Source organism: Spinacia oleracea, chromosome 2, assembly GCF_020520425.1.
Source record: "Spinacia oleracea cultivar Varoflay chromosome 2, BTI_SOV_V1, whole genome shotgun sequence".
NCBI classification, from domain to species: Eukaryota; Viridiplantae; Streptophyta; class Magnoliopsida; order Caryophyllales; family Amaranthaceae; genus Spinacia; species Spinacia oleracea.
In genome coordinates, this window is record NC_079488.1 from 72,482,940 (window position 1) to 72,627,118 (window position 144,179).

The 144,179-nt window shown below is 37.7% G+C and overlaps 2 protein-coding genes across 3 annotated transcripts; both read left to right on the plus strand.

Moving 5' to 3' along the window:
- Positions 1 to 44,131: 44,131 nt before the first annotated feature.
- Positions 44,132 to 49,122, plus strand: LOC110801295 (uncharacterized). Its single transcript, XM_022006641.2, has 3 exons — positions 44,132 to 44,360; positions 47,622 to 47,946; positions 48,197 to 49,122. Exons 1-3 carry the CDS (start codon positions 44,195 to 44,197, stop codon positions 48,789 to 48,791), a joined length of 1,086 nt encoding a protein of 361 aa, XP_021862333.2. The 5' UTR covers positions 44,132 to 44,194; the 3' UTR covers positions 48,792 to 49,122.
- A 4,368-nt stretch (positions 49,123 to 53,490) lies between these two features.
- LOC110801282 (uncharacterized protein At5g08430) lies at positions 53,491 to 111,915 on the plus strand. Of its 2 annotated transcripts, XM_056836999.1 has the most exons (14): positions 53,492 to 53,919; positions 67,575 to 67,765; positions 67,854 to 68,157; positions 75,919 to 75,998; positions 81,982 to 82,169; positions 83,744 to 84,641; positions 86,279 to 86,388; positions 87,445 to 87,504; positions 88,890 to 88,940; positions 103,721 to 103,791; positions 109,686 to 109,870; positions 110,661 to 110,810; positions 110,925 to 111,050; positions 111,170 to 111,915. In XM_056836999.1, the coding sequence occupies exons 6-14, from the start codon at positions 83,789 to 83,791 to the stop codon at positions 111,637 to 111,639; spliced, it is 2,076 nt and encodes a 691-aa protein (XP_056692977.1). In that variant the 5' UTR covers positions 53,492 to 53,919; positions 67,575 to 67,765; positions 67,854 to 68,157; positions 75,919 to 75,998; positions 81,982 to 82,169; positions 83,744 to 83,788; the 3' UTR covers positions 111,640 to 111,915. The 2 variants fall into 2 exon arrangements, with proteins under 2 accessions (XP_021862322.1, XP_056692977.1); XM_022006630.2 differs by lacking the exons at positions 67,575 to 67,765; positions 67,854 to 68,157 and having other exon boundaries at positions 53,491 to 53,919.
- The last annotated feature ends 32,264 nt before the right edge of the window (positions 111,916 to 144,179 follow it).

Consider the following 144,179-nt stretch of genomic DNA (forward strand, 5'->3'; position numbering starts at 1 on the left):
CCTCTGGAACTTCTCGAACCATGTTCCCATCAGGAACTTATTTATGCCTGCTTGATCAGTTTCTCTGATTGTCCAAGTCTACATGCTTTGGCCTTCTCTTGTTCCTGCTCTGGAACTCCTGGTTTTCTTAGCATAGAAACTTAAACATTTATTAGTTAAGTTTGCCTGTCATCATCAAAACCCTGTGGGTCAACAATGATGACGCTGATGGGATGATGATGATTAAAGATGATGGTGATGCGTAGAGGATGGTGAAGGGGGGCGAAGTAGAGGAGGAGTTCCAATGAGATGAGAGCAGCGACGAAGAAAACAAAATGGGGTTGATTTAAGGGTCTGACACTCTGACTCCTCTTGATTTTTGGGGGGAAATTTTGTTTGTTTTATTTTCCTTTTTATTATCTTGTTTTAATTAGTTTTTAAGTTTTAGATTTTTTCCTTCTCTTTTTTTTCTTTTTCTTTTTCTTTTCTTTTGTTTCAACTTCCTTTATTTATTTTCTTTTCTCTTTATTTATATCTTTTTTAGGCTTTAGTATAAATACAAAATTTTGGGTTATGAGTAGAAAAAATGTAAATAATTAGTTTAGTTCTTCTTTCACTTAGGGTTTAGGGTTTAGGGTTTAAGGTTAGTTTTAGGAGAGAGATAAAAGTGAGAATTTATGAATGAAAATGGAGGATTTTGGTTAAACTTCAAGTATGACAATTTGTATGGGAGACTTCCACCATTAATCAATGAGAAATTTCTATCTCTCTCCTCATTTATTTCTTCATTTATTGTTTTATTTATCATTTTAATTAGTTTTATTGTTTTTGTTTAGCTTAATGATTCATGTTTAGATTAGTTGTTATTATTGTTTAGAACCATGTTTTTAGTTGTTAATTTCTATAAATTTTGTGTTTTTATGTTGATTGAGTAGTTTATTGGTTAGGGTTTGGTGAAAACTCAACATTGATTGTTTTGGGTGTTTGTGATTGGAAATTAGAGATTTTCATGATTAAATTATTACATGTTTAGGCATTTCCAATATATGTTGCATTTAACTTGATCAATTAAGTGTTCCATGATTGCTTGGAGTAGTCTAGTTGGGTTGGAAAGGGATTAAAGACCTAAACTTGATTATGAAGTTGAATTAGGACTTTGATTTACCCCGGGTATGATAGGGTAGAACGGGAGTTCATCCTTGATTCTTAGGGAAATTGCTCGCATGTCGGGAGATGGTTGGATCTATTTGTGAATTCAACGCTTATCATGTAGTGCTTGTGAATCTTCCCCATTTTAAAGTCTCTTAGGTTCAATCCATGACTTGTTGTTGTTTGACCCATTCCCTAATCTCGTTTACTTTTGATTTCTTAGTTTAGTTGATTTAGTTTTAGTTGGTTAGTTGACTTTCCAACTCGTTTCGACCTAGCTTGTTGTTCGATTAGCATAAATTAGCGCACCTTAGTCCTTGTGAATTCCGACCCTTGCTTACCGCTTTACTTGTGTTTAGTGGTTAGTTTAGGTAATTTGTTTGATTAGGAGAAACTAGTAACGACCTAGTTTTCCCCTTGATCATTGGCCTAGTGAGATGCATAGCAGGCTGCCATGAAGCGACGAGGCACGACGATAGATGTAGCGAGCCAACGAGGGATCTTGCGAGCCAACGAGAGATCTTGCGAGCCAACGAGGGATCTTGCGAGGCTATGCACAAGCGATACATCGAGCTAATCATCCCCGGAAAGCTCAATTCTCCGATCAAACACTTCGTCTCCGACTCAAACCATCCGGTGATCATTCGATCCACCTCCAAACACTCCGAAAGCACCCAAATGATTGTAAAATCACCTGAAATATCAAAGAAAACACAAACGGAGCGTAATAGAGTACAATAACGACGACTTATGCAATTATGACTCTAAATGCAACTAAAATGAGACAAATGCCTAGAAATGCAACCTAAATGAGCCTAGAATACCCTATATAAATATGATTCATCATGAATCCGACGACCCGATATGAACCCGAACCCGTTATAGTCCGGCTAAACCCGTTAACAATCCGTCATGTTCCACTCCGATCCGATCCAACCCAACCCGATTACAACCCGACCCACTTAAGGACCGATCCGATATGAAACCATGCATAAAAAATCCAACCCAATCCGTCCTTTTCAAACCGAATCCGACAAATCTGACCCAAACCCGATCCGTTTCAAATCCGCAAATCCGACACAAACCCGATCCGTTGATCCGATTTCACACTATTTGCATGCTATTAGGATCTCTATTATATAAGCCAAGAGGGGAGGGACATTTTGGTAACACCACTTTTGGTGTCCCTCTAGGAATAGACGATAATATCCCCATCCCTAATTTAAACCCCATCCTTCATTCCAAACCCTCAAAATTGTTAAACGTATTTTTCTTTCGTTAGTAGATCACAAAACTGACAAGAAAAAAACTAAAGGGGCAAGAAGAACGCCGCATCGAAGGTGATTTCCCAACCTTCAATTAGACCAACACAGTCGTTGTCTATGTCGCCGCCTCCACCGTCGGAGTTACGCGTCGCCGCCTCACGCAACCGGTGGTCCAGTTTATTAGATCGGCCCTTTCTCTCTCTATCATGAGTCATGATCTCATCCTCTTCCTTTTATCTCTTCCATTTTTGTCAGTAAATCTTTCCCTCTTCTCTAGGTTTTCCCAAAAATTCTCCAACAAAATAAAAGGAGGAAGATTCAATAATTTATTCCCAGATAGTAGGATCAAAAAAATAAAAAGAAGCAATGGCTTCTTCATCAGGTATGTAACATTGAATATTCCATTCTTTGAAGATCGTGATGCTCTTGGTCGTCATTCTTTGATGACTTTGAACTCTTTTCAAACTGTTCTTTCTATGCTCAAAGCCTCTGGTTTTGATCAGGATGAAAATTTCATGATCAACAATAATAAGCGTAAGGTTGATGTTCTTGAATGTTTTGATCAGTGTAAGTCTGAGGAAACTGGTGGAGGATCATGTCTTTCTAAAGAAAAGAGGATGTAATCCCCCGTAATTTTATATATTTTGTTTATATATTCTAACGTATATTAATACATTTAAATATAATTTACGGATTTCATAAATGAATATGTAATTAAAATATAATTATTTTATTTCATTTTGAATAATTTTAATGATTTATGAAAGCAAAATGTATTTTTGAATTTTACGTTAAAACGAATTCGAATTTCGAAATCACGTTCGATTGAAATTAGCAAGCAATCCTAACCATTTTGGATTCAATAACCTAAATCCTACTCCTAGCCCAATTGGGTAAAGCCCAAACCAATAAAACCCAAAACAAATACTCCTTCCCCTTTTCTAATGCACGTGAAACCAAAGAGGAAAAAAAAAAGAGAAAAAGCAAACCCTCCTTCTTCAAACTCACGTACGGTACAAACACCAAACACTCATCCTCTCTTCTCGCCGTTTATCCCTCCCGCCTCCTTCTGTTGCTGCAGCTTCCCTCGCCGTCGGACCACCGCCAGCCGTCGCCACTGGCAAGGTTTCGACCTCCTTCTCCTTCGTTCTTCTTCTCCTTCGTTCCTTGCCTCTAATTCTTGCGTCCCTTCCCTCTTGATTTGGTTTCCGTTCGACTCCAAACAGCAGCCCCTTGCTGTAACCACCGTCCGGCAACCGCTCCTCGTGCCGCCGTCCACCTTGCACGGTAGCCTCCTCTTTCCTCCTCCCTTTTTCTTTATAATTTTTGTTTCTTTCATTGTCTTCTCTCTTCTTTAATCATGGCTTTGAACTCGAACAGTACCTTGGTTGCGCCCAGCCGTCTCCAACCTCCGCAAGCCACCACCTTGCCGCCGTCATGCCCTGTCCGTCGGCCTGCCCTCCTTTCTCCCCCTTGAATTGGTTCTTTCTTAAACCCTAAGTAACTAATTATTTTAATTAATTATAGTTGTTATTTTAAATTATGTTCTTTATATTAAATTTATAATTTTTATGGTTTGAACATGATTTTCAGATTTGGGTTGAGATTAAAAACGAATTAATTTTCAGTTTTGATTAATTAAAAATAAGTTAGGGCTTAATCATGTTTTATTAATTCGAATTATGTTTTCGTGAATTTAAGTTATGGTTTTTGTGATTAAATTATAAATTTCAGATTATGCAAATTATAAAATAAAGTTATTAATTTTCAGATTATCAAATTACTTTGAAATATTAATTTTTATTGTTTAAAGTATGAAATTTAAGGTTTTTATGATTATTAATCATGGTAGGTTGAGTATGGAGTATTGAATTTGTTGTTTTGAGATACTAGGGACTTAGATTGACCTTGGTGAAGCTTTTAAATGAATTTATATTGCTGAAAATTTATAGTACGATGTTTGCAAAAGTTTTCAACGAATTTCAATCACTAGTTCAATAATTATGATGCTAGGAAATCAAATGTTTAAGTTTTGATATTGGGGAAGGGTCTAAATATGCTTAGGATGCATTTAGAATGCTTTATTATGGTTGTCAATGATTAGAAATTGATTGAGATTATTTATTGGTTGTTTTAGGCGGAGAATTCTCTTTAGGCGACTTTTGAAAGTGTTAAAGTGGCCTATCAGTTTGTTTACACAAGGTACGTACATACCTGCGTGCTTGGAATGTGTGCTAATTGTTGAAATCATGTTGAATTTGTTGTTGAACTTGGTGATGTTGATATTATGGACGAACTTGGTTATATGGAATGTGCATGTTTAATACTGTTGGACAAACTCATTGAACTTATTTTGCACTATGAGAACTGTAACATGTTAGTATGGATGATTGATACAAACATGTTGGTTGGGAACACTAGATTATTCTATATGATTGGTTTGGATCGATTTATTGTTGTTCCCTTTCTATCTTTTCACTACTTTATGAGGGCGGTGGACCTTGTTTAGTAAGTTGAAACTTTATGCCCATATACAGGGTTGCTCATGGTTAAAGGAAAGGTTGGATAAATTGGAGTGAGTCTTGATTGATGCTTTTATGATCACTTACTTAATTCCAAGATAAAAACAGTTGTGAACAAATGTGAATTGTATGTCTTATGTGATTGTTGAGTCATAACGAAATCTCAATTGTAAATCATGTAAAGTGAAACTGAGTAGCAATAGCTTTAGACTGTGCACGTCTAAAGTGACGGACAAACAGGAGTTGGGGTTCATGGTGGTAGCCCATGGCCTTTTCTGGGACCGGATTGATCACCGTGTTCTATTTTTATTTAAACGTTCCTCGATATCGCAGGTCACTGAGGTTACGTAGTCGCGCCCGTACCTCGTCTTCCTTAGTGAAGACTTCTGGATGGGCAACTCGGTCCATTGTCTATTTCAACCAAAAATCATATTATTGTCATAAGTCTAGCCTAGTCTAGTCAAGTATGGTCGTCAAATTATCATGTTTTGTCTGCCCTTACTTATGTTTAATAGTATCATGTTAGGGTTCATTTAATAGTATCATGTTAGGATTATTATTGTTTTAGTATGTAGTACTCAGCTTTGCTGATTACGTGCTTTGTTTGTGTGTGTTAATCATGGCTATGCCTTATTGATCCTGTGATGACCCATCTTTGGTGAGCAGTCTCTAAGGATCAATAAGCGTTGCCCATCTACAGGTTTGAAGATGATGCATCATTGGGGATTGGGATTAGAGAGCTTGTAGTTATATTTGCTTTATTATGTGATTTGGTTTGTTAACTTAAATTTGAAATTTGTCGTACTATTCGTATTTCCTTATTTCAGTTAATTGGTTTTGGACCTAATATGTAATAGGATTAATTATGAACCTACAAGTTAGTTTTATGTTTTCCGCTGCAAAATTCTGAATAAACTGTTACGTTTTCACACGGGCGATAATACTTTGATAATTCCCTACAGTTATGTTTAGAAAGGGGTATTTTAGAAAATGGGAATTGTCGGGGTGTTACAAAGTGGTATTTTTGAGCTAAAGGTTTTACTGACATTTCATGTCTACCTTTTAAATTTTAGGCGCCTAACTAACTAATTAGTTACGTAAAAAGAATTTCGTTGAAGTAAACTACAACTAGTGAATAAATTGAAAGTTATTAGTTAGAAATGTTTGAATTTATTTTAAAATTAACTCTTGAATTACGTGCTTTGAAATACGTTCTTGTTTATGTGACTTAATGTATTTCGTTTCTTTTTTTGAAATTTAAATTAATATTTTCGTAATTATTATAAAAAAAAAAAATTTACTGCTGCTACAGTACCGTAAAAAAAAAAAAAAAAAAAAAAAAAAATTGTATTTATTTATTAATTATTTGTCGGTTAAATAATTATTCGTTTAAACAAATTAATTCTTATAAATCATTCTCGTTTTATTCTTTTATGCTTCAATGTTTGATATACCATGTTTATTTTGAGAGATGGGTAGCATAGGAAAGGGCATATAGAATAGAAGCATTGTGTCTGCATTATGTCAACATGATTGTACTTTCTCTGCCTGCTAACTGTCGTGTATTTCCTATGCTTTGCCATTGATACATATTCTTACTTGTTGTGTATTGTGGGATCATACGGTAAGCGAGAGTACTAATTACTAACATAGAAACTATGTTTAATTGTTATAGATCATTAATCATGTCTGGCATACAAGGAAAAAAAATAGGGAGCAATTCTAACCCTATTGTTCTAAGCGATGATGAAAATGAAATGGATTACGAGTCTGACATTAACAGTTACACCAGCCATGAACTTGTTCTGCGTCAAGTTTTAAGAGCAGGAGAACCTGATAGTGATGATGAAGCCCTTCGTGAATTTGATCGTGCTAGAGGGCAAACTAGGGTCGATATTTATCAAGCTGTTTTGAGACCTGAAAGCGATTCGGAGCCTGAGTTTGAGCATGAATTTGGGTATGAGTTCGAACATGAATTTGAATTTGAGTTCGAGCATGAATTGGAGGTTGAGCCTGAGTTTGAGTTTGAGCCTGAACTCGAGCCTGAACATGAACCTGAACCTGAGCCTGAGCCAGAGGAAGCTAATCATCAACTTCAAGGTCTACGAAGATCCTCTAGGCCAAGAAAGGAAGCTTATTATTTTGATATGGATGATGATGATGAACTTAAATATGAGTTATTCACCCTAGAAGGTTATAGCGAATCAAAGGACAAGTCTGATGATGTTTCCCTTTAGCTTTGCTTACATATTTAGTTGTGTGTGAGAAAAAAATGTTGGACAATCCGCCCAACCATAGTTTATGTTTATATCGTAGAACCTTTTTACTTTATTTTGAGAACAGGTGTGTGTTAATATTTAGGATTGTTATTGACATCCTTCTGAGGAATAAAAGCTAGATTATTGACTATCTAAAAGATCAAGGTTTATTACGGGCACGCAAGGGGGAATGTTTTATTCTTTTATTCTACCTTATTATTCGTGATGTTTGAAGTTATTCGTTGTCTCTCGGTTGAATGTTCTGCATGATTGTTCATTTTGTGTGAATTTTGAATGTTGATGTGATATTGCATTACTAGAGGATAATATAAGTAAAGTTTGAACCTGAATTAGAGTATATGAATTTCAGGTCGCGCTCTAGGATGGCCAATAATAGTGACCTGGCTGCTGCTATTCACCTCTTGGCGGAAAAACTAACCCAGGAAAGAACTGAGCGCCCCGATTCTGCAGGGGACATGTTTGAAAGGCTTGCGAAAGTTAAGCTACCATACTTTAAGGGGCAAGCAGACCCCACCTTCCTTGAAAACTGGATCAGGGAATTTGAGAAACTATTTGGGGCGGTAAACTGTCCTGAGCATATGAAAGTAGGCCAAGCTGTCCTCTACCTGAAAGATGAGGCCGACCTTTGGTGGAGGGAAAATGGGACTAGACTAAGTGCTGCTGAGGGATTCAATTGGGATTCTTTTATTGTTGCCTTGAGGGGGAAGTTTTATCCTCCTTTTATGAGGAAGCAGAAAGCACAGGAGTTTATCAACCTTAGGATGGGGAATATGACCATTGCTGAATACTACAGTAAGTTTATAGCTTTGTCGAGGTTTGCACCTGAGGTAGTAGCTAATGAGGAACTAAAGGCTCAGAGGTTTGAGCAAGGGTTAACCGATGAGATCCAACTGGGATTAGGCGGGGAAACCTTTACGTTCTTAGACATTGTGTATGGGAGAGCTGCTCATATTTATGGCCTGCAGACCAGGAGAGACAAGAAGAATGTTATTGTTGGGGATAAAAGGAAAGAGTTTAATGCTGGGGGAAGTCAGGGGAACTTCAAAAGGAATAGAAATGGGAATGGTAATGGTAATGGTAATGGTAATGGTAATGGCAATTTCCAGGGAAGAAACAACCAGGGGAATAACTATAACAACAGAAACCAAACTGACAGAGTGTACCACTGCAGGAGGTGCAACAACAACCACCCTGGGAAGGATTGTAAGGGGGAATTGGTAATTTGCAACTATTGTCATAGGAAGGGACATAGGGAGTTTGAGTGCTTCACAAAGCAGAAGAAAGAGCAAAATAGTAGTGGGAGTAGTAACCAAGGGAAACCAGGGTTTAACCATTCGGGGAACCAAAGTTCGAAGCCTGCTGGGGCACCAATTAACCAGGGAAACCAAAACAAACCTTCCAATGGAAACAACAATAACAACAAGGCTCCTGGAAAGCTGTTCGTAATGAGTAGAAATGAAGCTGAACGTTCTGCAGATGTAGTTTCGGGTACTTTCTCTGTTCACTCCTTACCTGTTAAAATGTTGTTTGATTCAGGGGCAACTTATTCTTTTATTTCATCCTCTATTGTTAAACGTTTGAAGCTAGTAGATTTTGAGGCAATTGATTTACCTGTTAGTATGCCTACTGGTGCAACCATAAGGTGTACAAAATTATTTAAGAACTTGCCCTTGAAGATAAAAGATTGCACTCTTCCATCTAATTTGATAGAATTTAGTTTGGGGGACCTAGATGTGATTCTGGGGATGGATTGGCTAAGCTTATACAAGGCCAGGATAGATTGCGAGATTCAGAAAGTAAGCCTAAAGAACTCTACTGGGAAATCAATATCATATAGACGTTTTGGGAAGTCTAGGAACTTTGGGGTGATCTCCGCATTGCAAGTGAGGAAATTGGTCAATAAAGGGTGTGAACTATTTTTCTGTAGTGTCCAAGATGTGAGTAAGGAAGTTGGGGTAAAGATAGAGGATGTCCCAATAGTAAGAGAATTCGTAGATGTATTTCCGGATGAGATCCCGGGTATGCCACCGGCTAGAGCCCTCGAGTTTACCATAGAGTTAAATCCCGGAACCGCACCTATATCCAAAGCACCTTATAGGATGGCACCCCCAGAAATGAGTGAGTTAAAGACACAATTGCAGGACTTGTTCGACAAGGGGTACATTAGGCCTAGTGCCTCACCATGGGGAGCTCCAGTATTGTTTGTCAAAAAGAAAGATGGGAGTATGCGGCTATGTATTGATTATAGGGAGTTGAACAACGTAACAATCAAAAACAAATATCCCTTGCCTATGATAGATGACCTGTTTGACCAGTTGAACGGGGCAAGTGTATTCTCAAAGATTGATTTGCGTTCGGGATATCACCAATTGAGGGTAGCTGAAAAAGACATTCCTAAGGCTGCATTTAGGACTCGTTATGGCCATTATGAGTTTACAGTAATGCCTTTTGGGTTAACCAATGCACCCGCCATATTTATGGATCTGATGAATAGGATTTTCCATGAGTTCCTAGATAAGTTTGTGGTGGTATTCATTGATGATATTCTCATCTATTCGAGGAATGAAAAGGAACATGATGAGCATTTGAGGGTTATCTTGGAGACGCTTAGGAAGAACCAGTTGTATGCAAAGTTCGCTAAGTGTGAGTTTCGTCTGGAAAAGGTAGCATTTTTGGGACATTATGTGTCAAAGGAAGGAGTCTCTGTGGATCCTGCCAAGATTCAAGCTGTGAGTGAGTGGCCTACTCCGAAGAATGTGTCTGATATTCGGAGTTTCTTAGGTCTAGCTGGGTATTATAGGAGATTTGTGAGAGATTTCTCAAAGATAGCAAGACCCATGACCAACTTGATGAAGAAAGAATCAAAATTTGAGTGGAGCGAAAAATGTGAGGAAGCCTTCCAAATTCTCAAAGAGCGTTTAACCTCAGCACCTGTTTTAACCTTGCATGATGGGAATGAAGGGTTTGAGGTATATAGTGATGCGTCGAAAAATGGGTTGGGGTGTGTATTACAGCAAAATGGGAAGGTGATTGCGTATGCGTCGCGTCAATTGAAACCATATGAGGCTAATTACCCTACCCACGATCTAGAGCTAACTGCGATTGTTTTCGCTTTGAAAATTTGGAGACATTACCTCTATGGGGCAACATGTAAGATCTTCACAGACCACAAAAGCCTAAAATACATTTTCACCCAGAAAGATTTCAACATGAGACAAAGAAGATGGTTAGAGTTGATCAAGGACTATGATTTGAACATTCAGTATCATGAGGGGAAAGCAAATGTAGTTGCCGATGCATTGAGTAGGAAATCTAGCCATAGTATGAATGTCTTGGTAGTGCCTGAAGAGTTGTGTCGAGACATGCAGAGACTTAGCCTGGAAATAGTAAATCCTGGGGAAACCAAAGAAAAACTGAGTGCATTATCGTTGGGGTTGTCTATATTCGAGGAGATTAGAGAAAGTCAAGCTGGGGATGAGTACTTAGAGAAAATCAAAGAAAAGATGGGTCAAGGGAAAGAAGTAGATTTCAAGATTCATGAAGATGGTAGTTTGAGGTTCAAAGGGAGATGGTGTGTACCACAGAAGTGTGAAGAACTCAAGAGACGTCTTATGGATGAGGGGCATAATACTCCATATTCTGTGCACCCTGGGGGTGACAAGTTGTACAAAGACCTGAAGCAAATCTATTGGTGGCCTAATATGAAACGGGAAGTTGCCGAGTTTGTGTCTAGATGCCTAACCTGTCAGAAAGTCAAAATAGACCACAAAAGACCCATGGGGAAAGTTCAACCTTTAGAAGTGCCTGGATGGAAGTGGGATTCCATTTCTATGGATTTTGTTACTGCCTTGCCTAGATCAAAGAACGGAAATGATACCATTTGGGTTATTGTGGACCGCCTAACAAAATCAGCCGTGTTTATTCCGATTAAAGAGACATGGAAAAAGAAACAGCTTGCAAAGACTTACATTAAGCATGTAGTGAGGTTGCATGGGGTCCCAACCGATATTATCTCAGACCGTGATTCAAGATTCCTCTCGAAATTTTGGCAGAAGGTCCAGTTGAACCTTGGGACAACTTTGAAAATGAGCACTGCTTTCCACCCTGCAACCGATGGTCAGACTGAGAGAACTAACCAAACTATGGAAGATATGTTGAGAGCTTGTGCAATTGACTTTAAGGGTAGTTGGGAAGACCATCTAGACTTGATCGAATTTTCATACAATAATAGTTACCATGCGAGCATTAAGATGGCACCTTTTGAGGCACTATATGGGAGAAAGTGTAGACGTCCCACCTGCTGGAATGATTTCAGTGAAAATATAGTTTTGGGAACAGAATTCATTGAGGAGACTGTCAGGAATGTAAAAATGATTCAGGCTAGAATTCAAGCTGCCCAGGATAGGCAAAAGAGTTATGCTGATTTGAAAAAAAGAGATGACGAATTTGCAGTAGGTGATAAAGTGTTCTTGAAAGTATCACCAACCAAGGGTGTGATGAGATTTGGGAAGAAGGGCAAGCTAAGTGCCAAATATGTAGGCCCATATGAGATTCTGCAACGAATAGGGAAAGTAGCATACAAGTTAGCCTTGCCAATGGAGTACGAAAAGATGCACGACGTGTTTCACATTTCCCAACTAAAGCGCTATATCCCTGATGAGCGTCATATCTTAGAGCCTGAGAGAATCCAGATCGATAGTAGCCTCACGTACGAAGAAAGGCCTGTGAAAATCCTTGATAGGAAAGTGCGTAGTACGCGCAATAAGGACGTCAACATAGTGAAAGTGCGTTGGTCAAACCACGAGTACGAAGAGGCAACGTGGGAGGCCGAAGCTGAAATGAAGATCAAGTATCCAGAGTTATTTTCTGAGGTGAGTTACGAGGGCGTAACTCGTTTTCTTTAAGAGGGGTAGAATGCGATAGAAATTCGCGTTTTTTTTAACCTATTTTTATGGTATTTTTATGCATTTTATGCTTATTTTTAGCAACTTTTACATGTTGATGCAAGTAAATAGATTCTCCGCATAAGAAAATGTGTTCTTGAATATTACAAGTAACTCTTAGTTGGCAAAAGAGTGCACAAGAGTGGCACAAAGTACTTCTACAATAAGAATAAGTTGAAAAGTTTGGAAAGATATGTGAATTTTCGTGTCAAATTTCGGGAAGAAACTTCTTTTAAGAGGGGTAGATTGTAATCCCCCGTAATTTTATATATTTTGTTTATATATTCTAACGTATATTAATACATTTAAATATAATTTACGGATTTCATAAATGAATATGTAATTAAAATATAATTATTTTATTTCATTTTGAATAATTTTAATGATTTATGAAAGCAAAATGTATTTTTGAATTTTACGTTAAAACGAATTCGAATTTCGAAATCACGTTCGATTGAAATTAGCAAGCAATCCTAACCATTTTGGATTCAATAACCTAAATCCTACTCCTAGCCCAATTGGGTAAAGCCCAAACCAATAAAACCCAAAACAAATACTCCTTCCCCTTTTCTAATGCACGTGAAACCAAAGAGGAAAAAAAAAAAAAAAAAAGCAAACCCTCCTTCAAACTCACGTACGGTACAAACACCAAACACTCATCCTCTCTTCTCACCGTTTATCCCTCCCGCCTCCTTCTGTTGCTGCAGCTTCCCTCGCCGTCGGACCACCGCCAGCCGTCGCCACTGGCAAGGTTTCGACCTCCTTCTCCTTCGTTCTTCTTCTCCTTCGTTCCTTGCCTCTAATTCTTGCGTCACTTCCCTCTTGATTTGGTTTCCGTTCGACTCCAAACAGCAGCCCCTTGCTGTAACCACCGTCTGGCAACCGCTCCTCGTGCCGCCGTCCACCTTGCACGGTAGCCTCCTCTTTCCTCCTCCCTTTTTCTTTATAATTTTTGTTTCTTTCATTGTCTTCTCTCTTCTTTAATCATGGCTTTGAACTCGAACAGTACCTTGGTTGCGCCCAGCCGTCTCCAACCTCCGCAAGCCACCACCTTGCCGCCGTCGTGCCCTGTCCGTCGGCCTGCCCTCCTTTCTCCCCCTTGAATTGGTTCTTTCTTAAACCCTAAGTAACTAATTATTTTAATTAATTATAGTTGTTATTTTAAATTATGTTCTTTATATTAAATTTATAATTTTTATGGTTTGAACATGATTTTCAGATTTGGGTTGAGATTAAAAACGAATTAATTTTCAGTTTTGATTAATTAAAAATAAGTTAGGGCTTAATCATGTTTTATTAATTCGAATTATGTTTTCGTGAATTTAAGTTATGGTTTTTGTGATTAAATTATAAATTTCAGATTATGCAAATTATAAAATAAAGTTATTAATTTTCAGATTATCAAATTACTTTGAAATATTAATTTTGATTGTTTAAAGTATGAAATTTAAGGTTTTTATGATTATTAATCATGGTAGGTTGAGTATGGAGTATTGAATTTGTTGTTTTGAGATACTAGAGACTTAGATTGACCTTGGTGAAGCTTTTAAATGAATTTATATTGCTGAAAATTTATAGTACGATGTTTGCAAAAGTTTTCAACGAATTTCAATCACTAGTTCAATAATTATGATGCTAGGAAATCAAATGTTTAAGTTTTGATATTGGGGAAGGGTCTAAATATGCTTAGGATGCATTTAGAATGCTTTATTATGGTTGTCAATGATTAGAAATTGATTGAGATTATTTATTGGTTGTTTTAGGCGAAGAATTCTCTTTAGGCGACTTTTGAAAGTGTTAAAGTGGCCTATCAGTTTGTTTACACAAGGTACGTACATACTGTTAGGTTATGATACATATGACATTACATAGATCATGCGGAAACAACCATTAACCCAGGACAACATATTATTTACACATAATCATATAGCATAATTTAGATGCATACTCTTTGTTGCGTGCCCTCCCTAGCTGCGCCCGAACCGAACAAGAACAAGTCTTTTAGGACTCCAAGTGTCGTCCCTCCGTAGATAGTCCACAGCACGTCCGGATCCGCCTTAAGATTGACCAACTAGAATCGCCCTTAAGGTACTAGAAAATTTCGGCACTTTATGAGCAAGATGTGTGTTTTAATTTTCTCTCAAAAACTCACTTTTGAATACTTTGAAACTTGTGTATAAATTATGACCCCTAGGCCTTTATTTATAGAGTTATGGAAAAGGAATCGTAATCCTAGTAGGATGCGAATTAATTGGAATTAGAATCCTACATGAATTCTATTTAATTAATTTATCCAATTAGGAATAGAAATTTAATCATACACTGACTCTTGTAGATTCAGGAATCACGCATGAGCACAAACTCACACACACACGGCAGCCACAAGGGCTGCCCATGCGCGTGCGAGCAGCAGCCCACGCAGCGCGGCCCACGCAGCCGTGGCCCTTGGCGCGCGCTGGGCCTGCCTTGCGGTAGGCCTGGGCGCTGCCTTGGCTGGGCTTGTGGCGCGCATGCTTGCTGGGCGATTGGCCCCGGCTTCGTGCTGGGCCTTCGTCCGGCAAGCCTCGTCCGATGCTAATTCGTACGATACGCTTCCGATTAAATTTCCATTTCCGGAATCTATTTCCGATACGAACAATATTTAATATTTCCGATTCCGGAATTAATTTCCGTTTCGAACAAATATTTAATATTTCCGTTTCCGGAATTATTTTCCGATTCCGGCAATATTTCCGATTCTGACAATATTTCCGTTTCCGGCAATATTTCCGATTCTGGTAATATTTCCATTTCCAATAATATTTTCCGACACGTACCATGTTTCCGTTTCCGGCAACATCTACGACTTGGATAATATTCATATTTCCGATACGATCCATATTTCCATTTCTGGCAATATCATCGTTTCCGGAGTATTCATTTCTTGCCTGTGACGATCTTAGCTCCCACTGAAACCAAGATCCGTCGGTTCCGAATATTCATAGATGGAGTATTTAATGCCATTAAATACTTGATCCGTTTACGTACTATTTGTGTGACCCTACGGGTTCAGTCAAGAGTAAGCTGTGGATTAATATCATTAATTCCACTTGAACTGAAGCGGCCTCTAGCTAGGCATTCAGCTCACTTGATCTCACTGAATTATTAACTTGTTAATTAATACTGAAACGCATTTATTAGACTTAACATAGAATGCATACTTGGACCAAGGGCATTATTTCCTTCAGTCTCCCACTTGTCCTTAGGGACAAGTGTGCATTTCCTAATTCCTTTGTCGCTCGATGCTTGCTCTTGAACATAAGGTAAGAGTTGTCATCCTTATTATGTCCAGAGGTGTTCCTCGGTTTCAGAGTTCAACTGATCAAATAAACAGATAATCATAGCCTATGATTCATCCGAGCACGGCCATGCATTTCACAGTTTCTAGCTCTCCGAGTGGCCTTGTACAACTTTTAAGCATCTCATCCCGATTTATGGGAGGACAATCCCAATCTTGCGATCTTGAGATTAGACTTCGTTTGATAGGTGATTACCTGAGCGTTGCCTTTATAGCCTCCTTTTACGGTGCGACGGTTGGTCAACGTCAAAGCAACCAGTTCTCAAACAAGTAATCTCAAATCACTCAGGTATTGAGGATTTAGTGTCTAATAATTTAATGAAATTTACTTATGACAGACTTTCATCTCTTACAGTAAAGTTTCATAGGTCTTGTCCGATACTAGTCTTCCCAAAGTAAGTATCTATGCAAATGATTATGACATTGCCATGTCCACATAGTTCAAGAAACAGAACTACTAGTCATCTTGCACTCTAATCGTCTAACGTTTTCTATGCGTCCAATTTTATAGAAAACTCCAATTAGGGACCATTTTCAACCTTTGACATTCAAGTTCACTTGATAGACATTTCTTAGTCACAGGACTGGTCCTGACAGTCTATCTTGAATATATCGTCAAATTGAAGGGACTCATCATTTAATAAACCACAAATTAAATGGAAAAATGAATTTCTTTCATTTATTGTGAATGATTAACCAATAATGTTTTACAAAGATTTAAACTCTAAAACTTTAAAACATTAAACAGAGACATCAAAGCCATTCTCCAATATGCTTGATTCCCATAGCTGCAGTGTGCGAGTTGTGCTTCGCTTGCGGCAGAGGTTTAGTTAATGGATCTGATATGTTGTCATCAGTTCCAATTTTGCTTATCTCGACTTCTTTTCTTTCAACGAACTCTCGTAGAAGGTGAAATCTACGAAGTACATGCTTGACTCTCTGGTGGTGTCTAGGCTCTTTTGCCTGTGCAATAGCTCCGTTATTATCACAATACAGGGCTATTGGTCCTTTAATGGAGGGGACTACACCAAGTTCTCCTATGAACTTCCTTAGCCATATAGCTTCCTTTGCTGCTTCATGTGCAGCAATGTACTCCGCTTCAGTTGTAGAATCCGCAATGGTGCTTTGCTTAGCACTTTTCCAGCTTACTGCTCCTCCGTTGAGGCAGAAGACAAACCCAGACTGTGATCTGAAATCATCTTTGTCGGTTTGGAAACTTGCGTCCGTATAGCCTTTAACAATTAATTCATCATCTCCACCATAGACCAGGAAGTCATCTTTGTGCCTTTTCAGGTACTTCAGAATGTTCTTGGCAGCAGTCCAATGCGCCTCTCCTGGGTCTGATTGGTATCTGCTCGTAGCACTGAGTGCGTACGCAACATCCGGGCGTGTACATATCATAGCATACATTATTGAACCAATCAATGATGCATATGGAATCCCATTCATTCGTCTACGCTCATCAAGTGTTTTTGGGCACTGAGTCTTGCTTAGAGTCATTCCATGAGACATGGGTAGGTAGCCTCGCTTGGAGTCCGCCATCTTGAACCTATCAAGCACCTTATTGATATAAGTGCTTTGACTAAGTCCAATCATCTTTTTAGATCTATCTCTGTAAATCTTGATGCCCAATATGTACTGTGCTTCTCCTAGATCCTTCATCGAAAAACATTTCCCAAGCCAAATCTTGACAGAGTTCAACATAGGAATGTCATTTCCGATAAGCAATATGTCGTCGACATATAATACTAGGAAAGCAATTTTGCTCCCACTGACCTTCTTGTATACACAAGATTCGTCCGCGTTCTTGATGAAACCAAAGTCACTGACTGCTTCATCAAAACGTATATTCCAGCTCCTGGATGCCTGCTTCAATCCGTAGATTGACTTCTTTAGCTTGCATACCTTTTTAGCATTCTTTGGATCCTCAAAACCTTCAGGCTGTGTCATAAACACAGTTTCTGTTAAAACGCCGTTTAAGAAAGCAGTTTTGACATCCATCTGCCATATTTCGTAATCGTAATATGCAGCGATTGCTAACATTATTCGAATAGACTTTAGCATTGCAACTGGTGAAAAGGTTTCATCGTAATCCACACCGTGGACTTGCCTGTAACCTTTTGCAACCAATCTAGCTTTGAAAACTTCAAGTTTCCCATCCTTGTCCTTTTTCAGTTTGAAAACCCATTTGCTTCCAATGGCTTGGTAGCCATCTGGCAAATCGACCAAATCCCATACTTGGTTTTCAGACATGGAGTCTAATTCAGATTGCATGGCTTCTTGCCACTGCTTGGAGCTAGGGCTCGTCATAGCTTGCTTGTAAGTCGCAGGTTCATCACTTTCAAGTAATAGAACGTCATAGCTCTCGTTCGTCAAAATACCTAAGTACCTTTCCGGTTGAGATCTATATCTTTGCGATCTACGCGGGGTAACATTTCTAGATTGACCATGATTGTCACCAGATTCTTCTAAAGATCTCTGAGTTTCATCCTGAATGTCATCTTGAGCATTCTCTAGAGTTTGTTGTTCGACTCGAATTTCTTCGAGGTCTACTTTTCTCCCACTTGTCATTTTGGAAATGTGATCCTTCTCCAAAAAGACACCATCTCGAGCAACAAACACTTTGTTCTCAGATGTATTGTAGAAGTAATACCCCTTTGTTTCCTTTGGATAGCCCACAAGGATACATTTGTCAGATTTTGGATGAAGTTTGTCTGAAATTAATCGTTTGACGTATACTTCACATCCCCAAATCTTAAGAAAAGACACATTTGGAGGCTTTCCAAACCATAATTCGTATGGAGTCTTTTCGACAGCTTTAGACGGAGCTCTATTTATAGTGAGTGCAGCTGTATTTAGTGCATGTCCCCAAAATTCTAATGGAAGTTCGGCCTGACCCATCATTGACCTGACCATGTTTAGCAAGGTTCTGTTCCTCCGTTCTGACACACCGTTCCATTGTGGTGTTCCAGGAGGAGTCAATTCTGATAGAATTCCACATTCTTTCAGATGGTCATCAAATTCATAGCTCAGATATTCACCGCCTCTATCAGACCGCAGTGCCTTAATCTTCTTGCCTAATTGATTCTCTACTTCACTCTGAAATTCCTTGAATTTGTCAAAGGATTCAGACTTATGCTTCATTAGGTAGACATAACCATACCTACTGAAGTCATCAGTGAAAGTGATAAAGTAGCTGAAACCACCTCTAGCATTTGTACTCATTGGTCCACATACATCTGTATGGATTAAACCCAATAGTTCATTTGCTCTTTCTCCAACTTTAGAGAAAGGTTGCTTTGTCATTTTGCCAAGTAAACATGATTCGCATTTACCATAATCCTCTAAGTCAAATGGTTCTAGAATTCCTTCTCTTTGAAGTCTTTCTAAGCGTTTCAAGTTTATATGGCCTAATCGACAATGCCACAGATAGGTGAGATCTGAATCATCCTTTTTGGCCTTTTTGGTATTTATGTTATATACTTGTTTGTCGTGATCTAATAAATAAAGTCCATTGACTAATCTAGCAGATCCATAAAACATCTCTTTAAAATAAAACGAACAACTATTGTCTTTTATTATAAAGGAAAATCCCTTAGCATCTAAGCAAGAAACTGAAATGATGTTTTTAGTAAGACTTGGAACATGGAAACATTCTTCCAGTTCCAAAACTAGCCCGGAGGGCAACGACAAATAGTAAGTTCCTACGGCTAATGCAGCAATCCGTGCTCCATTTCCCACTCGTAGGTCGACTTCTCCCTTGCTTAACTTTCTACTTCTTCTTAGTCCCTGTGGATTGGAACATAAGTGTGAGCCACAACCTGTATCTAATACCCAAGAAGTTGAATTAGCAAGTATACAGTCTATAACGAAAATACCTGAAGATGGAACGACTGTTCCGTTCTTCTGATCTTCCTTTAGCTTCAAGCAATCTCTCTTCCAATGCCCCTTCTTCTTGCAGTAGAAGCATTCGGATTCAGAAGTGGGTTGACTGACCTTCCTCTTTGCAGATTTGGCGCCAGTTTGCTTAGTTGGGCTGGCCTTGTTGCCACCTTTCTTAGCATTCCTCTTCTTTTCAGATTTCTTGAACTTGCCCCCACGCACCATAAGCACATCCTGCTTATCACTTTTGAGCGTCTTTTCAGCGGTCTTCAGCATACCGTGAAGCTCAGTGAGCGTTTTGTCCAGACTATTCATACTGTAGTTCAGTTTGAACTGATCATACCCGCTATGAAGAGAATGGAGGATGGTGTCTATAGCCATTTCCTGAGAAAATTGCTGATCCAGCCGACTCATATTCTCAATGAGTCCAATCATTTTGAGAACATGTGGACTTACGGGCTCGCCTTTCTTAAGCTTGGTCTCAAGAATTTGCCTATGAGTCTCGAATCTTTCGACTCGAGCCAGATCTTGGAACATGTTCTTCAACTCACTGATGATTGTGAAAGCATCTGAGTTGATGAACGTTTTCTGCAGATCCGCACTCATGGTGGCGAGCATTAGACATTTCACATCCTTGTTGGCATCAATCCAACGATTGAGGGCAGCCTGAGTGACCCCGTCGCCAGGAGCTTCGGGCATCGCCTCATCTAGGACATACTCCTTTTCTTCCTGCATAAGAACTATTTGCAAGTTCCTTTGCCAGTCAAGGAAGTTTTTCCCGTTCAACTTCTCCTTTTCGAGAATTGATCGAATGTTGAATGAATTGTTGTTTGCCATATTAAAAACTACAATTGAAAAGAATAAACAAATAAATAACCATTCACAGTTTCTCTTAATAAACTTAAATTCTAGCATACATGCATAATTCAATGTTTATTAAGCATTTTATTCAAGTTATGTGTTCCGGCAGGTGTGAATAAAATGATTCCAAGATCCTAAAATCATTGAAGAACTAAGCACAGTTTGTCGACTTAATCCTAGAACATCTTAGGTAAGCAAAAGCCTTTTGCTAATAGTCTAGAAACTATTCTTGGTTGATAGGTACGTCTAAGAACTTATTAGGTAAACCTATCGAATTTGCCACGACATAAAAGGACTCCTTACTTATATCGTTGAGTTTCACCAAAACTAACATGTACTCACAATTATTTGTGTACCTTGCCCCTTTAGGACCAATAAGTAACACCTCGCTGAGCGAAAACTATTACTAGATTGATGTAAAGGATATCCAAGCAAGTGTATATTTTGGCATGGCACCTTTTAACTCAATTTTTAAGTTTGGAACTTAAGGCTCTTACTATGTTGGTTAGATTTTAAGTGAACTAAAATCCTTAATCATGCAACATAATCAAGCTTATGATCTCATGCATTTTAAGACATATTTAAAACAATAAATAACTTAAAACATGCATAAGATATTTGTGATCTAGTATGGCCCGACTTCATCTTGAAGCTTTGACTTCAAAGTCCGTCTTGAAAATCTCCGTGGGAGGCACCATTTTCTTCAAATAGGATAAGCTATAACTAATTACAACTATTTGATGGTTCGCAGACCATATTTGAATTGAAAAATAACTTTGGTACTTTAGACCAATTACATTCAAATTAATGGTACGCAGACCATATTTTCTATCCTATTTGGGCCATACTAGTCACTTCATAACCTGCAAAACAGTACATATACAATATATACCATTCACCCATTCATTATCATGAATGGCCCACATAGCTGGTTAGTAAAACACATTATGCATCACGTAAACATTTGCAGCAATTAATCAAGGGCACCAATAATCTACCAATTATTTAGTCCTTATTAATTCTAATCGAGTTGTTTTAACCTTAAGGATTTGTAGACCTAATCAAGAGTTTATGACTAAAAAGCGCTCCTACTCAAACCAATAAATTCATATGCTTTACTAATTTTAAACATAAAATTGTATTTCTAGTCTAACCGGAAACATACAAATTTAATTAAAATTTAAAGCTCATATAAATTTATAATTGAATCCAAAAATTTAATTTAATTTCAGTCGCATTTAAATTAATTCATGATTTTAATTTTAGTAAAATAATTAGAATAAATTCCATTTATTATAATTATAATATTCAAAATTAAAATCCAAGAAATTAATTCAAATTATTAATTTTAAAATTAATTAAAATTACGTGAACTGAAATTTTCAAATTAAACATTCAAAACGATCTAATCGTAACGCAAACACCCTACGCGTTGCACGCCCATGGGCCGTACGCACACAGCCATTGCTGGCCATGTGCGCGCAGCCCATGCGCTCGTCGCATAGCTGCTGCTGTCCTATCGCAAGCCTCCGCACAGCGCCCCATCGCACGCGAGCTATCGCTCGCAGTGCGCGCGCGCGAGATCGCTCGCTGGGCGCGCTGGCTCGCTCGCTGTGCGCGCGAGCCATCGCTCGCTGGGGCGCGACATCGCTCGCTGGGCGAGCGACATCGCGCGCTGCGCGCGCGAGCAGTGCTGGGCGCAGCGCTCGTGGCACGCGAGCTTGCGCTCGCTGCGCGCGAGGCTGCGCGCACTTGTGCGAGGCAGCGCGCGTTGTGGCGCAGCTCGCTTGCTGCCCACACGCGACTGCCTTGGCTCGCCCTTCGCCCACGCCCATTCGTTCATTGCTCGTGGCACACGACACAAGGCAGGGCTGCTGCCTTGTGCTCGTGCACTACGCCCTTGCTTATTGCATTCGTGCCGCACGGGCGACGAGCTCCCTTGCTCGTCGTCGCATGCCCGCATTATACAACACCCCTTAATGGTAACACGAAGCGTCCATTGCTTCGTGCGTGCAAGTTATTTGAACGAATCGCATAAAATTTTAAAATTTATATTTAAAATTAATGACAAATTAATAAATATTATTAATTTCATAATTTTAGGGCGAAAAATCGAAAATTTATTATCCAATTGATTTCCGATTGATATGGATTCAAGTCAAGGTCATAAAAATTTAAAATTTATCGTAAATTTACAACTTTTATGGTGGTTTTTAATCATAGGTTTCTAATTAAATTACAATTAATTATGAAAATCAAATTAATTCTAAATTATTCTAATTTTCAACAAATTAATCATAATTACAAATTAGATTGCATAATTAACAAGACTAGGCATTCAAACTTGTTAAACATATGCAGTAGGTCAATCAAAAATTCAAGATTTATCAACAGGAATAGCAAATATTTAATTTAACATCTTAAATTTACGAAATTTTGCATTCGAAAAACTAAAACCTTCGAAAAGTCATAGTTAGGCTTCGAATTTGAGAATTCTGGGTTCGGCAGAAAAATACTATTTTTGTCAAAATTTTAGAATGCCTTTTACATGCGGAATTGACACAAAAATCACTCAATTCGGATGAGTAATGAAGAAACTGCCGAAAAACTGCGTACATATAATTAAATAAACGCAATTTGCAATTAATTAACAATTACGAAAATTAATCACCCCTTTTAATTCTTGCAAATTTGTAATATTTAACCATGTTCATGCAATTTAGATTATGAAAATAATAAGGGGCTCGTGATACCACTGTTAGGTTATGATACATATGACATTACATAGATCATGCGGAAACAACCATTAACCCAGGACAACATATTATTTACACATAATCATATAGCATAATTTAGATGCATACTCTTTGTTGCGTGCCCTCCCTAGCTGCGCCCGAACCGAACAAGAACAAGTCTTTTAGGACTCCAAGTGTCGTCCCTCCGTAGATAGTCCACAGCACGTCCGGATCCGCCTTAAGATTGACCAACTAGAATCGCCCTTAAGGTACTAGAAAATTTCGGCACTTTATGAGCAAGATGTGTGTTTTAATTTTCTCTCAAAAACTCACTTTTGAATACTTTGAAACTTGTGTATAAATTATGACCCCTAGGCCTTTATTTATAGAGTTATGGAAAAGGAATCGTAATCCTAGTAGGATGCGAATTAATTGGAATTAGAATCCTACATGAATTCTATTTAATTAATTTATCCAATTAGGAATAGAAATTTAATCATACACTGACTCTTGTAGATTCAGGAATCACGCATGAGCACAAACTCACACACACACGGCAGCCACAAGGGCTGCCCATGCGCGTGCGAGCAGCAGCCCACGCAGCGCGGCCCACGCAGCCGTGGCCCTTGGCGCGCGCTGGGCCTGCCTTGCGGTAGGCCTGGGCGCTGCCTTGGCTGGGCTTGTGGCGCGCATGCTTGCTGGGCGATTGGCCCCGGCTTCGTGCTGGGCCTTCGTCCGGCAAGCCTCGTCCGATGCTAATTCGTACGATACGCTTCCGATTAAATTTCCATTTCCGGAATCTATTTCCGATACGAACAATATTTAATATTTCCGATTCCGGAATTAATTTCCGTTTCGAACAAATATTTAATATTTCCGTTTCCGGAATTATTTTCCGATTCCGGCAATATTTCCGATTCTGACAATATTTCCGTTTCCGGCAATATTTCCGATTCTGGTAATATTTCCATTTCCAATAATATTTTCCGACACGTACCATGTTTCCGTTTCCGGCAACATCTACGACTTGGATAATATTCATATTTTCGATACGATCCATATTTCCATTTCTGGCAATATCATCGTTTCCGGAGTATTCATTTCTTGCCTGTGACGATCTTAGCTCCCACTGAAACCAAGATCCGTCGGTTCCGAATATTCATAGATGGAGTATTTAATGCCATTAAATACTTGATCCGTTTACGTACTATTTGTGTGACCCTACGGGTTCAGTCAAGAGTAAGCTGTGGATTAATATCATTAATTCCACTTGAACTGAAGCGGCCTCTAGCTAGGCATTCAGCTCACTTGATCTCACTGAATTATTAACTTGTTAATTAATACTGAAACGCATTTATTAGACTTAACATAGAATGCATACTTGGACCAAGGGCATTATTTCCTTCACATACCTGCGTGCTTGGAATGTGTGCTAATTGTTGAAATCATGTTGAATTTGTTGTTGAACTTGGTGATGTTGATATTATGGAAGAACTTGGTTATATGGAATGTGCATGTTTAATACTGTTGGACAAACTCATTGAACTTATTTTGCACTATGAGAATTGTAACATGTTAGTATGGATGATTGATACAAACATGTTGGTTGGGAACACTAGATTATTCTATATGATTGGCTTGGATCGATTTGTTGTTGTTCCCTTTCTATCTTTTCACTACTTTATGAGGGCGGTGGACCTTGTTTAGTAAGTTGAAACTTTATGCCCATATACAGGGTTGCTCCTGGTTAAAGGAAAGGTTGGATAAATTGGAGTGAGTCTTGATTGATGCTTTTATGATCACTTACTTAATTCCAAGATAAAAACAGTTGTGAACAAATGTGAATTGTATGTCTTATGTGATTGTTGAGTCATAACGAAATCTCAATTGTAAATCATGTAAAGTGAAACTGAGTAGCAATAGCTTTAGACTGTGCACGTCTAAAGTGACGGACAAACAGGAGTTGGGGTTCATGGTGGTAGCCCATGGCCTTTTCTGGGACCGGATTGATCACCGTGTTCGATCTATTTTTATTTAAACTTTCCTCGATATCGCAGGTCACTGAGGTTACGGAGTCGCGCCCGTACCTCGTCTTCCTTAGTGAAGACTTCTGGATGGACAACTCGGTCCATTGTCTATTTCAACCAAAAATCATATTATTGTCATAAGTCTGGCCTAGTCTAGTCAAGTATGGTCGTCAAATTATCATGTTTTGTCTGCCCTTACTTATGTTTAATAGTATCATGTTAGGGTTCATTTAATAGTATCATGTTAGGATTATTATTGTTTTAGTATGTAGTACTCAGCTTTGCTGATTACGTGCTTTGTTTGTGTGTGTTGATCATGGCTATGCCTTATTGATCCTGTGATGACCCATCTTTGGTGAGCAGTCTCTAAGGATCAATAAGCGTTGCCCATCTACAGGTTTGAAGATGATGCATCATTGGGGATCGGGATTAGAGAGCTTGTAGTTATATTTGCTTTATTAAGTGATTTGGTTTGTTAACTTAAATTTGAAATTTGTCGTACTATTCGTATTTCCTTATTTCAGTTAATTGGTTTTGGACCTAATATGTAATAGGATTAATTATGAACCTACAAGTTAGTTTTATGTTTTCCGCTGCAAAATTCTGAATAAACCGTTACGTTTTCACACGGGCGATAATACTTTGATAATTCCCTACAGTTATGTTTAGAAAGGGGTATTTTAGAAAATGGGAATTGTCGGGGTGTTACAGAGGATGCTACAGGAGAAGGTAAATTCACAATCGTCTCCTACTTCATCAGGCTTCTTCCCATTTTTTAATTGAATATCCTTGCTAATTTCATTGACAAATACAATCTTTTGTCAATCAATTGAAAAAAAAACATTCTTATTTCTAATTCTTCATTCATTCGGTCAATTTGAATCATTTTCACATTTTGGTTTCTCTTAAAAAAATCCAATTACTTTGAGTTTATGATTTTTTAGTCGATCACTGTGAAATTTGGATATACAATTTGTAAAATTAATGGGATTTTGTGTATTCCAGACTTAAATTCCCAATTATGGCGGAGTTAGAGGGCCAGATCCAGTACTTTGATACGTACTTTGATGATACTTACGAATACATGTATGAATTTTGGATTTGAATAATAAAATATTTTGGGATTTTATTTTTCTGTTTTGATAATTATTAGGATTTTAATTTAGGTGTTGATAATGTATTATCGTTTTGTGATTATTTTTTTGGTATGTAGTTGTAGACACCTACTTTTGTCCCCATTCCCGAAAGGGAAGGTTCGATGATGAAAGCATAAATCTCCACTTGACAACGCATCTCCTATAAAATAACGAATCTCGATCACCCCTTTTTCATTTCACCCGAAACCTGCTATTTATAGAAACCTGCTATTTATGAAAACCTGCTAAAAATAGTAACTGCCGTAATGGGTAGTTGTTAAAAGTGGCAAGTCATAAAAGATAGAAACCTGTCAGAATTAGGTGTTGCATTCCAACATAAATCCTAAATGAGATAGAGATTATGAGAGAATCCTATTCCTAATATGATTCGAAAATGAGAGTCACGTATTAATTAAAATCCTAACGAGCCTAGAGTTCTAACGGGCCCAGACGCATCCCGTCACAAGGTTAATACGCACTAAAAGACTCAATTAAATCTCAAATACTCCGGATTCTAGGAATCCGAATCTGACTAAGAAAAACAGCCCAGATCCTATTTTCAACGCCTGGCTCTGGGCGCCGAAATCTTCGGCGCCCAGGCCTGGGCGCTGAAAATACCTGGTACGTGTTTTTTCCTAATTCCTCGTGGATTAGAGTTCTACAATTCTATCTTTCCACGAACTCTTTTCTATAAATAGGGCCTTAAGTTCGACGTGAAAAGAACAACACACAAAACAACAACACACAAAACAACAACACACAAAACAACAACACACAAAACACAACACACAATTATTATTCTGAGTATTGACTCCAACCCCTAAGCCTAAGCCTCACGCTGTGAAATTGATCACGCGTTCTGTCGCAATCGATCCATAAATCGAACAGAACGTATCCTGTCCCATAACTTGAGATTCGTTAAATAAAAGGAGAAATAGCAAAGTCAAAGTGGTTAGTTTTCTGAGAACCGTGACGTACCTCTCAAGGGTGCGTCGTAATGTGTCCCTTTTCTATGATTTAATTGCTTTCCTCGCCCTTTTATGAACTGTTAAACTAATTAAATCTGATTGTTCTATCACGCCTAATAAATATTGTTGTTCCTAAGTTTTGGTTGATGACACACACATATTGCAAACTTCCTGATTATGGTTGCTAAATGACTTTGAACAGGCATATGCCCAAGTTTCTATTAGGATAGGAACTTGAATAAACTGGTGAAGTTCCTGAGGTACACTTGGAACAGTCAATGGAGTTTCAGAGCTGGAAGTTGTATCTGTTCCAGTTTGAAGTCACAAGAGGAGCAACACAGTTACATATCAAGAGTTCCGAATATCCACAAGAACTATTACAGACTCATAGCCAAGAGTTCCTGTGTTAGCAAGAGAGGAACTCATCAATGTTCCTTAGCTGGAACGTCTGAAGCTTCTGAGTTGCAAGTTCCAGACAAAGGGAAGACATAAAGTCTAGGTAGTCCACTGTACTTAGAATTTTATGTAAATATTAATTATGCTAATGGTATATAGAGTACTCAAGGAACTTATGATTTAATTAGGCCATTTATTTTATTGGAAGCGATTTTTATGGAAAACATTTTCATAAATAAAAACAAGTTTTGCATATTTAATATAAAATAGATTTACGTTTTATTTTATTTAAACAAAACTTATTTTCCTAAAAATTCTCCTAAGTTTTTGTAGATAAATAAAATCTGTTTTAAAGAAATATTTTAGGGTTTGATTGAGTCAAACCACTAACTGCTTTATGGCTGAACGTGGGAAGTGGTCTTCCCCTTGTTCCTCAAGTCAAGGGACGTGGAGACCAAAGTGCTGGCAGTTAGCAGTTGAGGTTTTGAAGGGAACTAACCCTAAGGATAAACACTATAAAAGGGAAATCGTTTTTGGTTTAAAGTACACAAACATTCTGAGAGTTCTTGCTTTCCTAAAAACGTTTTGTCTAAGATTTTCTAAAACAGTTTGTGTCCTAGTTAATTCAAAGTTCCTAAGTTCCTTATATCCACACAAAAGCATTATTAATATCTAGAGTTATCCAAACACGAATTATATTTTGTATTAGTAAGGATAGAGTTATCCTGTTTAGACTTAGAGTTTAAGTCTGAGAGAGAGAAGTTAAGGAGTTGTAATCGAAGTAGATTACTGTGAGGAACACGAGTTTGAGAGGAACTTGTGTTGGAGAGATTATTGTAATCGAGGCATTACCATAATAAAAGAATTCTCTTCTTGATTAGTATCAAGAAGTTTTCACAATTGTTGTTATTGTCTTCTCTATTCTCAGTTTCTTGATTGTTTCTTAAGTTCCGCAAGAAACTTTATCAAAGTTCTAATTACAATTCACCCCCCCCCTCTTGTGCGTGTTCCTACTGGAATAACAGTTGGTATCAGAGCCAGTACTCACTAAAACACAGGAAACCCTGTTTGAGTCAAGTTCCTGAAAGTATGAACTCACAAGAGAAACTGGAAGAAGGTTACTCGACACAAAGGCCACCTATGTTCAATGGCAAGTTCTACTCATACTGGAAGAATAGAATGGAGATATTCATCAAAGCTGAAAATTACCAAGTTTGGCGTGTAATTGAAGTTGGAGACTTCGAGGTAACAAAGACCAATGCTGAAAACGAGGTAGTTCCTAAACCAATGTCTGAATTTTCTAAAGAAGACTTTGATAAATATGAGATGAATGCCATGGCTGTCAAAATCTTGCATTGCGGGCTTGGACCTCATGAACACAACAGAGTCATGGGGTGCAAGAACGCAAAACAGATTTGGGAACTACTTCAAGTAACCCACGAAGGAACTAATGAAGTTAAGCGTTCCAAAATTGACCTTTTGATGTCTAAATATGAAAGATTTGAGATGCTTCCAAAAGAAACTATTCAAGAAATGTTCACTAGATTTACTAACATAACCAATGAATTAGTTTCTCTTGGTAGAATCATTCCCACAGATGAACAGGTAAGAAAAATACTAAGAAGCATGCCACAAGATGATCGCTGGAGAACAAAGGTCACTGCACTGTTTGAGACCAAGGACTTCACCAAGTTCAACATTGAACAACTTGCTGGTTCCTTGATGACACACGAACTGCATCTTGGAGCTGCTGTTCCCGAGAGCTCAAGAAGTCGAGGACTTGCTCTAAAGGCTGAGGAACTCGATGAATCTGAACCAGATGAAGAAGAGGCTGCCATGCTGGTCAGAAGAATGAGAAAGCTCTATAGGAACTTCAAACCAGGAAACCAGAAAGGAAGGAACTTTGCCAAGAAAATCACTAGTTCCAAAACTGAGCAAGGTTGCTTCAAATGTGGAGAAACTGATCATCAAATTCGTGAATGCCCTCTGTGGGAGAACGACAAGACCAGAGGAAAAGGGAAGGAACAGGTCAAAGATCGCTTTAACAAGTCTACCTTCAACAGACCAAACTTCAAGAAGGCCATGATAGCTGCATGGGGCGAAGCAACAGACTCAGAAGACGATGAGGAACAACCAAATGAAGAAACTGCAAATCTCTGCCTTATGGCTAGAACAGAAGGAACTGATCAAGTTCCATCAGAAGAAGTAAGTTCCTCCACTCTTCAGTGTCTCTCAAAGTCAAAACTAATTGAACTGTTGCTAGAAACTCTAGATGATTACAAAAAGCTAAGTATATTAAAAGCACAAAGTGATAGAGCCTTGGAACTCAGTAAAGACCACATAAATTATCTGAACAATATTAGATCTGATGTCCAAGGCAGGTTCTTTGAATTACTAGATAGAAATACCTCTATTAATGAGTCATTCGAAAAAATTAGAAATGAAAACATCCTTCTACAAGTTCAACTCAGTCAATATAAGATGTTTAATTTAAGTTTAGATCCTACAAAATCCTTGGAAATCAACATGGGAATTTTTAACATCGACTTAGAAAATTTAAACAAAGATCTGATCACCACAAAGGAACAAAAAGAGAAACTGGAAAGGGAACTATCCATGGCCAGGGCACAGAGACAACCACCTAAAGTTCCTCCCAAATGGATTGAGAATGCTCAATCTAAGAGAACAGAAGGATTGGGCTTTAACCATAAAAATAGTCATAAGAAGAAGTATGTGGATCTTCCTAGTGTAAAAGTCTGCTTCTCATGTGGAAGTGGAAGTCACATAAGTACTGAGTGTTCCAAGATGAAGGAACAGGATCAAAGAAACATAAATTATGTAAAGCAAAAATGGGTTAAGAAGTCTGAAGTTATAGTTGAAAAGGAACTCGAGGAAACCCGAGTTCCTGTAACTAACCTTTGATCTCTTTACAGATTCTAGTGAAGGGGAACAGCTCGTGGTATCTCGACAGCGGGTGTTCCAAACACATGACAGGAGACAAATCTAAATTCCTCTCACTAGAAGCCTACAATGGAGGAACTGTGACCTTTGGAGACAACATGAAAGGAGAAATTATTGGAATTGGAAAAGTTGGAAGGTCAAGTTCCTACGCCATTGAAAATGTATTTTTAGTCGAGGGTTTGATGCACAGTCTACTAAGCATCTCTCAATTCTGTGACAAAGGAAACTCTGTAAGTTTTACTTCTGAAAACTGTCAAATCATAAACAATAACACTGGGAAGGTTATTTTGGAAGGAACTCGTAAAGGGAACACATATTCTGTGGATCTCTATACAGTTCCCAGGAACAATCTAACCTGCCTCAGTGCCCTTGAAGAAAATTCCCTACTATGGCACAGGAGGTTTGGACATGCTAGTTTCTCGCTGCTTGACAAACTAAGATCAAAGGAACTGGTTCGAGGACTCCCCTCAATCAAGTTCCTAACTGATAAAGTGTGTGATGCATGTGCAAAAGGCAAGCATGTCCGAAGTTCCTTTAAATCTAAGAAATTGGTAAGCACCACAAAACCATTGGAACTCATCCATATGGACTTATGTGGACCAATGAGAATTCAAAGCAGAAGTGGGAAAAAATATGTATTAGTTATTGTTGATGATTACTCTCGCTTTACTTGGGTCATATTTCTAACAAGCAAGGATGAAACGTTTGATGAGTTTGTTACATTTTCAAAGAAAATCCAGAAAACCACAGGTCACCAACTGATCCATATAAGATCAGATCATGGAACAGAATTTGAAAACTACAAATTCGATGAATACTGCAAGGAACAAGGTATGGACCACAATTTCTCAGCTCCCAGAACTCCACAACAAAATGGAGTTGTTGAGAGGAAAAATAGAACCCTAGAGGACATGGCAAGAACCATGCTAATAGCCAGTTCCTTGCCTAGGAACTTCTGGGCTGAAGCAGTCAATACTGCTTGTTACATTATAAATAGAGTTATGATTCGAGCAATCCTAAACAAAACCCCCTATGAGCTACTAAAAGGTATAAAACCCAACATCTCTTACTTTAGAGCCTTTGGGAGCAAATGTTTTGTCCACAACAATGGAAAAAGGAACTTGGGGAAGTTTGATGAAAGAAGCGACGAGGCAGTGTTCCTAGGATATGCCTTAAATAGCAAGGCTTATAGAGTTTATAACAAAAGATCTATGTGTGTTGAGGAAAGTGTACATATAATATTTGATGAATCTAACAAAACTGACATAGTACAGGAACAAGAATTTTTCGAGATTGGTTTATCTCGTGCTGCAGAAAATGATGAGGAGTTCCAAATAAGCAAACACACAGCAAGAGGAACTGCTCAACAAAATCAAGAAGTTCCCGTACTAGAGGAACAAGCAGGAAACCAAGAAGTTCCAGAAACAACACCAGAGGAACCCCACAATGACCAACAGGGAACTCAGGTCATAGAAGGAACTGACGAAAATGCCACAACACCAGTAGCTCAATTTCAACCTAAACCTTGGAAGCATCTAAAGTCCCACCCAATGGAACTCATTGTGAGTGACATCAGAAAAGGAACTCAGACAAGGTCACAACTAAGGAACTTTTGCGCATTCCACGCGTTCCTCTCCATATTTGAGCCAAGAAATCACACTGAGGCTCTGGAAGATGCTGACTGGATCATTGCCATGCAAGAAGAATTAAATGAATTCAAAAGAAACAAGGTATGGCACTTGGAACCCAAACCAAAGCACCAGAAGGTGATAGGGCTGAAATGGGTGTTCCGGAACAAGAAAGATGAACATGCAACAATCATAAGGAACAAAGCAAGGTTAGTGGTCAAAGGTTATAATCAACAGGAAGGCATTGACTTTGAAGAAACATTTGCACCTGTTGCTAGATTAGAAGCCATTAGAATCTTAATTGCTTTTGCTGCTTTCATGGGTTTTAAACTTTATCAAATGGATGTTAAATGTGCTTTCTTAAACGGCTTCTTAGAGGAAGATGTTTATGTGGAACAGCCCCCTGGATTTGAAAATCCCGAATTTCCAAATCACATTTACAAATTAGATAAGGCTCTCTATGGACTAAAACAAGCCCCTAGATCTTGGTACGAGAGATTATCAAAGTTCCTCCTTCAAAATGATTTTAAAAGAGGTAGAATAGACAAAACCTTATTCTTAAAATCTAGAGGAACTGACTTGTTAGTAGTTCAAATTTATGTTGATGATATATTATTTGGAGCAACTAATGAAAATTTGTGCAAGGATTTTGCAAGCTTGATGAGCAGTGAATTTGAAATGAGTATGATGGGGGAACTCAACTTCTTCCTTGGTTTACAAATCAAGCAAACCGAGGAGGGAATCATGATACACCAACAAAAGTATGTGAAGGAACTCCTAAAGAAATATGAGCTAGAATCAGCCAAAGTAAATCACACTCCCATGGGAACTGCTACCAGATTAGACACTGATCCAAATGGGAAAAGTGTGAATCAAACAAAATACAGAGGTATGATTGGATCTCTATTATATTTAACAGCCAGTAGACCTGACATTTCTTTTAGTGTAGGACTATGTGCAAGATTTCAATCAAATCCAAAGGAGTCCCATCTAACTGCGGTGAAAAGAATACTAAGATATCTCAAAGGAACTGATGACCTATGCCTTTACTATCCAAGAAGTGGATCCTTCGAGCTAAGAGGATATGCAGATGCTGATTATGCAGGTGACTTAGTGAATAGAAAAAGCACATCAGGTATGGTACAGTTCCTAGGTCCATGCATGGTTTCTTGGGGTTCCAAGAAACAGAATACTGTTGCTCTATCCACAGCTGAAGCTGAGTATGTAGCTGCTGCAGCTTGTTGCTCACAAATTCTATGGATAAAACAACAGCTAAGAGATTTTGGTATTATCTATGATTGTGTTCCTATCTATTGTGATAACACTAGTGCTATTTGTATTTCAAAAGATCCGGTTCATCATTCCCGAGTCAAACACATCCACATCAGACACCATTTCCTTAAAGATAATGTTGAGAAAGGTTTGATCAAATTAGATTTTTGCCAAACTGATCACCAAATTGCTGATATTTTAACTAAGCCTTTGAACAGAGAGAAACATGAGAAAATGAGAATGGAACTCGGAATGATCAAGCTAAGGTAATTGCCAAATTGGAGTTCCTCTAAGGCAAAAGCAAAAATCATGGTACATATAGACTATTACAAACACAAAATCTTGTGTGCAAACATAGTTGAAGCTTACCATCGTGGCAAATTCACTCACACTTCAAATGAGCAAGGTAAGCAGTTCCTTTCAAACTAGTTAAGTCAGAGATACGAAATTAAGCAAGTCAAAGTCAAACACAATTTTTTTTACATTTTCCTTTTATTTTTATCTATTTATTTTTTAAATTAAAAACCGAATACCCATATTCAAAGAATGTTTGGAACGGTTCCATTGGCAATAAATAGGAGAAACTCTTCACTTTCCACAATCAATCCATGCAACCCCCTTTCTCTCTCTCACACGCCTTCTCCACTGACATCACCTCTCCTTCCACCTATAAAAACCTCCACCATGGTTCTCACAAGCAACAACACTGATCTCACATCCCTCAAACGAAAGAGAAACCCTTCATCTCCTGTTCCCATGGATACCTCACCCATTCAATCGCCAATTCCTCTTCGATCCCACAATCCAATGCTCGCAATCACTCAGGGGGAACAAACCAACACTGACATCGAAATGAAATCCCCAATCTCAAACCCTAGATCCTCCACAAGAAAATCCAAAAAACGACGAGTGGAAGCTTCTGGTGAAAACATCGAGGAAACAGAGGAGAATGCTCAAACTCAGGGGGAAGCAAAAGGGTCCAAGAAACTCACTGCAAAGGAAAACAATCTGGTCGAGGGGTTCGCAATCAACTCAACATGGTGTGAAGCCACGAAATTTAAAGAGTTGATGGAAATCCTTGAACAACAAAAGTGGGTAAGTCTGTTGAGTACCTATGCCAAATCCCCCTTAATTCCTGAAGCTATGAAAGAATTCTGCAAGAACTTTGCATGTGTTGATAATGTATGTTCAAGTAAAGTGAATGGAACTCGCATCGAATTTGATGCCTCTTATCTGGAACAGCTGTTTGGTACACCCAATAGGGGTTTTGATATGTGGCTCAAAGGTCAAATCACAGTGACCATAGATAATGTAGATGAGAAAGATATAGTTGGTTCCATTGGAGGAGATTCTAAAGTATCCACCTCCACCTCACACAACTGCTTTTCACCTCTTCAAAAATTACTGTTTAATATTGTGTGGAGAGGTGTAGTTCCTCGAACTCAGAAAAGGAACATAGCAAGTCTGTTTGATGCATGTCTCATGTATTGTCTTGAAAGGAAAATTCCCATAAACTTTCCTGCAATCATGATCAAACACTTATCCACCTGTATCCCCAAATTCAAAATTCCATACTCCTCCCTTCTTACAGAAATCTTCAAAAGCTTCTCAGTTGACCTTAGCCCATACTTTGTGATTCCCTTAAAATCCACCCAAATCCTTCAACTTGAAATGCTCCATCTATTAAATCTTAAAGTGGTTCAGGGTAAAGTCATTAGGGCTGGAAAGGAAGAGAAACAAGATGAGGAAGATCAGGAAGGAATTGCAGTTAAAGAAGAAGTGGAGGAGGAGGAGGAACTCGAACAAATAGAGGTCCCTTTACCTCGAGGGAACAGGAAGAGTGTAGGAAAAAGAAAGAGCATGAGGGTGGCAATGAAGGAGAACAAGAAAAGAGGGCCTGTCTTCATGGAAATAAATGAGGAAGGGGATGTCAAGGAGATGCCCATAGAGGAGGATGCTGTTCCACTGAATCAAGAGGAACTGCCTGAAACTGTTAGGCCAAGAAAAAGGACACCCAGATCCTCCAAAAAGTCCAAAGCTCGTCGTGTTCCATCTGAACAGGAACATGTTCAAGATCATGGGGGTGCCTGGAACACAAAGGATGATCAGATATTGGAGCTAAAGGCAACAGTTGCTCGTCTGGTGGAACTACAGGAGGGAACAGATCACAGGATTAGCTCAATGCAGGCCCACATAGGTGCATTGGTTACAAGTGTCAAGACTCTCCAAAACGATCTTCACCACTACTCAGAACAAGCCAATGCAACTCGTGCCACAATCCTCACCAAGATCAACAATCTGGAATCTTTTGAGGAGACTGTGATAGAAGAAACTGCTGGTTCTGGTTCCCCATCCCAAGCCTAAATCACCCTATCCCATGTTTCTTTTATCTTTTGCCATGGAACAATCTTTTTAATTTGCTTTCGGTTTGTATAATTTTTAAACTTGGGTATTTGTTCCATCTTATTTTGACTTGCTTGGTTACACATATCTATGCTTTCTAGTCTTGATCATTACTGCTTGCTTTCAATTTATTGTATGAGTTGGTTTAATACTTTGAGGCTAGCTTAACTTGCCAAACGTTGATCGTGGGGCACTGTGTTTGGAATGGCTATATTTCGTGCTATGCTTTTTGTTGATGTCAACAGGGGGAAGTCATGGGTGCAAACTTCCAAGGCACACTCAATCCAGTTCCTGAATCAATCTCTCTGAATCTCTCTGTAAGCCAAGGGTGCTCCTCTTTCTTCTCTCTAATCTTTCTCTTTTGTTTTTCAATTTTTATGTTCTGTTTCACAATAGTCTGTATAAGTTCTTGTTTGTTTGTACTTACTCTCTTTGTAAAAAGTTTGCAAGTGTTGTCATCACCAAAAAGGGGGAATATTGTTGTTCCTAAGTTTTGGTTGATGACACACACATATTGCAAACTTCCTGATTATGGTTGCTAAATGACTTTGAACAGGCATATGCCCAAGTTTCTATTAGGATAGGAACTTGAATAAACTGGTGAAGTTCCTGAGGTACACTTGGAACAGTCAATGGAGTTTCAGAGCTGGAAGTTGTATCTGTTCCAGTTTGAAGTCACAAGAGGAGCAACACAGTTACATATCAAGAGTTCCGAATATCCACAAGAACTATTACAGACTCATAGCCAAGAGTTCTTGTGTTAGCAAGAGAGGAACTCATCAATGTTCCTTAGCTGGAACGTCTGAAGCTTCTGAGTTGCAAGTTCCAGACAAAGGGAAGACATAAAGTCTAGGTAGTCCACTGTACTTAGAATTTTATGTAAATATTAATTATGCTAATGGTATATAGAGTACTCAAGGAACTTATGATTTAATTAGGCCATTTATTTTATTGGAAGCGATTTTTATGGAAAACATTTTCATAAATAAAAACAAGTTTTGCATATTTAATATAAAATAGATTTACGTTTTATTTTATTTAAACAAAACTTATTTTCCTAAAAATTCTCCTAAGTTTTTGTAGATAAATAAAATCTGTTTTAAAGAAATATTTTAGGGTTTGATTGAGTCAAACCACTAACTGCTTTATGGCTGAACGTGGGAAGTGGTCTTCCCCTTGTTCCTCAAGTCAAGGGACGTGGAGACCAAAGTGCTGGCAGTTAGCAGTTGAGGTTTTGAAGGGAACTAACCCTAAGGATAAACACTATAAAAGGGAAATCGTTTTTGGTTTAAAGTACACAAACATTCTGAGAGTTCTTGCTTTCCTAAAAACGTTTTGTCTAAGATTTTCTAAAACAGTTTGTGTCCTAGTTAATTCAAAGTTCCTAAGTTCCTTATATCCACACAAAAGCATTATTAATATCTAGAGTTATCCAAACACGAATTATATTTTGTATTAGTAAGGATAGAGTTATCCTGTTTAGACTTAGAGTTTAAGTCTGAGAGAGAGAAGTTAAGGAGTTGTAATCGAAGTAGATTACTGTGAGGAACACGAGTTTGAGAGGAACTTGTGTTGGAGAGATTATTGTAATCGAGGCATTACCATAATAAAAGAATTCTCTTCTTGATTAGTATCAAGAAGTTTTCACAATTGTTGTTATTGTCTTCTCTATTCTCAGTTTCTTGATTGTTTCTTAAGTTCCGCAAGAAACTTTATCAAAGTTCTAATTACAATTCACCCCCCCCCCCTCTTGTGCGTGTTCCTACTGGAATAACAAATATGATATTTTTGGGAAATTGGATTATCATGCTAGGTCCCTTAATACAATCTAAATCAGATAATCGCGCTCGATCTAGTACTATATGTTGCATATTGTTAAAAATCAACTCAGATTAGTTTAATAGTTAACGCAGGCCCCTTCAATTATTTATGCTGAGCTAGTAAGGATATCCTGCCTCTGGAGTTATCGAAGAGCGAGTACTCCTCTCGGTAGTTACAGTCCCCCGAACCCTCAATCTCTACCCTGCGGGTGTACGTTGAGCGATCCCCACCACCAGGGATCACAAGGGAACCTACGGCCGTCGTGGTCAAACATAATTGCACTCCCTTTATGTCACGATAACCGGGTTTTGTCAGTTTTTCTCATTGTCGTTAAAAACTGAATGGCGAATCCTATATTACTAGTCAATTGGGTGTAAACTCACAGGAAATGCAATTACACTTGATTTGACAAAAAGAAGCGTCACACCCACGAGGGACGAGGTCACGCAATAGCCTCGTGCTTTTTCGACCCCCTCACAGTAGTTCTTCCAGGAGAAGTTGCTAAACTTCTCCAGAAGAATCGCCTTCTGTCTGAGGTTAGTTGTTTGATCCGATTTTGGTTTTACATTTTTTTTATTTTGGATTATTGATTTTGGATTGCCATAATTGAACACTACTTGGGTTGTTCGAGATTATATCTAAATTTGATGCTGTAGAGTTAAAGGCTTCTTAAATTGGTTATGAGAATTATATAGATGATTGTATTGGGGTTTGTGAGATGCCGATGTTTGGAATTGAATTTGAATATTTTGGGTATCAGTTTTGGTACCCTTTTAGGTCTTGCCCTCTTTTGTTTAAATTGATGGTAATTTCATACGGAGTAATAATTTCAATACTCTGGAAAATGTAGTTTGTTCGGGTGTTAGTTCTATAAGTAATTTTGGAAAACCAATTCGAGTTTTGAAGATGTGAATTTGAATGCATTTAGATGGGCATTAGAGGGTATATTGATTTTGTACTCACTTTTGATTTGAATTAAGAGTTTGTATTTAGCTAATGGGTTTTATTTAGTTTGTTTTTTTCGTTCCTTTTGTTTTTCATCCTTATTGATACTGAATTTCATTGTAAATTACTAGATTACTATTTTCATTTTTGTTCATCAAAATAATTTTACTCTTGAAAACATAATTGTTAAGAAAAAAAACGTAGAGTAGGCTAAAAGAACCAAAAAAAATACCGGGCACTACTCATTACTATGTACAATTGAAAGTACTATTATATTATGCATAAACAAATTAGACTACAATATTTGAGGAAATTCTCTATATGTCTTCAATATTCTTTGCCTTTATTCAATTTATTCAATTCTTTTGGGAATTCGTTTGAATTTTGCTTTCTTCGAATTTGTTTATGTTTTTCTATAGGAAATTATAGAAATTTATTTTTTTCCCCTTTGTTTGCGTTTTGCAGATTTATTAAGAACAAAGAAGGATTGCTAGAATAACAACAATATTTTTCCATTGTCAGATACAATGGTGCAACGAGGAAACTCAACGTTACTGTGAAATTCTCCTGTTTATATGTTTACTTCTTGGACTGTTAGTAACCTTTTGAGGAGGATGTTGCTTTTCACGGGATTTGTACCAATCTTTCTGAGTAGAATTAAGCAACTTCTGTGAATTTAAGTAATGTTGATTTAAAAAAAAAAAAACACTATATTGTTGTAATATTTAGATGTTTTTAATAGAGATGGTGTTAATTTTTTCTTTAAAAGAACTTTAAAAGTAATTTCTCTTGCCTATTATTTTAGGTGATTAGATTTTTTTATTTTTTTTTGGGTGCAAATGAGCCACAAGGGCGGGGATGAGAATCGATCCCAGGATCATTTTAGGTGATTAGATATAATAACACACTTTTTAGTTTTCACACTAGTATAGAACCCGTGCAATTGCACGGTTTATATTGATTCCTTTTATCAAATAATTTGAATGAGTGATGGTATCTAATTCCTTCATTTAAAAATTTACGGATTGTATGTAATTTAAATAAGTTGTCATCTCTTTCTTTTTATTATTTTACCTTGGCACAATCTAGAACCAATATCGATAATTAACATCTTATACAGACTGGTATCCTATTTTGAATCGGTGAGGCCGAGTGTATGATCAATTGATATAATCGGCTTGTTATGGTCCTACGAATTTGGTAAAAGAAATAATTAAAATGATACTTCTTATTATAGATTGTATACTCCGTATTCATGTTTCAAGTAAAAAAAAAGAGATTAAAACTCTTAATTAATTTGCATGAAATGCAAATTTCAAATTCACCCTGGCTATCGATTTTATAGCATTTGTTTAACTTGGGTACTATACTCATGAGTCTAAGTCAACGTTTCAATTTTTTTTTTGTGTGTGTGTGTGAAAAGAGAGGTAATAAATCCCAAAGCAAAGGAAAAACTACATCAACCTAGAAAATTAGAACAAACACAACAAAGTACCAAAACAGAACAAAAGAAAAGAAACAAAACAGAACCCGAAAACTCCAGCACCTAGCTTGCGTTCAAGCTAACCTCCGTAGTTAGTTAAGCAAGTCAATATTGTATAGCATGGCTTATTAAATATTATTAACAAAATATTCAATACCTTCTTTTTTTTCAACATTTCATAGCAGAGAAGTGATGCAATTTTTTTTCAATTTTTTGTTGAGATTATTAGAGTAATGGATCTTACGGTTTGATATATCACTTAAGGGTCTTCTTCGTTGTCTTGATGATCCACATGCATCATGTGACAACCACGGTCATTTTTTTCTCAAAATTGTTAATTTGTTCACTCTTGCATTCCTCTATACAAGTTGATCCATGTTTATGTCTTTGTAGAACTGGCCAATTTCGTACAAGTAACAAAATATCTCATAAATAAGTAAATGTATTTACTGAATAAGTTTAACATGTTTTCTTTAAATATGAAAAGATGGCGTTTAGCTTATTTATTTAAATAGATATTTTTAAAACGTCAAAATAGTCAAACTTTTCATTTAAAAGAGCAGAAAATGTGTCGTAATAACTTATTTATATCAGTATAATTTATTGTGAATTATATAATGTCAATATTTGTATGCAGAATAAAAATATCACGAATCATATTACAAAGTCGAAAAGATCACGAATCTTATTATATCGTGTTATTATTTATGGAAAAAACTAATAAGGCTGGAAATATCACAGCTAATAATATTGATGCTCAAGAAAATATTACCTGCGTGGAATAAGGTCAGAATTAGATATTTTGTATTAATATAGGTTATTAACGAATCTCGTATGTCTTTCACATTTTCGGCATATACGTTACGCCATGGGTATATTAGTGTATGTGATCTTCTTTTTTTTTAAAAAAAATAAGCCTTGATCCATGTGTGGGGTTATGAAAGAACTCTTTCAGTCTTTTATACAAATTGTTTTGTGGGTAGAAGAATTGAGAGATTTGGAAATTTATAATATTAAAATATCTAGGCTTTATTGCATTTGTCCTCCTTTTCAATCTTGATCACACTTTTCCTTTTGTTGGTGGAAAGTTGTGAAGAACTTGCATCGCCTTCGGGCTCAAGAGTCGTAGCATCCTCGCGAGGTCTTCTCGTAGGAGTAATATAGTTAACAGTGAGTCCTCATTGTGTTAGGTTATGATACATATGAACAACATAAATCATGCGGAAAAACCTATATGACAGGATTCAAATTAATTGCACATAACAATTAGCATAATTTAGATGCATACACTTTGTAGCGTGCCCTCCCTTGCTGCGCCCGAACCGCACAAGAACAAGTCTTTAGGACTCCAAGTGTCGTCCCTCCGTAGATAGTCCACAGCACGTCTGGATCCGCCTTAAGATTGACTAACTAGAATCTCCCTCAAGGTACTAGAATATTCGGCTATTATGGGGCAATCATTTGACTGAATTTTTGATCTCAAAAACTCACTTTGAATACTTCAAACTTGTGTATAAATTGTGAACTAGGATCACATATTTATAGGGGTATGGAAAACAAATTGGAATCCTATTAGAATTCTAATTAGTTAATTAGAATTTTATTAAAACTCTATTTAACTAATTTATCCTATTAGGATTAGGAAATCAATCATTAATTGAATCCTACTTGACTAATTAGGATTTGTGTGGAAGCACAAACACACACACACGAGCATGGCCCGCATGCGCGCAGGCCATGCCCGCACACAGCCCTTGCAGGCGCTCAGCCCACACAAGCCTTGCGGCCCACGCGAGCCTCGCAGCCCACGCGAGCAGCTATGCTCGCAGCCCATTGCGCGCGCAGCCATGCTGGCAGCCTTGGCCTGGCCTTGCGCTAGGCCTGGCGTGGCCATGGTTGTCTTGTATGGCGCGCTGGCTTGCTGGACACGGGCCTGGCTTCGTGCCGGGCCTTCGTCTAGCAAGTCTCGTCCGATGCTAATTCGTACGACGCGCTTCCGATTAATTTCCCGATTCCGGAATTCATTTCCGATACGAACAATATTTAACATTTCCGATTCCGGAATTAATTTCCGTTTCGAACAAATATTTAATATTTCCGTTTCCGGAATTATTTTCCGATTCCAATAATATTTCCGATTCCGACAATATTTCCGTTTCCGGCAATATTTCAGATTCCGGCAATATTTCCATTTCCGATAATATTTTCCGATACGTACCATGTTTCCATTTCCGGCAACATCTACGACTTGGACAATATTTATATTTCGGATACGATCCATATTTCCGTTTCCGGTAATATCATCGTTTCCGGTGTATTTATTATTTGCCTTTGACGATCTTAGCTCCCACTGAAACCAAGATCCGTCGATTCCGAATATCCATAGATGGAGTATTTAATTCCATTAAATACTTGATCCGTTTACGTACTATTTGTGTGACCCTACGGGTTTAGTCAAGAGTAAGTTGTGGATTAATATCATTAATTCCACTTGAACTGACGCGGCCTCTAGCTAGGCATACAGTTCACTTGATCTCACTGAATTATTAACTTGTTAATTAATACTGATCGAACAGCATTTATTAGACTTACCATTAAATGCATACTTGGACCAAGGACATTATTTCCTTCACATTGTTCTCAAATATTACCGATGTCGAATCCTACAATAAAAAAATGGTTATGAGATTAAAATAGTAATTTTAAATATTGTAAAAATTGTACTTCGTCAGAACTTTGAAATATAACCTTCTCTTATGCAGTGTTAAATTTGACTGATTCACAAGAGGACATGATTTTCCCTTCATGTTCCTACAAAATAATTTTAATGATTTAAGTTTCATTTAAAAAGTAAAAAGTAGGACTGATATATGGATAATAATTTTAAATATTGTAAAATACTCCCTCCGTCCCGGAATACTCGACCCGGTTTGACCGGCACAGAGTTTAAGAGACTTGAATTGACTTATTTAATTTAATAGGTAGTAGTTGATAGTGGGTATTATTTTAATGTAGTTAGTGGGAGGTGGGTTAAGAGGTGGGTTGGGGGAGAGTAGGGGTTGAATTTTTAATTATTTTTTGTATGGAGTAAGGGGTAGGTGGGTTAATAGGGGTGGAGTGAGAAATAATATAATATTGTTAGGATATTTTCATTTTTAGAAACAGGTCAAGTATTAAGGGACGGCTCGATAAGGAAAACAGGTCAAGTATTCCGGGACGGAGGGAGTAATGATTTATAATTTCATCATTAATATTATTTCTCACAAATTTACCTTGGATAACTTATCTTTTAAATCAACTGCCGATACTTGAAGAATTTGGAAAACCTCTTAGTCAAACATGACAAATGTGGAACTTCCACTCTCATCTTATACGGTTACTTTGACCTTGCACCTATCGCTCAATTAAATAGTTTAGGTTTTAAGAAGACATTCATTTGCGAACCAGAAAAAAATAGCATGTATTAGTTATGAATAAAAAGATACCTTAGTGGTGCATATTTGACATGTAAGTCACATTTTGACCACCAAAACCTTCCTCTTCAATTTTTCAAAATATGGTAATTCAAATATTTGATTCTTCTATTGTAACTTCAAAAACATTGATTGAGATCTTCTCTTGATTTTGGATTCCAATGGAGAATAAAATTTAGTCAACCTTTACGTAATTACTATTTTAATTTTGTAAGGTTAGATTGAGTAATGAAAAGTAAAATAAAGATTTGCTATAAGTTGCCAAACATTAATATACTACAGAGTAAACGTTAGGGAAGGCAAAATCTTTTAAATTAGGTGACTTTGAAACCTTAGGTAATATTTTAGAAGATAATATACGTGTGTCAAAATAAGAATCCGAAAATATATCGTATAATTAAAAAATCCTAATTAAATTAAATCATATTTAAAAAAAAAACGTTTGAGATTAATTTTGGTAGTGATTTAATGTCTTTTTTTTTTGGTTCTACTACGAGGAGTTCCCACCGCCTTCGGCCAGGTAATCTCCCGTGGGAGTTTGCATGGGTACCTCGATGGGCAGCATCCCTCCCAGTTGAGATTTAATGTCTCTTTTAGTATAGGTATATAGATAGATACTCGTGCACAGGTGCACGCATGACGTGTCTATTAGGGTTTGTATCTGTCCACATTAACCGTTCAATTTGCAATTTAGAGAGAAAAAAAAGTCGGGGTTTAGAGGGAGAAAATATGGGGTCTCGAGATGAGTCGGCGCCACACCAACCCCTTTTAAGCAGCCTTGTCGTTCGGCCATCCGATAGCGGCGGTGGCGGTGGCGGCGGCAGCGATTACGAGCCAGGAGAAGTTCGCCGTGACGCTCCTCCTTATTCTCGCCCCGATCGTTATCCTGATGAAGGTTCGTCTTCCGTCTATCTTCCAGATCTAATTCTGTTTTTCGGCTTTCTGTTACATGTTTTCTGAATTTTTTAATTTATTGTCATGTTTAGAATGAAATCTGATTTGGATTATTGTTTCGATTTGTGTAACTTTTGGTGAATTGATTTGTTTAATTTGGTGCGCGAAGTGGTTCTTATTTTGCGAATTAGGGTTTTATTCTTTTAATTTTCGTGTTTTTTCGATTTGTGAATTTCGGAATGATTTGGTGGGAGAAGCCTTGTGATGTACCCGTAAATCCGTAATTCTTTAATTATGCGGGTGTTTATCACAATTCATGCTCATTGCTGCTCATAGAATTATGAAATTTGCATTGCCCCCTTTTATAATATTGGGGCGATTACTGTTTTATATCTGCAATTGTGATTCTTTACTATGAAGATTTTAATTGGTGGGTGTGAAATTACGAGGGATGTGTTAATTTGTTCTTTGTCTTCTCAAATTTGAAACCAGCATGTGTTTGCCAACTATTCGCTTGTTTTTATTTTGTGCTAATGGTAAAGTACAGGAGTTAATGTACGTCAATGTTATTTGTAAACCAACATCTTACTTTCCAGTGCCTAACCAGTAACGAGGATGATGTTGTTATGGTATATGAAGTGCCATCATCAACTAAATATCAACTCCTACAAATATTATTAGGATACCTTATCACCTGTATGACCTGTAAAATTTGCATGCTGAATCTCTAATTAGTTAAGATTGCAAGGTACATATAGTGGAAACGAATTGTCAGGGTTGTATAACTTGGTAGAGGCATGCATCTCTTTGAAATCGCGTCAAACAATTGCATGAATACTATACTATACGACCATCTTTTTTTGCATTTCTTCTAATTATACTCAGGGACATTGGCCTTTGTTATTAATCATTTAGATGGAAGCTAATACTTCGTAATAAACATACGTTTTTAGTCAACATGCCCCTCAAGCAAATCTCAAACAACCAACTCCAATGCCCTAGTCTGATGCATTCTTGTTTGTGATCTTCACTTAGTTGTGCCTTTATGTTGTGGTATTGACCACTGGCCAGAAAATGTCATGTCTTATTTTCACAACTTTTGGTGTTACCTTAGTTATCTGGTTCTGCATTTGTTCATAGTTAGCAACTTAGCATTGAGTAGTTGTTACCTTATAGAAGTGCTGATGTTGTTGTTTTCCACCTTTGGGCTGTCTATCTAACATGGTATGCCATATGTTTGATCTCAAAACGTGGTTTTGCTGCATGTATAATGATGAAGGTGAATAAATTTTTTTATTGCGTGTCACAGCTTCAATTATCGCCTGGTGCAAGAGTGTGGATCTTGAGGAAGGCATATATTGTGTGATACGGGTTTTGAATTGGGTTTTGGGGATTCTTTTCCTTTTTATGGTTTTCGAGGGAAATTCTGAATGGGCAAAATCCCTATAAAAGATGCATTTACATGAGTCGGAAACCTGATTCGTTTTTGGCTTGTTTGGTTACAATTATAAATCAAGGTTCCATCTTGTGGGAGTTGAGGTTAATTTTACAACGGTTTAAAGAGGTCTCCTCCGGAGGATTCACCTTGGATTTTATTGGTAGTTGGATGCTGAAAAGCTTCAAGATGGCCATACTGATTGGATTACGTAAAGATGGAACATGATTTCTGATTAATGGTTGAAGGGGTGGGAGTTTATTCGCAGCACCAGCTTTGGTTATAGGGGCTTTGCTGTGGAACCGGCTGGAAATAAAACTAAATCATGTCCATTATGATGCATACCTTTCTTGGAATGGAATTTTGACAAGATTATTTCTAGGATATTGTTTTTTGTTGCTGCCAAAATTCGTTTGGGAGGTACTATTTAGATGGTTAGCTTTGAGTTAAAGTTTATGGTCAATTTTGAGTTAAATATAGTGTTTGGATGGCAATGGAGTTGGTCAACCAGTTTGTCTTACCAATTGTGCAGAAACCTGTCAGTTTATGTCGATTGAATTTTTGGGTGAACATATTTTGGCAGTAGGTTTCTGGTATGCAACTGCAGGAGAAAGAATATGTGGTTTTTCAGGACAGCCCTGGCTACATAACTCTTTAGTCCATTGCTGAAGATTAAGTTTTATGCAAACTAGTAGAATGGAAATCCTGTTTTGTTGCATGTTTATCTCTACCTGTTAAAACCTGGATAAAGGCCATTTTAGGATAGAGTTCTTGGTTGGGGTTTCAAGATGTTTTTTGTCAAGCAACTGATGGCATATTTATTCTCGAATGAGAGGGACATCTATTTTTGGAATTGAAGATGTTCAGAGGATGATTCTTCAAGTGCTATGGCGAGGGCATCTCTTATTTGCTGTCCATGTCATGTTATGAGAGGGGCATCTGATGCGGGGGGATCAAATATGTTTTTTATCGACGTTGGGGGATGATTTTGTCAGCTCTCCTCAAAGGTCCGTCAAACAACTTTGGTTGACAAACTAAGAGAAAAATATTTCAGAGGAAGTTATTCTAGTATCGGAGAAGGTCAAGGCCAATGGTAGGGATCATTTGTATGGTTTGTTCACTGAACAGTAGTTTTCAGGTTTAAGATCTCATTCGGTCATTAAGTGGTCCCAGCCCCGATTCACTGAAATATCTTGCTTCCACGGGTTCAAGATGCTTATTCTTTAGGTCTTATACTCTTGAATTAGCCTTTTCTCATGATTTTCTTTGGAAGGTTTTTTGAACCAAGCCTTCAGGAGTTTTAGGTTTTGTGCTTTTAGCATTAGTCTCTTTAATCGTAGTTTTCACTGGTCCCGTTGTCTGGAGACAGCTTATTGTGCTAAAGTTCTCTGGTTTACCTCTTTGGTAGAAATCCTATCTTGCGTTCAAAATGATGCTTCAGTTTAGATATTTGTAATTCGCATGTATTCTTGCTTCAGAACGTTTTGGTGATATGGATCATGTTAGACCTGGAACTAATACATTTCCCTGCTGGTATGAGGTTAAAATTGACGGTTCTATTTCTGGATAATAAACATATTATTTAACTCGGGCTGCTTGTTTGAGAAGACTGGGACTGACCATGTCATCTTAGAGTCTTTTGATATACTACTACTGGTCGGAGGCCGTTGATATTACTGTCTCCAACCAAGTGATATGTGGGCTGTGAATCATGATCCATCTGCTAGTTTATATGGACTTTTTAATCTTCTTACCATGATATTAGTCGCAGTTCATTTCAACATCACTAGTGTTGTTTTCTTGTTCTCCTACATACACTTTCACCAGGGTATAGAACACGGGCGGTTTCTGGTTCTCCTGTGCGTCGTAGAGATGTGGATCGTAGATATAGTCCTGCACCCATTGATCGTTTGGATGGTCCACCTCGGCATCGTGGATTTGGGGGTGGCAGAGAGAATTTGAGGTCTCCTGGTCGCTACCGTGACTTTTCGCCCCCTCATGCTCGAGGAAGGGGTGGTCGTTCATTTGGAAGAGGATTCGATGGTCCTGGTCATGGTCCTGGAGCAGTCAGAGGTGAGGGAAATCAGGGAATGCATAAGAACAACCCTAATGTGCGTCCGAGAGAAGGGGATTGGTACTGCACAGATGCAGCGTAAGTGCTTTCAGTTTCTAGTCTTTCTATCCCCAATCCGGGTTTTGCACCTGTCATTTCCCCCCTTTCTTTCAGTTTCCTGTGTGTTGGATCATCAACCATCCATTGCATCGTTTGATGTACTTTTATTTCTTTGTTTTGTGTTATAATCATTCTATTGAGTTGGATGGTTGATATGGTTCAGATCTTATGTTGTATTTTTGAAGCAGTTCTCAGCAACTTACTTTTAATCATCTTTTTGCTGTCTCAGGTGTGGAAACTTAAACTTCGCTAGACGGGAGTACTGCAACAACTGTAAAAGGCCCCGTTATGCTCCTCCTGGAAGTCCCCGGAGGGGATATGCTGGCCCTCCACCCCCTATGGGACCCCCACGGCGCTTCCCAGGCCCACCAATGGATCGTTCACCAGGCAGGTTTGGTAATGGATACAGATCTTCGCCTCCACGCGGGTGGCCTAGAGATGGGCCGAGGGACTTTGGACCTGGTGGTCCACCTCCAAGACACGAAGGCAGGTTTCCTGACCATCACCTTCGTAGGGATCGGTTAGACTACCCTGATGAAGATTTCAGGGACCGTGGCAAGTTTGACAGGCCACCACCACCAGAATGGGGCCCACGTGACCATGCACGAGATGGCTTTTTGGACAGGAAAGGGTATGAGAGGCGACCGTTATCTCCTCTTGCACCTCCACCACCACCTCGAGGGCGATGGGCTGATCGTGATATGAGAGAGAGGAGCCGCTCCCCCATGAGGGGTGGGCCACCACCCCGTAGGGACCCTTACATGGAAAGGGGAAGGGAAGACAGACGTGGGGTTGGCCGAGACCGGATTGGCAATGTGTATTAGAATTTAGAAATAGACAAGACTTGGCGCCTTTAGCTGTATTAGCTGTTATAATAGATTCGGTTTCTGGTTTTTGAGTAGAAATTGTGAGATATGAGTCTGTTCCTGTTACCTCTGTTTTACCAGGATCTAGTGTGTGTGGTACAGTTGCAGCTTCATTTTAATAGTTGGGTTTAGTTACTACATTCATCAGCTGCTGCATTCAGATTTTGTTATTTTCATTGAGGTTAAGTTGCTGCATTTGGATGAATACCCAAGTATATTTTGATCGAAGCTGAATATTGTCTATGTGAACATACATGTGAATTACGTGAGTTTCTTAGTTTGTTGTGGACTTGTGGCCTAGCTTGTGACTTCGTGTTGAATTGTTTAAGCCATGGCTAGATCCCCTTTGGATAATCTATGAGGCTACGAGTTCCTCAATCCTAATCATACTATCGAACTTCTACTGCTCTGTCGACGATGAAATGGAGCATGTACATACATCATTATTGGTGTAAAAGATTTGGTTTTTGCCCGTGTTTTCTTTTCACCCAAGAGAGTACGAAATCTTGTACCCTTTCCGAATTCTCATGCCACCTCCGTCTACCAATCAAACATATACGGAGTTACAGCCTCTCATACCCTTCTGACGTTCCCGACATACGGTGCAAGATCAGAAATAGCCAACAGAACCGCAAGTGCCTCCGATTGAATAGGGCTAACAGAGAAAATCTTTACTGCCCCTTCCTTCACCATGCATCCCTTTGACGTGACTCTCCACCCAGCTGCAGCCGCCCACGTTTCCATGCCCCATCCGCCTCAACCAGAAGCATCTCCTCTCCCACAATGCTCCCACACCCCCACCTCAAATTCTTCGGGACAGCAGCAGGCTTACCTGCAGTCACCGAGCAATGGGACATTGATCCCCACCTTCCAACCCAAACACTACTAAGCTCAAGAATAGTTTGCGAAGCCTTCACCCCCTTGAACACACACTCGTTTCGGAGCTGTATACTCCATAAGATAGACACAAAGACATCAATACGGTTGACCTAGTTTCCATCTTCAATCATCATCAACCGAATAAAATTCGAAACCCAAACTCGAGCTACGATTCCTTGGGAAACTCTACTGTTAATACCCAACACACTCGCCTTTCAAACCCGCATCGAGATTTCACAATCCATAAACAAATGTTCCAGAGACTCATCCTTTTTTTGGCACAAAGGACAAAATCCAGGGACATCTATTTTCCGTTTTACCAAGTTAAGCCTTGTGGGGATAGCATTATGCAAGATTTTCCATATTAAAATCTTCCACTTCGGCCATAAATTACCTTCCACCACTTCTTCCAGAAGACCGACTCCGTCAGGGTCAAGGTGTTACAAATACGGAGTTGGGTTAACCACCAATGCACATCAAGGGTCAACAATTGTCCTCAAGAACCAACACAAGTTCTTCCGGCGCATTTTGTCCTCATTCATGCACACCCTGGAAAACTTCCCAAGAGGTCACCCATCCTAAGACTACTCGCAGCCAAGCACGCTTAATCGTGGAGTTTCTTAGCATATGAGCTCTCTAAAAGAAAGATGCATCTTGTTGCTATGAGTAGTATATTAAATTCCATTAAGCAATCATGAGGGGTATTACAGCGAATCCCCTCTTTAAGGGAGAATACACTTTACATAAGGCTCCTCGCTCCCATTAATGATGATGATCTTGTCGAACATCCCCCGTCCACGCTCTTCCTGAACCACTATTCATGATATTTAGCATTGAAGATTTTGCTTACCAGTAGGGTCGGTTGAGATTGGATTCTCCAGGCTTCCTTAAACAAGAGTGCGTGATTGAGGGACTCGATGTTTCGGAGCCCTAATCTGTAAGGTTATGAACAATCTAATAGACATGCGGAAAAATCCTAAATTGCCAGAATCCAAATTAATTGCCACATAATCAATTAGCATAATTTTGTATACATACTATGTGATGCGTGCCTTTCCTAGCTGCTCCCGAACCAAACAAGAACAAGTACATAGCTCCAAATGTCGCCCCTCCGTAGATAGTCCACAACACTTTCGGATCCGCCTTAGGTTCAACCAACTTGGATATCGTCTATGGTATTATGCACTCGGGAACTCACTATATGTGATAGGCAAGAGTATTGAATATTATGTATTCAAATTGTGTATTTACATTTATGACCATGGGTTATATATTTATAGGAGAATAGATAGTCGTATCCTACTAGAATTAGGATAGAAAAAACCCTTAGAATTAGGATTTAGGTTAATAAAAAACTCTTAAGACTTTAGGATAATCCCAAACAGTTTAGGTATTAGGATAGTCATAAAACACTTAAGTATGTAGGATTAGGAAAACGGACAGCTTGTGGCCCAAGTTACTTGCCGTGCAAGTAATCTTGGCGCCCAAGCTTTCTTGCTACCCACACCAAACTCGCAGCTGTTGCTGCTGCCCCACGCGTGCCTACGCTAGGCGCTGCTGCTGCCTTGTGTTCGGCTGGCTACCCGATGGCTTGCTGCTGCCCACGCGTAGCTCGCAACTCATGCGCTAGGCGCTGGGCCTAGGGGCGGGCTTCGTGGGCTGGCTCGCTTGCTAGCCTGTCGCTCGTCTTGCTTCCGATTTGTTTTCCTATTCGAACAATATTTACGTTTTCGATAATATTCCCGATTCTGATAATATTTCCGTTTCCGACAATATTTCCGATTGCGATAATATTTCTATTTCCGTTAATATTTTCGAAATGAACCACATTTTCGTTTGCGGTAATATCTACGACTTCGATAATATTTACATTTTCGTCATGAATCATATTTCCGTTCCCGCAATATCTTCGTTTCAGACACATATTCTCGTTTTTTCCTTTTGATGGTTTGTTTACTAAAACCAAAATCCATCATTTTCGAATATCCATAACTAGAGTATTTACTGAACATAATATTCGTTTAAGTACTTGATCCATTCACGTACTATTTGTGTGACCCTACGAGTTCAGTCAAGAGTAAGTTGTTGCATTAATATTATTAATTCCACTTGAACTGAAGCGGCCTATAACTAGGCATTCAGATCACTTGATTTCGCTGAATAATTAACTTGTTTAATTAATGCTGAACCACATTTATTAGACTTAACATTAAATGCATTAAATGTAACTTGGACCAATGACATTATTTCTTTCATAATCCACCAATGTTTTTATGTTCTTCAAGGAGAGTGGACTTTCTCCAATAAATGGGCCTCCTCCCCCTTCCTTAGCCCCCACCAGAATTTGATGATAATGGATCGCAACTTATTTTGAATACTCTTTGGCAGCAAGAAAATGGCAAGAATATGGCCTGCCATAGCAACTAAAATCCCATCAGGATTAATTTTTCCGCTTGTGACAGGTGAATGAACTTGCAGGAACTAAGCTTTTGAGAGACTTTCTCCACAATATATTGGAAAACACCTATTGACCTACCATCTACATCCATAGGGCATCTCAAATAGGTCCCCATCTTCTCCTTATTGTGGACACCTAGGACCTTTCGAAGCACCCTTTTGAACCTAGGGTGAGTATTACCTGAAAAAATAACTTGCCAAAGCTATTACTTCGTATATATTTGACAAATATTAAATCAAGTTCTGATTCTTATAATTGATCTGCCAACTAATAATCCTAGTAGGCTACTTGCACTAGGATTTTATCTTAACAATATTACATGCTATTGCACTACTTGTACTCCCACATACCAATGATGTCTTAACCTAGTGGTTAAGACTGAAAGCCTATGTACAATAGGTCTCAGATTCGAATCCCCACCCCATTTGTAATTTATATTACCCTTATGGCTCATTCGCACCAAAAACTTGTACGAAGTCGAACCTAAAACAAATGTATTCTAAATCTGTTACACTGTAACTTTTTTTGGTGTAATCGTTCACCAAAAGGTCCAAAACACTTATTGGTTAAAAGGAGGAGGGAGGCTACATCGCTGGTAACCAGCGACACAATTACCCCATACCCGGGGTAAAATTGTAATTTCCGCTCAAGAGTTGAAAAGTCAAACAAAGTATTACGTATGGGCAACAATGACAGTAATTAGTACAACAATGACAGTATTTTAATACAACAATGACAGTATTTATGCAAACGATGACAATACTTATATAACACTTGTATACATACTTTTGCTCATTCATTTAATATACAACACTTTTATCCATTCATTTAAGTGGTCTCTTTACTTTTTATATTTCATTACAGTTGTATACATAGTTTCCTTTTTTTTGGGTGATTGTGACAGTATTTTAATACAACAATGACAGTATATATACAACAATGACAATACTCATATTACCAATGACAGTATATACCAAGTTAGCAACAATTTTTTACACATTTATTTAAAGGTGGGCCATTTTCCATTTTTTTTTTTTTTTTTTAAAGGTGGGTATGGGTAATTATATCGCTGGTTACCAACAATGTAGCCTTCCTCTTAAAAGGAGTATCGGTAAAAAAAAAAAAATACGGAGTTATGTTATTGTTGTAATCCGAGTTTGTAGACATATGGAAAAAAGATTGCCAGTCTCTAATTAGACTGTCTCACACTAATGTTTTTTTTTTTAAGGAAATCTCACCCTAATGTTAGACCGTACCTAAAGTTGTACTCCGTACTTCGTATGTAATTATGTATGGTAAGATGAGAAGGAACAATATTTTACAAAATTTGAAAATAACAGAAAAGAAAAATAATACGGAATTACGGAGTAATAAACAAATGAGTTTCTCTCTCCTCAAACTCCAAAACGCCCGCACAGTCTTTCCTCCTCCTCCTCCTCCTCCTGTTAAATGCCTTTGTTAGCTTTGTTTTAATGTCGTTTCATGTCTAATTCGTCCATATACACCTCACAATTCCACTTGAAATTCGCATTATCTTTTCAAAATTCCACCTAAATTCTACTTGAAACTCGCATTGTCTTTTCAAAATCCAACTATTTCCACAAAAGCCCCAAAATTCAGGGGAGAGAAAATGGGGAAAAAACCGAAACAAAAAAAGTCGACCTCGAATAGAAGGAGAAAAGAAGAGGTTTCGGAAGATTGGTGTTTTGTATGCAAAGAAGGTGGAGATCTCATTCTCTGTGACCACAAGTAAGACCTTTTTCTTCTTTTTAATTGCGATTATTTGCGTAATTATTTACTCCGCATTTAATTTGTTGCTTTTAATGGGTTGCTGAAACCTAGGTTTTGAGATTAATTAATGGCTACTTTTAGAATGTTCTTTCATTGTCTATTCTGTGTGTTTGCGTAAGAGAGAGAAAACTTTTCCATCTTAGGCTGGCGACCTGGCGTCACAAGTGGTGTGATTATTATTTTTATATGGCGGGAAATAAGGTGTGATTAACTGATTAATCTTCCTGATTAATATCCCCACACGGCTACACTAGTCCCCACATGCACATATTCACATGGTTTTTTTTTTTTGAATAATTTGACGAGTTATATTTTCCATTTTTTGGTGTGTTTTTCTATTTTATACTAATTTTTATTACCATCTGTATTTTAAAAAGATATTTTTTTTAAACGGCTGTATTTTAAAAAGAGATACACTTTCATTTCTTTGACATACTTTGGTTCCACTTCCAATTATATTAATATTTCTCTTTCTTTTATAGTTCCTTCACTTGTTCCCGTCATCATTTTACTATAATAAATAATTCACCAACTACCCCACTTTCATCTTGTTTTAATAAATTCAACTCACTCTCATAAAATTATGTACCGATCAAAGTGTATCTCTTTTTAAAATACGGAGGGACGAGGGAGTACTCTTTAAATTTTGTTAGTAGTCCCATGTTGATCGCACACATATTAAGGAAGAAAAGTTGAGTTTGATAAGATAATGATGTAAGTGGGGGTAATTGTCAATAAAACAATATAGAAAAATGAAAACACAAATGGAGTATAAAAGTTACTAAAAATGAATTATTTATGATTTAAGTGGGCTCATAGAGTCATAGGAAAGTAAAAAAGTAATAAACAACTTGGGAGTGAGTGTGAAAGTTACCAAAAATGGAAGTATGTGTAACACCCCAAAATTTTGGACCTTTTACATAATCAAAAACCCCGTTTTTATTTCATAAAAACCATCGTCCAAACCTAGGGAGTGTCACTACTACATTTATTCTCCTTAGAAAATAAATGCAAAGCAACAAAACAATTTAAAACCATTAAAGTCAAACTTAACTAAGTGGTCTAAAGGTGGCCAATAAAATATTACAACCAAATCCCGTAAAATAAATAACAAATCCAACTTAGACCGAAATAGAAATTGTCTCTTGACTAGGTGGTTATTCTAAGCGTCTCCTCACTCATAGCCAAGTACCTTTACCAACCTGCAAAAATAAATAGAAAAGAGACAAGAGAGACAAACTCCCAAAATCAGATAAACTGAGTAATTCCAACTCCATCCCGTAAAATAAGTAATTTTAGTTTGAAAACGTTTTGAGTATATAAAATAAATAATTAAACAACAAGTATCAATTTAATAATCCATCATTAGTCTTATCACATAAGATCAATATTAATTAAGTGAGGGAAAGAGAACGCTAAGGGTCGCGCGTAACTCTTGAGAATGGCCAAAGTAAGATGATTGAGTACAGAATGTCCCTAGTGTGCACACCCCTCACTAATTTACTATGGGTCTCCGCGACCGCGCACCGATAGAATTAGGAGGAAGACTAAGCAGAAAGTTTAATACAGAATAATAGAAACCTACTAGAAGCCTACCGGGTCTCCACTAAAGTGCACCGATAGAACAACATCTAGAAGGGCAACCTGTTCCTAACCCTTACGGGCTTTTCCCTCTGAGATTACACTTTACGTTATTAGTATTTTGATTAGGTTCGAAACATAAAGTATACGTAGTCACAAGAGCAAACATTATGGATTAATCATCATTTTAGTCTTTCTTATCTACGCCTGTTATACCCATGAGTAATCAACCAATTATATCCAAGAGTAACCAAACAGTTCCTGCCATACAAACCATTAGCAGCCACCCAACATTATATCTAAGTTACCTAATTCACAATACACAATACACAATACTATCACTATAATCCGTAAGACATAAATCATAATCTCCATAACATAAGTACGTAGTATACAGTAGTTCAAATAATATTTCCATAGGACTACCAATATAAGAAATGCCCATGAATTCTAATCGTATAGCTTATATAAACAACACTTAGTCTCCCTAGCACATAATAGCACATAAACATGTTCAAATATTTTTCCTAACGGGATCTAAAGATGATGGACATTGAAAATTACCTTGCGTGCGCGAACTCCAAACTAGCTAGTCGTTTCGATACGTGTTCTCTAAGTACCCTTCGTCTACAAATAATCATATAAAGAAATCCTAAGTTAGCAAACGACTAATATCCGCAGTTAATTGGTCTGACTTAACAATATCACTCTCATCTTGCTATGATCTGCAAACTCTCACTTTAAAGTATTTTAGTCATTAAAACATGCTTTCTTTGGTTAGTTTTAAAAGGACCAAGAACATTAGTATAGTTTTCAAGGTATGAGGCTACTGTAATAGAAACCAAACGAAGCGGTCAAAGATTAATTATTATTAAACATAAGGGAAAGGTAAGGAATTCCATTTTTTTTTCTTTGAGAGGGCGACGGACATAACCAACAACACAATTTTATTTACAAAAGATCTAAATCTCAACAGTATTAATCCAAAATAAAATAATTGTTTCCCTTAATACCATAGAATAATTACATAGTATAAATAATGGAATGAGAGGGGAAGGCTCGTAAGATGTACAAAGAAAACAGGGGAAAGGTTGATGTAGTGACGATTTACGGTGAGTATTTGTGGCTACCACATTCATATAATCATATGAACATAACTAGTTTTTGCTAACTCGATGGTGTAGAACATTGGAAAAGGGAAGATAATCAAAGTACTATTATCATTTAGTATAATTATAGGAATCATGTTCCAGAATTAAATTGAAGGGGATGACAACCATTGACTTACCAAGGATGGAGGATGAAGACGATGACGGCAACCGAAGAGGGGTGTGAGAGGAGGGGTTTCTTTTGATATTTAACTTACACGGCCAAAATTTGTGGGTTTGTGGGTATAAGTAGCTTAGGATAAATTAGGGTTTAACTAGGGGACTAATTTCAGAAAGTTTATAAAATAAAATCTGAAAATATACTTGTAAGTTTTTTTTTTTTTGTTAAAACTCATTAAAAACTTTATTATAATTGAAAAATTAACTTAAATTACCAAAATAATTTATTATAAAATACCCGAAAATACGGGGTATTACATCTACTCCCCCTAAAAAAAACAAAGTTCGTCCTCGAACTTAAAGTTAACTCTTAAGCTAAAAGAACGATACTAGCATGTTATTATCCTATTTCACCCTCCCTAAAAAGAGTTTCGTCCTCGAAACTTAGTATACCTGCTCAAATAGTTCTGGATAACGCTTTTTCATGTCATCCTCAGCTTCCCAAGTTGCCTCTTCGGAATTTTGATTCGACTATAGCACTTTAAATAACTTAACGGCCTTGTTCCGGGTATTTCTCGTCTTGGTATCAAGAATCTTAATAGGACGTTCTTTGGAGGTTAATGACTCATTTAACTCAATAGACTCTGGTTGGATTACATGGTTAGAGTCATGGACATATTTTCTGAGTTGGGAGACATGGAAAGCATTGTGGACATTGGCTAACTCCATTGGTAAAGCTAACTGGTATGCCACCTCTCCAATTCGCTTCAATACCTCATACGGGCCAATGTACCTCGGGCTCAACTTTCCCTTCCTTCCAAATCGCATGACACCTTTGGTCGGTGACACCTTAAGTAATGCCTTTTCTCCAACTTCAAACTCCACCACCCTTCTATTCTGGTCTGCATATGACTTCTGCCGATCCTGTGCTGCCTTCATATTCTCTTGTATCAACCTAACCTGTCTTGTTGTTTCTTCTATCATTTCTGGCCCCATTGTCAACGACTCACTAATATCACTCCAACACAAAGGACTCCTGCATTTCCTCCCATATAACGCTTCATAAGGTGCCATTCCTATGCTTGCATGGTAGCTATTATTATATGATAACTCAATCATAGGCAATCGCTCATCCCACGACCCACCAAAATCCATTACACAAGCCCTTAACATATCCTCTAGAGTCTGAATCGTCCTCTCTGTCTGCCCATCGGTAGCAGGATGAAATGCTGTGCTGAACTTTAGTATAGTACCAAATGCTTTCCGAAAAGTACCCCAAAAGTTTGACAAGAATCTCGGGTCCCTATCTGAAATGATGTCCTTAGTAACTCCATGCAGTCTCACTATTTCACGAACGTATGCATCTGCTAGTTGGTTCACATTCCAAGTATCCTTCATGGCAATGAATCTTGCTGTCTTTGTCAAGCGATCAACTATGACCCAAATTGCGTTCTTGGCTGTCTTGGTAAGTGGCAATGCCATCACGAAATCCATTGAAATCGACTCCCACTTCCATCCTGGTACCTCTAAAGATTGCAACTTCCCTCCAGGTCTCATATGTTGAATCTTTACCTTCTGACATGTCAAACATCTTGCTACAAACTCAGCTACCTCACGCTTCATGTTAGACCACCAAAAATGTTGTTTAAGGTCCTTATAAAGTTTATCTCCGCCCGGATGCACCGAGTAAGGCGTATTATGAGCCTCCTCTAATATATTCCTCTTTAGCTCCTCATCTTTAGGAATGCACCATCTTCCCTTATATTTCACTGCTCCTGTATTATCAATCTCAAAATCAATAGCTGCTCCTTCTTCCTTCATTTTTCTAACCTTTCCCAACCATTCATCTGCTGCTTGCTTCTCTCGAATCTCATCGTATATGGTAGGTTCTACAGACATTGCATTCAACTGAGCATCAACTTGACCATACTCCATCACTTCTAAATTCAGCTTTTGAAACTCCTCACATAACTCCTTTGCCAACACCATTGTGTTCATCGTGTGGCTTGTCTTCCTGCTCAATGCGTCAGCTACCTTGTTTGCCTTTCCCTCATGATACAAGATCTCCAATTCATAGTCTTTTATGAGTTCTAGCCATCTTCTTTGCCTCATGTTCAACTCCTTTTGAGTGAATATGTACTTCAAGCTTTTGTGGTCTGTATAAACCTTACACCTCACACCATACAAGTAGTGTCTCCAAATCTTAAGAGCAAACACCACTGCCCCTAGCTCCAAATCATGTGTGGGGTAATTCTTCTCATACTGCTTAAGTTGCCTCGATGCATAAGCTACAACCTTCCCATGTTGCATAAGTACACACCCTAAACCGTTCTTTGATGCATCACTATACACTTCAAAGCCATCAACTCCCGAGGGTAATGTCAAAACTGGTGCAGAGGTAAGTTTTCGTTTCAACTCTTGAAAAGCTTGCTCACATTTCTCATCCCACTGAAATCTCGTTGTCTTTTTCATCAAATTTGTCATTGGTTGAGCTACCCTAGCAAAGTCTTCCACAAATCTCCTATAATAACCAGCAAGACCTAAGAAACTCCTTGCTTCTGTCACACTAGTAGGTCGAGGCCAATCAGTCACTGCTCGAATCTTAGATGGGTCAACTGCAACTCCCTCTTTCGATATCACATGGCCTAAGAATGCTACTTTCTCTAGCCAAAACTCACACTTAGAGTATTTAGCATACAACTGCCTTTCACGGAGTATCTCCAACACTCTTCTTAGATGCTCCTCATGCTCTTCCTTATCCCTCGAGTACACCAAAATATCATCTATAAACACCACAACAAATCTATCCAAATATGGCTGAAAAGTTCTATTCATAAGGTCCATAAAAGCTGCTGGCGCATTTGTGAGTCCAAAAGGCATGACAGTGAACTCATAATGGCCATATCTTGTGCGAAAGGCTGTCTTGGGTATATCTTCTGCTGCAATCCTCAACTGGTGGTATCCCGACCTCAAATCAATTTTCGAAAAGATCCCAGCACCCTTAAGTTGATCAAATAAATCCTCAATCCTAGGTAATGGATACCTATTCCTTACTGTGACATTGTTTAACTCTCGATAGTCAATGCACAATCTCATGCTCCCATCCTTCTTTCTCACAAACAAAACAGGTGCTCCCCAAGGTGAGACACTCGGTCTAATGTACCCTTTCTCAAGCAACTCCTCTAACTGCACTTTCAACTCCTTCATCTCTGCGGGTGCCATCCTATATGGTGCCTTAGAAATAGCTCCTGTCCCAGGCACTAAATCTATTTTGAAATCCAACTCCCTAGCTGGTGGCATCCCTGGGATTTCTTCTGGGAATACATCCTGAAATTCTTTTACTACTGGAATCTGTTCTATGGCTTTCTCTTCTACATTCACATCTTGCACATGGCACAAGTATATGGGGTAACCTTTCCTAATATAAGAATGAAAAGTCATGGCTGACACAATACTGAGTTCAGGCTTAGACACAACTCCTTGGTAAGAAATTCTATTCCCCTTTGGCCCCCTATGAGACACTTTCTGGGTGTGACACTCAATTCTAGCCCTGTACTTACTAAGCCAATCCATTCCCAAGATCACATCAAAATCAGTCAGGTTAAACTGGATAAGGTCTGCAGGTAACTCAGTCCCAGCTACATTAATAGGAATGTTTTGGTATAGGGATTTACAAAGCACAACTTCCCTAGATGGTATCACTATATTGACTTGACACGACGATGAAGGTTTCAATGCATTTTTACTCACAAAAGAAGTGGATACAAAAGAATGAGACGCCCCCGAATCAAAAAGTAAGTAAGCAGGCTTAGAGTTAACTAGAAAAGTACCCGTCACAACGTTGGCATTGATGCTAGCCTCATTCTGGTTCATGACATATATCCTTCCATTGCTGGTCCTCCCATTGCCATTGTTCTGGTTAGTGTTTGTTGCTCTAGCATTACCATTGTTGGTATGCCCATTGGCACTGTTGCTCGAGTTCCTTCCATAGCCGCCTCCATTGCTACCATTGTTTCCATTATGACCTTGGTGACTATTCCCCTGCCTCTTGGGACATTCACGTGCCTTATGTCCAGGTTCCTTGCATTCGTAACAAGTGATTGGGTCTCCTTGGCAAGTACGACCACGATGGCTCTTGTGACATCTCTTGCAAGGAAGGGATCCCTGCTGATTCTGATTTCCTTGGCCTTGGTTGTTGCGGTTATTGTTGTTGTAACGATCATTAGACCTATAGCCACCACCATTACCATTTCCACTTCCATTTCCATAGCCATTTCCATTTCCATAGCCATTACTATTTCCTCCATAGCGAGGTTTCTTGTCATATCCTTGCTGGTTGGAGGTTTCAGCATTATTTCTCTTCTTGTGCATATTCTTCACCTCTTCTTCACGCTTTATCACCCTTTCAGTGTTGCAAGCCCTTTCATATGCTTCCTGAAATGTTGCTGTTGCGCCAGCTGCTATCACTTTCTTCTGAATTCTGAAAATCAACCCATCTTCAAATTTCGAAGCCTTAGCTCTCTCATCAGGTACCACATTGGGACAGAACCTAGCATATTCATTAAACTTCTCAGCATATTCTTGCACACTCATGCCCCCAGTTTGGTTGAACCTACTAAACTCATTGTATTTCTTTCTCCTTATGTGTTCAGGAAAGAAACGTCCCTTGATAGCCAACTTGAAAGCATTCCAACCAAAGTTCTCTTGGTTTCTTAGTGTAGGGCCCTGTCTTTCCCACCATAAGTCAGCATTTTCGCGCAAGTAGAAAGTTGTCTGATCCACCTTTTGAGCATCAGGTGTACCAGCAGCAGTGAAGATCTTGTCAAAATCACGTACCCAGTTTTCAACCAACAACGGATCCTCCTTACCTAGGAATAGTGGGGGTTTCAATGCGGCTAGCTTCTTAGCCATGGAAGCTTGCGGGTCATTGTCAGCATGGTTGTTGTTGTTTTGCAACTGTTGCTGCAACAACAAACCCATAGTCTGGTTTATCTGTTCAAGGTTCCTTAATCTAGCAGCAAGTTGTTCTGGGTTTCAACCATTTGTTCTACTCTTCTTGTACGGGACCTAGTGTATACGTTATAGTTTTGCATACACAATCTGCACAATTTAACACTGGTGTTATCACCACACATATTTCAACGCGGCTAATGCGTTTAAACTCATAGTAGTTGTACTTGTGCCAAATGTTAACATGAACCGTCATCATAATTACACTTGTTAAGACTATTCCGTACTCCATTTAAAAGACTTGCAGTTACTACGAATTAATTATAAGCAACTATAAGCCCTTAATACGCTACTTAAGAATACATCTGACCCAAGGTATAAAAGGATACACTCCAACAAACATCATACATTATGTTGAGTGGACAATTCAGTAACGCTATAATTAAGAAACACATATCAATAATAAGGATTTCCACGGTACTCAACTCATACTAGCAACCTAAATTACAATAAGTTTTACTAGCTTATTTATGTTTGAGGGCTTGCGAATACTCGAAGTGTAGCGAGAGAGTGCAACCATTCTCATCCCACCTCAACCAAAACTTTGACTTTTATGTAAAAAAAACAATCTCACGAAAATCTTGACAAAATAATGGAAAACAAAATAGTCATTAATAGTAGGTAATTATCAAAAGTAATTGCAACCCATTAACTAATGGCTAACTGCAAAACACTTACTAATTATAACACTGGTAGTAGTATATGACGCATAAAACAAAATCTATCAATCATATTAAATAGAGAAATCCATGGCCTAATGACCTTATTAATACCCTAGTATCTACTATATAATTTAACCAATAATTTTGGCTTCCTAGTCGAAGCCCGATGAGTCACTTGTTTCTGGGGCACTATTTTGATTATCCGGCATGCGATCATAGTCCCAAGCAGTAATAGCATCAATCATCTCGCCCTCCAAGTGGACAAGATCCAAGAACCAACGTCCCATATAATTGTACCTTAGGGTATTAGGCTCCCCGTTCACAAAAATACGGCTATGTCTTCTCCTTACTTGAGCTAGTGGTCCTACTATAAGAAGGGTTCTTATTAAAGCTTCAGCTTGCCTAGCCGGAGTGTGAAAATCATTACCCTCTGGTAGGTCATTTAACCTATAGCTTTCCATGCAAGCTCTTAGTCGGTTAATAAAATGCGGGACATATTCTCCATCACGAATTCGTAGCTCATACGGGGTCGATGCTCGAACACCCGGACCTCTCCTAGCAGTTTGTTTCCTTGCAGTTACTATAGTACGAACCATCTAAGCACAAACAAAAGAAAGAAGAGAACAACATAATGTAAGTACTAAACAAGTACTTTCAAATAAGTGTAACAACCCCTTAACGTATTCCCACGCTCACGGCTTTTACTTAACATAGTACTTATTTTATCATATTTAAATTAGAACCCTTTATACAATTTTTAACCTATCTCATTAATTTCAATTTTCCTAAGAAAAAAAATAATTTTTTTTTTGAAAACAAACCTAAGCTCTGATACCAATTTGTAACACCCCCAAAATTTTGGACCTTTTACATAATCAAAAACCCCGTTTTTATTTCATAAAAACCATCGTCCAAACCTTGGGAGTGTCACTGCTACATTTATTCTCCTTAGAAATAAATGCAAAGCAACAAAACAATTTAAAACCATTAAAGTCAAACTTAACTAAGTGGTCTAAAGGTGGCCAATAAAATATTACAACCAAATCCCGTAAAATAAATAACAAATCCAACTTAGACCGAAATAGAAATTGTCTCTTGACTAGGTGGTTATTCTAAGCGTCTCCTCACTCATAGCCAAGTACCTTTACCAACCTGCAAAAATAAATAGAAAAGAGACAAGAGAGACAAACTCCCAAAATCAGATAAACTGAGTAATTCCAACTCCATCCCGTAAAATAAGTAATTTTAGTTTGAAAACGTTTTGAGTATATAAAATAAATAATTAAACAACAAGTATCAATTTAATAATCCATCATTAGTCTTATCACATAAGATCAATATTAATTAAGTGAGGGAAAGAGAACGCTAAGGGTCGCGCGTAACTCTTGAGAATGGCCAAAGTAAGATGATTGAGTACAGAATGTCCCTAGTGTGCACACCCCTCACTAATTTACTATGGGTCTCCGCGACCGCGCACCGATAGAATTAGGAGGAAGACTAAGCAGAAAGTTTAATACAGAATAATAGAAACCTACTAGAAGCCTACCGGGTCTCCACTAAAGTGCACCGATAGAACAACATCTAGAAGGGCAACCTGTTCCTAACCCTTACGGGCTTTTACCTCTGAGATTACACTTTACGTTATTAGTATTTTGATTAGGTTCGAAACATAAAGTATACGTAGTCACAAGAGCAAACATTATGGATTAATCATCATTTTAGTCTTTCTTATCTACGCCTGTTATACCCATGAGTAATCAACCAATTATATCCAAGAGTAAGCAAATAGTTCCTGCCATACAAACCATTAGCAGCCACCCAACATTATATCTAAGTTACCTAATTCACAATACACAATACACAATACTATCACTATAATCCGTAAGACATAAATCATAATCTCCATAACATAAGTACGTAGTATACATTAGTTGAAATAATATTTCCATAGGACTACCAATATAAGAAATGCCCATGAATTCTAATCGTATAGCTTATATAAACAACACTTAGTCTCCCTAGCACATAATAGCACATAAACATGTTCAAATATTTTTCCTAACGGGATCTAAAGATGATGGACATTGAAAATTACCTTGCGTGCGCGTACTCCAAACTAGCTAGTCGTTTCGATACGTGTTCTCTAAGTACCCTTCGTCTACAAATAATCATATAAAGAAATCCTAAGTTAGCAAACGACTAATATCCGCAGTTAATTGGTCTAACTTAACAATATCACTCTCATCTTGCTATGATCTGCAAACTCTCACTTTAAAGTATTTTAGTCATTAAAACATGCTTTCTTTGGTTAGTTTTAAAAGGACCAAGAACATTAGTATAGTTTTCAAGGTATGAGGCTACTGTAATAGAAACCAAACGAAGCGGTCAAAGATTAATTATTATTAAACATAAGGGAAAGGTAAGGAATTCCATTTTTTTTTCTTTGAGAGGGCGACGGACATAACCAACAACACAATTTTATTTACAAAAGGTCTAAATCTCAACAGTATTAATCCAAAATAAAATAATTGTTTCCCTTAATACCATAGAATAATTACATAGTATAAATAATGGAATGAGAGGGGAAGGCTCGTAAGATGTACAAAGAAAACAGGGGAAAGGTTGATGTAGTGACGATTTACGGTGAGTATTTGTGGCTACCACATTCATATAATCATATGAACATAACTAGTTTTTGCTAACTCGATGGTGTAGAACATTGGAAAAGGGAAGATAATCAAAGTACTATTATCATTTAGTATAATTATAGGAATCATGTTCCAAAATTAAATTGAAGGGGATGACAACCATTGACTTACCAAGGATGGAGGATGAAGACGATGACGGCAACCGAAGAGGGGTGTGAGAGGAGGGGTTTCTTTTGATATTTAACTTACACGGCCAAAATTTGTGGGTTTGTGGGTATAAGTAGCTTAGGATAAATTAGGGTTTAACTAGGGGACTAATTTCAGAAAGTTTATAAAATAAAATCTGAAAATATACTTGTAAGTTTTTTTTTTGTTAAAACTCATTAAAAACTTTATTATAATTGAAAAATTAACTTAAATTACCAAAATAATTTATTATAAAATACCCGAAAATACGGGGTATTATAGTATGACTCTCGAAAAAATACGGCTGGAAGTAGTAGTTGTGAGTCTTGTGACTCATAAAAAATATGGAGGGAGTATTTCTTACTTACCTCATTGTCTCACTCCCTATTATATTATTTTTTCTATTTCTTCCCAACACTACACACACCATTTTTTTCCCACAATAACTAATTCATCCATTATCATCTTTTTACAATAAATAATTAACATATTATCCCCACTTGTACTTGGTTTATTAAATTACTCAAACCTCCTAAAACTCTGTATCAGTCAAAGTATAACTCTTATTAAAATGCGGAGGAAGTATATTTTATTACGTTTGGCCTTTACACGTTAAACGGCCGTATCAGTCAAAGTATAACTCTTATTAAAATGATAATATTACGAAGTTAAATTTTAAGGTAAAATTTTTCTTTCACCGGGCTCCTAATAAAATCTTACCCCTTAAGTCCCAAAAAGTTTAAAATATCTACTCCCCCTGTTTCTTTTTGTTCTTTACGTTTTACTTTTTGGGTGTTTCAAAATGTTACTCCCTCTGTATTTATTTAAGAGATACACTCGCCTTTTTCGGCCGTATTTATTTAAGAGATACACTTGTCATTTTTAGTAACTTATCAACCCCACCATCCAATTAAATAATATATCTACACCCCACCCCCACCCCCACTCCCTAAAATGACATGGTCCCCACTTATTTTTCTTATTAAAATATTTACTCAACCCCACTTGTTTTATTACTTTATTTCATTCAATTCTTTTTCTTAATACTCGTGCCCGGCCAAGTGTATCTCTTAAATAAATACGGAGGGAGTATTTACACTTCATTTTATATTATCACATAAATGCTTTAGTATTCTATCAAAATTTGTGCCCAATGATTATTTTAACCAATTAAATTTATTGGGTCATTTAATTTTTCACACTTTTTCATTGGGACATTAATTTTTTCTCATTTTTTCAATATCAGAATTTTGATAAAAGTGAAAACATTATAAATAAACGTATTTTGCCTTGTTTAAACAAAAAAAAAAAGAAGAATCTCAATACACATTTTTTTTTTTTGGCAAATAAAGATATTTTATTACCAAAAGAGGAAGTTACACCTAGACAAAGCTAGGAAGTCAGCTAAACCAGACCACCAGAACACAATCAACTACAGCAAAGAGCAACACCCAACAACTAACCAACTACAACAGAGGCTAATTTAAAAGAAACATATGCTGGCTAGCAGTTGCCGTACAAGCAACTCTAAACATGATGTCTGGAACAATATCAGCAGGCCTTCTACATTTATGGTTAAACACCATTTCAATCCTTTGCAGCCAAATGCTGTAAAGACACTCAGCAAAGTACATCACAAGCAACTTGTATCTATCCCCAGTTCTCTTGGTAGCTTTCAATACCCATGTTAGTTCTTGATCAAAAGAAGTAGCTTTCCTGCTGAACTTTAAACTATGCAGAATAGTATTCCACACAGCAGCTGAATAATCACATTCAAAGAACAAGTGTGCTGCAGTTTCTTTTTTAGTGTTACACAAGGGGTAATCATCCACAGTAGTGACCTTCCAAGCCACCACTCACCAGCCTGTCCCTAGTAGGGAGCCTATTCCAGAGAGCAAGCCAAGTAATAAACAAGCTCTTAGGAGATGCCTTGTTATTGCACACAATCCTTCTCCAGAGAACTTTCACATGATCACCCAGAAGACACTGATACATCTTTTTGATAGAAAATTTCCCATTCCTGCAAACTTTATCCCATCCTCCCACATCTTCAATCATTTGAGCAGAAGATAGAATCTTCTTAAGTGGCCAAGACATAGCAGCAGGCCACTTAGTATCAAGAGATCTTCCCTTAATATAGTAGGTGTGCACCCACCTACACCACAACTTATCTTTTTTGTGTGTCAGGGACCATAAGTGCTTAACTACTGCTGCTTTGTTCCAAAGACTCATTTCTTTAATATTCCATCCCCCTGCAGTTTTAGGAAGGCACAAATTGGATCAAGCAACCAAAGATTTCCTTGAAGGATCAGTGTGACCAGTCCACAAAAAGATCATGCAAAAGTTTTGGATCTCCTTAATTACCTTCTTAGGCAAGATGAAAATTTGGCACCAAAATGATTGCATACTTAAGAGAATAGTTTGCACCAGTTGTAGCCTGCTAGCACAAGTAAGATTCCTAGCTGTCCAGGTTTTGGCTCGAGCAACTACTTTCTCAATCAAAGGCCTGCATTGATTATAAGCTAGCTTTTTTGTAGCAAGGGGCACGCCAAGATACCGGAATGGAAAAGACCCTTCAGGAATGTGAATAGCAGACAGAATTGCAGCTTTCTCAGTGGAGGAGATCCCACCAAGATAAATGTTACTTTTATCAAGATTAGCCTCAAGGCCAGAAGCAGCAGAAAACTGATAAAAGCAGAAAGCAACATCTGAACAGATTGAATGTCTGCTCTGGAGGACATGAGTAGATCATCAACAAACAAGAGATGAATGATAGCAAGTTTCTTACATTTGGGATGAAAGTTGAAAGCAGGTTGAGCTTGAAGCTGCTGAAGATGCCTGGTAAGATATTCCATGCCGATTGCAAATAAGAAAGGGGACATAGGATCCCCCTGCCTTAGCCCTTTCCTTGCACTGAAAGGCTTAGTGGGTTTGCCATTAATAAGGATGCTATAAGAGACTGTTGTAATACAGCTGAACACCCAATTCACAAATCTTTCAGGGAAGCCTAGTTCAATCATCACATCTTTGAGAAAACTCCATTCAATAGAGTCATAGGCTTTTTTTAGATCCACTTTGAGAAGACATCTAGGGGAGTTATGTGCCCTGGTGTAGCCTTTAATCAACTCAGTATCAAGCAGGATGTTATCAGAGATCTGTCTCTCAGGAATGAAGCCAGATTGGAAATCACTAACAACATCACCAATTATGTGTTGCATTCTTGTGGTGAGAATTTTAGAGACAAGCTTGTAGACTACATTGCAGCAGGCAATAGGTATAAAGTCTTTGACTTTAGTAGGATTAGCCACTTTTGGGACAAGAGTGACAGAGGTACAATTATACTGGGTCAGCAGAGTGTTAGTATTAAACATCTCCAGAACTGCCTTGAAAACATCCATCTTGATTATGTGCCAAGTCTTTTTGAAGAAAACTGCATTGAGACCATCTAGACCTGGTGCTTTATCATCACCAATTCCCTTAAGAGCTTGATCAATTTCAAGAGTAGTAACCTCCCTAGTTAGCCAATTCTTGGCATAGTTACTGAGTTTAGTGCCACTTCTTACAGTAGGAATGTGAATAGCAGGAAGGGAGTTAGCAGCAGACCCCAACAATGTTTTATAGAAACCCACAATCTCCCCCTGAATTGCATCTGGTTCCACCAGTTTATTATTATTCTCATCATAAAGCACTGAAATCCTGTTCTGCCTGTTTCTCTCCTTCATAGAAGAAAAGAAAAACTGATGGTTAGAATCCCCCACTTGTAGCCACTGAATCCTAGATTTCTGTCTCAGAGCAATCTCATCCACTCTAAGCCACTTCTTCAGATTTGCAATACAAACTTTCTCCTGTTCAAACAGATCAGCAATTGGGGAAGTTTTTAAAGCATTTTGGACAGTTTCAAGTTGGTCTCTAGCCTTGTCAACTCTCTCCTTCACACCAGCAAATTCCTCTCTATGTAAACTTTTCAGTCTTGACTTGACTATCTTCAATTTGTGCCATAGCTTGTACATGTAAGAACCCCTAACTTCAGTAGAGCTCCAGACATCATCCACCAGTGGTAAAAATTGTCTATGCTCAGTGAGATAATTCAAGAATATGAAAGGTCTACCACCTTCAGCTTTATCAGGTAAATAGTTAACCAACAGAGGAGAGTGATCAGATATAGATGGATTGAGGTATTCAGCAGGAACACCAGTGAACTTGTGTACCCATGCATCATTGCCTAAACACCAATCAATTCTGCTTGCAGTTTGCCCCTCACCAGGACTTTTGTGCCAAGAAAAATAATGGCCAACACTCTGAAGTGGACAAAGACCAATACTAACAATAAAATTATTAAAATCCTGAATCTCAGTAGTAGTGACAGGAGTACCATTGATCCTATCTTCATTAGACAGGATAGAGTTGAAATCACCAGCCACCAGCCAGCAGCCAAGGTTGTACACCCACACTAGGTAGAATATGGGCCAAAGATTGCCACAAACTCCTTCTAGTCTCCACAGTGTGCAAACCATGGATTCCAGTGAACAAAAGGGAGACATTACCAGTTCTATCTCTAATCTCACAATGAATGAATTGCTCATGATTAACCAAAATTGAGAGGTCAACCTCAAGGTGTTGCCATCCCAACCAGATCCTTCCCCTAGGGTTAGAGGTGTAGTTGTTTTCCCAATTCCAATGCCTACCAAGCTTACCAACAACACTAGGGAACTTATTAGCTTTGACTCTAGTTTCTAACAAAGCAATAATATGTACATTGTTCTTTTTAATAAGATTTTTAACTTCTACAGCTTTAAGAGGATCATTGAATCCTCTCACATTCCAGGTGCACAAGTTAACCTTCATCATGAGACAGTTGTAAGTTTCCATCTCCCTCATCCACAACTCCCTCACCAGCAATCTCCTTGAAACCAAGATCTTCTATAAGGACAGTATAGGGATTACTGGACTCATAGTTCTCATTCTGCTGGGCCCTCTTGTTCTTCTGGTGACTATTTTCCAATCCTGATCACCTGATTGGGGTATAGCAGGTGTGACATGAGGAGGTGTAAGAGTCCCTACTGGCAATTTTGTGATTGTTGTACTGTCTCCTGCTGCTTATGAGTAGCTTTAGCCACCCAAACCTTCTTAGCTGGCTTAGGGAGGGGAGCTACCTTAGTAGTTTTATCACAGTCATGACCTGCAATATTGCATTTCTTACAATATGCTGGTTTCCCATCATACTTCACTTCCTGTTTGAACATAGTACCATAAGCATCTTCAATCCACACATGGTCAGGCAATGTGGCAGTAATATCCATCTCTACTAACACCCTGGCAAAAGAAACCCTATCTTGCCTAGTGGTACACTCATCAGCACAGATAGGAACCCCCAACAGGCTGCTAATCCTGCTAAGAGAATCAGTACCCCAGCAATGAAGGGGTAGGTTGGGAAATTTAACCCATAGAGGTATCACTTTGAGCACTTCTTCATAGAAATTGAAGTCAGGTGACCAGGGCTTGATAATCACTGGTTTGCCATAAAATGTATAAGGACCACCTGCAACCACCTTGCTTTTCTCCTTAGTGCTAGAAAATCTAATCAGGAAGTATCCATCATCATGATAAAACACTTGGGGTTGAGCAACATCCCCCCATACAGCAACCATAAATCTTTTCACAGATGCTATAGTTGGGGATTCTCCTACTACATACATGACAATTGAAGCTTGCCATTTATCAGCCATAGCATCTAAATCAGACTGCTGAATTGTGCCACCTTCTTACCTTCCTTAACAATTGGAGAGACAAACCCCAATGCACCCCCCTTAGATGCAAGTTTTGCCCCAGTAAACAGATTTTTCCATGGTTCTGGAGGAGCCACATTTTGTTCAGTGTGAGTGGTAGCATCATTCAAAATCACAGGAGATTGGGTTTTCTCTTGGGTATTATCAATATCAACATTAGCAGGGTTTCCCAAAACAGGGTCCGTATTACATTGCGGAATGATCCTACCCTTCCCAGTAAGACCTAAGGACTGACTAAGAACAATAATGGCATTATGAAGTTCTCTTGAGATCATACCTACTGATGGGTGCACCATATTTGAGTGAACAAGCTCTTCATTATCGAAGTTCGCATCCGCATCCAAGTTATCTGGGTACGATTTCTCATCATCATTATGCCCTAAAAACGCTGCATTTCCAGGTTGATTCTTAGTGAAAGCATCAGTCGAAGAGTTGGTGAAGTCCCATTTGTATTTGCCTTCTTCTTTTTCGCCATCAATGGAGGTGGGCGCACGTTAGTGAGTCACCCTTAACGTACACCCTTGCTCAGCCGTGGGAGAGAAGAAAGCAATCTCAATACACATTAATTAATCGTTAATAAACGTGTAAAAATTCAAACGTAAAGAACAAAAAGAATTCTTTTCTTTAGTCGAGATTTTAGTATTGCAAACAATTCTTTTGCAAACTTTTGACAATTTTTGTAAGTTTAAAGGTTATAAAAAATTGATGATTTGATATACATATTAAAATGAATCTAAAAAGATATGATAATATTTTTTATTGCATCAGTATAAATGTGCAGCCAAATTTTGTAATGATAAAAGAACGGAAGAACCATCTATGTGTAATTTGGTCCCCTAACTCCCTAAGTACTACAGGCTCATCGATAGGATAGAGTTAGTCATCCCAAATCACATCGAATAAAATTTTGAATAAACAAACTGATTTTTTTTTTGTGTGATTGTGGTTTATTATTGTTTATTACCTTTGTCATTCTACTTTATATAGTTAGGGTCCCACATACTGTCTCATTTTAATAAAAAAATACCCCACTTTCTTTGTACCTCAATTTCTATTATGAAAATATTATTTGTTGATTACACACAAACTTATCTCATAAAATATGTGCCATAACAAGTTTGGCACCTTAACGAAGAGAGTATTTAATTGATTCCCTCTATCCCAAAATGCTCAGTTTGTGACACATAGTTTTAAAAGAATAAATTGGTGTACGATTACTAAATGTTCTCTGTTTTTTGTTCTTCCTATTTGAAATTTTGAGGAGAGACAAAAAGTAAGAAAAACAAAAGAAACACAAGGAATATTTATTTTAATATAAAAGTAGAGGGAATATGAGTGAAATTTTTTATTCATTGGACGAGAGTGTTAGGATCCTAATTTTTGAATAATGGAAAGAGAGGGTTAAAATATTAGTGCAATAATTCCTAGAATAGAAGTGTCTATTCCAGGACGGAGGGAGTACTATGGGAAAGTATGGATAACATTGCGGATGGCGTTGCCTATAACTTAGTTTAGTACTTTTACTGGTTAAAGCCGAGGGGTGAAGTTAAATCAAATTTAAAACTTTAACAAAACATTAGCTTACATAGTCTTTCTACATATGTCAACTTCTTATGAAAATTTCCCCGCCTAAACTTCCTGTGACATTACTTTTCTTCCTCCTATTCTTTTTCCTCCAAAGACGCGAGCAAATACTTCGTTAAAAAAACAATGAAATAGTGACTACCCATTTCATAAATTCAATCTAATGAGTATCCTCTTCCCAGACAAAAACAAGTGTTTATATTTTATATCGTGCAACGCACAAGGTTAACATAGTTAGTTTTGTCTGAATCATAATTCTTCATGGCTCCCTATACACACAGACACACGTAATTTTGTCTAAATAAATTATCTAACTAGGCTAACTTGTGATTTTTTTTTCATAACAGTACTTAGTCAAATGAAGAGTCCTAGTAGCATAGTTTTCCACACAGTTCATTTGCTGCGAACTGTCTTTTAATGCCATTTTTATGATTTGAGTTAACTTTAAGGTTGTAAAGTCTTATTTCAGTTTTACAAGTGTTATTTTTTTAACTATTCAGTGTCAAATTGTTGTGATTTGAGTTTTATTTTTAAAGGCTTTTATGTGAGTTCAAATGCCACCAAGCTACAACCTTCATAGCGGAGGAGGGAGGAAATATTAGCTGAAGAGTGGGGGATAAAGTGGTGATGGTGGAGAGAGAATGAAAAGTAATAGGAGAAAGAGGAACATAACATAAAATAATGAAGGGTTGATGTGTGGGGTGGGGAGAGAGGTAGTCAATTTAAAGGCAGAGGAGAAGATTGTAGAGTGGAGGGAGAAATGATGGAAGCAAAAGAGAGGTCATGGAAGGAGAAGATTTTAGAGTAGAAGTTGTAGAGTAAGGCGAAGAAGAAAGAGAGGTGATAGGTGGATAAGGTTACAGAGGGAGTGGTGTTGGAGTGGTGTTGGGGTGGGGGTGGGGGGGTTCGAGAAGATTATGTTTGGATGGAGGAGAATATTATAGAGGAGAAGATTATAACGGGTAGTATAGGGTAGGCAAGGGGGAGATAAGGGGGTGGGTAGAGAGAGAAAATGAGGGAGATGATGGGGGGAGTCTATTCAAAGGGGGAGGAGAACATTATACAAGGGTGTAAAAGGGAGGAGTAAGAGAGGTCATGGAGAGGAATAGATGATGATTGATGGCGTTTGGTGTAAAGGTGGAGGAGAAGATAATAAAGGGGTAGAAAGGAAAAAGGTGATGGATAAGTAATGGGAACAAAAAGAGGGAAATAGGAGGAGAGGGGAGTAGTTGGAGAGGGGGTGGGGGGGGGTGGGGAGGGGGGCACCGGTGGACGAATATGGTGCAAGATAGAAGATGGGGGGACATTGAGGAGAGGGAGACATAAGGTTTACAGGGTATGAAAATGGAGAAGAGGAGATGATAAGAGCTTTTAGTGAAAAAAGAGTGAGGGTCGTAGCCTTTTGGGCCAAATTTAGGGTGTAAGATGGAGGTTTTAAATGCGACTCATTCTAGATATCTAAGTTTCATGGCTAAACTTGCACCTCGTTCACTATTTACCTCGTTCACTATTTATGTAACGTTGTCTTTGCTATTCTTGACTATCACAAACAAAACTATGTATAAATTTGACCTCCCTGCACCTTTATAGACAAAATCAACAATAAATGTTGGGTTGTGAAAGAACCTTAGAGAGTGTTTTTTCAAACTTGTATTCATGTCACAAAGTAGAATTAGATGGGCTAAAATTGGCTGAGGTTGCATTCCTGAACTTGTTGAAAGGAGAATTGAACATTCAAAAATAAAAGTAGGATCATTATTTTATTATACATATAACATAATTTTGAGATAAAAGTACTACTTCCTTCGTTCTTTTTCAGATGACATAATTTTTTTATCATGTTTGCCAATGCAATATTTCAATCATTTAATGTCTTTAGTTATCAATGGGTAAAAATTATAAAAAATTGATATTATAAATATATACAGTGACTCAGTGAGACGAATATAACAAGACCCCATATGACTATATTTTTTCTTAAGTATAAATTACAATTGATAGTTAAAGTAGGTTATACGAATAGTGCTAAAAGCCAAATTGTGTCATTTAAAAAGAAAAATGGAGAAAGTATTTGTTTATTATTCTCTTGTTCCAATGGCATTATGGCTTGAACTCACATTGTTATGAGTTTGCTTTTCGAAGAAGAGGGGTCAAGGAATTTGTAATAACGTGATTAAGAAGATTTCTTATTCAGTTGGTGGGTTTCTTATCCACAAAAACTAATAATATTACTACTCGCTCCGTTTTCATTCACTTGCATCACTTCCTCTTTTGAAAGATTTTTGCATTATTTTATAATTTATCTCCCAATCTTTGGTCCCCACTTGTTAATTCTTTATACTTTCTCCAAATATATTTTGTATCACTTACCTAAAATGGGTGTTCATTCACCCTACTTGTAGTTTTTACAATAAACAATTCCCACTTACATCATTTAATGTTATTCTTGCATGGGCCACCTAAAACTGTGTGCCCATGCAAGTGATGCAAGTAAATAAAAACGGATGGAGTAAGATAAAGCATTTTGGCTTCAAATTTGGTACAAGTGGGCTACCAAAATTTATACTATGTATAATCACACATAATATAGAAAGAGCACAAAGTATCTAACATGTCGATTTTGAATGGATTGCTATATTTTCATCTAAGAACGGAGGGGAAAATAAATGCCAAAACACGGTAGAAATTTCCCTATCCCTTGTTATCCTATTTTAATCTTCCAAACATGATTTTATTTTCATCTTATCTTCATCTGTATCTCCCTCCTCTAAATGGCCATGTATATTTGGGGAATTCCAACATATATTATAGCATTATACATAGTAGAGTTTTATCTTGATAGTCTTTTGACTATTTTCCCTTTTTTCGCTTAAGGGTTTCTTGAAGTTTACATTATTAGTGAGTTCCTTGGAGTTGGATGTATTTGTAAAAAAAATTTCACAATATAACTACTCTCTCTGTTCTCGAATATTAGTCCCTTTGGAATCTTAACACTATTCACAATCGAAGAGAATCTTCTAATTTCTTTCCAATACGTACTTCAAAACATATTTATGTGAAATCTTATTTTGTTCGTCTTAATGTGTAGTTTAAGAATATCAAAATTTTATATTTTTCTAGCATAAGTGGATTTTTTATGCAAATTTATTTTCCATGTCCATTAGGTATGAAGTTTTCTTGATGATATTTGATTGAGTTAATGGCTTTGAATGATTGCATATTTTGCTTCTAGGGATTGCTTAAAATCATATCACCCTCAGTGCGTTGGAAAGGATGATTCTATTCTGGACCGCGAAGAGAATTTTAGATGTGGTAAAGAACTTCTCTTTCTTTGATCGATAAGAAGATTATATTTTTATTTATTTCTTCTCATGTATTGGAGGACATTTCGCATGTTTTAAGTTGCTTAAATTTATGTACTCCCTGCGTCCCACGTTACTCGTTACACTTACCTCTGCACAAAGTTTTAGTTGATATGTGATTGTTTGGTTATCAATTGTTATTTTATTGAAAAAGTAGATGTGATAGAAGTTAATGAGGTATTTTTTTAATTCAATGGGAGGATGTGGGAACCAAACATTTTTTAGTGGGAAGAAAGAGACAATATAATAATTGTAGGGTCATTCCTAATTTATAAGTGTAACAAGTAATGCGGGACGGAAGAGAAAGGAAAATTAACAAGTAATGTGAGACGGAGGGAGTAATAAAATTTATTGTTGATGGAGAAAACAAATACACACCACTTTCATTAGCTTAAAATGTTATATTTGCTACAATCTTTGACTTTTTTAGGACTATAAGGTCAAATGTGAAAACAATGCTCCTTCAATTTATTATATAAGCCTATAAGGTTAAACTTGTAATATGAATCCATTGCAATGATATATTATATTTCATAACCTTGGCCTCTTTTACCTGGACTCGGAAAATTCCGACCAATACCCGTGACTAGTGATACCCGGTTCGTGGAACGTGGCCTCAAACCGCAACCTCGGTTAGCTCGTCTTCGGTGCACGGTGGAACGTGACCCAGATTGCCGGCGGTGACAAACCCTTTTTGTTTACTATAGATCTGGATTTTCACCCAAAAATACTGGGGCTTTTGGTCTCCTTGGTGAGGCGAATCTCGTGGTTGCTATCTCCTACTTTTCGATGGTCGGAAGATGGTTGGAGAGTATAAAGTGATGACCGGAAAAAAATGTCGGGTACAGTCACAGTGAGGAGTGAGGAGAGAGATAACATGTTGGGTTGTGTGTGTGGAGTGAAGAGCCAGAGAATATTAAAAAAAAGTAATTGGGCCAAAGAAATTTAATTAAAATATTAATAGTAGAGTTATTCACGTGATTTTATCAGCTATTTTAAAAAAGCAACTTTATTTAATCCAGTTTTTTACTTTTTGTCAGCTAGTTATTTGTTTATTTTTAATTTTTTCATCTTTCACCTTCCCTAGACAAAGACTTTCACCTCCGGAGTACCATATTACTTTTTATCCAATTAAAAATGACACAATTACTTAAGTATATTTTAAAAAAATTCTATAAAATATAACAGAACGATCCGGGTTCTTTAGAAGCTGCGTTTCGCGGTTCCCGTACCGTGTCCCGCTCGAACCCACGTTCCATGTATTATTGGCCCTGATACGGGTACGAAATACGAGTTGGATCCTTCAAATTGTACTTAGACACGACTAACCCTATATCTAGAAATTGACTCATCAATCTACAACAAACAAGAATGAAATTTTAAGGCTTTTAGTCGCCATAGCAAGGAGACTTCCTCCGTGGTATTTCCATCCAGTATCGATGGTCGGAAAGTTGTCGGAGTGAGGAGAAAGAAAATGGATGGGTTAAATTTTCAGCTTTCCTTCTCTTCAGTTTTCTTCTTTATTTCTCTCTCTTTGTTGGTTTCCTTCTGTTTTGTTTTGTTTTGTTTTGTCACTTTTTAAAAAAATAATATTGTCAACTTTTGACTAGTGGGAAAGAGTATTGTTAACTTTTGACCAGTGAGAGAGGGGTAGTGGGGTGGTTATGAGGCCCCTCCCCTCTCCTCCCCTACCCTCTTCTTTCTTTTTTTAATTATGTGTTTGACAAGTGTAGGACTCAAGGCAGTGAATGAAGTAGTCACTTATTCACGTGACTACTCCCTTTCCCCCTTCTTTCTTTTCTTTTATTTTTTATTTTTTGGAAAAACGTTTTGAAAAGTAAAAAATGAAACTTTTAATAACCGTCGTGTCCCGTACCCGTGTCCTGTGATGCTCGGACTCGGCTCACCACCCCTCCGTACCGGAGTCCACACGACGCGAGTACGCGACCCGGGTGCGGACACCGAATCCAGATCGGACACGCCGGAGAGAAAGTGGGCTCAACACTCACTAACCCTAGATCTAAAATTGAATCTCAAATCCAGAAAAACAAGAGCCGAAACCTTAGAGATTTTGTTCGGCCAGAAAAGTCGACTAGATTGGAACCACAGAGTTGTCGGTTTTCTTCTCCGACGAAGGGAGGTTGTGTTCTTCGCATCTTCGACCTTTTTTGCCGGTTCTGATTTTCTATTTTAAATTTTTTAAATTTTTTATGTTGGGTTGGGTAGGTGGAAGAAAAAGGTCATGTGACTTCTTTTATTCTGCTTCTTTTTCTGTTTTATTTTTACTTTAGTTAAAATATGAGCTATAAAGTATTGTCTCCTTATCTAGTGGAGTAGTCTTTAATTTTATTTAGTAGGTATTGGGAAAGAGTTTGACTTTTCTCACCTAGTACTTAAATTTTGTGTTTAAATCATTTTATAACCAACTAACAAACAATACTTTATTTTTTTTTTTAAAAAAAAATCCTCTTTTACTAAATAAAAATTAAAATATCATTATTTTATTTTTGCATGCCGTGTCCCCAAGTCCATATACAAGTTTCAGACCCTTACAAAACAGGGCCCCAAGTCCTTGATTTTGGACTTACTCATGTCCGACACTCAGATCCCTTACCCGAGTCCGAGCATCCTGGCCCGTTTCTAAATATCAGACGAGTCCCCGTGTCCCCAATTTTTGGAATTTCTGTGGAATTCTTAGATCCGTACCCATATTTAACACTCCTAGTCGATTCCAGGTAAGATCCATATTATGAGTATTTTCATAATGTGTGTGTGTGAGTGCGTTTCTTTTTATTTCAATCACCAATCTATTGCTCAAGAAATGAATGTGAAAGTTTAACTTTAAGGAGTGATGAGTTATTATATGTTTGGATTTAGAGTTTGTTGAATTCTTTGGGAGTATGGAGAAGTAACTTTCTGGCTATCCTTTGTAATAAGCCATTTATAATGCATTAATGGTGAGATTCATTAGGAGGGACTCATGCTCGCAAGTCGCAACATAATCCCTTAGAGGTTTGTTCACGCTCCCGACATAAGCCCTTGGAGGTTTGCTCTTTGGTTTGATACAAGGTGGTAAAGAAGTGCATGTTTTTTGTAAGGAGAAACCTTTTTTGTTTGCTTTTTTTCAGCCTTTATAGGTCATTTGGCACTTTCCATACTCTTATTAACCTTTCTTGCCGTTCTTTGAAGGTAATTCACTAATTTGTGTAATTTTTCCGGAAAGAGTTGAAGCTTTGGGATTATTTGGAGTGGGTGTTTGGGGATCTTACTAGTTTGTTAGGCATCATTAAAATGTTTTTCTAAGATAAGAGATCTTCGTTGCCTGTTTTCGGTTTCTTCACTTGTCGTTCTTTTTATAGCCACACACAAAATACCTCCTAAATCATAGTCTTTCCTTATTTCTCACTTTTACTTCGAAGCTAAGGTTATAAAGCTTGGGTTTTTAGTTTGAAGAAAGTCAATGCTCTTGATACTTTATAGGTTTAGGGGCCAATAAGACGCTATCTTCTAGTTCAGGCTTATTGGGCTTGCTTGTGGGGACACAATGAGTCACTTGTTCTTACATTGTGAGAAACTTACTTTTTTCTAACGAATGCTATTTGGTTAGATATTATTAGATTGCCCGATCTTCCATTTTATGTCATATAATAAATATACGAGGCTGAGAAAAAGGTGTTTTTTTGATGGTGGACTATGTTATATGCCATTCCGTAGGTCCCTTATTAGTAAGGAATAAGATTGTTTGTGTTCCTCTTTTCGTCGAAATTGGAGTGGTCTCTTCTTTGGGAAACTCTTAGGGAAGATTAGTGTGTTATTCCTAGAGTGACTTTTATCCATTGTCTAACGACCTTTCACTTGACGTTGTCATATCAATAAAGCCATCTCTCTGCTCTATAAATAGCTTGGTACATGAAGGTTTTTTATGGGATTTTCCCCGTGGAGCTTTATGTTATGTAGGGATTGCAGTTGGGATTCGTCACCTATAGCGGGTACAAAACATAAAACCATCACCGCTCCAACAACAAAATTAAAACCATCGGTTCCTGCTCCACCACCCACTTTACTGCGTTACCTGCCCAAGATGCACACTATACACACTTTTTAGCATATTGGTTTAAATTTTTACTTTAAAACAATATTTTATTGGCTGTTAAACAATAGAGAATGGGTGGTTAGGTATGGATGTATGGGGTGAAGTGTAGGTGGGTATGTTACGGACTTACAGGTATAACCTCAAACCCAACTTGCCCCTATCACTCATGGTGGTGCAATTTCAATCCCATCTATGCCCACCCCCACTAAACCCTTACCCATCCTCAACTTACTAGGCGGATGCGGGGCGGGTATCCATCATACCCACTCCATTGACATCCCTACGTACATATCCTTTTAGGTGTAACTTCTTATTGATGTCCTCTTTTTCTCTCTTTGCTTGAGTTTGACTTATGCTCCCTTTAAAGATAACTAGATTTGAATGCATACGATGCGTGCTTTACATTTCAAAAATAATGTATGACAACTTATATGGAGCAGTAGTACATTAACATTGAAATGTCTCCGAAAAAACTTAACATTGTAAATGTTACTCGATATTATTTTAAAGATTACACTAGTGAGTAAGGAATTTTAGGTGGAAATCAAACTCCTCTTTATAATCTAGATTATTCAGTTTTCTATGTAAATGTGTGTCATGTATCTTAGTAGTCATGTTCTCTTGCACTATGAGTTGATCTTCGCTTTGTGGAATAGGTAGCTCTTCATTAAAGGATGAGTTGGGTGTGATGTGTGGTCTTTCAAGAATTCTTTCCTCGTTCAAGGGCTTTTACTTAGGATGTTATAAGCCAAATGGAAACTTGTAGCTGGCAGTATACTGGCTGGTCTTTAGGTGATGTGGAAAGGAATGACTGAATTTCCAAGATGGAACATTCGGTTGGGGGACGGTGTTTCTGGCCTCTTATTTTCTCAGGTTCTTTATAAGGGATGTTTGATAAAGGCACACTTTAATTCATCATTAGCTTGCTTTCAAGGACTCATGGATCTCTTTGTTATGTGTTTATCTTTTGTATTTCATTAGAAATAAAATAGGACACAAGATTGGTAAGTTGCACCTCTGCTGGCGAAAGTTAGAGACCCTTTCTTTGAACTTCACAATTCCTTCATTTAATGCTGTTCGACTTGTTCACATAACCCAAGGGTCTTCTGCTCCTAAGTCCTAAGACAGCAGACAGGGTCTGTTAGTGGCAGGATGAGACCAAGTCAGAGGTGGAAGGAGATAATAAAATAGTCTTAGAGAAGACCATTTTGATTTTGTTTATTTGATTAGGTTGAAGCGTACATTAGCTTCTGATTCAACCAACATCAATTAACACGCGGCCCTCTGTGATAGCTTGGTGAGAGAGGTTATCATGGTTCTGTCTGTTGAACCTTGTGGCTCACTAAAATGAACATTATAATGGACCAGTTAAGAAGTTAGCTTAGCAAAGTGGTGTTCCTAAAATCTACGTGGAAGGCTTAGACAGAGAGTTACTATATGATCTCAGTGAAAGCATTTCATGGTTATCATGGTTCTGTCTGTTGAACCTTGTGGCTCACTAAAATGAACATTATAGTGGACCAGTTAAGAAGTTAGCTTAGCAAAGTGGTGTTCCTAAAATCTACACGGAAGGCTTAGACAGAGAGTTACTATATGATCTCAGTGAAAGCATTTCAAAATGTTATCTCTTTTTTTTCCCCCTTTTTTCTGTCCTGTTTGTCTGTCATAATAGAATACATATTTTTCTAGAATGACATCGGAAATATATCAGGGAGTGAATATTGTTTTTCTGAGTCACTCATACTTCACTAACATTGAGGCTTTGGAGAGGTTTTAGTTATGTATCTGTATTTTATCATGATTCGGTAGAGATAATGTGGTGCAATAACCTGCTTTTCAGATTGGCATTTCTGCTTCAATTGCAAGAGAGCTGCGAAATTCCACTGCTTTTGCTGTCCAAATGCTGTTTGTGGACTGTGTGTGGGTGAAGCAGAATTCGTAACGGTCCGAGGGATCAAAGGATTCTGCTGCAATTGTCTAAGGCTTGCCTTGCTTTGGGAGGAAAAGAAGGATGTCGACTCAGATGGGGTATGCTTGCTTTCTGTAGCTACACGAACTGTAATTTAAAGTTAATGCAAGATTTTTGGCATTTGAACTACTCTTTTTTCTCATTACCTGTATAGAATAAGAATAAATAGCTTGATTAATTATGCTCTCTTATCCCATTACGCAACTATTATCTTGCTGCATAATCGTATGTTGTCATCTGGATAGTAAGAAGGATTATAGACTATTGTTTAATCAAGGTGTCTACGAGGGTCTACTGAGGCCATTATTTTACCAGGTACTATGTGATACTTTGTCCTGAGTAGCAAAAATAATATTACCTCTTTTTTTATTTAGTTGCAACACTTGACTTTTTCACTATTCATATAATAGCTTTTGATCATACATTTACAAATAAAGGGAAATTCTACATGGTGACCATGTCTTATGTAAAATTCTCTATGGTGGAAAAAAAGGTTTTATTTTCTAAAGTGACCATGTGTTTTGCAAAACACTCAAACATGACATTGTGAGCATTTTCCATCAAATTTACCGTTAATAAAGTTGCAATAAAATTAATTTGTGGTTTTATTTTTACAAAAAAATTTCATCCACCCAAAGTTTCCGAACGTCCTTGAGTTTTTCTTTTGCAATATATATTTTTCTTTTAAAGTCAATGGTAAATTGGATGGAGAAAACTCATAATATACGTTTGGAAAATTGGAAAAACACATGGTCACTTTAAAAGATTTATCTTTTTTTCCACCGTATAGAATTTTGCAAAACACAAGTTACCTCGTAGAATTTCCCAAAAATAGATGTTTGTATGAAAAATGTTATTAGATTAGTCTCTTAGTATCAACTTTAGACCATATATATTCAAAGTATCAACTTTTTCTATTAGTTTTACTAAGAGACAAATAAAGCTATTAATGGTCAAAGTTGACCCTTGACAAGCCTGGAAGTCAAAATGTTGTAACTAATAAGACTGGAGGATGTAGTAATAGAACGAACACAATATAAATTGTCTTTTAATTTTCATTCTCCTTTCGTATTCTTTCGTTTCACCGGGTTTTGTTTTGCCATTTCGGACAAAGAAATAGGTTGAGATGTGGTGCGGAAAGCCTTACCTTCACACACATTCTCTTTGCCACAACTTTGCAATATGGTTTTGAGCATCCTCGAAGTGGGTTTGGGAAGGGAGGGCTACTTTTGTTCCCCATATTTGAGCATGTTATGACCTCTACAGGAGACCTAAAATTCATTCGCCATGCCAATTATTTATCCTTTTCTTTGGATGCTTAAACTGTAAAGTAAATTAGTAATATGGTACTTCTAACACAATTCATTTTTTGAGAAGCCTAAGTGTTATGATTCTCCCTAGTTCCAAGGTTTGCACGAGTGAGGAAGAAGTGGAGGAGAAGGATTATGTGGAGATAGCTCTCGGTCTTATAAGCATTATCTTGTAACTACTGGCTTAGGAGGTGGCTGCCATGAGGGGGTGTACGACTGTACGGGGAGGGAGAGGGTTAAAATTCCAATATCACATTCTTGCTTCTTTTTTTGTTTTACATTTCCTTGTCTTGCAATTATCTTACTATTTGCTTATTTTGCAGGAGAAGGTAGATTTTACTGAAAGAGGGACTTGTGAATTTCTCTTTATGGATTATTGGGAAATTATCAAGAAAACTGAGGGTTTGGAACTGGAAGATCTCCAAAAGGCACACACTTTGTTGAAGAAAGGCAGAAACTACAAATACTTAGATGATAGAGATGAGTTCGCATATAGTAACCAAGATATGCTGAAATTGAGTAACTTTGAAGACTGGGAGTGGGAGACTATAGAGGATTACAGTCCTTCGAAGAAAGAGAAAAAGAAGAAAAGAAAGACATCTATGAAAAGGACAGTCTCTGTGCAGTCAAAGGAGAAGTCCAATAAAAAGGAGTTCATAGGTTGGGCTTCTAAACCACTCGTTCATTTTCTTGCATCCCTAGGTGTTGATACAAGCACGGAATTATCACAGTACGATGTAGTGGACGTTGTTATGAAGTATGTGAATGAGAAAAAACTTTTTAATCCAATGAGAAAGAAAATGATTCTCTGTGACTTGAGCCTACGATCTTTGCTGGGGAAATCTTTGGTGAGTAAACATAGAATATACGACCTTTTAGAGCCCCATTTAGCTGCAAATCAAGAAGAACCATTAGAGCATGTTTCAAGCAGCTCAAACGAAGATCTTAAGCCCTTAATAAGGTTATGTAAAAGGAAAAACAAAAGAAATAACGATGGACTTCGACATAAGGAAAAAGTGATTTCTAAGAGCACCATGGCATCAATAGTTCCAGAAAACATCAAACTTGTGTACTTGAAACGAAGCCTGGTGGAAGAGCTATTGAAGAAATCTGATACTTTTGAGAGTTTTGACACCAAAGTTACTGGAAGCTTTATAAGGGTCGAATCAGATCCAGATGATTATATGCAACAAAATAGTCATCAGCTTGTGCAAGTCACTGGTAAGCACCATATGGCTTGTTATAATACAAATTTTGTACTTTCAGATTGAGAGTATGTTCTAGAGGAGACAATAGTATTGAGTTATTGACTGTTTTTTTTAATATTTTTTGATCTTAAAATGATTCTTTTTATTCTTTTTGGCTGGTATTCAACAAAGGTACTGAAAGTTTAACAAATAATACCTTTGCAAAGAGTTTCTCCAAGTTTTAGGTTCTAACTTGAAGGTTCATGTGCTTACTTGTTCCGGGTTGATTGGGGCACTTTTCTTGTCAGAATTTATTGCATATCAAACTGATATGGCATGCCAAACTCTTCAACTTTGTGAAAGAAAATCTTCTAAATAAGTGCTACAAGTTTAAAGTGAGCTTTTCCGGTGCTCCACATAACTTTTTGTTGATAGGGCGAGGGTCATGCTCTCTCTATCTTCTTTTTCCTTCTCCCACATTTCGATATTGTGATTCCAACTGATATTTAATGCATATCATGATTTGTTTACTCAGTCTTTGACCCTTCCGCTCAACGCACTAATACTCTTTTCTTGAATTTCTTTAAAGAAAAATGAAGGGTTCTAATTTCTTCTGTAAACTCTGCATCAACCCTTGTCTTGTGGATGTGATCATTTTTAACGTTGCTTTATCACAGGATTTCACTCTGATGAATGAGATGCATATTAATTGGTTCATTTGAAAGGGGTACGTGGGGGTGGTGGGGGGGAAGGGATATCAGTCTCTTTTATCTATTAAGCACTTGTTTGTTATTGATCTTTTATCTATTAAGCACTTGTTTGTTATTGATCATCTCATACCTACTTAAGGTGCGTTCTATACAATACACCTGATTTTCACTAACTTTTTAATTTATTAGAACTTACTTTAGTTAGAACTTGTACTTGGGTAACCTTATTTTTTCTTGAACTTGTCTAAACTTATTTTTCCTGAAATAAGTGGAAATAAGGTGAACAGAACAAAACCTTAGTTACTTCACTTGGTTTTCTTCAAATAATTGTCAGAAGCAACTTTTTCATAATGCATTTCACCTCAAGGAGACTATATTACTTGTTGAATGATTACATGATGAATTCAACATTTAATGAAGCTACCTCATGGAAGTTTCTGCCCAAAGATGACTTAATATGACCATTTTGCCTTCATGATAGTAATTTTTACAAGTGGGTATTTCCTCCTTTTTCATCGATAATCTTTGATGGAGTTGCTGGAAGCAAAAACCTTAAGTAGGTTATTTCTTCATCTAAAGCTGGGTAAATATTGTTTTGGCATGCATAATTTCATTTGGTGCATTTTTGGTTCCTAAACAATTATTTTAACATCAAATAGTTATAATTTACACCAAGAAATAGAAGTGGTTCTCATTCTGTGTTCGATTGTATCCATATTGTGTTGTTGTCTCTGTATTCTTAAAACTGTCTTCATGTACCGTACCCTTCAGTAGTTTTGTCTTGTTGGAACTGTTATGATGATTGTTTGTGTGTTCGAACTGTTATCATCTTACATTACTGCTGTTCTTAAATGGGATATTATCAAATCACATTACATGCCTTCACTGTTCAAACAGATAGCCATTGGTTTCTAAGTTGTCATATGATTAAATCGCGTGTATTTCTTGTCTTTTCCTCCAGGTATCATAAATCGATCTGTTGAAGGAGAGAATATGAAAGTTATCCTCCATGTTTCGTGCATGCCATTAGATATTAGCATCCATATGTTGTCTGAGAGTGATTTCACCAAGGTATCCAATAATTTTTTTTTGAATTCTCTTCTTTAAGTAACTCTTAAGTGCATATTGTTCTAAGACATAAATTTTCAATAGTTGGCAAGGGGTTTTTGGTAATTTTCTCCATGTACAAATAAGGACGTATGATGTATCAGCTCAAAACCTATTCAAGTGGTTGAGTTTTTGTATACATGATTCCGCAATTTAAGTCCTCAAAAGATGCGTTAACTTCCACCACTCACATTTTCTCACCCATTGAATGCTAGCTCATTCTTTGAATCTAATTATGCCATAACAATCAAATAAACAGACAAATGACTGACAAAATTCTGTATGGCCGGATTTGTTTGTTGGGTTTAGGGAGGTGTACTTGTATATAGACATACAGTTGACTATCCCATACCTAGCTTTCATGGACACTTCTTGGAGGAGGTATATGACATATATCACGTATTCTACATATATCAGAGTCGACATGCCTAGGACATGTCTCACATTTTTCAGCATGTAGCCATGTATACCATATTTCTTTGACTGTATACATGTCTGCTTCCCTGCAAGATAGATCTACACTTGCAAGAGTGTTTTTTTTCTTTTTTTTTCCCAAGTATAAAGCAGGAACTTTTTGTTGGATTTTTTCCAGCCTCTTTGAAGATCTTTCTTGATTTGTGGACAATTATCAAGAAATAAGTACAGATTTGAAACGAGTGAATATATTAGTGCATTGTCCAGAGATATGATGCATCGGAGCAACTTTTGCCACTGTTTACATGTTCAGTAGTTTAAATCTTACAAAATGAATGTTGTTAAAATATCTATTGGAGTTTTGAACCCCTTGTACTGTTAGCTATATATTAAATTTCAGATAAATGAAATCATTCCAACTTTTTTGGCGAGGAAATTTCTATTTTATCTGGATTGTATTTGTATGCAATAATGCCATTCAACTCAGCGATTGATAAAATCCATCAGCATTGAGGATGAAAATTTTGATGTTAGAAAATGTTATGTTAGTAAATTGCAATTAGTGGCTAATGTTATAGTTCTGTGTCTCATTTACCGCATATGCAGGAAGAGTGTGATCAACTGCATCAACAAATGAAAGATGGACTACTTAAGAAGCTAACTGTTGTAAGTACTCAGTAATAAGAGTGTTTTCTCTCCTATTTTCCTTGTGTGTGAACAGTTTGATGTTCTATAATGGATATTGAGAATTTTTTATTTTTAGATATTTTATTTGAAAGAATGCATGAGATTACATTCTTTGGCTCGTCCAACTCCCAGAAAAAGTATATAACAGTGGTCCTTCAGTTTCAATTTTGCTTTAATAAAATTTTGCGTAGCTTTTCAAGAGGTGGACTGGAATCTTCTTTTAGACGTATCGTTTTATGTTTTTTAACACTTTCTCCTTCAGCAGTAGCAAGTGTTTCAGCTGCTTTTTGGTGTTAGAAATGTTACAACAATGGAAAAGTTCTATTTGAAAAGCAATGCCTTACGACTTTAAATGTCTTATGACTAGATCTAAATGCACGCAATGCATGCTTCAAATTTCAAAAGGATATTTATATTAACCATTTTAAAAGAGTACTTAAAAACTAAGGACATTTAGGTATTTCAACTGGACACCGAACTCTCAGGAATTAGCTTATGTAATAGCAATGTGTTTGCTACTGTAGATTGCTAAGAGATTTTTCAGCTTTGGTATCTTTTCATTGTAGACATTAGATCTATATATCTGGGTTTGCTAAAAAATTTAGGGATAACCATCTTTTCTGTTAATGCCTTGACATTTATGGTATAACCGTATCCATGGACGGACATTGAACGTGGGATGTATTTATCAAAACACCCATGAGCCTTTTCTTCAAAACCTTCTTTGGTCTGTTGTCTGACTATCTAAAAACGGAGCCAGTCTGTATAATGCTTCAATTTCATTCGGTTTTCTTAAGTACATTAGAAGCACATGTACAAGACAGTAACTAAATCATAAAGATATACAGGATTTTTATCTAGTTCTTGCAAAGGTGTGCACGTTGCTATAAACTTCTTATGTCTGTTCTGTTTGATTTTTCTTTGATAATTCTTTAATTGACAATCTTTCTCATTCTACAATCAAGTTACAAATCAGGATGTTCTATGATTAACGGGTATAAGGTCACAGTTCTGAGCAGAAGAATGTTGATGATTATAGAAAAAAAAGTCTGCAGAAGAACAAAAATACAAATTATCTGTTAAAAGAGATTGCAGAATATACAAATAAAGATATGAAAGTTTTGATTAGAAAACCTTTTAGAGAATCTATCTCCATGCAAATTATCTTTAAATTGAAACTTATTCCTTCAAAACGTAGAGAAAATTTTCTAATTGCCCACATGTTGGAATTTTATGATGGGTACTTCATCTCAAAACAGGCTTTAGAAATTAGGACACCAAAGGTTACTTGCTTTCTGGTATTTATATTTGATTTGTTAATATCTCACTTTATATGCTGAGTTACTCCTTTTTTTCTGTCTAAGGTGGAGCTTGAGCACAAGGCCAGAATGTTGCGCGAAGACATTATCAAGCATGTATGTTTTCTGAATTTTCTATATGTAGCCTTGAATTAGAAACTTTTCCAGTCATTTGATCTTATTCTGGAAGCTTGACTTTGCGCATCCACTGATGCTTGAAACTAGAAAAAGTATTTTGATCTGTTTATTTCTCTACTTGCAAATTTTGCCATGCATATTGTCTAGCAAGCTGCAAATTTGGCGGGCCAGTGCTTGATTTTTTGGTGGTGTCTTTTTAATAAATATATATTGTCTGAAAAACCTAACAAGTAATAAGAAGTACAAAGCTATCAAAAAGACATCAAGGGGTGTCACCATATACAGAAAGAAGGCTAAGGACAAGAGATCCTCATGCCTTTAAAGAAGCAATTTATCTACTCCCTCCGTTCCTGAAAGTTCTTTCCGTTTCCCGAACCGACTTTCCTTTTAGTTTTTCCTAATGTGAATCGTTTTCTATTTTGGCAATTTTGCCCCCCAAAATACCTCATTCTACAATTTAAATTTTTATTATAGCCTACCTTTATTCCATTCATCTACCAAATTATTCCATTGATTTCCCAATCCACCTTATTTAATTCATTCACCCCCCCCCCACCACACACACACACACACAATTCATTCACCCATCTTCCCCTACCCAAATATCCCCACTTACTTTCTTTCTTTATCCATTTCTCTCTCTTTTCTTTATTCATAAAGTAGAATCTTATTTTTTTAATACTTTCTCTTGTACCCAATTATTACAAGATTCCAACTTTCTTAATTTCCCCCCTGATTCCAAACAGGAAGAATAAAAGGGAATGGAGGGAGTACAACATTAACAAATGTCAAGTATTAACTATATAAAAGCCTCAAATGAAGGAACTTGAGAGTTGAAACCACGAGGAAGGGGAGACAATCCACCCTCATAATTCTTTTGATTTCTTTCTTTCCCAGTACACAACTAAATTGCCAACAGAACCATCTTCCACACTTCAGCTAGCTAATCTCTTTTCAACATTATTTTCTAAGCTACAAGAGCATCTTGACATTATCCTAATACAAGGCTAATGGTAAGGGCCATAGAGAAAGAACCCCATGTAAGAATCCTTCTCAGTTAGTATCTTCTCTTTGGAAACCGCCCAAGTGAAAATAACAAACTATAGAAGGAACTTTGTCTTCCAAATATTGGGGGAAGATCACGGACAAGGATTTTTCTTACAAAAGCCCTAGACCATCTCGTGATTCCCCTCCGTATCAAATCTTACAATCAAAAGACTTTAAAGTCTCAAGACAGATCCTTCGTTTTGAATTGGAAATAGTCCAATATTTCGTATTACTGTTTATACTTCTATAATGGGAGCCTCCTGCCAAAAACAATATTGAGCTTGTTGGAGTTAATGCCTGCACCATTTGTCATGACAAAACATAACTGTTATACCACTCTTTACCTTGAAACCAATTACGGAGTAAAACATGCAACATTTGTATAATGGATCCTAATATGCCTATTCCATGAGAATAAATGATCTTCTTGCTCTATACGAGGTTTCCTCCACAATCCACGAGCCATATTTCATCTTGTTGATTTTCTTAACAAAGCCTCATCATTTACAAACCTCTTGAACAACTCCCCTCTCCTTAAGAACTCCGGTCATCATACTGATAGGCCTAATACCAATATCTCACCTTGGGAAACTCACTTCTTCCCACTCAGGCCTTGTTCTATTCACCTGATCTGGTATGATTTTTCTAGTTTCTGGTCCGATCTTATCTGTTCTGAATGTTTTTTGTGAGTGTTTTTTTGCTTTTTCTGCCTTGTTCTGGTCTGATTTAGAATAAGGTGAAAAGAATAACGCCTCCATCCGATGAAAACCCTTTTTATCAGAAAATCATTATTAGGACAAAGGTTACCCGTTCAGTTGATAGTGGCCTGGTCATGAAGTAAATGTGTAAACTGGAACATGTGCTTCTGATCAATATTAATCTACCCTTTCTTGACAAAACCATTGATTTCCATTTGAGTTTTCAATGATAGGATCTCACATAAATTGTCCCTAAAAGAAGAAGAAGACCTTAATAGGTTGAAGGAAGAACCTGCTCACATACTCCAAATTTGAAATCCAACATTTATTTTTCCATTTTTTCTTGGTTTTCTTTGAGTTTTTGTGTGAAACTCTTAGGAGGATAAGTCAAAAGTGGCTAAGAAGACAAGAAGCAGGGATTTACCATAGGAACTATGACTGATAACAACAATAATTAGAACAAGCTTATCTGTAACAATATCGTGGCGTGACACCAATCACTCCCCTAAAGTCGAATTTGCCGCTAAGTACACGCGGACTAGTAGTAACCCACCCCAGGGATACACGACTCCAACCCTTCGGTGTACGACGAAGAATCAAATTGAGGACACCCTTAAGAAATGCCCAGAACAATGGTGGTTTTGGGTTTTCATTTTTGGAGAAGATGAAGAGATTAATTTTCTGTGTATCTTTTCTGGAAGGGAAGGTCGAGTTTTATAGCCAAAAAACGGTCAAGCCAGAAAAACGGAAACACAATAAATTATTGATTCTATAACTAAAGCAATCAAATCGTCAAAGAAATCAATTAACCGTTACGTACATGATTGCACGACCACAAATAATAACGGTTAGTAAAAAGGAACCCCACCCCCACCTGCGAATGCGCCGGCGCCACTCGCCCGACCCGACTCGGCCCGACGCGTGCGTGTGTGGTTACTAGACCCACCTCTCTAGTCTTCTAACAAATCATTAAAGGGTAATGGTATATTTTGTTGCATATTAGCACAATAAAATAATAATGTTGCTATAAGAATGTAGATAGAATAAACTTATCTGGAAAACGCGAACAATCGGATGAATATTAATGAACAATTGTTGCGCCGTGTAATACCGCTGTCCTAAAAGACGATTCCGCACTACCTCCTGGTGCAGTAGAACAAAAGCGGTCGCCTTCCAGGATTAACACACCTCCGAATTTGTGTGCTCACAAACTCGAATGGAGTCAGAATATATGCCCAAAACCAGAGCAATTTGAGAGAGGGAAGAATGTGTTTGATTTTTTCCTGGAATTGTGTACATGTATTGTGTGTATGTATTTCCGTCCCTTATGGATGAAAAGAAACTTGATTAATATAATCATGAACTCTTTCAACTCCAACGGTAAAAAATGGTTAAAGAAATTAATTGAGAATAATGCATATTAATTAAGGCCTCAATTAAGCCAAGAGAATAATGCATATTTAAGTCCTTAATTAATCGAATGGTTACAAAATCAATAGATTCTTGTAACAATGACTTAGCCAAAACGGTTGGGTACCAAAAGGAATAGGTAGGCCCATAACCCACCCGCGTATACCAAGGCCCGAGCCCAAACCGACCAGCCTACACGCACGTGTGAGTATGTCCACCAAGACTCCCTACTGATTTCTTAAAAAGAAGTATACTCATACCTCAACATATAAATACATGAGTTGATTGATATCCTACCAATGAGGGACGTTTCTCACTTTACACTTTTCACTATTTTCTTTTGTTTTCTCAACAAGAATTTCCAACATATTTAAAGAAGGTAAAAAGTGGGTTTTTTTTTTATCAATGTGGGACAAAGGAAATTTCCTTCTTTTAAAGCATCATATTGGAGGAAGAAAAGAAACTCCAACATTTACAACTCAAGCATTTTAAAGTGGATATCAAGGTTATCAAAAAATTTAGTTTTGGCTCACCAATTTGTGGTTTACAATCTACAAAGATGTGAATTCTCCCGGAATGCAATCTGGAATCCTCAAGTTGAGAAATCATTTTCCTAGGCTAGTGATGACATAGTCATAGATGGAGAATTAGAAACCATAAATAGATAACAAAACATTGCAGATAGATCCGTAAAACTCACCGGCAGTTAATGACCGTGTCTTTTGATAGGTGAATAAGAGCTTAGATGGAGAACTAGAAACAATAGGCAACAACAAATTGTACATGGAATAATAGTAAAACTAACAAGTTTTTCACCGTATATTTTAAAATCTAGGGTTGTAAACAAGAACCCTTCACCATAATAGAAGGACAAATGAATGAAATGGATGTTTGAATCCGTGGATGGTATCAGAACCAATAGGCCCAATTCAAATCTATGAAGCTACCAGTTGTCACTTATTGCTATCTTCATCTCTCTCTCTCTCTTTCCCTCTCCCCCAACTAAACTTTTTTATTTTGGTTCTTAATTTTACTTTGATAAGGTTAAGTAATGTTAATTGCTCTTTAGATCGCTTTTACATTTTGTCTAACAACAATGTCGAAAATGTAGGTAATAAATATATTTTTGTTGTTTTTTTTTCTTCTGTAATTTGTTGTCTAGCACAAGTTTTGAAATGTTGTAAAGTGTAACGATGTCATTAGCTTATGAGACCCTAAGCATAAGGTGAAAAGGGGTAGGTATAGCCCATGTAGGAGAGGGGCGAAAGGGTGGGTCTAGGAAAGGCGAGGTGCTGAATTGCTAGGCGATAGGGGGTAAGTGATATTTTAGTTCTAGGCGAAGCGCACCCACGCACATAAAGCAGACGAGGCGCACTCCAGAACAACATTTTGAATTTTATACAGTGCACTCCTTGTGCCTAGACGTGCCTTAAGAAAAAAACACTGGATGAGACACATATATGTAATAATTAAGTACTGGTTATTTATGTAAAATATAACTTTAATTTTCACTATTCAACTGAGCAAGGCTTAGTCTAATAGTTAAAACTTCATGTTTCACGACTTTGAGATCATGAGGTTAAAGCCCAATGGGGTACTTTGTGCACTTAAAGGGTGGGAACTCCCTTATTCTCCGATTCCAACTCCCAAGGGGCCTTTTTTACGGAGGCTGAGGTGGGTAGCCATAAGGGTTCATGCTCTCATGGTTAATTTATCTTACATATCCAAATGTTTTTCACAATCTAAATACTCCCTCCGTTTTCTAATACTCGCAACACTCATGTTTGCGTGTAGTTTTAGGAACATTTGCGGTTACTATGTAGCGCAAGTGGGGTTAATGGTGATATTTTAATTGTTTATGTGAGAGAAATAATAAAGAATTGGTGCAAGTGGGGTAAAAAGGGAAGAGAAACAATAAAGAATTAGTGGTCTCATGCCAAAAGAGGAAGTGTTGCAAGTATTCAGAAACGCCCGAAAAAGGCAAGTGTTGCAAGTACTCAATAGGAGTAACAAGATTTTTTTTATTGATAATAATGCATCATAATACTTAGGATTTAGGAACTAGCAAAAGGATTTATTACATTCATGACTTATTTTATTGTAATGTAAGCAATAATTTTTGTGAAGATCCAAGGTGTTAAATCAACCTTCCTTTACTTCTATTTTGCTTATCTAATGCTTTGACTTTTCTGTTAGGTCTTTAGGAGTTAGATAGAATTATTATGTTATCAATCCAGTGATCACCAATAGTTTGTAGCTTATTCAAAATAAACTTCTATGAGAGGTAAATGAGTGAATGAAATTCTTACTTCTCACTAATTGTGCCGCCACTCAATCTAAAGCACTCCAAATCGATCAAGTCTCGCAAAACAGATACATTCTTTTCGACAGCCTCGCTAGTTTCTGTTGTGCGCACAAGTGCCCCTATAGACCCTCGACCCTCACTCTTGTTACAAATAGGCAAGAGTGCTAGTTATGAATAAAAAACTTGGTTGTGCCCCTAAGAGCCTCGAGACACTCATTCGGCACAAGGGTTGCGTCTTTGCCGCCAGATAGGCAAGAGCACGTCACACGATCTGATGTTAAATCACTCGAATTGTTGGTATCAGAATCAAGTTCAAACCTAGGCACCAAGAGACCCAGTAAGCAGTCCAAGATGGAGACGTGTGTTACTTCGACATGCTACTTTTGGACTCATACCCGTGTCGACCCAATGCGACACGGATGTGGGTATGGAATCTTTGGCTGGTCAATCGGACACGGTTTGGCAGCCAATGCTTAAAGAATTTTCTCAATCTAGGTTTAGTGAACCCTATATCTGTATGATAGACTATAAAAATAGTCAATGCACATATTAGTATAATCCCTTATATTTAGCAAGTAAATATTTTATTCCTTGTTTATAGTTAATTAGCTCATCTAATTATGCCTAGAATGATGCAAAAAGTTATACTATTACATTGTATATATTATTATGGAATATCAATGAAAAGATCACGGAATACATTTTCGTACATGGTATCAGACTCTTAGGTTACCATCCTCCTCTCCTCTAGCCGTCATCTTCCTTGTTCATCTCGTGATATCTTCCCCTCCTCCAATGGCCGAGAAAACTGGTTTTTATTCCGCCCTAGCCGTAACCAACGTCAAGTCTCTCATCTCCATCACACTTGATCTTGAAACCGGCCAATATCACGAATGGGCAAAGCTACTTAAGGTGCAGGCTATGGTGCACTCGGTTCTTGATCACATCATCCCTCCAACGGATGAGAAAGAACTTGTCGTCGCCGCTAAAGTTGCAGACCTCCCTCTTTGGAAAAGGCTAGACGCCGTGGTCCTACAATGGATTTACACCACTGTATCTCCGGACATCCTCTCCTCCATCCTCGTGGTTGATGACCTTGCTGAACATGCTTGGAAAAGAGTCCATCAAATCTTCTTGGATAACCAAAATTATCGTGTTGTATTCCTGGAAATCGAGTTAACCAATACAAAGATGGTGGATTCTCATCGGTGATTGCCTATTGCAACCGACTTAAGTCTCTTGCGGACCAATTGGCGAATGTCGTATCTCCTGTAGCCGACCAAAGACTCTTGCTTCGCACCCTTGCAGGCATGCCTGAGGCTTACTCCTATTTTGTCACCAACATCCAGCAAAAGAAAACCCTACCTTCCTTCACTCAACTCTGCTCACGTTTGAAGCTGCAAGATACAACTGCCAAAGAAAGGGCTCGCGACACCGCGTCCAATACGACACTGCTCATGGAAGACGACTCATCCTCACAGCCATCCAATCATAATCATGGGGGTAATTCTCATTCCAATGGTCGTAGTTCTAATAATAACAATAACAATAACAACCGTGGCAGGAAAAATTATTATCGTGGCAAAGGAAACAATAACAACAACAATTGCGGTCGAAACTCCGGCCGAGGCGGTGGTCAGACAGGACACAACCACCTTTCGGTGGCCCAGCCACGCATCACCGCCGCAGCATGGCCATAGGGTTCTGCCCCCCTGCCCTTATTCCGGCCGAGGAGGTGGTCAGACAGGACACAACCACGTTTCGGTGGCCCAGCCACGCATCACCGCCGCAGCATGGCCATAGGGTTCTGCCCCCCTGCCCTTATCCCACCTCACTGCCGCAAGGGATGCAAAGGCCTCAACGGCCCAACATTGGTTCAGGTGTGCTAGGCCTACCTTTTAGGCCTCATCAAGCTTATGCAATGCAAGCTCCCTCTTCTGGTTATGCACCGATCGATATTGAAGCCGCAATGCATACTTTTTCTCTTCACCAAACGGATGATAATTGGTATATGGATACCGGAGCTACCTCCCACATGACCGCCAATTCAGGTACTCTCACGTCTTATTTTAATTTGAGCAAAAATACTGGAATTGTTGTTGGTAATGGTAGCACTATTCCAATTTGTGGCTGTGGTCATACTTCCCTCACACCGCCTAACCCTCCTTTGCATCTCAACAATGTATTACATGCACCCAAACTAATCAAAAATCTTATTTTCGTTCGCAAATTCACTTCAGATAATAATGTGTCTATTGAATTTTATCCTCTTGGATTTTCTGTGAAGGATCTACGGACGAGGAGCCACCTCTTGAGACGTGAGAGCACCCGGGAATTGTATCCACTTACTGCCTATCACAAAACCACCACTCCATCCACCTTCTTAGCTGCTTCTCCAAATTTATGGCACTCTCGCCTCAGGCATCCGGGACATGCCATTCTTAGTTCTCTACAGAACAATGATTTGATTAAATGTAACAAAGCTTGAACTTCGTTTTGTCATTCTTGTCCTTTGGGAAAACACATTAAACTGCTAATTTATGATTCAATGTCTTTTACTGCCATGCCATTTGATATTATTCACAGTGATTTGTGGACATCTCCCGTTTTAAGTTCTAATGGGCATCGTTATTATGTTTTTTTCTTGGATTATAGTAATTTTTTTGGACTTATCCTATCTCTGCCAAGTCCCAAGTTACTCAATTTTCCTATCTTTTAAGGCATTCGTACGAACCCAATTCGAGAGATTTAAAAAATATCCAATGTGATAATGGGCGAGAATTTGATAATAAATCTTTTCACTCCTTTTGCAGCACTAATGGTTTAAATTTTCGTTTCTCATGTCCACATACCTCACCGCAAAATGGTAAGGCGGAACGAAAAATAAAAACCATTAACAATATTGTGAGAACCTTACTTGTCCATGCCTCCATGCCTCCCGCATTTTGGCATCATGCACTTCAAATGGCCACCTACCTTCTAAATGTTCTTCCCACCAAACTCTTGGGCTTTAAATCTCCCACCCAAACACTATATCAAAAGACCCCTTCCTACTCTCATCTTCGGGTTTTTGGGTGTTTGTGCTATCCTCTCTTTCCGTCCACAACTATAAATAAGTTACAAGCACGTTCAACACCTTGTGTTTTTTTGGGGTATCCATCCAATCATAGGGGTTACAAATGTTATGACTTGTCAAGCAAGAAAATAATTATTTCCCGACACATCATCTTTGATGAGGAACAATTTCCATTCTCTAATATTCATAATCCAAAGCCCACGTCATATGAATTTTTGGATAATGGCTTGTCACCCTATCTCTTACACTTTTTCACTCCCTCTGATCCACCCCTGGCCCACACAGAGACAGCAGCTCAGCCCATCTCACAACCGGTCGAATCTAACATGGATTGCTCCCCTGGCCTACCTGCTAACACAACACAAAACACGCAGCATCGAGCACCATCTAGCCCGGATTATTGCTTCCCTTGCCAAACCACTACTGCCCCCTCTTCCCCAGCCCAAAACACGCTACACAACACTCCTCCAATTAGCCCATGTTCCATCAGTCCAGCCAGCGTCCCACCAACGCTCCTGGGCTTCCCTCTCCCATCACTCATCCAATGCAACAGGCATATCGTGTGACTACTAGAGCCCAGAATGGGATCTACAAGCCCAAAACCCGTTTTAATTTGAGCACCTATACCACCTCAATTTCGCCCATTTCCCGAAATCCAGTAAGTGCTCTAAATGATCAAAATTGGAAATCTTCAATGGTTGATGAATATAATGCTCTTATTTAAAATAAGACGTGGGAGTTGGTACCCCGTCCTGAAAATGTTAATCTTATTCGTTCTATGTGGATTTTTCGACATAAAAAGAAATTTGATGGTTCTTTTGAGCGGCACAAGATCTTTTCGGGAACTTCAATCGCAACCGTGTTCTTAAAGTGATTTGTGTTAAGCTGCTTTAGTCAGGTACTCTCATTCCCGATCGGATCGATATTAAAGCCCGTCTTGCAGGTGATGGCAGGTCCCAACAGGTTGGCATTGATTGTGACAAGACCTATGTTACTCCGACACGGCCCCCGGCGGTGGGTGTCGGTGTCGACACGACCCGACCCGCGACACGACACTCAACACGTGTGCGGGGAGGTGTCGACACCGGTGTCGGAAAAGAATCCAAAAATCAGGTGTCGAACTCTTTCTCTTTGTTGTAGATCTGAATTTCACCGAAAAATAATAGGCTTTTGGTCTCCTTGGTGAGGAGAATCGGCCGGAAAAATGGCTGAAATAAGGGTTCGGGAGAGAAAGAAAACAGAAAGAAGGGTTGAGGAGAGAGAAAGAAGAAAGAAAGACAGAGAGTGGGTTGTGGTCCTTGACTTTCGTGTATCATATTGCACAGTAAAAGACTAAAAGCTTTAATTACAGCTGTTGGTTCATGGACCCTTCATCTTTTATTAATCTTTTTTGACATATTTTATTTTTCTTTTATTTATTAAAGTTTAGTAGCTGTACAGCTCACTGTTTTGAGGGAATCTTTTATCTTTTTGAGGGCTTTTTTTAGTTCTTAACAACTAATCCGTATTTTATTTTTTTGTTTTTATTTATTTTACACCATACACCTTAGCCTATTAAATACATAATACCATATTATTATTATTTTTAATGTTTACTTTCAGAAATTTTTTAATTTATAAGAAGTGTCGATTTTTTTCCGACACTTTATATGGTAGCTGTGTCTAAAAATCTAGTCAAGACACTCCTTTGACTGTGTCGAAGTGTCTACAAAAATTTGGATCGGAGTGTCGGATACTCCGATACCCGTGTCTGACACGACAAAGACACCCGTATCGTGTATGAGTAACATAGGACGAGACATTTAGTCCGGTTGTCAAACCAGCTACTATCCGGAGTGTTTTGAGCTTTGCATTATCACATTCTTGGCCCATTCATCAGTTGGATGTGTAAAATGCTTTTCTTCATGGCACCCTTCTTGAAACAGTTTATATGCATCAGCCAATGGGATATCGGGATCCTGATCATCCAGATTATGTATGCCTCTTGAAAAAGTCTTTGTATGGTCTTAAGCAAGCTCCACGGGCCCGGTATCAACGATTTGCAGATTTTGTCTCCACTATTGGTTTTTCTCACAGCCGCTCCGATCATTCTCTATTCATTTATTGTGACGGCACTGATATTGCTTATATTCTGCTATATGTTGATCTAATTCTAACAGCTTCTTCAGATGCTCTCAGATTATCTTTCATGTCCATGCTCAGTGCAGAATTTGCTATGAAGGATCTGGGTCCTTTGAGCTACTTTTTGGGTGTTGCCGTTACCCGTACTCAAGGTGGTATGTTTCTGTCTCAGAAAAACTATGCAACAGACATCATTGAGCGTGCCGGCATGACTACCTGCAAACCTAGCCACACTCCAGTTGACACAAAAGCCAAAATTGGCTCCTCCGCTGGTCCACCTTGTGATGATCCTTCTCTTTATTGTTTTCTTTCAGGTGCCCTACAATATCTCACCTTCACAAGACCGGACATTTCATATGGTGTTTAACAAGTTTGTCTACACATGCACGACCCAAAACTTGAACATATGAGTGCTCTCAAGCGCATTGTGCGCTATATTCAAGGCACTATTGAATATTGATTATGGTCTTCATCTGTATAAGTCCACTATTTCGTCTCTTATCTCCTATACGGATGCGGATTGGGGTGGCTGCCAGATACTAGGAGATCTACCTCTTGTCTTTCTTAGCGATAACTTGCTTTCTTGGTCCTCCAAACGCCAACCTACTCTATTTAAATCCAGTGCAGAGGTAGAATATAGGGGCGTTGCTAATGCAGTTTCCGAATCATGATGGCTCCGAAATATTCTATTGGAACTTCGTTGTCCTATAAAGAAAGCTACATGAGTCTATTGCGACAATGTTAGTGCGACGTATCTTTCCGGGAATCCAATTTAGCATCAATGCACTAAACATATCGAAATGGACATTCATTTCGTACGTGAAAAGATTGCTCGTGGAGAAGGTCGTGTTCTTCACGTCCCGTCCCGTTACCAAATTGCAGACATTTTCTCTAAAGGTCTTCCGCGCTTACTTTTTGATGATTTCAGGGACAACCTAAGCTTACGGCAACCTCCCGCTTCGACTGCGGGGGTGTGATAGACTATGAAAATAGTCAATGCACATATTAGTATAATCCCTTATATTTAGCAAGTAAATATTTTACTCCTTGTTTATAGTTAATTAGCTCCTCTAATTATGCCTAGAATTATGCAAACGGTTATACTATTACGTTGTATATATTATTATGGAATATCAATGAAAAGATCACGGAATACATTTTCCTACACTGTAATTGGGAGTAAAATTCACTTTTTTTTTGTGTGTAAAGCATGGGGCTTTTTCTAATAATTCAAATACGAACTCGAGATGTGATTTTTGCAGTGGTCAAAACCACTTATCATCTCCGACGACGAGTGGTGAACAGTTGGGGCACATGCTCCTATTTTTCTCAAAGCTTTGTTCTTTCCTTCTTTTTTTTCTTTCTTTTAATGTAGGGGTTAGTCTAGTTGGAAGAGAAAGGGGATAAAAAGTGAGAGAAAATGGAAACCCACGTGACCTACTTTAGAGTTGTAAGTGTACTTCACCTCCCATTGTTTATTTCTCTTAGACTTTAATTTTTTTTTTAACTTTTGTTTTTAAAATTTGCTAAATACTAACCTAAAAAAGTTGTCTCTTTGCCAATTACAACCTCAAAATTTCAGATTTGTAAATTACAACCTTAAACTTTATAACTCACTTTAAATTACAACCCTGAGTCATTTTCCGTAAAAAACCATCAGAATATGATGTCATTAATATAATAATCCGATTTTTGTTTTCTAAAAAAGCACTAAACAAAAAGTAAAAAACAAATTTGTCAGAAATTATTCATTTTTTTTTATTGTTTTAGCAAATTGGTTAATTGTGTTTTAATAAGATTAAGGACATCATATTCCGATTGATTTTTCCGGAAAATGACCCGCATTTAAAGTGGAAATATAAGTTTAAGTTTGTAATTTACAAATTTGAAGACGTCGTCGTCACCTGCAAGATAAGGCCAAAAACTGGACATTCTTCGAACTTGATGCACAAATAGATAGAATAGGAAGCAGAAGCCCTTTTAAAAGAAGCTATTCAAGAACTTGTGATATATATGATAGACATACAAATGAATATTTTTTAATAAGGAGTACTCAGTTTAGTGATTCGGCTAAGTCCTAACCACTCTTTGAAAGTAAGCCCACATTCGTTTTTGAGGTTGTAATGGGAAAAGAGGGAACTTTATTGGATAGCATTTAACAAATTTTCCAACGAATTTTAATTCATTCCCCTTTTTTTTTTTTTCTTGTAATTTATCTCGTGTCCCTGTATTCGTGTCTAAAATTAAGACAACATGAGATGACTGCGAGAAAGAGATGCGCTTCGTGAGCAACTTAGTTGATAATAGACTCTGGTAGAGGAGGTGCGTTGAAGATCAAACCTCTAAAGCCTCAATGATGCAAGGGACTCGAAAGGAGTTGATAATTTCTCTTCAACATGGAGCAGTACAAAGAGTGACGATCTAAAGGTGGATAATGCGACCATGCCCTTGTCAGACGGTGCGAAGCTATGGACTGTGCACCAAGCACGCTGACATCGAAGGAAGAAAGATCAAGATAAATACAAGGAATGAGTTCGAGAAGGAACACAAAGACCAGTTCTACCCCGAGAACACTGAGTTTGTCGCACGAATGAAATGACTAGATACGCCATAAAGGCTTCATACGCAACTATGTGAAAGAATACTCGGCTTGCATGTTGGAAAACCGAGATGTAAAGGAGAAAGATTGATTGTTCAACTTCGTTGCTGAAAGAATAGGCGCATCGTGAACTTGTGAGGTTGCAGAACGACTAACGGAATACTCCCCTTGGAAAAACTATCACCCAGGAAAAAAAAAACTAGGAGGACGCCTACCACTTGGAGGGCCCGACTCCAAACTCAACCAAGAGTTTAACAAGTGACTCGAGGGTGTCGCCTAGCTCTTCCGAGAGAATCAAGCAAAAAAATGGGAAAAGCGGCTCTAATAGATTCCTATGCTTTAGATGAAATTAGAATCCAAGCTTCTTTTATATGTTGCTTATCTAATTCTTTCTAGGACTTTTCTAATAGATTCCTATGCTTTAGATGAAATTATTATGTTACTGTCAATTTGGTATACTGTCAATTTGGTGTGTTTATTGGTACTTTATAGCTTATTCAAAATAAACCTCTATGAGGGATGATGAATGAATGAAATTCTCACTTATCACCAATTGTTGCACATGCTTTATTTATTGTTGCTAGAGTTTTGTTGTAAGCTTTTAAAGATATTGTCCCGCCACTCCCTCTAAAGCACTCAAATCCAACAAATACATTCTCCTCATCGGCCTTGCTTGTGCCTGTTGTGTGCACACAAGCTCCCCGATCGACCCTCGGCGGTCACTTTCGTCACCAACAGGCACTAATGCTCGTGCTGAATCAAACACTTGCTCGAGCCCAGAGACACTCGTTCTGCACATGGTTTGCGCCCTTGCCGCCAAATAGGCAAGAGCGCGGTGCCCGGTCTGTTGTTATAATACTCGGACCTTGACACAAGCGGCTGACCTCTTGTGGGCTTAGGCATCCGCGTCTCACTAGAACTGCCTAGTTAAAGCCAGGAAAACAGCACTTGATTTGCTATGTGTCTTCGAGTCTCAGATGCAACTTTTCATTTGTTGGTTTTGCAACTTTTATTAGTGCATGGTTATTTTGATTCCATTTGGTGCCCGATCTCAACTATAATAATTTGGTTTCTAAACTAATTGATTTTCAGACTTATTATTAATATTGGAAAAGGAACTTTGTTTTTCATATATTTTGGGTGTGTCTAGGTGATCAAGTTTCTGTATCTGATAAACCTGAAGACCAGATTGATCTCATGGTCTGCATAAAACTTTTATTTCTCTTGTTTCTGCAGGCTATCAGTGTTTATCTCTGATATGTTCCTGACTGTTTTTTTTAAGAAACAAGGTGAAGTGTGTTCAATTTGTGTGTATGTGTATTTCTTTTCTGTTTTTCTGGATGAAATTGTTTGTCTGTGTATGTGCCTTTTATCTTTAATATAATTATCATGACGAGTAAAGAAAAAAGGAGCTTTGTTTTCATCTATACTTCACATCATTCTTCTTTTTGGGTGTTGTCATTTGTTCCTACCCTTGCTGAACTGAACTCTGGTTTCTTCCAGTGGATTGTGAAGGAATTTGCAGTACTGAAGAGTAAAATGGACAAGGCAAATGAGAAAGGATGGAGAAGAGAGTATCCTTTGTGGCTTTGATCATTTTTGTTTGTGTTAAAGTAATGAGCTTATAATCTATTAAGTAGAGAATAATTTAGCTATGGTGTTAGACACAGATAATAGTTAACGAGCAGTCTCTGATTTATCCTAAACATCTTTGCTTTAAATGCAGTACTACTAAAGAAGGTTAAGCTTTGCAAACAATTTTAGTGTTTACTCTGTAGTATAAGTGAGTTGTGTTAGATAAGAAATGTGTTTGGAAAATTTTGCAATTCCATCCGAACCCTTTCCTCTTCTTTTTCGTTTTCTCCTTTTTTGGTGTAGATGGGGGTTGCGCGGATCTGATCACACTCCCATCAAAATTACCTATATTTTATTTTACCTTAACAGTTGAGGTCATTCCTTCTACCTATTGCCTCTCTGATGCTTATAGGTGGGAAGGTCAGTTGAGCGGGAGTTCTGGCCAAACATACGCTGAAAAAGTATTAACTAAGATCCTTGATTTGAACATATTGACTGACTTGCTACTTCTTAACTAACTGGAGGTGAAAGAGTGTTGGATAATTAACAACCACTATTATTTTTAGGAAGCAATGTAATCCTTAGAATTTTTTCAGAATGCATGCATGCATTGTCTTAAAATTGATAGGAAAGAAATAGTTTGCTAATTTAACAACCTATATTTAGCAAACTAAAAACTATATAAACGTAGTTATTGTTTGTAATAATCATCCCAAAAAAAGAAAAAAAAAACACAAAAGCAGAGAGAGAGAGAGAGAAAAAAGCTTTAAGAGAATTTTTTAGAGAAAAATTTTTGGGTGTAATTGGAGTGCGTATGGGTTGTGAGTTACAATAAGTGTTGTGAACACTTGTGTATTATTTATCTTTTTAGTAAAAGTTTGCAGCGTATTTAAAGATCATAACACTTGTCGGATAATCAATTTATTGGTGTGTGTTATTTTAAATATTATTGTTATTCCTACTAATCTGATTCATTAGGAAAGTTGCATAATTTCCTAACAACTGGTATCAGAGCCGAGTTGGTAAATTCTGTTCGTATCCATATACGAATCGTCAAATACGATTGAAAGAAGTGAGATTTAAGTAGGAGCAATGGCTGCAGATGAAGGAAAGATAAAACTCGAGAAATTCGATTGTGCAGATTTCGGATTTTGGAAGATGCAGATCGAAGATTACCTATACCAGAAAAAGCTTTATGAACCTCTCTCGGAAACTAAGCCAGATGGAATGAAAGATGAAGATTGGAATCTTCTCGACAGGCAAGCCCTCGGAGTTATCCGATTAACGTTATCACGCAATGTTGCTTTTAATATAGCAAAGGAAAAGACCACGACATGTCTTATGAAAGCTCTCTCAAATATGTATGAGAAGCCATCAGCCTCTAATAAAGTTCATTTAATGAGGCGATTATTCAATTTGCGGATGACGGAAGGTGCATTGGTAGCTCAACATCTCTACGAACTTAATTCAGTCACAACTCAATTAAGTTCAGTCGAAATAGATTTTGAAGATGAAGTTCGAGCATTGATACTTTTATCTTCTTTACCACGTAGCTGGAGTGCTACAGTCACAGCTGTGAGTAGCTCGTCAGGAAGCAATAAGTTGAAATTTGACGACGTTCGTGATCTGGTTCTCAGTGAAAAGATCCGACGGAGAGAGTCGGGTGAATCATCAACCTCTTCAGTATTGCATACACAGTCAAGAGGAAGAAATTCAACCAAAAGGAATGAACGTGGAAGATCAAGCTATCAAGGTAAATCTAGAAATTGGAGATCGAAATCAAGGACTCCCTATAATTCAACAAGCTCGAAGACTATCGAGTGTTGGAATTGTGGGACGATCGGCACTAAAAAAATCAGTGCAATAGTGCACAGAAAAATCAAGAAGCGAAGGCAGAAGCGAATATCACTTCTACCTTGGAAGGAGATGATGCGTTGATATGCTCTCTGGAGAGCAAGGAAGAGTCCAGGGTGTTAGACTCTGGAGCATCATTCCACGCTACTTCGAAGAAATATTTCTTCGAGAGGTATGTCCCTGGAAACCTTGGAAAAGTATATCTTGGTGATGATCAACCTTGTCATATTGTTGGTAAAGGTGTAGTGAAGATTAAGTTAAACGGGTCAGTCTGGCAGCTGAAAGATGTCAGGCATATTCCCGACCTAAGAAAGAACTTGATCTCAGTCGGGCAGTTGGCTAGCGAAGGCTACACTACAAATTTCCAAGGTGATAATTGGAAGATTTCGAAAGGTGCAATGACAGTTGCGCATGGTAAAAAGAGTGGTACCCTTTACATGACAGTAGGGGCGTGTTTTTCAATTGCAGTTGCACCGGGAAATGAAAATTTCAAATTGTGGCACCAAAGACTTGGCCACATGAGTGATAAAGGGATGAAGCTTATGCAATCAAAACGAAAAATTCCAGAGTTACAGTCTGTTGAAATAGACATGTGCGAGGAGTGCATACTTGGAAAGCAGAAGAGGGTAAGCTTTCAGACTAGTGGTAGAACCCCAAAGAAGGAAAAGTTGGAGCTTGTTTACTCCAATGTTTGGGGACCAACAACTACTTCATCCGTTGGTGGAAAACACTATTTTGTAATTTTTATTGATGATCGTTCTCGTAAGGTATGGGTTTACTTTCTAAAACATAAATCTGAAGTGTTTGAAGCTTTCAAGAGATGGAAATCTATGGTTGAAAATGAGACAGGTCTGAAAATCAAAAAGTTCAGAAGTGACAATGGTGGTGAATATGAAGACTCCACGTTTAAGAAGTTTTGCTATGATCATGGAATAAGGATGGAGAGAACCGTACCTGGTACACCTCAACATAATGGTGTAGCTGAGCGTATGAACCGAACGTTGACAGAAAGAGCCAGAAGCATTCGTATACAGTCAGGTTTACCGAAGCAGTTCTGGGCAGAAGCAGTCAACACAACACCTTACTTGATTAACCGAGGACCTTCAACTCCGTTAGAATACAAAATACCAGAAGACGTATGGAGTGGGAATGAGATAAGTTTATCTCACTTAAAGGTATTCGGTTGTGTAGCATATGTGCATATTAGTGATCAAGGCAGGAATAAGCTTGATTCTAAATCTAAGAAATGTACTTTGATTCTAAATCTAAGAAATGTACTTTCATTGGCTATGGTGAGGATGAATTTGGACACCGCATCTGGGATGATGAAAACAAAAAGGTGATCCGTACTAGAGATGTGATTTTCAATGAAAGAGTTATGTACAAGGACAAACACAAAACTGACGCCAGCGAATCAGTACAAAGTGGGCCGATGTTTGTTGATGAAGATTATGTTCCAGATAGTACAATGACAGAGTCAATTGTAAGGGAACCTCAACAAGATGAATCCACTGGACAAATCACTATGCCACAGTCCAACATGCCACATCCTTCTAGTCCAGTACCAACATTGAGGAGGACTACTCGTCCACATGTGCCAAACAGAAAATATATGAATTATCTATTATTGACTGATGAGGGAGAACCTGAATGCTATAATGAAGCATGTCAGACCATTGATGCTAGCAAGTGGGAGCTTGCAATGAAAGATGAGATGCAATCTTTGATCTCAAACTAGACATGGGAACTTGTTGAGTTACCCATAGTTAAGAAAGCCCTTCACAATAAATGGGTATATCGAGTGAAAAAGGAGCCTGATGGTTCTAAGAGATACAAAGCTTGATTAGTAGTCAAAGGGTTCCAACAGAAAGAAGGAGTTGACTATAATGAGATTTTCGCACCTGTTGTGAAACTCAATACCATCAGAACAGTGTTGAATATTGTTGCCATTGAAGATCTTCATCTTGAGCAATTAGATGTGAATGTTGCATTTCTTCATGGAGATCTAGATGAAGAGATATATATGCATCAACCAGAAGGTTTCTTAGAAAGTAGGAAAAAAAATATGGTGTGCAAACTTAAGAAAAGTTTGTATGGCCTAAAACAATCCCCGATACAATGGTATAAAAAGTTTGATAGCTTTATGCACAAGGAAGATTTCCAGAAGTGCAAAGCTGACTGTTGCTACATTAAAAGATATCAGTCCAGTTATATCATCTTACTACTTTATGTCGATGATATGTTAGTAGCAGGTCCAAATATGGATGATATTAAAAGGTTGAAGCAGCAATTGTCAAAGGAGTTTGACATGAAGGACTTAGGTCCAGCAAAGAAGATTCTTGGAATGCAAATTACAAGAGATAAGCATAACGGTACTTTGCAATTATCTCAATAAGAGTACATGAAACGTGTTTTACAGAGATTCAATATGAGTGACTCCAAGCCAGTTAGTACACCCTTGGCAAGTCACTTTCGGTTATCCAAGGATCAGTGCCCTCAGACGGAGGAAGATAAAGATTATATGGCTAAAGTTCCTTATGCCTCAGCCATTGGGAGTTTAATGTACGCAATGGTTTATACAAGACCAGATATTGGACATGCAGTGGGAGTTGTTAGCAGCTTTATGTCAAATCCAGGAAAAGTTCATTGGGAAGCAGTGAAATGGATTTGAGGTATCTACGAGGTACCACAAAGAAATGTTTGTACTTTGGTAAAGGTGAATTAAAAGTACAAGGATATGTCGATGCAGACTTTGGAGGTGAAGTCGACCATAGAAAGAGCACCACCGACTATATATTCCTAGTTGGAAATACAACGGTTAGTTGGATGTCGCAGTTATAGAAGATTGTTGCTTTATCCACTACATAGGCTGAATATGTAGCAGTAACTCAGTAAAGAGATGATATGGCTTCAAGGTTTGTTAACCGAGTTGGGATTCAAGCAGGAGAATAATGTTCTATATAGTGATAGTCAGAGTGCGATACACTTGCAAAGAATTCAGCATTTCATTCTCGAACAAAGCATATTGGGCTTCGATATTATTTTATCCGATCTTTACTAGAGGATGAAGTGCTAAAATTGGAAAAAGTTCAAGGAACTAAGAATCCGGAAGATATGTTAACAAAGGCGGTGACTATTGACAAACTAAAGTTGTGTTCCACTTTAGTTGGCATGCATGAGTAACATACGAGAAAGCTGTACTCCATGGAGTAAGGTGTGGAGACAGATTAAAATCAGTCTTCAAGTGGGAGATTGTTGGATAATTAACAACCACTATTATTTTTAGGAAGCAATGTAATCCTTAGAATTCTTTTAGAATGCATGCATGCAAATTGATAGGAAAGAAATAGTTTGCTAATTTAACAACCTATATTTAGCAAACTAAAAACTATATAAACATAGGTTATTGTTTGTAATAATCATCCCAAAACATTATTGGGTGTAATTGGGGTGCGTAAGGGTTGTGAGTTACAATAAGTATTGTGAACACTTGTGTATTATTTATTTTTTCAGTAAAAGTTTTGCAGCGTATTTAGAGATTATAACACTTGTCGGATAATCAATTTATTTGTGTGTGTTATTTTAAATATTATTGTTATTCCTACTAATCTGATTCATTAGGAAAGTTGCATAATTTCCTAACAAAGAGATATATCCAGATGGTACAATAAATGATTTTAAAAGACCAGATATTCCTTGAATGATAAGCACTTGAAATGATCAACTATTGACACCTAGTCACCTATTCCTTACTTGTGGTGTCATCTTACTCCTGTTACCTTTCTGGGTCTTTTTATACAAATTTTGTATCAGGTTATTTCAAAATGACAGCCACATAGAGAAGTTTCAATGTTACCTTCCAAAAGTGGATGTCAAAGGTGGCTGATTGACAGTTTAAAGGCGTAGGATAACAAAGTTAGCTGACATGATAATAAATAAAAAGTCGGTCTTGGCTCTGTTAGTTTCCCAAACCTTGGGTAAGATCTGTTTAATTCCCATATTTCTTCTCTCTGTCGTAGTTTCCTTAACAGCGCATTAGACTTGTGGAATATACTGAAAGAAGAAAACTACTTGAATCTCCATCGGAGCAATTGCGCCTGATACAGCAGATTCCTGAAGTAATAGCTGATGATGTAAAGCAGGAAACTAGTTCCGTGGGAGCTAATGAAAGCTGGGAAAGATCTTTTTGTTCTGAAAATAATCTGAACAAAGTAAAAGCTGCAGGTTGGATCTCATCACTATTTTTCTTTTCCTCTCTTACTAACAGTTGAGCATTCTTCTGTCTATTCTGTAAATTTTGGGAGGAAATATAGTGCGACTTATATTAAATGGAAAAAAAGCTGGTTTTAAAAGTATTCCTTTTAGGTTTCATCATTTCTGCCTTCTCTAGGTCCATTGCATAAAAGAATTGTATGGTTTGGCCTAATTACCAAGGACAATCATATAACCAGTAAAATGAAATTTGATCAGCTGTTTTGGATCTATCTGTAATACTTTTCTTTAAAGTTGAGAGCTACTAGCTGTTTCTCAAATTGCATATGCTATGAGTTTGATGTTGATAGATCATTCAGCTATTATAAACAGCAAATCTTATGGTATGTTTCCCTTGAATTCTAGTTCTTACCTGTTAAGGGTGAAAAGTCAAAGTCAATATTTGACTTCTGTTGACTTTTGGCGCCAACATTTAAATTCTGTTATGCTTGTAACAGAATTCTGTTAGCAGTTGTTAAGCTGTAACAGAATTTAAATGTTGGCGCCAAAAGTCAACAGAAGTCAAATATTGACTTTGACTTTTCACCCTTAACATACACGACATGGTAAATATTTTTTCAGGTGTTAGATGTATAGATAAACTATTTTCGAGCCTTTATGCGTGTGGGACAATATCAGGCTCACTTTGTGTCGAGTTTTTAAGATAACTAGTTTCTACCATATTTCTGATTGCATTGCCTAGCACAATATCAGAACATAGTTTGAAATTATTTGTTTGGCTTTTTTATTGGGACACTTGCAGCAAGTAAACTGGAGGATCCCATCGTGTCACCTGCCAAAGTAGAAGAGCTCCATTCTGCATCTGCTCATAATGAAGATGTTCCTGATACAGAAAAGGGAAATCAAGGATCGGATCATTTTGGATTTCAGAATGACGTGAAAATAAAAACTGGTGACGATGACTAAATTCTATTAGATATCTCATTGCACCCCAGTTGCCTAGCAAAATGTCAGAGCATAGTTTAAAGTTCTTTGTTTCCTTTTTTATTTCTTGTGTGACCTGCAGCAAGTAAACAGGAGAATCCAGAGCTTCATTGCGCAGCAGCTCAAAGTGAAGATGATCCTGTAACAGAAACGGGATATCAAGAATCAGATCACCTTGAATTTCAGAATGACGTGGAACTAAAAACTGGTGATGATGACTATATTCTATTAGATATGTCATTGCACCCCAGTTGCCTAGCACATTGTCAGAAGCATAGTTTGAAGTTCTTTGTTTGGTTTTTTTTCTTTTTCTTGTGTGACTTGCAGAAAGTAAACAGGAGAATCACACCGTGTCACCTGCCAAAGGAGAAGAGCTCCATTCTGCAGCAGCTCAAACTGAAAATGATCCTGATACAGAAAAGGAAAATCAAGGATCGGGTCACTTTGAATATCAAAATGATGTGAAACTAAAAACTGGGATGCAGACCACTGATTTAGGTGATGATCATGAGAGGGAGAAGAAGAAAATCGGTGTGCATATCATTGATTTAAGTGATAATGAGAGAGTGAAGAAGACAATGAGAAGGTATGCACCTGCAGAAACAGAGCAAAATGAATGGTATTGCATGGGCCCACTTGGAGACGTCAGGGGACCCTATAAAATGTCAATGCTCAAGCAATGGAATGAATTAGCTGCTCCATTTGCTAACAAGTTCAAAGTTTGGAAGATAGGCCAGTGTGAAAAAGATAGAGTGCCGTTGCCAGATGCTTGTCGCTTAGTCTCCACAAGTAAGTAACCATATCTTGCCAATCTGCACAGAGGAAGTAGATAATTATTCTTGCTGGTTTAACTACTTGATGCAAGTTTTTGCTCTAACTCTAATCTGTTGACCATTCAAAAGTCAGAACATTACAACGTAGGTAAGAAGAAGTCACCATTCGTTAGTAAATACCTAATGTAGCTTCTGCCAGCAAACTCTGATTAACTAATCTAATGTAGCTCACTGCTCACATAAGGGTTATTTTGGATTCTACTATTTATTCCAAGATTGTTTTGTGTGTTCCTTTGGTTACTTCCGTGCGATCAAGTCATGTAAAATCTCTTCAATCAAGTGAAAACAGGTCTCCTAGAGCCTAGAGGAGATCTCAAATGAAGTGTTTCCAGTGGCTTTGGTGTAAACTTTGAGACCGAGAATATTGGTTACACTTTGTGATTTGTGTGTTCCTTATTTGGTTACTGCTCTGCGATTAAGTCATGTAAATTCTTTTTGAGGGAAAAGTCATGTAAATTCTGCTGTTTAACGACTTTTCTTGACATCCCAAATATCATACTCCTGATTAACAAAACTCAAAAGTTTGGATCTTAAATTAGTTTTGATTTTGGAAAGTTCAATCCTATTAAGCTATTATTATGTTTAATACTTCGTACGGCATTTAATAAATCGCGTAGCTAATACTGTACTTTATCATGTTATTGTTTTTGTCCCAAGTTATATACTTCTTCCATTCTTATATACAATCATTTAGTCACGTTTGTCAATGCATGTTTTTTTATCATTAAAAGAAATTATAAAAATTTGATATTCTGAAAATATTTATTAAGACGATTATAACAAGATCTCACATGCCTATATTTACCTTACACATAATAACAAAATCCGGTTAGAGGAGAGTGTACGAATAGTGCTAAATTCAAATTGCGTCGTCTAAATAAGAACCGAGGAAGTATACTATGAATCCACAAACTCTTTTACTTAATTAATGCACGTTGCCTTTGTTTACCAAAAAAAAATGTACTATGAATCTCCCTTACGTATATCGATGAGTTTAAATTCGCATCTATATCATTACTTTTTTGTCAATCTATCTCTTGTGTGCAGTGTGAAACTCTAAAATAATTTTCTCAATCTCTTCTCTCTTGAATAAAACCCTACTCAACTATTTTTCTCAATGCCAATGCTTTCAATGGAAATACTCCTCAATGGAAAGTACAACATTCTCCATAGACTACGTACAGGATCCCTCATACGGTTCAAGTGCGTAATCAAACAATTTCCATCCTATTTCGTCTCATAAATTCATCGATCTTCACCTCCGCTAAAGTCTCCAACCAATCCCTTTACTCCTTGGACTTGAATTAGCCGGTATCCCCCACTTTTGATATCTCTTCTGTGACAAGAACGCCTCCATATACGTGGTGGGAAGTTGCAATGGTTTAATCTGCCTTGGATTCCCGTGGTCTAACGCTCCTGATAGCGCATGGTGAAGGTGGGGGGAGTGCTCTATGTTTCTGAATCCACTGACAAGAATGTTTAGGTCAGATGATAAACTCACCGGACTTGACACTTTCTCGGATAAGAGGAGAATTTGACCACTAATAATTTTGGTAATTTTGCAAGTATATAGGGAGGGCCTAGTGAATTGAAATGCAGATGGGGAGGATTTGAAGATTTATTTGTAGCAAAAAGTCCAAACAAAATTGATTACCCCAGGTAAGGAAATTTTAACCTCATGTTGAAAGTCCAGATAAGGCGCAACTCGGAAGTTGTGACCTTACCCAAATTGCCAGGAACAGTTAGGCTCACATGGATCATTCTACTATTGTCATCATAAAAATGACCATTTCTTAGAATTAATATGGGCCACACAAAATTCTTTTGTTTTATCTTTAAATTTAATAAAAATATACTCCCTCTGTCCCTTAATACTCGCACCGGTTTGACCGGTGCGGAGTTTAAGACATTTGAATTGACTTATTAATTTAATGGGTGTTAGTTGATAGTGGAGTGTTTTTTTTAATATAGTTAGTGGGAAATGTGTAAGGGGTGGGGAGTGGTGAGTGGGGGTGTGAATTTTTAAATGATTTTTTGTATGGAGGAGGGGTGTAGGTGAGTTAGTAGGTAAGTGTGAGAAATAATATAATATTGGTAAAAGTTTTCATTTATAGAAGCGGTGCAAGTATTAAGGGATGACCCGGAAAGGAGGTGCGAGTATTAAGGGACGGAGGAAGTATATTTTAATGAATTTAATTATTTTATATTTAAATTTAATTACACAATTTCTTTTATGAAAATAGCTTTTGTAATTTCTGAATTTCCCAAAGTTAATTATATGTATTATTTGAAATTAATAAATAAGTAATTAGGAAACTTAATTAACAATTAACTTTATTTCTCTCTCCTCTTGCTTAAGCTAATCCAATGTTATCAATAATTCTCGCTGGAGTTCCGATGACCGGAAAATCGACCTCGTCATTCTTCGTTCTTCGTCCTTCATCGTTCATTGGTGTCGCCGGAGTTCTTTAATCATCATAATGGTTTCGTCCTTGTTCCTTACCACGAAATTCTGGGTTTTTGGTTTTGGGGATGTTAGATCTGGAAATCAATGGGATGAAGAAGAGGGAGGTGCTGTGAAGCAAAGAGAAATGAATATCGGTGCTTGTTCCATAGAATTTGCAACGATTATTGGCTGCCATGGCCGTAGAAACGAGAAACGACAGACTTTGGTAGCTGCCGGTAAAAACAGAGTCACGACGAAAGTTTGGAAATTCGTCGGGAGTATTAAATCTGTTGAAGAATAATAATGTTTTAGTGTTAAATTTGGATTTTCCGTCGATTGAATGGTTGTCATGGCTGGAATTTGTTTGGCAAAAGTTGCTGGTTTGTCGCTTCCATGGGAGAAGGAAGGATCTGAGGTTTTTACTGAATATCTTCGTGTTCTTATAGACATTATCAACATCATGTATGGATAGTATCCAAACACTTTGGTGGTCGTTACCATCCTTATGTCTTTATGAAATCACTAACATCTGCAAGGTAGTACCCTTAAACATTGTTGGTATCTACCTTCCTTAAGTTATTATTGATACTACCAACGTCATTCATGGATAGTATCCAAACACAATAAAAATGATGATTTAGTGCAACGTGTCCGTAATTTCCCCTTTTTTTCTCCCAACAGTGAAACCCTTCTACTCTGTTTCCCGCTTTCTCCCCTCCACTTTCTTGTTTAACCAACTCCCATAATTGTACATTCAAACCCTAAGTTCTCTTCTCCTAAAACCTAATTCCGCTCTCTTCAACCCACTCCCAGAATTGTACATTAAAACCCTAAATTCTATTATTCTACAACCTAATTTCACTCTCTTTAATTTCAATTTAAGCCCCTTCTCAGGTGAATTGAGCACTAAACCCTAAATGAATTGTGTATTGACAGGCTAAAGTCGTATTACCTAATCAAAGATAAACCTAATTCCACCAACCAGGTAGTAAGGGAAGTCAGGATCGAATCCACAGGGGTACATGTGTTCTTTCTACTATTAAAACTAAGGTCTAGACTATGGGGAACAGAAAATTGGTTTGGTTTGAGTAATTAAACTAACGACAATAATTAGATAGGGATAAAACAGTTAATAAAAGACCTAGGGCATAGGTCCAACAATGAACTATAATCCGGGATGATAAACATGAAGGAAATAATGCCCTCGGTCCAAGTTTGCATTTAATTCTAAGCCTAATAAATGTGGTTCAGTATTAATTAAGCAAGTTAATTATTCAGTGAGATCAAGTGATCTGAATGCCTAGCTAGAGGTCGCTTCAGTTCAAGTGGAATTAATGTAATTAATGCCATAACTTACTCTTGACTGAACCCGTAGGGTCACACAAATAGTACGTGAACAGATCGAGTATTTGGTTGAATATTATATTCAATGAATACTCTAATTGTGGGTATTCGGAAATGACGGATGTTAGTTTCAGTGGGAGCAAAACAAACCGCCAAAAGGCAAAGAAAAAATATTTGCTGGAAATAAAGATATTGCCGGAAACGGAAATATGGTTCATAAACGGAAATATAAATATTATCGAAATCGAAGATATTGCCGCAAACGAAAATATGGTTCGTATCGGAATTATTATCAGAAATAGAAATATTGTCGGAATCGAAAATATTACCGGAAATGGAAATATTATCGGAATCGGAAATATTGTCGAAATCAGAAATATTTTCGGAATCGGAAATATTATCGTAAATGTAAATATTGTTCGAATCGGAAATAAATTTCGGAATCGGAAAAACAAATCGGAAGCACGATACTAGCGACGGGCCATTGCTTCGTCCATTGCACGAAGCAATGGCCCATCGCTCATGGGCCATATACTACAGCCTTGTGCCTTGGGCCAGCAAGCAAGCCAGCGCCAAAGCACAAGGCCAGCGTTGCTGCGCCTAGCACGCGGGCCAGCAGTGTTGCGCCTGCTGCCTTGGGCCAGCGCGCGTGGCTGCGTGCAAAGCAAGTTGGTCGGCTTGCTTGCTATGCAAGAAAAGCAGCCGACCAACCCTAGAGGTTTTAGGGTTTGGGTTTTTGGTATATTCCTAAAACTTTCCTAAAACGTTCTAGGGTTTTTCCTATTTCCTATAAATACAATACACATCAATTGAAACACAATTCAATCGATCTCTTTGCCCATCACATAGTAGTGAGATCCTGAAATCATAAACCTTAAATTATATCCTAGTTGGTACGATCTAATGCGGATCTGAAGGTGTTGTGGACTTTCTACGGAGGGACGACGTTTGGCGTTCTAACTTGTTTGGTTCGGGAGGAGCTAAGGAAGGCACGCATCACAAAGTGTGTTCACTAAATTATGCTAAATGATTATGTGCATTTAATTTTGATTCTGGCATTTATGATTTTTCCGCATGACATTAGATTGTTCATAACCTAACAGTGGTATCAAGAGCCTCTAACTAATTTCATAATCATTTAAGTTAATATGGATTAATATTATAAATTTGCAAAGAATTAAAGGGGTGAATTAATTTGGTATAATTAATTGCAAATTCATGCGATTATTAATTAATATGTTCGTAGGATTTTCGGCAGTTTTGTCAATAATGATCGGAATCTTATGTTTTATAGTGAATTCCGCATGTAAACGGCGTTTTATAGTGAATTCCGCATGTAAACGGCATGTAAACGAACCCATAATTCCCAAATTCGAAGCCTAACTATGACTTTTTGGAGGTTTTAGTTTTTCGGATGCATAATTATAATTTTAATGATATTAAAAATTAATATTTGCTAATCTTTTTTGTAAATCTTGAATCTATGATTGACCTACTGCATATGTTAATTTTAAGGCTTAAACTTGTTAATTATGCAACCTAATTTGTAATTATATAACACTACAAAAAATTGTACCATTAACGATGGGAAATCCCATCGCTAAAGGTCAATAATCGTTGATTAATGACGGGATTTCCTGTCCAAACCCGTCATAAAAGGGGGTCGCCGTTAATGGAAAATCCCGTCGTTAACTTGTCGTAAAAGACATTTACGACGGTTATTCCCGTCTTAGTTTGGATGTTAGCCCCGTCGCAAAAGGCTTTTGCGACGGGATTTTTGACATGTCGTAATTAGGTTATCGTTAAAGATACAATTTCTTGTAGTGATGATTAATTTGTTGAATTTCAAATAATTTAGATTTTTTTTATTTTCGTAATTAATGCTCCTGGAATAGCTGCCGATGTCCTTCGGGTTGCTACTTTTATCGTTTATGAAAAAGGTGAGTTTATTGATAATTTAATTGGGATCCTATGGTTTTAAACCACCATAAAATTTGTTAAAGGTTTAGAAATTTTAAATTTTATGACCTAGATTTTAATCCCTAATAAATCATATAATCGGAAATTGATTTGATTAATAAATTTTCGATTTTCTCGCCTAAATTTACGAAATTAATGAGTTATTAACTTGTCGTTAAATTTAATTATAAAAGGTTTCGATTTTTATATGTTACGTTCACAAAATTGCACGCACAAAGCAACGGATAGCTAAGTGTTACCCTTAAGGGGTGTTGCAATGGTGCGGGCATGCAATGACAAGCAAGGGAGCTCGTTGCCCATGCAGTGCTAGGCAACGAGCAAGCACAAGCACGCACGCCAAGGTTCGGGTCTGTGCGGTGTGTGTTGTGTGCACGTGGACGAGGGCGAGACGAAGCACGCAACGCAAGGCAACAGGCTATGCGGTGTGTGCTGCGTGCTTGCTACGGCTTGCGGTACGACCAACGCACAAAGCAACAGGCCATGGGCGCTGCACTTGTGCACGCGGCCCATGGGCGCTTGGGCTTGCGAGGCTTCAGTAAGGCATGGGCTTGTGCCTATGGCCTTGCCTTAGCCCGTTGGTTCATTTTAATTTTTCGTTGAGTAACGATTTTAATTAATTTTAATTTCGTACTTATAATTTTTCTCGGAATTTAATTTTCTTAAGTTAATTATTATATTTAATTTTATACTAATTATTTAACAAAATTAAAACCTTGATAAAATTATAATTAGTTAATTTTAATCAACTAAAAATTATTTAAGGGATTTAAAATTATTTTATATGAGCTTTAAATTTTAATTAAATTTGTAAGTTTTCCGATTGGACTAGGAAATACAATTTTATGTTTAAAATAGTAAAGCATATAATTCTTGGTTTTAGTGGGAGCTTTTAATCATTAAACTCTTGATTAGGTCTTTATTCCTGTTAGGTTAAAACAACTCTATTAGAACTAAAAAGGTTGAATAATTTGTAGATTGTTGGAATCTTGATTAGTTGTTGCAAATATTTATGTGATGCATATTTTTCTACTAACTTGCTTTTATTTTTATTTTTTATAAGCAAGTATTGTATATATTATGCACAACATTTACAAATCAAGAGTTAAGTGGAACAAGCTCCACTGAAACAGCCAAAAAACAGGCACTAAGCCAAACAAACCTACCCTTCTAAGAGGGTGATGAACCAACTGTGATCCCTTGAGCTAATTGCTCGAGATAAAACTGAATGCACCCTGCTGCTAGCAGTGTGCTTGACTAGGCTACAGATATTATCAATACATCTAATATGATTATTCCACAGTGCATTGTTTCTTTCTTTCCAAATATGGTACACTAAGCACCAGGCAAAGGTAAATAACACCCCTTTCCTGAACTTAGTGAACTTTCTCCTATGAATCCATTTAATCAGTTGAGGCAAGCTTCTGATACTTGTATTGATTTGTAGGAAATTTCTACTAACTTGCTAAGTGGGCCATTTATTGATAAATGAATGGGTGAATGGTATATTGTAAATATATTATTTTGCAGCTTGCGGAAAGTGACTAGTATGGCCCAAATAGGATAGAAAAAATGATTTGCGTACCATTAAATTTGAATAGAAAATATGGTCAAAAGTACCATGGTTTTTATTTAAATATGGTATGCGTACCATCAATTTGTTGTAATTAGATTAATTATTGCAAATCCTATTTGGTGAAAATGATGCCTCCTATGGTGAAATTCAAGAACCAAGTTCCAATCCATTTTCAAGACGGAGTTTGAAGTTGAAGCTTCAAGATGAAGTCGGGTCATACTAGATCACACTTAATCTTATGCATGCTTTAAAATATTTATTGTTGTAAATATGTCTTGATATTATGCGTGAAATTGTGGGTTGATTATGTTGCATAATTAAGGAATTTAGTTCACTTAAAATCTAACCAAGATAGTAAAAGCCTTAAGTTCAAAACATCAAAATTGAGTTAAAAGGTGCCATTCCAAAATAACACTTACTTTATAGAAACCTTTATGTCAAGTTAGTGATAGTTTTCCCCCAAAGCGAGGTGTCACTTCTTGACTTTATTGGGGTAAGGTACACCATTCAATCTTGAGTACATTTTTAGGTCGATTAGTGATAGTTTTCCGCCAAAGCGAGGTGTCACTTCTTGATGCTAAAAAGTTGAGGTACACAATTAATGGTGAGTACAAGTTGATTTTGGTTGAACTCAACGATATATGTAAGGAATCCTTTTATACCGTGGCAAATGGAATAGGTTTTCCTAATAAGTTCTTAGACATACATATCAACCAAGAGTAGTTTCTAGACTATTAGCAACGGGTTTTTGCTTACCTTAAATATTTTAGAATTAAGACAAGCCAAAGCATGCTTAGTTCTTTAATGATTTTGAGGATCTTGGATTCATTTTATTCACACCTGCCGGAACAATAATTTCGAATAAAATGCCAATGACTTGTTTAAATTGCATGATTGCTTTAATTTTCAAGTTATTACTAATGATAAATGTTTAGACTTTGCATGCTTCAATCTATATTTTAATTATTGTTTATAATTAAATATCTTCCACTGCAATAAGTCCTTCTAGAAGGTAACAGTAAGTTTCCTCGATTGGTAGTGAATCCAAGAACGATTCACGGAAATGAGAGAACATGAGCACTTTAAATATACGTTTCTTATATAGACTTTTATGGTTGTTTTCGACTAACAAAGTCGAATGGCAAACAAGTGGTGCTTAGCTTGTGGATTAAAAATACAATGTAGTTTTGAGATCATAAATCATTGACTCAACTTTACCAATGGTTAACAACTTAATATCTTTGTCCATTTAATTCTCGAATGAGTCTAGTTCCTAGACATTCGAATAGATTGATGCTTAGAGAACTTTAGAAGCTTCTGGTAAGATCATCTAGTTGAAGCAAAATATTCAACATAAATTAAATGGTAAGAACCTTGTTGGAGTGACATTGGACATGTCTAACAAAGTATAAAAGTCACCACTAAAGAAGTCAATTCTTAAGACTATAAGAAAGGGTATAAGAAATAGGAAAACAAGGAACAAGTGAAAGGAATTTACAATTCCGTTTCTAACTAAAAGTTAATATTTAAAGAGAAGTGACCTAGCAATCAAACTTCTTTGGTATCATATACCGCTTGAGGTTCTTCTTTCAATTTTAACTCAAATCATGGAAACTAGGCTACACTAATGACCTACAAGTGGGAAATGAAGCATGGAAATGCTATATAAATTATAGGGTCATCTATTTTGTTTAAAGTCCCTTCAAGGCTGGAACTTAATGACTATTTTGTTCCATAATTAGCATAGCTAAATTTCTGCTTCAAACAAAGAAAGACTCACATTCAAAGAAAACAAAAACAATGTTTGTTTGTTTGATTGAATGAATGAAAATGGTCATTTCAGGTTGAGTCATGTATGCTTGATTAAAACAAACAACTCTTTAAACAATAAAACTTTACTAGGTACAAATCAATCCCTTGATTTGAGCTCCACTAAACTTTGGCATTGTTCCTTAGACCATATCAACAAAGTAACATTCAAAAGATTTATTTTGATGGACTTTTGAAAGTCGATTTATTTCTAGATCATTCAAGACAAGCTAGTCTTACTTGTTGAAAGTAACAAAAGAATGAACTATTGTTAGAACTCTTATACAATAGAGTTCAAAGCCAAAGAAAGGTTTTATGACTTAATTATTTCACATAGTTTGAGTGAATAAAGGCTTTATTTACTCAAAGTGATATAAGTTTGAATCCGTTGAATTGTTCAAAGATTCATAGAGAAGTATAAAAATCACTTGGCAAGAAATCATAAATATCTAGGATAGATCATGTTGATGATTGCTTAGACCAAGAATGATCATCAATGATTGTGTGTTGTAATTTCACGATCGAGCTCCATAAGATATAGTATATCCAAATTGGAATGATCGAAGTCAAATGGTACTTGATTCGATCAATGATGAATCATAAAGATTTTTCCTATAATTTCTAAACAAAATTCTCAACTACCACCAAACTAAACCAAATTCGTCAAATCTATTGAAAAGTAATTTCAGAATATCTTTTCAATAATATATATCTAAGAGTTCCTAAACTCAATGGGAGCTTACTATTTTTTTCTCAACAAACTAAGACCCAAGTATAGATATATGTTTCATTATGATTTATTCAAATGAGACACAAAGGTATTATTTCTACCACGATTTTTGAGAACATAATGTTTATTTGCTAGAAATAGTGTCCTTTTGGAGATTCGTTTTCCAATTCCAAAATGACAAGTGGGAGAAAATAGATCTCGAAAGTCTTTGAGGCGAACAACAAACATAAACGGACATTTCGGAGGTTTTTAGAAGTTCTTCAGAAAATCTGAACACTTAAAGGATTTTAGAAATGGCTTTAAAGAATATATCTCTTAAAAGGCTTTACAAGTGCATCAAGGAGAATAGAATATTCAAAGGACTTTCAAAGTGGCTATTGATATTCTATTGTTTGATGTTCTATACCCATGTAGGCATAGAGTACAGGTACCGGGACTATGAAATTCTTCTAGCAAAGAAACCTACAACTTGAAGTCAAACTATTATCATGATCATTAATGAGTTTGTGACTTGTAAGAAAGCTATGAGGAAAACCAAAATTCCCTAAAATGGTTAGAGGCCATATATAGATTGAATGATGACAAAATTAATTTTTTTGTTGATTTGCAAGAATGGTTTACACCTATTGGTTGCAAATTGGTTTTAAGATAAATAACCATCAAAACATAGAATTGTGTTGTCACACAAAGCTAGATTAGTTGCTAAAGGTTACAAGGAAATTCACTTCATGGATTGTGTTGAAACCTTATGCATAATCGTAATGCTCGAGTCTATAAATCAAGCAATGATTACATATTGGTACATATGGAAATTGGATGACAAATCGTATTCCTCAATTAAATGATGGAAGAAACTATGTACATGAAAAGTCATAGGATTTTGGATCCAAATAATGCTTGAAATGAATGCTAGCTTATGTAATCTAAGTATGGATTTAGGCAAGCAATTGGGAATTGAAATTGTATTTTAGCGAAGCTAATAATTATTTTAGTTTCATAAAATATACATGTATCTTATACGGAGTATAAGTATAAGAAGTTTCGTGGGAGTACGTAAAACTCAATCGGTCCTATGTGTATCACACATATCTCACCATTGTGAAATAACATTCAAATGCTAATGACTTAGATTTGAAATTATTTATCAATGTTGGACCAAGGCGAAACTTAGTACATAATGGGTATTAAGATCTATTTATAAAGATCTTAGAATATTGTTTTGGATTAAGTAATGACATTTACTAAATCAAACACGAAAGACTCTACTAGAGATATTCGACCCATGTGAATAAATCTAAGTAATGAATGTTTGAACTATGTATAAGCATTTACTGAGTTAAACATCAAAGAATCCTAATGAGATTCTTCATCTATATTACATATCAAATTTACATGGATAGAAATCAATTGAGAATTATTCTGCAAAAGAATTTATCATGTATGATATAATATAAGGATCGCCAAAAATATATCGTACGTCTTTAGACATGACAAACATATACCAATCTCTGTTGATCTAAGTAAAGATCAACTGGATTGAGATCAAGAGAAACCTATGGTACTTGAAAAGGTATAGGAATAGTTCTTGACTGGCAACATGGATTGAAGAGCATGAGTTGTTGCGTGGGAAATTAAATATTTCTATGTTCTAAGATACAGCTGGAAAGTCTTCCACATATATGTGAACTGCTTGGATAAGAAAAATCAAACATAGCATCACTAGCAACTTACGCAGTTGAAGTAAAGTACTTATTGCCTAAGAAGCAATAAAACAGAGTTGTTTATGTTAAAGAGTTCTTCACTAAACTTATCTGAATTACATGTCTACTGATTTGATGGTTCTTCATTGAAAAATGTGTAGAACCACTATTGAAACAAGAAAGACTATATCACAAAATAAACATACTCAAAAGATCTTATCATTCTATCTCGAAAGACATTTGATGAAAAGGATATTAAGATTGGCAGAGCATGATAACTAAACCCATGCAACAAGTGAGATACAACACTCACATTGTGGCATTGGAAGTCAAACATAGTTTTGAATTCCATTAATTGTTTTAAAGATGGGTTAGAAGCCCATAGTTATAAAACACTCGGGTTGAAAATTTATAATATATGAAATGAATTTTCATATTTCATTTAAATCTTGGTTTAGTATTAAACTAGTATAATACCCGTGCGATGCACGATTTATAATCTAAACATAAATATATATGAAATATGGTAGACAATTATCATCAAAATAGAGTTTATAGCTATCCTCCAAATTATAATTAGTGATGGATAGATTTGTTATTCCCATTCGGTGTCATATTTATTAAAACAAATAAGGGTACTTAAATAAATACATTTTCTTTCTCATTCACCTCTTGTGTCAAGAATAAACTTAATAATCTCATCCACCCTTCACTTCGATAGTAGTACCCAGTTAATACTCGCACAGTCGCCCCATTAACTTCATTACCCGACCATTTAACATATAACTACACCATTTAATTTATTCAGTTAGAGATGACTTTGAGGCGAAGCCTGCACACTCATACCCGCCTACAATTCTCATCTTCATCCCCTCCATCCACGATAGGAACGACGCTCACCACTCTCAATCCCCTTTCTTGAGAGGTACATAGTAAAATTTATCCCTGCTTCATGACTCCCCCTCCGGTGTATCCAGTACTCCAGCCTACAATAACCCACCCCTAGACTCAGTTTTTTTTTGTAAGATAGTTTTGAATTTTAAAACTTATTCTAGAGTTTTTGACAATCCGTTTGTCTGATATGTAATTGAGTAAATTAATATAACATTATAATATGTAAGTTAGTAGTAATTATTTATATATATTCATAATTGATTAGATGAAGGATTAGCAACGCGCGCATGTCCAATCTAAAATTTACCCTCGTCTCCGTCACTACTTTTGTAATACCTTGTATTTTTCTATAATTATAAATATATTTTATTATATTTATAAAACATTTCGTGTATTTTTATAAATTATTTTCATTTAATGAGAATTAAATGCGCTTTTATTTTAATTAATTTAAATATTAATTATTTCGAAAACCGGATTTTATTAAATAAATTCAAGGAATTTATTTAATCGGGAATTGTTGGGTCGTATTTCAAAAACGAATTTAATAAACTTAAAGCCCGATCGTTTTGTTTTAATTAAACCCAACAAAGCTTGCAAGGGATTTAATGAATTGAGCCCGGTAATAAGCCCAACTCAAACTACAATAACCTAGGCCACATGGGAGAGAAAAACTATAAATAGACCCTCTCATTAAACCCTCACAAATTTCACACACTCTCTCTCTCCCTCTCTCTTGCGGCACACCCCACGCCCCTCTCCTCTCTCTCTTGCCCGACTTCCTTGCAGCCCAAGGCACGAGTGCCGTGCGTGTGTGTGCCCAACCCTGTGCGCCCAAGCTTGCTGCCCCTCTCTTCGTGCCTCGCCCCGCAGCGCAGCACCATTGCTGCTGTTGTGTCGCGTGTGCCGTGTCCCGCTGCCCCGCAGTCCCGCTGTCCCGCGCGCGCTGAGCCTCGTGCTCGTGTGTCGAGTGCCCCGCTGTGCGGTGTGCCTGTTGTGCCCCTTGCTCGCCTGCCCCTTCGGGCGCGCGCCCTTGTGGTGCGTTGCGTTGCTGTTGTTGCTTGTTGTTTTCGTGTGTGTTGGTCGGCACACACACACACGATTAATTAATCGTTGTGTGTGTGTGTGTGTTGATCAATGGTTTAATAAAATTATGTTTTCAAAAATATTAATTTTCAGTTTTAAATTGATTTGATTATTGTGATTAAATTTAATTATTGGATTGTTTAGATTAATTAAAACGGTTATGAACACCGTATTGGGTTAGTAGTATGTTTTAATTAAAGAAATTGGTTTTGATGATTTAGTTTATAATTTTCAGATTTAATTAGTTTATAAAGTGTTGATTTTTGAAGTCAAAACATGTTTTCGGATTAAACCATTGTTAGGGTTTTGGTTTCAAATTGATTGAGCGATTGATTCACATAATTTAATGACAATTTGTAGACACCTACTTTTGTCCCCATTCCCGAAAGGGAAGGTTCGATGATCAAAGCATAAATCTCCACTTGACAACGCATCTCCTATAAAATAACGAATCTCAATTCCCCTTTTCATTTCACCCGAAACCTGCTATTTATAGAAACCTGCTATTTATGGAAACCTGCTAAAAATAGTAACTGCCGTAATGGGTAGTTGTTAAAAGTGGCAAGTCATAAAAGATAGAAACCTGTCAGAATTAGGTGTTGCACTCCAACATAAATCCTAAATGAGATAGAAATTGCAAGAGAATCCTATTCCTAATATGAGTCGAAAGTAAGAGTTACGTATTAATTAAAATCCTAACGAGCCTAGAGTTCGTAACGGGCCCAGACGCATCCCGTCACAAGGTTAATACGCACTAAAAGACTCGATTAAATCTCAAATACTCCGGATTCTAGGAATCCGAATCTGACAAAGAAAACATCCCAAATCCTATTTCCAACGCCTGGTTCTGGGCGCCGAAATCTTCGGCGCCCAGGCCTGGGCGCTGAAAATACCTGGTACGTGTTTTTTCCTAATTCCTCGTGGATTAGAGTTCTAAAATTCTATCTTTCCACGAACTCTTTTCTATAAATAGGGCCTTAACTTCGACGTGAAAACAACAACACACAATTATTATTCTGAGTATTGACTCTGAACCCCTAAGCCTAAGCCTCACGCTGCAAAACCGATCACGCGTTCTGTCGCAATCGATCCATAAATCGAACAGAACGTATCCCGTCCCATAATTTGAGATTCGTTAAATAAAAGGAGAAATAGCAAAGTCAAAGTGGTTAGTTTTCTGAGAACCGTGACGCACCTCTCAATGGTGCGTCGTAATGTGTCCCTTTTCCATGGTTTAATTGCTTTCCTCGCCCTTTTATGAACTATTAAACTAACTAAATCTGATTGTTCGATCACGCCTAATAAATATGATATTTTTGGGAAATTGGATTATCATGCTAGGTCCCTTAAAACAATCTAAATCAGATAATCGCGCTCGATCTAGTACTATATGTTGCATATTGTTAAAATCGACTCAGATTAGTTTAATAGTTAACGCATGTCCCTTCAATTATTTATGCTGAGCTAGTAAGGATATTCTGCCTCTGGAGTTATCGAAGAGCGAGTACTCCTCTCGGTAGTTACAGTCCCCCGAACCCTCAATCTCTACCCTGCGGGTGTACGTTGAGCGATCCCCACCACCAGGGATCACAAGGGAACCTACGGCCGTCGTGGTCAAACATAATTGCACTCCCTTTATCTCACGATAACCGGGTTTTGTCAGTTTTTCTCATTGTCGTTAAAAACTGAATGGCGACTCCTATATTACTAGTCAATTGAGTGTAAACTCACAGGAAATCAAATTACACTTGATTTGACAAAAAGAAGCGTCACACCCACGAGGGACGAGGTCACGCATTAGCCTCGTGCTTTTTCGACCCCCTCACAGTGGCGACTCCACTGGGGATAGTGAAGGAAATACTCGTGCTTGTAGGTAATCAAAATAGCCGAAGGGTGAAACGATCCTACCCCGCGTTTATTTCCCCATCAAGTTGGGACGACCTGAAAATCAGCATATTAATGTGAACGGGCAGAACCGCATAACGAATCTTGGCTCCCTTGGTGTTTCATCTCGGGAGTTGGGACTAAGGATACCCATCTCCAACCGGGGGGTGCATACGCTTCGAATGTTGTCCACTCGACACTTTCGCTAGTAGTACACCCGTCCCAAAACCAATCGCTCGCCCACTAGGTCCTCTCGCCTGCATGCCCCCTTGGCTTGCACTTGCGGGTTGGCCTTCTGGGACGAAATTCGTCTGTTGAAAGCACTACCCCGACCAGGGCATGTGGTGGATCTGCGATAGAAGCGGTACCGAGCCAAGCGCAAATAACTACCCATAGAAGCCTATCATAAACTACATGACATATTATTATTGCCTCATGATGGAATGTTAGTTATGTGTAGCGAAATATATGATCGTGTGTGACAAACTATCCTAGAAAAACCAACGACCTTAAAAATTGCCCAAACATTCATAAACCAATTTGCCAAAGAGTTATACCGAAATACGTGTTCCGCAAACCCGAACGATCGCCACAAAAAAAAGCGACGCTCGGGATGGCCTGTAACGAATCCCACAAACGCTGCACAACGCGTAAAGGACGTTATTAGGCAAGCACGCAAAATCGAAGCCGCATAAACAAAAGTAGACGCAAACAGAAAACGAGAACCAGCCAGGGACGCATTTTCAACGCCCCTGGCTGGGCGCCAGAATTTCTCACACCCTACGCTGGGCGCTGAAGTTGCTGCTTGGCCTTCTGGTCAGGGGCAGCAGCCTCGGTGCCCGCGCAAAAGGAAAATACGTAGCACAAAAAAACCGTTCGTAAAAAGAATTGCTACGAGGGCGTAAGAAAAGCACTCGATTCTAAAAGCGACTCATAAAAAAGAATAACTCTTTGCGTCGTTGTTAGGCCTCCTACAACGACAATGCTCGGCACCAAAACCGAACATGCTAATAATTATGAATGTCACACGGGCAAGTGTTTCGAAAATCCAAAGAATGACCAAAAGAAAGAACTAAAAAGTGTACCAACAAAAGAAAGAGTAAAAACCAATAGAGAGAGTCAAAGTCTAGACTAAGTAATGCTTTTGGGGCCTAAACTTTAGCTTATCTTATGCATAGGACTGGTCCTGCCACTTGGTGCCGATCGGGAAATCAAAGGTTAGTAAGTCTCGAAGATACATCGCCAACACCAGGTTTAGTGACTCCAAGCTCCGTCCGTCATCCCTCATTTCAAGGATCTCCGCTTCCCCAACCTCGATTCGCACCCTCAAACATGTCCATCGAAGAATTGCGAGACCAGATGGCTCAAATGACCCAACTCATGGGCCAACGAAGCCTTAGCGGCTGCACAAGCCAAAAATGACCTCGATAACGAGAAGAGGATTGAAAAAATGGTCCTACAGCAAACCATGGGGAGCAAGTACTTCTCCCTCGATCCTGAACCTTTTCCTGGCAAACTACCAGAAAAGTTTAGTTCATCTGACTTACCAAAGTTTAAAGCCACGGACAATCCCCGTGATCATCTATTGAGCTTTGTGAATGCCATGAACTTGAAAGGCGTGGACAAGTCCATGTATTTACCTGCCTTTCCTTTGTCCTTGGAACCTATGCCGCTCAATTGGTACTATCACCAGGACCCTAAGCTCTTCCCCACTTGGGAAGACTTTGTCAATGTCTTCATCAAGCAATACTCGTCGAACATGGATTTTCAAGTCACCATGCGCGAGCTGTAAGTTCTCTTCCAAAAGAAAAATGAGGGTTTCACAACCTACTTTGCTAGATGGAGGGATCAGGCGGCCCAGCTAATCAATAGGCCTCCCGAAACAGAATTGGTCCAAAAATTCATTGACAACCTAGACCCGGCCTACAGACAACACCTTAGGTACCTGGGACTTGACACTTTCAAAAGAGTTTATGATGTGGGAATAAAGATCGAGGATGATCTCGCAAAAACAATACAAAATAAACCCGCATACAAAAGCAATACCTACAACAGGGGCAACACATCCCAAGCCCAAGAAGTCCATGCCGTAGAGGAGACTCCCGCCCGAAGAAGCCTTGGAAGATGGGTCCGAGACCGAAAGTTTGCCCCACTCGGGTCGACTTTGGTACAAGCCTTTGAAAGACTAACCAATCAAGGAAAGTTGAGACCTATAGGCCCCACCCGTGACCCTCCTGTCAAGGGCAAATATTGGGTCGAAGGTACTTACTGCAAATTCCATCAAGGAAATGGGCATGACACTGAAAACTGCTGGAATCTAAAACATACGATCCAGGACATGATAGAGGATAAAGTGATACCTCTCCCTAGCGTTGGCAAACCCAACAACAACAAAAGCCCACTCGGCTCTTGTCACGTCTCTCTCGACCAACCAGAAAATGAGAACTTCGACCCTACGGTGTATATTACACCTCAAGGTGCACCACTCGCTGTGGTCCCTATGGATCGAATCGAGAGAGAAGTGTGCGGTGTGTGGGATGATGATGCTGAAGATATCTACCTATCTCAAGTATCGGGCCAGGACCTCTTTACTGAAACTTGGCCCGGGTATGCTCTCATTGACACCACCCCTCAGGAACCCGAAGTCGACAATCTCACCCGATCCGGAAGGATATATCAATCGGATATTCGCCTACCTCCTATGGACGATATCCCAGTCAGACAAACTCCTGAGAATGGACGGCACACCACCGTCGCGGAAGTCATTGAAAATCCTCTCTTGAAGCAACTAAAAAGAACCATAGCCGAAATTACCATTTGGGATCTCATGTGTACTTCAAAGGAACATCGCGAAAAGCTTATTCGCTCACTCAACCTCATCTCAGTACCTACAGATATCACACCTGACTCATTGGTTAGCCATGTCACGAGAGATGCCGGAGAAAAGGCCATAGTTTTCACTGACAAAGACTTGCCCAAAGAGGGGGTGCTCACAATAAAGCCCTCTATCTAGTAGTTGGATGCAAAGGACAAAACATCCCCCTAGCGCTCGTAGATAACGGTTCGGCGGTTAATGTTTTCCCATTGCGAACCGCCCATTGCTTGGGGCTAGGAAACGATGACTTCCAAACCTCCACGCAAGGGGTACGAGCTTATGATAACTCCCGAAGGCTTGTATTGGGAAAAATCAACCTTACCATACAAACCGGGTCTGTGGCACGCACCACGGAGTTTTAAATAATCGACATCAAGCCCACTTTCAACCTCCTCTTGGGGCGACCTTGGCTCCATGACTTAGGAGGTGTGGCTTCTACCTTGCACCAAATGGTTAAACTTAACCATAATGGGGTAATACTAGAAATCCGCGCACCTACTACGGACCCTCGAGGAAAATTCCGGCCTAATTGGATTGGACCATATTTTGTAAAGACCATCCTACCTGGCGGAGCAGTCCAACTAGCCGACATAGATGGAGCGGAATTCGCTAACCTCACGAATTTAGACCAATTGAAAAAGTACTATATTTAATAAAATTCAGTCCGGAGTTAAGGCATCTAATAAAAAACTCATAAGCAAGCATTCTGCGCATTACTCTAAGCAAACGGCTTAAAACTCACTAAAGTAGAAAGGACGAAGGACAAAGTTTCAGCGCCCAGGACTGGGCGCCTTTATTTTTAACGCCCAGGCCTGGGCGCCGATATTTCCTACGCCCGTATTTGGGCGTCATTCTCTCTTGCCACCTATCCTCCCGCTTCTGCAAGTGTTCGTACTCTTTTTTTCGGATCATCAAAAGAACCACGAACACTTAGGGGGGTAGCAGATGTGTAATGAACGCCCCTTTCAAAAAAAATGCCTAAATCATGGCTAGAACTACGCATGACCTGATTCTGACTAGATATGTAGGCAATCCTTATCAAGGATTCGGTCCAATAAAAAGTAAAAAAAATACTAAAGTCATGGAGCACATCAAGACAAAAGAATATTACAAAGGGCACTATACCCTAACCCATGCACAGGCAAGGCCAAATAGAATGAAAACAAAGCACCCAGAATTTTCAGGAACGAGCCCAACAAAGGAGTATGGCACGAGTCGGCAAAAAAACGAAATGAAAAAATAGTGGACATGCATATGTAATACCCCAAGTAGCCGGCTAGTCTAAAAATATGTGTGCACTCTTGTATGAACTCATTATTTTTATGGAATTCTTTCTCTTTTCGAAATTCGTCGTTGGTTTAGACAGCTAGTATTGCTATAATATGTTGAGGCAAAGCCCATGGAAGGCTCAAAACATTCTTGCACCCAAAATTCGCAAAAAAATAAAATATATATACATGCGGAATACAAGAATGAATATATACAAAACAGGAGGCAAGCCTAAGACTCTTCATCGGCTTCATGTCTCCAAGCCTCGCCGGTCCATCCACTCCACTCCCCGTGGTATGAGGACCCCCAGCCAGAATCACCCCAAAAATGAGGCTGTGGCTGCAACTCGGGGCTAGGCTCTCGAGCTACCGACACGGAACGTCGCCTACGCTCCGGCTCGGACCTCTCCCCGGAAGAACTCACCCCCACATCGGAACGGCGATGCCGTAGGGGCAAGTGCCGTGCTCTCTCCCTCTCCTCACGACCGCGCCCCCCACCTGAGGGACCTGCGTCGTCGGCCCCGGCTCGTCCAGCCCCCGCCTGCAAAAACGAAAGGAGGGTGAGTAACTGAAAGCCAAACAAAAGGTACAGATCAAAAGAAAAAAAGAGGGCACATTACCCGAGTGGAGTGGGGGCTCCTGCAAGAAAGTGCAGATCGGGCCCGAACCAACGCGGACTTCAACCGGTTGATCACCCCCACCATCGCGTTGGCCGTACGGGCCGGAACCTGAAACAGGAATGTTAGTAACAAAAGACAAAAGATATAAGAAGAGTGCACAAATAAAAGGTGCATACCTCCTGTACTCCCTCAGGGAGCGGAGCATGGAAAACCCGGTCTTCCGGGACAGTCTCCACAATCTCGGATCCACTCTCTTCGGTATATGAGATCCGAGCATCGAGAAGCACCCATCCCCCTAACGAAGGGTCAGAATACTTCTGCACAAAACACAGTAAACATAAACACATAGGCACGAGCATGAAAACCCTAACAAAAAAAATCAAGTACAAAAAGAGAGAGCAACTCACAACGCCAGGCTCCGGGAGACTAAGAGAATCCTGGATAAACTGATAATAGCTAGTTCCCGCTATCATCAACTCTGTCGCCGGCACGCCAGTCCTCGAGTGGACCCTCCACGACTCGCCTATCGAACGAGTAGACAACATGGTCGCAGGCGGAGGCTTAGGCACCGAAAAAACCCCGACCGTCTGCATACGTACCCGCTCTCCCAGGTACCAAACTGGGTCGCGGCGGCCAACGAACAAGACCCACATCTGGCTCAGGGCATAACTATCCCTGGCCGAAGCATAAGTACCCCTAAAGGAGAGCCATGGGGTCCAAACCACCTGTTTCGTACAGACACGGTCAGATCTCGCACATAGAAAATAAAAGAAAAATGACGAAATACGAGATAGAGGATAAGATTCTGTACATGCTCAGGGTTCCCGTCCCGAATGAGATCCCACACGGTATCGGGCGGTGGACGCGCAGTCAGCTTCTTCTTCCAACCCCAACGACGACCGGCAGGGTACTCCAAAGGCCTCTGCCCCTTTCGAGGAGCCATCCAAGGCAAGTGCTCAAAAGCCCACAGCTATAAAAGGAAAAGACAATAATACGTCAAAAAAAAAGAGGGCCCGGTAAAAGCGAGAAAACAAAAGAAAGGCTAGGCACATACCTCGATCAAACGCGGCACTCCCGCTAATGTAATGACAAAGTGACGTCTACACGGGTCCGAGTCGCGCACTGCCAAACTCATATGGCCGACGAGCGTCGCGTAGCCCAAATCGCCCCAGCAATAGTCACCCAGCGTAGACACGTCCTCCACCATGCCTATCCACCTCGGGTCAAAGGTGTCAGTCGGGCCCGATAGAAAAGTGGAAGTAATAAAATGGAGGTAGAACAGTCGGGCCTGTCTCGAAGACGACTCCTCCACTCCATGCTCCAGGGCCCACATCAGGTCAGCAAAAGGTATCCCACGGGGCTGGTACGAAGGCAATCTCATGCCCATCCACGAGCCCAGGAGCCTGGTACCCTCAGCAACCGTCGGTGGTGGGCCATCCGACCCCAGGCGAACGGGGTTCCCTGTAAAGGTCAAGTCCGTCAAAGCCGTGTAGTCCTCAGGAGTGATCGTCATCTCACCCCAAGGAAAATGGAAAGTGTTGGTGGTATCCCACCACCACCTCATGAACGACCGCAGAAAGGACAGGGAGATGTTAAGCCGCAGTATCTCCTAGAAGGTCTCGACCACCGGAAACAGTGAGCTCGCCCTCACCAAAGCCTGGGCGTCCGAGCTCAGGAAACCAAAAATAGTCTCGCTCGTCACTGCACCGTAGCCGCGAACCGTAGTGTCCCTCCTCGCGTGAAGGCGGGTAGTCACGTGGTGCTCTAGGTCGTAGTGCAGGTCTTGATCGTCGTAGAACTTAGGACCCACCCATAGGGGTCCCGCGCCAGTAGACTGACGCGTCATGCCACGCTCCTCGTGGCCACCAGAAGGAGGTGACAACTCGTCAGACATGCTGATCAACGATACAACAAGGCATTATACCTTTAACAAAATTGGCACTCACACCAATCACTAAAAAGTGCATTCCGCTCATAAAATGGAGTCATACAATTTTCGTTCCCTAAAAACATGATACTAAGTTCATATTGAGCAAAAATTCCCTAAGTGAAAAAAAATTATTATTAACTCCAACAGAATAAAAATTCTTCCATAATTTGTCATTCATGAATTATGAGGAACGCAAGCAATATACCAAAAACACCTACATTGTAAGAAAACACTAGAGTCGTAGGAATACTTGGGGGCTAGTATAAACATGCCCAAATTCAACAAGAATCAGCATACTTGCGAAAATGAACATGCACAAACTAATGAACATGTTATGAAGAACATTTCCAACTATCTGATTGAAGGAAAGGGGCACAAAATCAAAAACCCCCAAATCAATTTCATGCACAAACAACTTGACCAAAAATACTGAAATTGACAAAAAAAAGCTCAAAATTACTGAAAATTACTTACATTGGGAAGATTAGGGAGTGACTTGGAGTAGAATTCGCAAAGAAAAGTGAAGAAACGAGCAAAAAATCATTTGAAAGAGGTGAGGAGTTTGAGCGAAAATGGCGGAAATGGGAAAGGAAGGAGACGGTCCGCGTATTTAAAGACCAGTCTCCCCTTCGCATTTTAAACGCCCAGCTCTGGGCGTTAGAAATTCTCGCGCCCAGAGCTGGGCGCTGAAAGTGTTTCCCAGACAGCGAATATTCGCTGTCGGGCACGCGCAATCCCTATTTGTGTAAAACATCCGTTATCTGGATATTTCTTTCCCAAAAACGGTATTTTTGCAATATCGTTAACGAAAAAAAATATACACATTGTGGACTCACTTGTAGGACACACCTAATCGGAAAATATTGCGACCCACCAACAGGTTGTGATCGCAAAAAGCCCTTCTACATAGGCAAAATGAAAAAGCAAGAAATACAAAATGGGCTCGCCCACCCTCAGCGGGCGGGGTCTGCGTCACCAGCCGCGCAGGTCCTCAGTTTTCGAAAAATAGAATCTTCAAAAAAACTTAATGAAAAAGGCTCGCCATCTTCAGCCGGCGGGGTCTACGGCGCAAACCACGTAGGTCCTTATTTTCAAAAAAAATGAACACAAAACAAATTTCAAAATAGATTCGTCCACTTCTATCGGACGGGGTGTCCACCCTTAGCGGACAGGTTCGCCATCTTTAGCCGGCGGGGTCTACGTCACAAACCGCGTAGGTCCTTATTTTCAAAATTTCAAAAATAGATTCGTCCACTTCTATCGGACGGGGTGTCCACCCTTAGCGGACAGGCTCGCCATCTTTAGCCGGCGGGGTCTGCGTCACTAACCGCGCAGGTCCTTATTCGCTGCAACGATAACTTTTTCTGGTTTTCCGTTTTTCCAAAAAAGAACGATGTGAGTAGCTTTCCCTTTTTTCCAAAGATTGGTTTTCCGTTTTTTCCAAAAAAAGAGCGATGTGCTGGATTTTCCTTCGTTTTACGTCCCATAAAAACAATGGGGTTTTCTCGTTTAGCTAACCCTGAAAATGAGAATCTTTAAAAACATTTTTACCTCGTGATTGGGCTTGGCCAGGCCCAATTACACTTTATAGTTTTGATTTCGAAAACATCTGTAGCTACTCCCAATGACAAAGTGAGGGAGTTTCTACGCACCTTTAGATCCTTCCAATGACAAAGTGAGGAAGTTTCTATATTATCCGTTGACAAATCCTAATGACACGTGAGGGATATGTCGACACTTCAAGTGATGACCCTTAAGTCAAATGTTATCACTCGGGGGCTCGTGTGACCCTCGCCAAAACAGGTCACCATGACTTGTGCGACGCACTCCGTCTAATACTTTGACCATCGTCTTACTCCAAGACTCAGTCAAAGTGGGGGCTAACTGTAGACACCTACTTTTGTCCCCATTCCCGAAAGGGAAGGTTCGATGATGAAAGCATAAATCTCCACTTGACAACGCATCTCCTATAAAATAACGAATCTCAATTCCCCTTTTCATTTCATCGGAAACCTGCTATTTATAGAAACCTGCTATTTATGGAAACCTGCTAAAAATAGTAACTGCCGTAATGGGTAGTTGTTAAAAGTGGCAAGTCATAAAAGATAGCAAAGTCCCATAATTTGAGATTCGTTAAATAAAAGGAGAAATAGCAAAGTCAAAGTGGTTAGTTTTCTGAGAACCGTGACGCACCTCTCAAGGGTGCGTCATAATGTGTCCATTTTCCATGGTTTAATTGCTTTCCTCGCCCTTTTATGAACTGTTAAACTAACTAAATCTGATTGTTCGATCACGCCTAATAAATATGATATTTTTGGGAAATTGGATTATCATGCTAGGTCCCTTAAAACAATCTAAATCAGATAATCGCGCTCGATCTAGTACTATATGTTGCATATTGTTAAAATCGACTCAGATTAGTTTAATAGTTAACGCATGTCCCTTCAATTATTTATGCTGAGCTAGTAAGGATATCCTGCCTCTGGAGTTATCGAAGAGAGAGTACTCCTCTCGGTAGTTACAGTCCCCCGAACCCTCAATCTCTACCCTGCGGGTGTACGTTGAGCGATCCCCACCACCAGGGATCACAAGGGAACCTACGGCCGTCGTAGTCAAACATAATTGCACTCCCTTTATGTCACGATAACCGGGTTTTGTCAGTTTTTCTCATTGTCGTTAAAAACTGAATGGCGACTCCTATATTACTAATCAATTGAGTGTAAACTCACAGGAAATCCAATTACACTTGATTTGACAAAAAGAAGCGTCACACCCACGAGGGACGAGGTCACGCATTAGCCTCGTGCTTTTTCGACCCCCTCACACAATTTAAATTATGGGAATCAACTTAAATTTTCAGAATGTTTTTAAGCTTTAAAAAGTTGGTTTTAAGGGTTTTAAATCTAAAAAGTCAATGTTTTTATGTTAGGACTTGAGTTGACTATTTGAGACTATTAAATTACCAATTAATGAATGATTTCTAATTAAACTAAGGGTTTAAGTTTCTTAAATAGTTGTTGGAAATTTAGTAAACATGGATAATAATTTAGTTCTCTTATTTTGTTTTATAGGAGTTGATTTCTAGTGAGTCGTGATTCGCACAGTGGCCCCCATACTTAGGTATTCCAGGTACGTACAAGACTAGGGTGACCACCCATCCCTTGAGGACTATGAAGTGTATTGAATGCAAATCATGTGAACTTATGATGTTATGAATTCATGTTGATGATTGGGAATAATTATGTTGTTGTGAATTCATGTTTAATGTTGAGAACGAGCATGTTATTATTATTATCGAATTTATGTGAACGAGCATGTTATGAATTGAATTATGCTTTATAGATTCTATTGAACTATCATGTTATGGACTTTTATAATCGTTGAATTATGTCAAGCATGTTGTTCAAGTTGGTTTGCATGTATGAGTAGTGCGCATGTAAGTTGTTATTATTATTATGCTATAGTACAGGATGTCTAGCATAATTATTGATCCAATCGAATGTTGCCAGTGAGAAACATATATTCTACCAAGGGGTAGAATATGTTGAAGAGTCTATGTGAATTGAATTAAGGACAATTCGTGCTAAGGGCACACCCCGCTTGTTAATAGGCAATGTCGGGTTATGTCAAACAGTGTTTTTGAGAAGGAACAATGGGAGTAATTTCACTTGAGTCTATGTTTGATCACAAGTCTTAAAGAAGTAAAATATTGAAGAGTCATTGTTTAATTGTTTAATTGTTTAATTGTTTGTATGTTGTGTCTTTAGTCGCCTTGAACATAACATATTAATTAACGTAAAGTGTAACCCAAAAGAGCTTCAAAACTCTTGGAACGTATATACCTTGAGTATGAACAATGGGGGGAGACTTGCCGGGAAACTTGTACTCCTCGAATGATACAAGACGTTGTTTCATTCTTTCTTTTTAGGCCGTTGTGCATTGGAATTCCATCGGTAGGATCCGACTGTCGGTAGGAGTCCGACTTATTATTATGTGGTGCATGGTGGGCTCCCATCACCCTTTCTTTCCTTTTGAGGATACTTTACTTTACCCGTTCGAAGCTACTTTTTATTAAACTGTGAGTCAAGAGTCGTGTCATGTGTCGAGTCTTGTCTCCATGTTTAATTGTTCATTATATGGCTTTTGCATGTTGATTATTTAATATTGTCGAGTGAAGCATGTTAGGATAGAATGTTATTCTAGCTTGTTCGTACTCAGCTTTCGCTGACTTCGTGCTTCATGTCTTCTGGTCATGACCTTTGCCTTAATGACCCTATGATGATCCATCAATTTCATTTGCGTTGTTGGGGAGTAGATTTTTAATAAAGCAGGTTTGTAGAGATAACTTGCGGGAGAAGTTATCATGGGATTCGAGTTGAGAGTTTTATTCTTCCGTAATTTATAAACTCTTTATTTTTATTTAAAGTCATGACTACTATTTTCAGTTAATGGATTTTAAATGGATTATTTTGGATTGGGCCTCAGTGGTTCCAACTTGTTTTTTTAACCATTAACTATTTATTTAATGTGTTTGAAAGTTAGTTAATTCCGCTGCGTAATTCTGGTAAATAGCCTTAGCCGTTATCACGGTGGCGGTAATATCTTGGTAATTCCTGTGTTTTAAGTTGGAAAATGTTTTATAAAAAGCAAGGAATTATTAGGGTGTTACAACTTTCACCAAATAATCCACTTGGGGGCGGATGCATAGGGTCTCCCAAAAAACCAGCCCCATTGACAATATGACATCACTATAATAAATAATCCACTTTTCCTTTCAACTAACTTTTAAATATATAGAAAAAAATATTACGATAATGAGAATGTGGCAAAAATTATTTTTGATATATAAGATTAAGTATAGGCTAGGTCCCGTCATTAAAAAAAATATGGCTATGGGTATCATTTTGTTAATTAAAATTGGGCATATAAAATGTTTGAGACAACCTTGTAAAATATAAAATTTAAGAGTTCAAGTTTGTTATTCATATCCGTATTCATTATATGATACTAATTCTTAGAAAGATAATAGTATTATAATAATATAATTGATAGTACATGTTCAACTATTATAAGATTTTCTATACCGGTTATCAAAAAATGCATGCAAAGATTCATTGGATTACGAATAATAAATTATAAAAGGTAAACATTTGTTATATATATATATATATATATATATATATATATATATATATATATATATATATATATATATATATATATATATATATATATATATATATATATATATATATATATATATATATATATATATATATATATATACGCATCCAGTATATGACATAATTTCTAAACAAAAATTAATACTACATCTAGTAGTTTACAATAATTAGTCATTATTTATGTTGTAAGTTAAAGAGACAAATCATATAGCGATATTTGTCATCTCCATATCGATTTGACTTTCTTTTGGTATAGTACGGAATATATAGATATAGATACATATATAGTTTGTCATCTCCACAAACTATAGTACAGAGTATAAACTTTTGTAGGTAAATACGTGCTTAGTAGTATAATCAATTATTATGACTCATTCTTAAGCATATGAGTAATCATCTAATACTAAACATCTCCACAAATTTATTGGTCATAAGTAAATAAGTACTTCGTATTATAATCGATTATTACCATAAGTAGTTAGAAGGTATGTTGTAGGTAAAATAATTAAATACGAAGTATATTAATTATTTATCATAGGATAGTTATTTATATTATAAGAGAGGCACACCAGAGAACATCATTTTGTCAGCTCCTCATCGATTTGTATCTATTTTAGTATAGTAATACGTAATGTTGTTAAAAATTGACCAAAATATAATTTAATTGTTTAGCCTAAAATATTTGGTGGAGCTTTTTTAAGTAGAGAGGAGTAGAGGACCATGTTTTTAGTATAGTACTATTTCTTCCATGTTTTTGGATTAACCAATTTTATTTTCACGGTTGTTAATAAGTAACAACTGTTAATATCTTAAACTATCAAATAAGTAAAAATTATTTTTAAAAAATGACGACATTGTGCAAGTATTTATACTAATCCAAAAAATATTACGGGGTATTCCGCACATGACTATGTTCATCATATAGTATTAATAATCACCAAAAATAACAGAAAAAGTAGAGTGATGTGTGAATATAATAGATAGTACAAAAATATGTTCTGTTCACCTTATTTCCACTTATTTCATGAAAAAATAAGTTCAGATAAGTTCAGGAAAAATAAGGGTTGACCAAGTATAATTTATAACTAAAATAAGTTTTGATAAGTTCAGTTAAGTTTAGATAAATTCGGGAAAAATAAGTGAAAATCAGATGAATAGAAAGTAAAAATTATTTTTAAAAAATGACGACATTGTGCAAGTATTTATACTAATCCAAAAAATATTACGAGGTATTCCGCACATGACTATGTTCATCATATAGTATTAATAACCACCAAAAATAACAGAAAAAGTAGAGTGATGTGTGAATATAATAGATAGTACAAAAATATGTTCTGTTCACCTTATTTCCACTTATTTCAGGAAAAAATAAATTCAGATAAGTTCAGGAAAAATAAGGGTTGACCAAGTATAATTTATAACTAAAATAAGTTTTGATATGTTCAGTTAAGTTTAGATAAATTCGGGAAAAATAAGTGAAAATCAGATGAATAGAACACACCCTAAGTAGTAGAGTTATATAGTAGTACATACATTAGATTACACAAGTTTTGTTCATATATGTTTAAGGAAGTTACATATTTTTTTAAAAAAAATAGTAAAATATTACTATCAATGGTGGTGATAATTTCGAATATAGTTTCTACATATACTACATATAAAATCGTACAACCAATGACGGTTATAATTATCGAATTTAGTTGTTAAAATATTATAGAGTACTATAGTATTTTTTTCTATACACTCTTAATCACATATACTTGATTGATTTTCAAATTTATTTGTATTCTAATTACCCAATATCAGTAGACTACTTTTAAATTTTTATAAAAATTCTACTATGTATTCCGTATAATGGATTAACTTTTTATAAAAACATAATCTTATATTGGTCATATTTGTTACCAAATTATAGAAAATAGAATTTACAAAATAATTCTCATGTGTAGAATGATTTTTTTTTTTTAGGAAAATAGAATCAACTATATTTATGAGGTGTAAGTAAACAAAATAATTATATAATCAAATACTTTATTATTTTTAGTATTTTTGTATATCTGATGAGTGACATTTATGTCTCTTAGGATAGTATTTTGCCTCTTTTTATTCTTGTTTTTGTTTGTTTTCCTCCCCTTTTATGCTCATCTTAGTCCCCTTGCTCTTGCATGCTTACTTGACTCGGTTTCTCCTAATTACCGTCCTTTCGCCTTGTTTTTCTTAATTTTTGTCAAGTTTTTGCTTTTCACGGGTTTGTCAATGTGTAGGAAAACAAGTAAAACTGACGGAAAAGTCAATGGAAGTCAACGGTATCCAAAGAAAGCTCGAAGTGGAAGAAAGGAGTCAAGGAATCAAGAACTCAAGATGTTCGACCGAACTTCAGAAGTGTTAGGCCGAACAGAAGCAGAACAGCCTGAAGTAATCAAGCCCAGAGTTCGGTCGAACATTCCCAAAAGTTCGGTCGAACTTACCTATGTTCGGCCGAACCTCCCAAATTGTTCGGCCGAACCACGCAATCAGCAGTTCCTGTTTCTTCCCAGGTTCGGCTGAACCTGCCTTATGTTCGGCCGAACTTGCCTCTTAGTTCGGCCGAACTTTCTTAATGTTCGGCCGAACCTGCTGCCAGCGCTGAGCCGTTTTTTCGGGACTATTAAAGCATTTTAGGAACTTTTAGAACACCTAGTTTTTTACAAAAGTAGTCTGAAATTAATTTTAGAGAGAGAAAGGAGGAGAACTTCATTCATTGCTCATTGTATTGCTGGGGATTCTCCCTAATCTTGGATTTGAAGCCTCATTGTAAAAATTCTCAACTCTTATTTCCATTTAATATATGTCATTAATTTCTGATTTTTCTTACTTTTGTCTCTTATTTTCTCATTAATCAAAAACCCCCAAAAATAGGCACTTTTATATTTTTCCTTCCTACTTGTTTGATTGTTTAGCTTTTCCTAATCCTTTATGATTAGACTTACTAGTTTCTTTGCTAATCTTTTAAGATTTGGTGATTTTAATTGTATTGTGGATGATGGTTTTGCTTATAGATTTGATTTCCATGATGAAACTAGCTTGAACTATTTGGTTAGAGATTTTTGCTTTGATTATTCGGAATTGCATACTCCTATTGAATATATCATGTTGAAATTTGTGTTCAAGTCCATGAGTGAGTAGTCTTCATCTAGGGGTTTGGGTGTAGACTAGGGTTTCCATGTATGGGGTTTTAAGGTAGGATTTTTTAGATTTTGCAATTAAATGTATAAGTTGGGGGGTCCTCGTTGCTTGCTTGGTTAGACGTAACTTTGCTTGGTCAATGGAATACAATGCATTGATTTAGCAAGGGATTGTGAGTCATTGTGTTGTATGATTTCGATCGGATTTATTTTGATTAACTCTTAGCGCTTGGGTTGATTGAGTAAGCATGATTCATTGTTTGAGAGTATTAAAGATCGATTCCCCTTTCAATTTGTCTTTGCAAGTTTAGTTAATCCCCAATTCCTTAATCCCCTATTGCATGTACCCCTTGGTGAACCCCAATTCCCTAGTGTTTTTAATCTTTGTTCAACATTCTAATCGCTTAGTTTAATTTTTCTTTTTCAACAACCAATCCCTTTTCGAACTAGCTTATGTTAGCATTTCTAGCTACGAAACTCGCAATTCTCTGTGGATATCGACCCTTTGCTTGCCACTCTACTTGATTCTTGTGGTTAGTTTAGGTATTTGAATTGATTTAGGTGTAAGACTAGCAACGACCTAGTTTTTCCCTCTATCAATATCTATAAGAGAGGCAAATTAGAGAGCGGTATTTGTTATCACCACATTGATTTCCTCTCTTTTAGTATAATATATAGATGATGAGTCCTTTAAATTTGACAAATATATTCAAGATAGATTGTTAGTACCAGTCATGTGACTAAGAAATGTCTATCAAGTTAACTTGAATGTCAAAAGTTGAAAATGGTCCCTAGTCGGAAGTTTTCTATAAAGATGGACGCATGGGAAACGCTAGACGACTAGAATGCAAGATGACTAGTAGTTATGGCAATGTCATAATCATTTGCATAGATACTTACTTGACAAGACTAGTATCAGACAAGACCTATGAAACTTTACTGTAAGAGATAAAAATCTGTCATAAGTAAATTTCATTATCTTATTAGACACTAATCCTCAATACCTGAGTGATTTGAGCTTACTTGTTTGAGAACTGGTTGCTTTGACGCTGTCAACCGTTGCACCGTAAAAGGAGACCATAACGGCAGCGCTCGGGTAATCACCTATCAAACGAGTCTAACTCAAGATCACAAGATTGGGATTGTCCTTCCATAAATCGGGAAGAGATGTAAAAAGTTGTATAAGGCCACTCGAAGAGCTAGAAACTGTAAAATGCATGGCCGTGCTCAAATGAATCATAGGCTATGATTATCTGTTTATTTGACCAGTTGAACTCTGACACCGAGAAATACCTTTGAACGTAATAAGGATGACCAGTCTTACCTTATGTTCATGAGCAGGCATCGAGCATCAAAGGAATTAGGAAATGCACACTTGTCCCTAAGGACAAGTGGGAGACTGAAGGAATTACTGCCCTTTGTCCAAGTTTGCATTTAATGCTAAGTCTAATAAATACGGTTCAATATTAATTAAGCAAGTTAATTATTCAGTGAGATCAAGTGATCTGAATGCCTAGCTAGAGGCTGCTTCAGTTCAAGTGGAATTAATGTAATTAATGCTACAACTTACTCTTGACTGAACCCGTAGGGTCACACAAATAGTACGTGAACGGATCAAGTATTTGGTTGAATATTATATTCAATGAATGCTCTAATTATGGATATTCAGAAATGACGGATGTTGGTTTAAGTGGGAGCTAAACAAACCGTCAAAAGGCAAAGATGGAAATGAAGATATTGCCGGAAACGGAAATATGGTTCATAAACAGAAATATAAATATTATCGAAATCGGAGATATTGCCGGAAACGGAAATATGGTTCATATCGGAAATAGACATATTGCCGGAATCTAAAATATATCCGGAAACGAAAATATTATCGGAATTGGAAATATTATCGAAATCGGAAATATTATCGAAATCAAAAATATTGTCGAAATCGGCAATATTATCGGAATCGGAAATATTATCGGAAACGTAAATATTGTTCGAATCGGAAATAAATTTCGGATTCGGAA

Bases quoted from the DNA above. Each gene is read 5' to 3' on its own strand.
- LOC110801282 (XM_022006630.2), top strand. From the start codon at position 53,801: ATGGGGAAAAAACCGAAACAAAAAAAGTCGACCTCGAATAGAAGGAGA. The intron at 53,920-75,918 runs GTAAGACCTTTT...TTTTGCTTCTAG, and splicing joins CTCATTCTCTGTGACCACAA to GGATTGCTTAAAATCATATC. The intron at 86,389-87,444 runs GTATCCAATAAT...CCGCATATGCAG, and splicing joins CTGAGAGTGATTTCACCAAG to GAAGAGTGTGATCAACTGCA.
- LOC110801295 (XM_022006641.2), top strand. From the start codon at position 44,195: ATGGGGTCTCGAGATGAGTCGGCGCCACACCAACCCCTTTTAAGCAGC. The intron at 44,361-47,621 runs GTTCGTCTTCCG...CACTTTCACCAG, and splicing joins CGATCGTTATCCTGATGAAG to GGTATAGAACACGGGCGGTT. The intron at 47,947-48,196 runs GTAAGTGCTTTC...TTGCTGTCTCAG, and splicing joins TGGTACTGCACAGATGCAGC to GTGTGGAAACTTAAACTTCG.